We start from the raw sequence: 127,518 nt of genomic DNA, 5'->3' as shown, positions 1-127,518 counted from the left end.
AAGCGTGCTTAATGGATTGTGACTAATAACATGTTTTTTTTTTTAATTCTTTAGCATGGCTGAAGTTGCTGAGAACGTTACCGAAACCTTTGAGGAGCAACCTCCAATTGAGACTGAGGGTGCTGAGACTTTGTTGGAAACCAACGTTGTCTCCACCACTGAATTGCCCGAAATTAAATTGTTCGGTCGCTGGTCTTGCGATGATGTTACCGTCAATGACATCTCTTTGCAAGATTACATCTCCGTCAAGGAGAAGTTCGCCCGTTATTTACCTCACTCTGCTGGTCGTTATGCCGCCAAGCGTTTCCGCAAGGCTCAATGCCCCATTGTTGAACGTTTGACCTGCTCCTTGATGATGAAGGGTCGCAATAACGGCAAGAAACTCATGGCTTGCCGTATTGTCAAACATTCCTTCGAAATCATTCACTTGTTGACTGGTGAAAATCCTTTGCAAGTAAGTCCTAACAATCATGTTATAAATTGTTTACAATGCCTTTTCTGTCTTATGCTAAACTGTTGTTGAGAATTATCTTGTAATCAACTCATCATACAGGTAGAATAAGACAAAGATTAAAATAATTTGATTTAATCGTAAATAAATCAGTTTAAATAAATACTGTTTTATGAATGTTTTAAATTAAAGCACAATTTTCTATAAATTTTTAAATTTTTTTAAACAAAAATAGAAATTTACTAATTACATTTAATTTCATTTGTAGATCCTTGTTAGCGCCATCATCAACTCTGGCCCCCGTGAAGATTCCACCCGTATCGGTCGTGCTGGTACTGTACGTCGTCAAGCCGTCGATGTATCGCCCCTCCGTCGTGTCAACCAAGTAAGTTTTTATCCAAACATGTAAAAATATACCTATGCCTTGTACAATATCTTTCAAAACTACAAGTGTTTGAAGGACTATAACACCTGGCTATAAGAAGTTAATTTACCCCATAATTGTCTTTCATCCGTAGCATTATTTAGCTCTTTTAATTGGCATTTAATGTATGAAATAAAGATACATTTCAGTATAAACAAGCCCAGGTTTAATTGCTTACATTATAACATCGAAAAATGTAAGGTTATGCTACTGGGCTAGAGCAAATTTAAGAAATCTATTTTAATAAGTTTGCTGTTCATAAAACACGAACTTGAAGAAATCTTTAAACATGCTTTAAAATAAAATTTATTCTTTATATTTCAAGAAACTTGAAGCATTTGTTATTAAAATATTTTCAACTTTTCAGGCTATTTGGTTGTTGTGCACCGGTGCCCGCGAAGCTGCCTTCAGAAACATCAAGACCATTGCTGAATGCTTGGCCGATGAATTGATCAACGCTGCTAAGGTAATTTATCTTCCAATCTTAATTTGTATTTATAGTTATTTAATTAGTCTACTCTAATGCAGTTTAATGTCTATACATTTCTATTGCCTCGCTTGTAGACAAGAGCAAGAGAAGGTTTTATTATCCTAGCAATAATTTTTTACCTTTCATGGGCTGAATTATTGCTCGAGAAACGTAAAATCACAAAAATAATTTAAACAAAGTTTCTATTGAGTCGTAATATGTCCACTCTAATGCTTTTTTATATATAATTTTCCAATATCTTAGCCTCGCTTGTGGACTAGAACAAAGTTTTATTATCCTAGTACTTAAAGTAATTAACATTTTAACGTACTCGAGAAACGTAAACTACAAATAATTTAGCTCTATTATAAGAGTCATAGGTTTCCCTGTATTAAAGGGGTCCTTCAGAAATGTATTTAGTAAGTCCTTTACTAAAACCTTAGAAGACATTTAATAAAGTAAAAATCAACAATCTAAACAAATTACATAAAAATTCCCAAATAAACGTTCATTTTAATAAAATATTCGCCAAGTCCTTAACTAAAACCTTAGAAGACATTTATAGTTATCTTTGGTATTCAAAAGGACCACATAAAACCCCATGTTTAACTATTCCTCTTAAGAATATCGTCTCAAAGATATTAACCTTAATAAAGTGAAAATCAACAATCTATTAAAATCAAATTATAATACAATTTCTACAGATCGTTTAAATATTATGTCTACTCTAATGCTGTGTCATGTACTTTAATCAATTGACTATAGCCTCGCTTGTAGACAAGAGCAATCTTGTTTTATTATCCTGGCGCTTGAAGTAATTGAACATTTCAATGTGTCCGAGAAACGTAGAACTACACTTCATTTACCAATATCTGTATATTTATATTAAACCTTTCTTTTTTTTTCAAATGAACGTTTAAAAATTATGTCTACTCTAATGCTGTGTCATGTACTTTAATCAATTGACTATAGCCTCGCTTGTAGACAAGAGCAATCTTGTTTTATTATCCTGGCGCTTGAAGTAATTAAACATGTCAATGTGCCCGAGAAACGTAGAACTACACTTCATTTACCAATATCTGTATATTTATATTAAATCTTTTTTAATGAACGTTTATAAATTATGTCTACTCTAATGCTGTGTCATGTACTTTAATCAATTGACTATAGCCTCGCTTGTAGACTAGAGTAATCTTGTTTTATTATCCTGGCGCTTGAAGTAATTAAACATTTCAATGTGCCCGAGAAACGTAGAACTACACTTCATTTACCAATATCTGTATATTTATATTAAACCTTTTTTAATGAACGTTAAAATTAAATTATGTCTACTCTAATGCTGTGTCATGTACTTTAATCAATTGACTATAGCCTCGCTTGTAGACTAGAGTAATCTTGTTTTATTATCCTGGCGCTTGAAGTAATTGAACATTTCAATGTGCCCGAGAAACGTAGAACTACATTTCTTATATCTATATATATATTTTTATTTATAAAATTCAAAATAAATTTTATTTTGTGGGTTTTAAAATTAACATTTTTTTTGTATTTTAATTTATTTCCAGGGTTCTTCCAACTCTTATGCCATCAAGAAGAAGGATGAATTGGAACGTGTTGCCAAGTCCAACAGATAAATGCATACATATACTGTTTTTATCATGTGTATATATTTACACTTTTTTTAAGTAATGAAAAGATAATAAAACACATCTCTAAAAATATGTATTACTGTTTTTTTACTATTTATTAGCTTGTTAAGCCGTTGAAAGAACATTTTAGAAAATATCTTTAATAAAATTTTGTAGCAATTTTTAATCATTGACTGGGATCTGAAAATTTGATGAATATGAGAAAGCAGAAAATAAACAAATTAATTTTTAGGGATTTTTTTTATTCTAATTCAAATCTTAGTCAAATTTTTTAGGGAAAAATTATTTTTTTACTGAAAAATAAAATTGAAAAATTTTTAGAAAAAGAAAATTACGAAAAATTAATTTTTAATGGAAAAAATTAACAATTAATTTTTAGAAAACTAAAATTTTTAGTGGAAACAAAATCAAAATATTAAAATTGTGGCATTTATTTTAAATTTAGCCGAGATTTAACAGTTAACGATTTTTAATTAGAAATAAAATCTTAAAATTACTTTATTTACGGCGCTTGTTTAAAATTAAACCGAATTTTGTTTGCAACATTTAAAATTGAAAGAAAAATAAGTTTAACGCAACATCATTTTGTTTGGGTAATAATTGCAAAGTGTATGAAATGCAATACATTGCCAAAGTTTGCACGAGTACGTGACAGTTGCACTGCAAAGCATGAGTTTAGGAATACAGCAGATTTTAAAAGGGATTATTACATTTAATATTAATATTTAATTAAACTTACATATGGAGAAAATAATTATTTTAAAAATATTGAAATCAATATTTGAGAGAGTTTAATTATATGTAATTTTTCTAGACAATTCTAAAATTCTTAATTTTTATCTCAGTGCATTTGATGAAGAATATGTAATAAGAAAAACTCTCTTCCAATGTAAACGATATTTTATTTGACATAATTGAGATACAAATTCAATTGTAACGGTATAACACTTTCTATGTTTTTTTTTCTTCTCTTGGATCAAATTTTTTAACTCTCTTGGTATAAATCCATCACATAGGCTACCGTTTTCAAATATTTCTCTACCGACACAACGACTATAATGCGCGCAAAGTTAAAACGTGAACATTTTAAAGAAAACAAAATATATATTATATGTCTGGTGTTGTGTTAAAAAAATCTTTCAAATAATTTTCTAAAACATATAATATTAAACAAAAAAATCCATATTTTAAATCGAAATTGTCGCGTCTTTGAAAATATTTGTGCAAAATAGATAAATTTTTTTTTGAGAAAAATTATTTAAGTTTAAAAAGGAACTTTTTATGGAAAATATTCATTAATATAAAATTTAATGAAAACTAGTTAAATAAATAAGATTTTATTGCTACAAAACAACAAGTGATTATTTTCTAATAAATAATATAAATTTTATACATATAATTTAAAACTATTTTATTTCTATATACCTCTACATACATAAGAAACCAAGAAAGGTAAAACAACCTAAAAAAATAATCTAATTTTGGCGCCTTTTCTTTTTAATAAAGCCTGCATCATCCTAAATTTAGGCGTGAGTTTTTTTATAATTTACAGTTAGATATTTTTTTCTGATAAAACTTTTTTTATTTTATAATTTCATTTTTATCAAAGAAAAAATAATAATTGCAAATCTCATTATTTGAATTTAAATGCATTTTATTGTATTTGCCAGAGGAAAGCACTTTATTTTGCTATGTAAAGATACAAATTGAAAACTGCAAGATTCTGGACCAATAGGGTAAAATTTCTACTGTAAATCCACTGTCTGTAAATGGACAACGTTATTTTTATATACTTCTGAAAACACCTTTATCCCAGTTATAATTTTACAGACGTTTTTATACATTTTAATAAAGGAATACCAAATTCCATTTTCCAAATTCTAGATTTTTCTATTTGACCATGCTTTTTTGAATTCATAAAATATAAGGATTTTCGCGAAACCGTTATCTATATTTTTCCCGGGATATATTTTTAGCAAATCAAAACTTATTTTTATGGATCTAATTTATTGGCTTCTAATTAATTAATTTGTAACATATTCCAGATAACTGTTTAATTGTTTATGAGAAATCCTACAAACTATTTTCTACATGAAATGAAATAAAATTTTCTAAAATTAAAACAATGGCAGAACGTTACTACAGGTATGTCAATTTTCCTAATATTAAATATTTTATCCACAAACTATTCTTTAAAAATTTTGAAAAAACGTTCGTCTCATTATCAGCATACATCCAGATGAATCAACTAATGTTTACATAAACTACAATGTCGGTCAGACACAGGCGCAGGCGCCTACACATCATCCCATCAATCAAATAGTGGGCGTTCAGCAATTAAATGGAGATTATGATTACTTAACAAATAATGCTTACTATACAACTGTGCCAGCTTCAGTGGCAAATAACATTGTGGATGTTAACAACAATCGTAACTCAAGTCGTTATTATAATGTTGGGGCTGCTGGAGGAGGAGGTGTTTGTGGTAAGAATGGCAATGGTCATCAACCAAATCATATTTATACAAATAAAGTAATACCCTCTTCATTGATGAGCAAATACACCAGTGCTGGTAGCTACATGCATGGAAGCAACACAATGATGACCAACCACGTACCGACACATGATTCGCACACTAATCAACATAACCACAGCAATCACACATCGGTCACCCAGGCTTATTATCCAAATCAATCCAATGGCTCATCATATGGTTATCAAAGAAATCGTTATATGCCTTACAATCGCTGCAACACCACAAACTCCTCGACCATACATCAACCCATACACACTACAAGTGCTATTTCTACTTCTGTTTTAACCAACGGTGCTGGTTACAATCAGTTTGCTACACCTATATATCAAACATGCCCACCTGGTTTGGGTCAAACTATAACATCAACTGCACCGCTACCCTCGGCATCGGTTCAGGCACCTTTACATTCACATTCCATGGCCACAACTACCGCAGCGCAATGTTCTGCTGGCTCATCAGAATTTACATATGCCCATGCTGTAGCTTCATCATTAGTACCAAATATTGTCACTACAAATGTGTCGACTACCGATAATAAAAGCTCATCTGTTTCTTTAGCAACGGTTGTTACTTCTTCTTGTAGCTCTGGTGGTACCGTCATGACCTCAACTCCATATAATTCTAGCCAAACGTACGCAACAGCTGGTGACCCTAATGACACGGTCACTTTGCAAATAACAAATCTTGATTTCTCTATGGATGAAGCTAGTTTAAGAAATTTCCTACTAAATCAACTGAAACCTATAACACCAGTGGTTTCGTTAACATTCGAGGGTAGTTCATATGCTAAAGTGACTGTCCCGGATTTGTACGTAAGTATTAATCATGCTTTAATGAAATAACAAAAAAATATCTATTCTGTTTGTAATTAATGGAAACATTTTTTTTCTAATTTTTGTACTACACATACAGTTTGCAAAACAAGTAGTTTCGAATTTACATCGCAAAAAAATTGGTCACAAGCGTATGTTGGTATCGTATACACGTGATTCTTCTTTGACTGAAATAAACACTTTAAGATGTCAAGTAGCTGGACTACTAAAAGTATGTAGTATTGATGGCATATATTATTCTGATTAACCATTTCCCTTTTATAGGATGTTCCTTGCTATACTCTACCCATGTATAAGTTTCGTGAACTATTTCAATCGCGTTTCAAAACCTCCATTAGTGTTTTGGATCTTTATAAAATGCAGGACATTTGCATTATTAATTCAGATAATAATGAAGAGAAATTTATTACCTTGCATCCTGATTTAGTTAACTCATTGGAAAGTTCTCCCCTAATGGAGGGATTGCAACATAGTGTTCCGTATTGTACTATACACTTTAAGAGAGAACAACATAAGGGATGGGCTGAGCAAGAAATTGAACCCTTACCAAATGTATTTATGACCATAGCTGAAATACAACAAATTATACATCCTCTGTTGAAAAATCATGCCGGCGATATACCGGTAGCTTCCCTAGTACATTGCATCGAGGGGCAATTGAAAGCTCAAATCACACCTAATGATAATGGTGTTAATTTGGAACACTTGGTATGTTGTGTCCAGGGCATACAAATAACCGTTAATAATTTCGGTATTAAAATATTGGGTTGGTTGGAATTAAACAAGGAAAACGGTGGCTCTTCCAATCAAATATATTCGAAAAACTCTATATCCGATCCATTATATCAAATTTCCCGTGAAGTTATAGAACTGGTGAAAATGTCTCCGAAAGCTACTATGAAATTTAATCGTTTCATACCAGCTTATCATAACCACTTTGGTAAACAGTGTCGCGTAGCGGATTATGGTTATACCAAACTCATAGAGCTGTTCGAAGCTCTGTCGGCCGTGGTTCAAATTATGGGTGATGGAGAAAATCGTCAAATTACTTTAACACATCGCACGCAAATTCGGCGTTTTACTTCAGATTTGTTAAGAGTTCTTCGTGCACATGGCAATAAATCGGTTCTGCTCTCGCAATTGCCCACCATATTTGCCCAAACACAGAATAGAACCTTTGATGTTACCGATTATGGAGTGTGCGATATTGATGATATATTAGATGGCCTTGTTAATTCAAACATTGTCGTAATTTCCAGAGTTCAAAATGGCAAAGACATATTAATCTCGATTCCCAAGCGTAAACAAACGTCTAGTGAGCTGGAAAAAACGTGCATTTTTGCGGGAGAAATTGTAGAGTTGTTTCGTAATGCTCCACAATATACAATACTCTTTCAGAAGTTTGTTCGCTCTTATCACTATCACTTTGGTTATCAGTGTCGTTTAAGTGATTATGGCTTTCAAAAGTTAGCTGATCTTATGGAAGCGGTACATGGTGTAGTCGAAATGGAGCTTACTAATGATGAGGACAAAAAAATTTACTAACTGCCAAGGTAGCAAGAAGAGTTTTTTCGGAACAAGTAGAGGAACTTATAGCTAAAACAACAGGTTCTTCAAAAACATCTGTAAAGTTAGAGGACGTTATGAAGTTGCACAAGAAGAAATACGGTTATCAAATAACACCTCAGTCATTAGGAGTTAAAGATATTTCAAAAGCAATCGAATTATTACCATATGTAGAGGTTTATTAAATCATTTAACTTTAATTTAATTATTTAACATTATTAATTCAATTTTTCTTAAAGGTCTTTCAAAAAGATGACTCCAAATGGATTATTTGCCACAATAATGATACCGCTTTTCGTAATCTTTCTTATAAAGCAAGCAAATATCTTTTAGCCCACGAAGTGGAAAAATTTGATAAAAATAATCAAAACAATGAACAAGTCCAGGCATCCCCCGAGGAATTGAATAAATCTTTAACACTTAGCGAATTCATAAAAGGGTTCAATGAAAAATTTAAGGAAAACACAACAGAGTCAACTATACGAGCCATGAAGCACGCTCTTGAGGCATGTTAATTAATTAAGTTTTTAAAGTAATGTTCTACAATTTCCTTAATTTTTTAGATAACTACTGAAAACAATATTTCCCATGTGAGCATGTCCGGATTCATGAAATTTTTGATCAATGTTATACGTTTGTTGGAGCAGCGCTCAACCATGATAGTGCATGATATTAAAACGACATTGGATTGTACAATAAGTACAACCTTTGAATTTGGTTATCCAAATTTGTTTTCAATTTTAACAGCACATGAAGATATTTTCAATATAAATCTGGGTGTAACACAAGAACGATCGGAAATTACCCTGGTACCGAATTCTGAGAGTAAGTATCAGAGCCTTTATTCGTATAAAACTATATTCAATTGTTTCCTTTTAGTGCGTCTATCTTTCTACGCTAATCACAAGCATATGTTTGGATCTTTAAAATTACCCTACAACAAACAAAAAACTTTACGTCCTTCTCGCCCCCCATTAAGCGAGCATAATAATCGTAATTCCAATAACCAGGGGCCTCCAGCTAAAACTCGTGCTATGTCCTCGGATTCATCCTCATCTTCATCCTATAACAACTCTTACTCATCATCTAACAATTATCGATCACACAACTCTTCAAACTATTATCAACAGACATCGAGATCATCATCTTCTTCGAAAAATTATACCAGTGGCAATTCATTTAATAACCTAAGTAATTCGTCGATTTATTCTACAGCATCGCATCATTCCAACATGTTTAATACATCCATGTCCAACATGTCAAATAACAAGGAGAACTCCTTTAATTCCTCGATGATGTTTAATCAATCATTTAATACCTCCTCAAATACTTCAGGATCTTCATATTGCGATTTAAATGGTAGTGTAAATAATTTGGTCAATCCAATGGGCGGTTTACAGCCGCCACCAACGCAATCGCAACCACAACAAGAAATGAATGCAACAAACTCTGTTCAGCTGCAACAAGTGCCACCTGTATATCCCACCTCCAAATTATGGGACCGTCGTCATGGTTGTAACATTTATCAACAGCAACCTTTCATGGATGTCACAACTGCAAATTTACCGACACTGATGATGCCGCCACCACAAGTACCAGTACCGGCACAAGCTGTTACGATACCAAACCAACCTACTTATATACCAATTACCACTGAAGCCTCAACTGGTCTATATGAGTTAGTAAACAATATACAAATGTGTCCTATATATGAGCCTCCTAAGCCTGATACACCACCTTCAGAGGTAAGGTCTTCTTATTTAATTCTACTGAAATTGTCATAAACATTCCTTTTTATTATAGAACATGCCATTTTGGATCGATCCAATTTGGACAAATAATAATAATAGTGAAAAACCAAAAGATGATCTGGTAAATATTACAATTGGCAAATTAACACCATTCAATATAATCTTTATACAATTATTTGTTTCAGTTAAACATTCGATTGCCGGAACTAAAAGCTCTAAACGTTTTGCCCATGTTATTATCGCCTTATAGTTTATCGAAAACTGAAAATATGAAACAAGTTTTCAATTTCGATTCACATGATAGAAAAATTGCTTAAGTTATTTATTATTTACTCAATTATATTGTCATTATTTATAATTTATAATCTTATGATTTTGCCTAAAAATGTTACCGAAAATATCTATTATATTTATTGATTATATCGATTAGAATAAATTCATACCAATATTTAATTTTAATAAAATAAATTATTTAATTTTCACTCCCTTAAAATAACAAAAATATTTAATGTTAAAATGTTTTTGTGGCAGCCAAACTTATAAAGAAAGGAAACATAAACTAAAAGCGTTTTGTTAAATAAAAAACAAAATTGTAATAACATCTAAATATCCTTAAAACATGCCACTAGAAAAACATTAATTTAAGATAACCAATAATATTGTAACAATTTAAGTTTAGTTAATAATATACAAAAATGTTAAATATCTTAATTAAAAAAAAAACTTTAAAAATTTTGTAAACAATTTGAAAATCAAAATGGTCTAATTGTATCTTTTATATTTTTATAATAAAATTTTGTTAACATTATTATAAAATAAAAAATGCATGCCAATTAAAATAAAAAATAAAAAAACATTTTAAAATTTAATATTAAAAATTTGGAGCCACCCAATTAAGAAACATATTGCACAACTCAATACCAAAAAAACAGGCTGCATTTGCGGGAAAAGCACGTATCATTACAGGTGTAACACCACGATACAAAGCAAAAGGTCCATCGGTTTTAATAAGTTCTACAAAGACCTCACGAATACCTCGCTTGTAAGTACCTTCCGGCGCTGTAGTTGAGAATCAAATTGAATTGAAATAAAATATTTATTTATTTGTCTTGCATTAAACCTGTTTGTAAACGACTTTTGAGCACATCGGCTGGCATGCCTAAAATCCAGTATGCCATTCCAGCAACCCCACCAGCAAAAACTGAAGCAAAGAATTTTGACTCAGAACCAGTACTCTCTACTAATAATTTGGTTATGGCTTCATAACTTACAAAATAGGTACCATTTGCAGGAACATCTATGAAGATCAGGTTCAAAATTTGAGAGAAGATTATAAGTAATTGTTGAGTTAAAAACTCAAAAAATATTTGTTTTTTGTATATGTTTCTTTTTATTAAAAGGTTGATGTATTGCAGTTAGAAAGCAAAAAACTAATTGTAAAGTATTTTTTGTACACTGCCATTACCAATACCTTCTGTCAATGTTAGAGAACTGAAACTTTGACCACTACACCAAGAAAAAAGGAACGGTCTTGTTCATAACGACAACTTTTCCATTAGGGAAATATGGCAGATCGACTTTTCTTTTAGGGAAAGAACGGCATCAATAATATAAAAAATGTTTTTCTCAAATTTGGAACGCATTCTAAGAACAATGTAAAACTTTCAAAAGTTCAAAAATATAATTGAAGCTTATATTTTTATAGATTGAAATAATACAAACTAATTTGCATTTATTTGTCTTCACTTTTTCTTATTATAGAATTCTAATAATATCAAACATAGGGCGCATCTAAGATACGTGATAAATGTACAAAAATATAAATTTTTAACATATCCTATACGTTTTTAGTGAAGGAACTAAAAATTTGGAGCGAATTTATTGAATACTTTATTGGCCAATTCAATGCCAAAGAAGCAAGCGGCATTGGCTGGGAAAGCACGAATCATTATGGGTGTTATACCACGATATAAGGCAAGAGGTCCATCCTTAAGCATTAATTCCTTAAAAAACGCTACGAATACCGTGTTGATATGTACCAGCGGGAGCTTAAAATAAAAGGAATAACATTTTATATGGACATTGAAAGTTTAAAGACACACTTACCTGTTTGTAAACGGCTCTTTAAAACATCGGCAGGCATACCAACTATCCAGTAGGCAATACCAGCAGAACCACCAGCAAATAGGGTGGCAGTTAAGCTGACCTGATCACTGCCACTTTGTTTTTTGGCAACTTCTTGTAAGTACTCGTATACCAAGAAGTAACAGCCGTTAGCCGGCAAATCTTAAGGAGAAAATATGATTTAATTGATTTTTTATATTTTACACAAACATTCATTCTCTTGGCTTGGCTTGATGTAAATGAATATGAAATGTTAATAACCAGCACACATGTATGATATGTTAATTATAATTGACTTTGCACAGCATCAAATTTATCTTACAAATGTTTTAACCACAAAACACACATAAACAAATAAATATACAACATTATACATCATACTTTATATATATAAAATATCAACACATAGTAAGATTGTAGAAAGCGATCTTACAAAAAGTAAACAAATTATTAGTTTCAGCAATAGATGATGTATTTTAATGAAATTACAATAGAAGAAAACAAGTAGCAACTCTAATACGATTAAAACTTATAGATATATAGCCCTCCATTAATTCGAAATTTAACCAACTACCAGAATTTCAATTCAGACTGCCAAACCCAAAAAATTAAGCAACGAAATATTTAAAACTTTCAAAATTATTCTTTATATAAAGTGGATATTATATTAGTAATTATTTTAACATAAACATTTAAATATTTTAAATAACTTTAAAAGGTATGGATTTTTAAGAAGTTAAACTGGTACTAATAATTTGTAAAAATAAATATAAAAACGTTGCTCTTGTATAGATTTGCGTAAGTATTACAATCCCAGTATATAATAGTATTTGTTTTCATGTTTCATTTTAATTATATATTATATTATATATGTATTACTGCATATACACATTTATTACATATATAACATATTATTTTAATTACTATTTATGCACAAGACTTTATTTTGTTTTTTTTTTTTTTTTAATTTACCTCAAAAACAATACTTATAAAATTTATACGAAGTAGAGTAGTTCTGGATTGTATAGCATATGCCTACATGTTTAAGAACACACATTTTACTGATAACAACATCCTTTCGTCGCGATTTCCTTCATATTTATATACGATACATACAATAAATACTTATACGAGTTTAATCTTTTTAATTTTGTAATTTAGTGGAGGCGGTTTATGTTTTTCACAAAATTCATATTTAGTTTTATATCGTCTTTTCAACGCTACACGCCAATAATAATATACGTTTAGAGAGTTAACATTTTGTGATATTCCAATGCGACATAATTATTTAAAAATAACATTTCTGGAAAAATATGTTGATCTAAGATATAAAATTGATCTTTGAAAAATTTAAATTTTAATAAATTATATTAAATGGAAAATTGTTAAAAATATGAAGTGGTTTTTTATATTAACCTTGATATTTTGTGTAGTGAGTAAACTAATTAAAAAGATCTGTATTTTTAAACATGTTAATGCATAAAATTCAAAAGATAACGATATATTTATGTAACAATAACTCAAAAATATATGTTAAAAAGTCTTGTATGTGACTTATATAAAGATGAGATGCAGCAAACATATAAATAAATGTGAATTAAAGTGCAATATTAATAAAGAAATATTTTATTATTTCAGAAAATATGCATCACAGCAACATTTCAATATAGAGGCACTAAAACTAACAATAGAAAAAACTTGCAAAATAGAATAAAACGAAATAAATATGATATGACATAATATCATCATCGTATGATGAGAACGAAGAACAACAGCAACAATATGAAGAACAGGAACGTCATCATAATCATCGTCTACAACATGACGACGATATGGATTATTATAAACAACCGGAAACGGAAGTTAATATAAATTCCATTCCAGCTATAGAAATTGACATGCCGCAATGTCCACAAGGTTGTGTTTGTCAATACGCTCATTTAATGGATTTGCCAATATCACGTTGGATCAATTACATGCAACAGAAATATTTATCACCCCAGCAAAACGAGGACAATGCAAACAACGAAAACAATAACAACGATTCTGATGCCGATTTAATGGATAATGAGTCGTCCTATGAAGGAGACTATAGTTATTTAACAAATCCTTTTATAAAACAGGCTACGTGTATAATTCAGGAGGATACTGACGCAGAACAATTGATCAAAACATTACCCCATGACATGCAAGCCTTGATTTTACTGTACACTGGAGTAGGAAGAATAAAACAGGTAATTCTCAAGTTAGTCATTAATCAAGTCAAATATAACACAACTTTTTATTTATTTTAGTGAATAGCAGTATCTTGAAGCCCTTAAATCAACTTACTACTTTAGAAATTCGAGGACCTCAAGATCGTGGTTTACGCTTTTTGCTAGATGCTCCCTTAAACTTTTTACAACATGCCAACTTTGAGTCCATTACTTTAATCGGATCCGAAATCTTTAAGAAACCCAAAAACTTGGTGCATCCTAAAGAAGTGTTTGACTACAAACCAAATATTGAATTGCTCATAGTTTGGAATTCAATGTAGAGGATAAAAATATCAAACCATACGATAAGAAACTATTATTCGAATTGCAACAACAAGAGCAAGATGAATTGGAAATTGTACCATACGAAGTATATAAAGAAGAAGTGAAAAAAATCTCAAATGCCCTCATTTTATGGTTTGGAAACAGTTAGAGGTTTTTGCGCATACAGTCATGTGGTTTAAATGAGTTATCTTGGGAAATGTTTATGGGTCTAGAAGAATTGCAACATCTCTCCTTGGAGCGCAATGATATTGCTGTCGTGCCACCATTTGCTTTATCTGGCGCCACACAATTAAAAACCTTATCGTTGGCACACAATAATATAAATGATTTACACTATCGCAATTTAGCCGGCCTGTTTGAGTTGCAAGTATTGGATTTAAGCGATAACTATTTAACTAAACTAACGGAATTGAGTTTTCCGCCGTTGCCTAAATTAGAACGTATTGATTTTCGTCACAATCCCATACGTTATATTTTCCCTGCCACATTCTGGGTCATGATCAAACACAGGAAATGTATTTGGTTCTGGTGCAACTGCCCTAGAGTGTGGGGTAATCAGCCATTTAAAAGTTAACTAAACTAGAATATTGGAAATTAATAATGTAACTATACAAAGTTTAGATCAAAATATATTCAAGGTAAGGAGAAGAAAATTAGCAGAAAATGGCTTTCAAAATGTAATAATATGGTTTATAATCTTATAGGATTTAACATCGCTGGAAAATTAAAATTGCGTGGGCAGCTGGGCTCAGTGGAGTTTGATGCGTTTGCAGGATTTTCCGAACTAAAAGAATTAGATTTGTCAAATTGCCATATCAAGGATATTTCCATGGATGCTTTCATGGGTTGTAAAAACTTGAAAGTAATAAATTTGTCCAAAAATAATATCTCCTATATACCTACTGGACTTTTTGACGATCAACAGAGCCTAGAGGAAAATATATTTGAATGATAATCAGTTGAAGGCGCTACCTATAACATTCTTCCAACAAAAAAGGTTGTTACTGGCACGACTTAACAATAATCCTTGGAAATGTTCTTGTGAAATGATGAATTGGAAAGCTAAAATAACTAACCAAGAAAAGGGTTCTAGCACTGAAAGGTGCATTAATGATTACTTTTCTGGCAAAAAACTTTCGTGTCGCAATATTCAGAATTTTAAATTCAATAAAAAATTGGCACCAAGATGCGATAATTTTAAGGGACGAAGTGTTTACTATGTCATGCGTAAACAAATGCAATGTAACAAGAAATATATTGATTTGCGAGCAACTGCATCAACACGTCAAAAAATACCACATTGGCAAAAGATTGAAGAGAGAAAGCAAAGAAAATCCGCACAAATCCATTGAAAACAAACTTCAGTCATAAATTCTAAACGAAACATTAAAGAATAAATTAACAAATTAGACATTAAACGTGTCGGTCATAGTTAATATTTAATTTTTATTTATATAAATTATAAAGTAATTTATAATTTAAGTAATAATTAGATGAAAAAAACAATTTTGTTCAAATCTTTTTGTACTTTTTTTTTCTAATACTATATGTTTGTAATTTGGACTGTTATAAATTATATTTATAGACAAAATTGTTTATAGAGTTTAACAACCATAATTTACAATATTGTAAATAATTGTTTGGTGTTTTTTTTTACTAAAAGATTTATAACAATTATTTAGCATTAAAGGAATATTTAGATTGTTGTTAAGTTTAGGAAACATATTTATTAAATAATTAAATAAACAATTGCACATATTGTGTTTTATTAGCATTGGCGAAAGTTAATATTTAAAACTTTTAAATATTCTTACTTTCTAAGCTTTTTGTCAGAAGTTTTGAAAGTGTGTTTGAAAAAACAGTTATAAAAAATCAACACCTGCATAGATAACTTATATCCGTGTTTAATGATTTTAAATCTGGTGTCGGCAAAAAGCTCTTTTATGAGCTCTCTTTTCCCCCTCCGACTCTTTTAATGTTTGCCTTACTTCCCCGGCCAAAGATTAAATTTCACATTTAACTCATTAAATTTGGTTCATAAATTCATTAGCGTTATGATTACTCAATCAATTTAAAAAGTTTAAAAAGCAAAAACAAATAACTGACAAATATTCTATTCTATAAATAAATAACTTAAATATTTTATTAACAAATAAATTATTAGCCACAAATTGTATAGTTTGAGTTTAAAAGGTAATAAATTAAAGGTAATAAATTAAAAGAAAATAAATAAATTTCGAAAAAAATACGATTTTTTCAAAAATAATGTATATTAATATATTCATTCGCTAGCTGGAGTTCGAGTCCCAGTTGAGAAACATTTTTTGTCAAATTTTAGGGATATTTTTTATTTAATTAATTAATAAAACTAATTTTAACTTAAAAGTTATAGAAAAAGTAAAAGAGAAACAGTAACAGCTAATCAGCTGTCTTTATTATTTCACAGTTGCTTACCAAAGCTTACTAAGCAAGTTGTGAAATAAGCAGTAGACGCTTATTTCCAATTAAATCCATTTTAAAGTACTTATTATATTAACTATAAAATATTTATGTTTATATTTAAATAAACATAAATGTCAACAAAATTTTTTAGTTGAAAATTAATTTTATATTTTTTGTTGTTTGTTGTTTGTCTAAATTTACATTTAAATTGATATTTATAAATAAATTTAAGCAAAATTTTTAGTTTTAATTTAATTTAACTTAAGCAGGAAGTTTTAAATTTTTTTGTTATATATATATAACATTTAAATATAATTATAACGGTTAGGTTATTTTGGGCAAATGAGTATTACCGTAGATAAATTCATGCACAAATTTTTAAACTGTGATACTAAACGACTTTATTTTAAGCTAAAAATATTTTCTTTCGGGAAATTTTTCCACACAACTCCACTATCTATAATAAACCATAACTTTATTTTACTGTGAATTCTGAAATCAAATACGAAACGAACGCAAATCAAGCTCACTTAGGGCTTAACACAATCCTTAATATTTTTGAATCAGTATTATTTTTATCTCAATTCAAGCCTGCTAATGAACTAGAACTGAACTAGAACTGAACTAGACTGAACTAGAACTGAACTAACTGAACTACTGAACTAGAACTGAACTAGAACTGAACTAGAACTGAACTAGAACTGAACTAGAACTGAACTAGAACTGAACTAGAACTGAACTAGAACTGAACTAGAACTGAACTAGAACTGAACTAGAACTGAACTAGAACTGAACTAGAACTGAACTAGAACTGAACTAGAACTGAACTAGAACTGAACTAGAACTGAACTAGAACTGAACTAGAACTGAACTAGAACTGAACTAGAACTGAACTAGAACTGAACTAGAACTGAACTAGAACTGAACTAGAACCGAACTAGAACTGAACTAGAACTGAGAACTGAACTAGAACTGCACTAGAACTGAACTAGAACTGAACTAGAACTGAACTAGAACTGAACTAGAACTGAACTAGAACTGAACTAGAACTGAACTAGAACTGAACTAGAACTGAACTAGAACTGAACTAGAACTGAACTAGAACTGAACTAGAACTGAACTAGAACTGACCTAGAACTGAACTAGAACTGAACTAGAACGAACTAGAACTGAACTAGAACTGAACTAGAACTGAACTAGAACTGAACTAGAACTGAACTAGAACTGAAACTAGAACTGAACTAGAACTGAACTAGAACTGAACTAGAACTGAACTAGACTGAACTAGAACTGAACTAGAACTGACTAGAACTGAACTAGGAACTAGAACTGACTAGAACTGAACTAGAACTGAACTAGAACTGAACTAGAACTGAACTAGAACTGAACTAGAACTGAACTAGAACTGAACAGACGAACTAGACTGACTAGAACTGAACTAGAACTGAACTAGAACTGAACTAGAACTGACTAGAAACTGAACTAGAACTGAACTAGAACTGACTAGAACTGAACTAGAACTGAACTAGAACTGAACTAGAACTGAACTAGACTGAACTAGAACTGACTAGAACTGACTAGACTGAACTAGAACTGAACTAGAACTGAACTAGAACTGACTAGAACTGAACTAGAACTGAACTAGAACTGAACTAGAACTGAACTAGAACTGACTAGAACTGAAACTAGAACTGAACTAGAACTGAACTAGAACTGAACTAGAACTGAACTAGAACTGAACTAGAACTGAACTAGAACTGACTAGAACTGAACTAGAACTAACTAGAACTGAACTAGAACTGAACTAAGAACTGAACTAGAACTGAACTAGAACTGAACTAGAACTGAACTAGAACTGAACAAACTGACTAGAACTGAACTAAGAACTGAACTAAGAACTGAACTAGAACTGAACTAGAACTGAACTAGAACTGAACTAGAACTGAACTAGAACTGAACTAGAACCTAGAACTGAACTAGAACTGAACTAGAACTGAACTAGAACTGAACTAGAACTGAACTAGAACTGAACTAGAACTGAACTAGAACTGAACTAGAACTGAACTAGAACTGAACTAGAACTGAACTAGAACTGAACAAGAACTGAACTAGAACTGAACTAGAACTGAACTAGAACTGAACTAGAACTGAACTAGAACTGAACTAGAACTGAACTAGAACTGAACTAGAACTGAACTAGAACTGAACTAGAACTGAACAGAACTGAACTAGAACTGAACTAGAACTGAACTAGAACTGAACTAGAACTGAACTAGAACTGAACTAGAACTGAACTAGAACTGAACTAGAACTGAACTAGAACTGAACTAGAACTGAACTAGAACTGAACTAGAACTGAACCAGAACTGAAGTAGAACTGAACTAGAACTGAACTAGAACTGAACTAGAACTGAACTAGAACTGAACTAGAACTGAACTAGAACTGAACTTGAACTGAACTTGAACTGAACTAGAACTGAACTAGAACTGAACTAGAACTGAACTAGAACTGCACTTGAACTGAACTAGAACTGAACTAGAACAGAACCAGAACAGAACTAGAACTGAACTAGAACAGAACTAGACCTATAAACATAGAATTAAATACGCAACGTCCTGCTTGAATAAAAATCTACAAAAAGGTTACTTTTTCGTTTTCTAATATGTGGTGACTGTTTTATTTTAAACACACTATGGCGTAGGGTATATATTTGTTGTCTATTTAACTTTAACGTAAATTTATGAAAATTAAAATCACTTAAATTAGTCGAGCATTATTAGATGTCATTTTAATTTAAAATATTAAGTCAGTTAAACATTTTTTTTTTAACAAAATAATAAAACTAAACAGAAACCAATTGTTAAGAACCTGAATGTTTTCGATTAGTTTAATTAAAACTTAAGACAAAACCATAAATTTATAATTAATTACTCACACTGAATATTTTAATAAATGTGGTGTCAGTGTTTTCAGTTAAAAGTGGGTTTTACCACATTTAAGCGGTTTTAAAAGTGCATTTTTTTTGGCCATATTTAAGATCAGACTGAGAAACTGGTTATTTGAAAGTGTTTTTTTTTTTTTTGTATTGTTTATAAAAATTTAAATATTTATTTGTATTCCTTATACGAATAGGTTTTAATATTGTTGCTGTTTTTACGTTTGGTTTAGAAATTAGAACTTGTTTGTTTTTGCTTATTTAAATATAATATTAAATTTGACATTGAATTTTGATTTGATTTTGTTAAATAGAAATTTCATTAGTTCAATTCAGCTTTTTAGATATGAAACAGAACTGACCATAAATTTGATTGGGAAATAATTATTTAAGGTAATTTATGGCCGAAAATGAGTAATGCCTTATTAACCCATTAAAGGCAATTTAGATTTGTATTGAATAAGTTTTTCCAAGTTGCAAGCAATTTCTCAACAAGAAAATAAAAAATATTATTTAAATTTTTTTCATTAAAAAAATCCTAAAATTCACATGATTAACAAAAATTATACAATTTATTTTATTTTTATACCAAAACTATATAAAATTAATAAAGTCAACTAAACTGGTGCAAACTTTAGCACCAAACAAAAGTTAAAAAAGTTTTATTTTTAAATCCATTGCTTGGTAAATTAACACCTTTAATAAAAAACAAACAACTTTTTTGTTGACTTGTATAATTTAATTTTTTTCTTTTACTCATGTAAATCGTATTCCACACAACACGTTCTCAATTTGAATGTGATTGTGAAAAAAAAAAACTATAAATGAATATGTAACTTTAAAAAAAAAAACTACATGACAGACAAAAATTGGCCTTGAATTTATATAAAAAATATCATAAAAGAAAATTTATATCTTCAACAAAAAAAAAATAAACAAACAAAAATTTATTCACATTCAGTTTAATCATCAGAGAACAATTCAGAACGTTTTTTTAAATTTCATAAAGTTTTCTATTACCACTTACTTCTGCAACTTAAGCCACCAGCGGAAACTTCCTCATGTGCCGCCAAAATGCAAAGGTCTGCTTAATTTAAATCCCCAAACTCTATGGGAATGAGTGACTTAACTTTTAAAACTATTTATTTGTTGCTTGAAGAGCAAAAAAAAATATTAATTAATAAAGAAATAATTAATGAATAAAATCAAATCAATCAAAATATTTAAAATTGTAGGGAATTTTATCATTCATGTGTTCAAAGAACAAAAATGTAAATTCATTCATGTCACCCCTGATAAAGTCCAATTGCGGCTACGACATGGTTTAAGAAATGCAGTTAAGGTGGAATGTTCAAATACCCTACAAATTTGAAGAGAACTAAAACAGAACTAGAATGAGAATTAGAACTAGAACAGAACGGAATAGGACAAAAAAAGTACTAGAACAGAACTAGAACAGAAACTAGAACAGAACTAGAACAGAACTAAAACAGAACTAGAACAAGAACTAGATCAGAACTAGAACAGAACTAGAACAGAACTAGAAACAGAACTAGAACAGAACTAGAACAGAACTAGAACAGAACTAGAACAGAACTAGAACAGAACTAGAACAGAACTAGAACAGAACTAGAACAGAACTAGAACAGAACTAGAACAGAACTAGACAGAAATAGAACAGAACTAGAACAGAACTAGAACAGAACTAGAACAGAACTAGAACAGAACTAGAACAGAACTAGAACCAGAACAGAACTAGAACAGAACTAGAACAGAACTAGAACAGAACTGGAACAGAACTAGAACAGAACTAGAACAGAACTAGAACAGAACTAGAACAGAACTAGAACAGAACAGAACTAGAACAGAACTAGAACAGAACTAGAACAGAACTGGAACAGAACTAGAACAGAACTAGAACAGAACTAGAACAGAACTAGAACAGAACTAGAACAGAACTAGAACAGAACTAGAACAGAACTAGAACAGAACTAGAACAGAACTAGAACAGAACTAGAACAGAACTAGAACAGAACTAAACAGAACTAGAACAGAACTAGAAACAGAAACTAGAACAGAACTAGAACAGAACGAACAGAACTAGAACAGAACTAGAACAGAAACTAGAACAGAACTAGAACAGAACTGAAACAGAACAAGAACTAGAACAGAACTAGAAACAGAACTAGAACAGAACTAGAACAGAACTAGAACAGAACTAGAACAGAACTAGAACAGAACTAGAACAGAACTAGAACAGAACTAGAACAGAACTAGAACAGAACTAGAACAGAACTAGAACAGAACTAGAACAGAACTAGAACAGAACTAGAAGAACTAGAACAGAACTAGAACAGAACTAGAACAGAACTAGAAACAGAACTAGAACAGAACTAGAACAGAAACTAGAACAGAACTAGAACAGAACTAGAACAGAACTAGAACAGAAGAACTAGAAACTAGAAACAGAACTGAACAGAAACAGAACTAGAACTAGAACAGAACAGAAACTAGAACAGAACTAGAACAGAACTAGAAACAGAACTAGAACAGAACAGCAACCGGAACTAGAACAGAACTAGAACATAACTGAACAGAACTAGAACAGAACTAGAACAGAACTAGAACAGAAACTAGAACTAGAACACAACCTAGAACATATGCTAGACTAAGACTCAATTCAATTAAAACAACATAAACGCATGCATGTATATTGATTGGGAAATTCATAATTGCCGGGAATTCCCGAACTCTAAACCCTAGACACAACTAACTATAATCTTAATTCTCTTATAAAACGTCATCATATAGTATAACAAAATATCAAATACCTGCTGCCAACAAAATACATACAATTTTAACTAAATGTGACAATCAGTTTGATTATTTACTTAAATGAAATTGACATTCTTCATATGATTAAATTTAATCTATAATACTCGCAATCGTATGAAAAATATGTTATTTAGCCAATTTTTTTAATACATATTTTCAATTATGTCTAAATGCACAAAGCATTTGTAAAGCAAATGTTTAGTTATTTTTTTTCACGAAAAAAAAAAACGTGAACATCATTCAATTGCTTCTGCACTCTCCTGAAGTGATGAATTTTTTGAAAAATATAATATAAACATCATTGCAATTAAGTTTTAATTCAAATTTACAGGTTTTCTTGTGCGCATTCAGCAGCACGTTTTAGAATACATATAAAAAATTTTTTTAGAAAAATATATAATTTCTTTAAGTTTATTTGTTGTTTATTGTATAATCCTAACTGGTTTTTCTGTTTTTATTTAAAATTTAAATCCCACGTAGTTTTTAAATTAGCAGCAACTGTCTATTTAAATTACAAATAATTTAATAAAATCCATTTTCATATAGAGTTTATAATATAAACATTTTTCCTTTGTTACATCTTCAATATTCAGAACTAAAATGTCGTCACTAAGGAAAACAATAGAACCGATTTGAACGAAAATAATCTACTGTCAAAGTGACAGCTCACTAGCAGGATTCCACATTATCATCTAAACCTAGAGAATCGATCATTTGATATAATCGGCTTATCATTAATTATATTAATTTTGTATTTGTATTTTTTTAAAATACTTGCAGCATTGATTAAGTCACTGCAGTTCCTAATGGGTTAAAACTTACAAAACAAATGGCGTTTTATTTTAATAATTCTGGGTTTTTTAGTTTTTTTTTTTTTACTGTTTTGTCTAACTCCTGTAACATGTAAATTAATATTTCTTAACACAATATTTTGAATATTAATTATTAATATTTTATTATTAGAAGTCAGTACTACTATATAGTATATCTACAGATTAGCATTTATTTAATATTATGTGGGATTTTTTCCAGTTATATTTTTATTTTTGTTTTATAACTTTTCGCTTTTATTGTTTACATACTACATACTACGATAGAAGTAATTATATAGATAATAAAAAAAGAATAACACCTTATAAGATACATTTATTAAAGACAGTTAATTATCAAGAGTCAAATAAATATAAAATGAATTATAAACAAATTTGCATTACTGCGAAAAACAGGTCTTTATTTATTTAAAACATAAAAAAAGTTTTATTTAAGAGCTTAACAAAGAAAAATCCCACCTTTAAATTAGTTTAATGAATAATACATTTATTGTTTAATTCAATTAAATATTTATTCAAATATTCATTGTTAAGTGTGCGTAATGTCTCTGTTGGTATTAAGAGTCAGTAAACGCAGTACAACGATTATAGGAGTTACTGCGATTATTACAATCGTAAAGCAATTATGAATCTTATCAGTAATATTTGCTACTGGAAATTACTGTCAATATTACCATTAAATCATATTTTTTTGTATAAAAAAAAACTCATTTACGGAGGTCAATAACATTGATAAGATATTATAGTAAACTTTAGTGCTAACTAGTGCTGAACTAGAACTGAACTAGAACTTAACTAGAACTGAACTAGAACTGAACTAGAACTGAACTATAACTGAACTATAACTGAACTAGAACTGAACTAGAACTGAACTAGAACTGAACTAGAACTGAACTAGAACTGAACTAGAACTGAACTAGAACTGAACTAGAACTGAACTAGAACTGAACTAGAACTGAACTAGAACTGAACTAGAACTGAACTAGAACTGAACTAGAACTGAACTAGAACTGAACTAGAACTGAACTAGAACTGAACTAGAACTGAACTAGAACTGAACTAGAACTGAACTAGAACTAGAACTGAACTAGAACTGAACTAGAACTGAACTAGAACTGAACTGGAACTGAACTAGAACTGAACTAGAACTGAACTAGAACTGAACTAGAACTGAACTAGAACTGAACTAGAACTGAACTAGAACTGAACTAGAACTGAACTAGAACTGAACTAGAACTGAACTAGAACTGAACTAGAACTGAACTAGAACTGAACTAGAACTGAACTAGAACTGAACTAGAACTGAACTAGAACTGAACTAGAACTGAACTAGAACTGAACTAGAACTGAACTAGAACTGAACTAGAACTGAACTAGAACTGAACTAGAACTGAACTAGAACTGAACTAGAACTGAACTAGAACTGAACTAGAACTGAACTAGAACTGAACTAGAACTGAACTAGAACTGAACTAGAACTGAACTAGAACTGAACTAGAACTGAACTAGAACTGAACTAGAACTGAACTAGAACTGAACTAGAACTGAACTAGAACTGAACTAGAACTGAACTAGAACTGAACTAGAACTGAACTAGAACTGAACTAGAACTGAACTAGAACTGAACTAGAACTGAACTAGAACTGAACTAGAACTGAACTAGAACTGAACTAGAACTGAACTAGAACTGAACTAGAACTGAACTAGAACTGAACTAGAACTGAACTAGAACTGAACTAGAACTGAACTAGAACTGAACTAGAACTGAACTAGAACTGAACTAGAACTGAACTAGAACTGAACTAGAACTGAACTAGAACTGAACTAGAAATGAACTAGAACTGAACAGAACTGAACAGAACTGAACTAGAACTGACTAGAACTGAACTAGAAACTGAACTAGACTGAACTAGAACTGACTAGAACTGAACTAGAACTGAACTAGAACTGAACTAGAACTGAACTAGAACTGAACTAGAACTGAACTAGAACTGAACTAGAACTGATCTAGAACTGAACTAGAATTTTAAACTTAACCTAAAATTACCTATACAAACATTTTATATAATATTTATTCCAAAATATTTTCTCATCTTTTCAGTATGCCATGGCCAGCTGATGTGTTATGTCTGTGAAATTGTGCCCAAGTCACCGTAGAAACACCACAAGTTGAATGTAATGAAGATTATTTTAATACTGGCGGATCAACAGAATTCATCCGTACAGACGACGACAGAAATGCCAAAGACATCCCCAGGTATAACAGAAGACAGTGACGCCTCAACAAAGAAGATACAACCCCCACAACTGTAACAACAGAAGAGCCAACAACACCAACAACTACAACAACTGAAACGACCTACTGAATTGACAACTGAAACTACCACAGAATTAACAACAGAATCTACATCCGAAGAAGAATTGTGGAACTTCACATGGACCCTACAACTTCTACAGAGGCGCAACCACCAACAACCGCCTAACAGTTGGACCACCTATGACTACCACAGGTATACCAACACCACCCAATCCAGGCACCTATTAAGCCCCTAGATGATGTAGAAAGTTTGAACAATCATAGTTTGGCACACATGAACAAAACTCGACAAGGAGATGAATTTGAAAGCGTTGAAGTTGAACATGCCACCACTAAAGCCTATAAACCATCAGCCGAGTTTAGAGTACGTCAATTGAGATCAGTCAGTGATGTAACCTATCATTGTTATAAAGTCCATGCCACAACAGGTGAGTTAACCATTTAATTAAAAACACACAAATCTCTAATATATTGTGTTATTCTTTCAGTAAATGGCACCACGGTGGTCAATCGTGGCTGTTCTCGTGTTCACACCATGGAATCCGTCTGTGGTCAATGGGAAGCCCAGCATCCTAATGAACAAATTAATAAATGTTATCCCTGTTCTCGCACCAAATGTAATGGAAGCTCTGCTCTCAATGTTTCAACAACCGCTTTAATTGTTGCTGTAGTGGCGGTGTTTATAAGCCGGAAGTAATCAATTCCGTTTTATTCATTAAGCAGAATAACAGGAAATCTTTAGATGAGTTTTCAAACATGTACTTAAAGGGCTTTAAATATCAAAGCTTTATTACAAGTATTTAAACGGATTTTTAGCAAACAAATTAAATACCAGCTCGTTTTTTGGCTTTCCATAACCATATTAAATTTTAATGAACAAAATTTGTATTAAAAACCTACTTATTTAAAAAAGGTATGATCCCAAAACCAAAAATATTTTATTTCACCAAAAAAATCAGAAGTATTTATTGTTATTTGTTATGAAATCCTTCCATTTAAACAAACAAACGAGACAAAATTATGTATGAAGCCATTATACAAACAAAACTATTCGAATTATTTTATTTTTTACTTAAAAATTGTTTTTTTTTATTATAGTTACATTTAGTTCTATTTCATAAGTTTATCATTAATCTAAGTATAAATTTTATTGCATCTTTGAAAATGTGTAAAAATAAATGTTTTAGAAAATTTACTAAAAAATAAAATTTTATTCTTGAACTTTGCAAATTTAAGAAAAATTTAAGACAGGACCAGAATTGAACTGAACTGGAGCTAGAGCTGAAGTAGAATTGTACAAGAATTGAACTGAACTAGAACTGAACTAGAACTGAACTAGAACTGAACTAGAACTGAACTAGAACTGAACTAGAACAGAACTAGAACTGAACTAGAACTGAACTAGAACTGAACTAGAACTGAACTAGAACTGAACTAGAACTGAACTAGAACTGAACTAGAACTGAACTAGAACTGAACTAGAACTGAACTAGAACTGAACTAGAACTGAACTAGAACTGAACTAGAACTGAACTAGAACTGAACTAGAACTGAACTAGAACTGAACTAGAACTGAACTAGAACTGAACTAGACTGAACTAGAACTGAACTAGAACTGAACTAGAACTGAACTAGAACTGAACTAGAACTGAACTAGAACTGAACTAGAACTGAACTAGAACTGAACTAGAACTGAACTAGAACTGAACTAGAACTGAACTAGAACTGAACTAGAACTGAACTAGAACTGAACTAGAACTGAACTAGAACTGAACTAGAACTGAACTAGAACTGAACTAGAACTGAACTAGAACTGAACTAGAACTGAACTAGAACTGAACTAGAACTGAACTAGAACTGAACTAGAACTGAACTAGAACTGAACTAGAACTGAACTAGAACTGAACTAGAACTGAACTAGAACTGAACTAGAACTGAACTAGAACTGAACTAGAACTGAACTAGAACTGAACTAGAACTGAACTAGAACTGAACTAGAACTGAACTAGAACTGAACTAGAACTGAACTAGAACTGAACTAGAACTGAACTAGAACTGAACTAGAACTGAACTAGAACTGAACTAGAACTGAACTAGAACTGAACTAGAACTGAACTAGAACTGAACTAGAACTGAACTAGAACTGAACTAGAACTGAACTAGAACTGAACTAGAACTGAACTAGAACTGAACTAGAACTGAACTAGAACTGAACTAGAACTGAACTAGAACTGAACTAGAACTGAACTAAACTGAACTAGAACTGAACTAGAACTGAACTAGAACTGAACTAGAACTGAACTAGAAACTAGAACTGAACTAGAACTGAACTAGAACTGAACTAGAACTGAACTAGAACTGAACTAGAACTGAACTAGAACTGAACTAGAACTGAACTAGAACTGAACTAGAACTGAACTAGAACTGAACTAGAACTGAACTAGAACTGAACTAGAACTGAACTAGAACTGAACTAGAACTGAACTAGAACTGAACTAGAACTGAACTAGAACTGAACTAGAACTGAACTAGAACTGAACTAGAACTGAACTAGAACTGAACTAGAACTGAACTAGAACTGAACTAGAACTGAACTAGAACTGAACTAGAACTGAACTAGAACTGAACTAGAACTGAACTAGAACTGAACTAGAACTGAACTAGAACTGAACTAGAACTGAACTAGAACTGAACTAGAACTGAACTAGAACTGAACTAGAACTGAACTAGAACTGAACTAGAACTGAACTAGAACTGAACTAGAACTGAACTAGAACTGAACTAGAACTGAACTAGAACTGAACTAGAACTGAACTAGAACTGAACTAGAACTGAACTAGAACTGAACTAGAACTGAACTAGAACTGAACTAGAACTGAACTAGAACTGAACTAGAACTGAACTAGAACTGAACTAGAACTGAACTAGAACTGAACTAGAACTGAACTAGAACTGAACTAGAACTGAACTAGAACTGAACTAGAACTGAACTAGAACTGAACTAGAACTGAACTAGAACTGAACTAGAACTGAACTAGAACTGAACTAGAACTGAACTAGAACTGAACTAGAACTGAACTAGAACTAGAACTGAACTAGAACTGAACTAGAACTGGAACTGAACTAGAACTGAACTACAAATGATCTACAACTAAACTACAACTTAACTACAACTTAACTACAACTAAACTACAACTGAACAAGAACTGAACTAGCACCGATTTAGAGCTGAACTGAAACAAACCTTTAGCTAAACTAGAAGCGGAACTGCACTCTAACATTATCTTCCAAAATCATATATATTTTACTTGTATTTATCTGACATCTAATTTCAGTTAAAATATGCTTTAAACATTAATTATGATGAAAATTTACTTCAACAAATTAAAGAAAAACATTAAAAAATTTTAAAAATAAAAAAAAATAATCCAAGGGGACACCCGGGTTTGAACCGGGGACCTCTCGATCTGCAGTCGAATGCTCTACCACTGAGCTATATCCCCACTTATAAGAACCCAGCAAAAAATTCAAAACGAATAAATGTGTGAATTACTACCACACATATACAAACTAATATTCATATAAAGAATTATTATAGTACAGAACCACAAACAAATAAGCATGAGTATGAAATAATACAGTTGTCCCTAGATTTACATAGCTTAAAAATTTGTTTATTTAAATTACAATTTGTGTTGTCCTGCGAGTGATATCGGCATCCAGTTTTAAAATGAAATATTTATTTGGTGTTATGTAATTTTGTAAAATAGAAAAATAAAAAATCTTTATAATGACCTTCTATTTTTCATAAACACCAACTGCGTAAATTAAGGGATTATTATACACAATGTTTCAAAACGCAAAAAAAAAATCAATCATACGCAACTAAACACACTTACATGAATGTCCACAAACAAAACGAACCCATTAACGTATGAGTATTGACATGGAAAATAAACCATATTCATACGCCCCAGTTCTATTTTCAATTATTTTTGCAAATTTATTTTATCAATATGTAGATGTCTACATACATATGTATGTATGTGTGTATGCCTATTACTACACTTGATAAAGAAAATACAAAATATTTTACAAAAAATGAAAGCATACTTTATGGATTGATTTTTATTGAAAACAAAAATATTATTTTATTTTTGTTTTCAATAAAAACGCCATTGATCGATATACAATTAAATGCACAGATAAGAAAGTCTGTTATGGAGTAAACAACCAGAAGAGTTTGAATATTAGTAAATATTTTTGTTTATCACTATAATTATGAGTATTGCAACATTCTGTAATAGAATTGTTAACATATTTATGTATATTTGTTTTTATTTGGTTTTTTGTCTCTTATGATAAGACAATTGTGTAAAAAAGGGCGCTCATCAGAAATAGACATTGATAAAATATGACATTATAACATTGAAAACAATGCATTATTTATTGATTTGGTTATAAATATTTCTATGTTTTTACTACTTTAACCAAGCCTTTGCTTTACAAAACAGTCATTTAGAGTAAACAAATTAATGAACAAAGGGCTAGAAATAAACAAAGTAAAATTCAAGGTTAACAAAATTGGATATATGTTCATGTTACGATCGAATGCAATTTCAGTTCTGATCTAGTATTTGGTATATTCTAGTTATGTTCTGCTCAAGTTCTGTTCTAGTTCTGTTCTAGTTCTGTTTAGTTCTGTTCTAGTTCTGTTCTAGTTCTGTTCTAGTTCTGTTCTAGTTCTGTTCTAGTTCTGTTCTAGTTCTGTTCTAGTTCTGTTCTAGTTCTGTTCTAGTTCTGTTCTAGTTCTGTTCTAGTTCTGTTCTAGTTCTGTTCTAGTTCTGTTCTAGTTCTGTTCTAGTTTTGTTCTAGTTCTGTTCTAGTTCTGTTCTAGTTCTGTTCTAGTTCTGTTCTACTTCTGTTCTAGTTCTGTTCTAGTTCTGTTCTAGTTCTGTTCTAGTTCTGTTCTAGTTCTGTTCTAGTTCTGTTCTAGTTCTGTTCTAGTTCTGTTCTAGTCTGTTCTAGTTCTGTTCTAGTTCTGTTCTAGTTCTGTTCTAGTTCTGTTTTTCTAGTTCTGTTCTAGTTCTGTTCTAGTTCTGTTCTAGTTCTGTTCTAGTTCTGTTCTAGTTCTGTTCTAGTTCTGTTCTAGTTCTGTTCTAGTTCTGTTCTAGTTCTGTTCTAGTTCTGTTCTAGTTCTGTTCTGTTCTAGTTCTAGTTCTGTTCTAGTTCTGTTCTAGTTCTGTTCTAGTTCTGTTCTAGTTCTGTTCTAGTTCTGTTCTAGTTCTGTTCTAGTTCTGTTCTAGTTCTGTTCTAGTTCTGTTCTAGTTCTGTTCTAGTTCTGTTCTAGTTTGTTCTAGTTCTGTTCTAGTTCTGTTCTAGTGCTGTTCTAGTTCTGTTCTAGTTCTGTTCTAGTTCTGTTCTAGTTCTGTTCTAGTTCTGTTCTAGTTCTGTTCTAGTTCTGTTCTAGTTCTGTTCTAGTTCTGTTCTAGTTCTGTTCTAGTTCTGTTCTAGTTTGTTCTAGTTTTGTTCTAGTTTTGTTCTAGTTCTGTTCTAGTTCTGTTCTAGTTCTGTTCTAGTTCTGTTCTAGTTCTGTTCTAGTTCTGTTCTAGTTCTGTTCTAGTTCTGTTCTAGTTCTGTTCTAGTTTGTTCTAGTTCTGTTCTAGTTCTGTTCTAGTTCTGTTCTAGTTCTGTTCTAGTTCTGTTCTAGTTTTGTTCTAGTTCTGTTCTAGTTCTGTTCTAGTTCTGTTCTAGTTCTGTTCTAGTTCTGTTCTAGTTCTGTTCTAGTTCTGTTCTAGTTATGTTCTAGTTCTGTTCTAGTTCTGTTCTAGTTCTGTTCTAGTTCTGTTCTAGTTCTGTTCTAGTTCTGTTCTAGTTCTGTTCTAGTTCTGTTCTAGTTCTGTTCTAGTTCTGTTCTAGTTCTGTTCTGTTCTAGTTCTGTTCTAGTTCTGTTCTAGTTCTGTTTGTTCTAGTTCTGTTCTAGTTCTGTTCTAGTTCTGTTCTAGTTCTGTTCTAGTTCTGTTCTAGTTCTGTTCTAGTTCTGTTCTAGTTCTGTTCTAGTTCTGTTCTAGTTCTGTTCTAGTTCTGTTCTAGTTCTGTTCTAGTTCTGTTCTAGTTCTGTTCTATTTCTGTTCTAGTTCTGTTCTAGTTCTGTTCTAGTTCTGTTCTAGTTCAATTCCAATACAATTCCAGTGGATACATTTCTTACTTTCTTAAGTACAGTTACTTTTAATGGGGCGAATGTAGACTTAGCAAAAATAATGCGTAGGTACTTGAAGACTACTTTTTAGAAGATTATAGTCATAATTTAAAGCTATTAACACAAGATATAAAAATGTTATTATTTACTGAATTGACATTGAATTGACTGCACCTAATGCCGCTATCATCCAATATACCTAGAATGTGATACAAATAAAAAACTTTTTATAGCTCAAAGATAAACTGTAATATATAGAAATTTTCCCAATCGAATTCCTAGAATATATACATATTGAAAACAATATATCGGGTTGATTTTGAGGATCAAGTTGACTTTTTCAGATAAGAACGTAATATAAAAATTTAATGTTATTTTATTGCGTACTTCCTTATTGGAACCCACACCTTGCAAGATAAAGTTCTTATTGTTTATTATATGACCATAACTACAATGTATAAAAATATGATTGATAATATTTTGCAATCAATTATATATATTTTGCAAATATAAGAGGGATATGAAATATACATTTTTGATTTTTTGGTCCACAATTTTAATTATAACAAATTAAAATCCGGGCGAACACGCACACATTTCTAATACTCAAGGAATTTGCAACTTCGAACAACGTTTATTGTTCTTTTAACGATTCTGATTCATTAACGCATACAAATATAAATAAAAAACAAATAAACATATATAAGTAAATACTTATAATACATACATTATGAATGAATATTTCTTCTCACTCTTGACTGACACTTTGGCCACTTAGTTTGGAAAAAAAATTAAAAAAAAGAAACTTTTTTAATTTAAAGATAATAACTGGCCAATGCTACATACGACTGTAGCTGTAGTCCATTGGTTTTAAATTGTCTTTTTCTAGATCACTTCTCAGAAAACATTTCGAAATTATAATTCCCTGATAACATTTTTCAACTAGGTTGAGGTGTTTTATTTATAGTAATGTTTTAAAAGTTTGTCTGGGGTTTTTTAATGGCCTATTAAAAGAAGAGAGTTTTCACAAAGTAGGCATGAACAAAGCTGTAATAGATAGACTTATAATAATTAGAACAATACTAGAACAGAACTAGAAAAAACTAGAAAAGAACTGGAACAGAACTAGAACAGAACTAGAACAGAACTAGAACAGAACTAGAACAGAACTAGAACAGAACTAGAACAGAACTAGAACAGAACTAGAACAGAACTAGAACAGAACTAGAACAGAACTAGAACAGAACTAGAACAGAACTAGAACTAGAACAGAACTAGAACAGAACTAGAACAGAACTAGAACAGAACTAGAACAGAACTAGAACAGAACTAGAACAGAACTAGAACAGGAACTAGAGCAGAACTAGAACAGAACTAGGAACAGAACTAGAACAGAACTAGAACAGAACTAGAAACAGAACTAGAACAGAACTAGAACAGAACTAGAACAGAAACTAGAACAGAACTAGAACAGAACTAGAACAGAACTAGAACAGAACTAGAACAGAACAAGAAACAGAACAAGAACAGAACTAGAACAGAACTAGAACAGAACTAGAACAGAACTAGAACAGAACTAGAACAGAACTAGAACAGAACTAGAACAGAACTAGAACAGAACTAGAACAGAACTAGAACAGAACTAGAACAGAACTAGAACGACTAGAACAGAACTAGAACAGAACTAGAACAGAACCTAGAACCAGAACTAGAACAGAACTAGAACAGAACTAGAACAGAACTAGAACAGAACTAGAACAGGAACTAGAACAGAACTAGAACAGAACTAGAACAGAACTAGAACAGAACTAGAACAGAACTAGAACAGAACTAGAACAGAACTAGAACAGAACTAACTAGAAACTAGAACAGAACTAGAACAGAACTAGAACAGAACTAGAACAGAACTAGAACAACTAGAACAGAACTAGAACAGAACTAGAACAGAACTAACAGAACTAGAACAGACTAGACAGAACTAGAACAGACTAGAACATAACTAGAACAGAACTAGAACAGAGCTAGAACGAACTAGAACAGAACTAGAACAGAACTAGAACAGAACTAGAACAGAACTAGAACAGAACTAGAACAGAACTAGAACAGAACTAGAACAAACTAGAACAGAACTAGAACAGAACTAGAACAGAACTAGAACAGAACTAGAACAGAACTAGAACAGAACTAGAACAGAACTAGAACAGAACTAGAACAGAACTAGAACAGAACTAGAACAGAACTAGGTGAACTAACTTCGCTTATGGTATTCAATTAAGGAAAGTGATTCATGTCTTCATTATGACCAATAGGTATAAATTAATAATTTTCTTGGCTAAAATAATTTCCAATATCCCACGGCATTTAATAATTGACTTGTAATCTTATCATTAAAGCAATGGATATTTTCAACACCATATTCTTAATATTTTAACTGCAATTTCTGTGAAATTATTGCAATTTTAAATTGTTCCAGCTGTGAACAGCAGATAAGAATATTATTATGAAAAAAGAGTTCACATTTGTTGCTAAAAAGTAATAACAAAATAATTTTTATACTATAATAGATAATCTGGCTTGGCAATATCGGAGTTCTGATCTAAAAGTGGAAAATGACAAGTTTTAAATCTATCTCTTTCAACAGGTTCGTTCGTATAAATATCTATTGCGAACGAATCTATTTACTTATGTATGAATTCTATGTAATTATGGCCTTTAGTTTTATATCGGTTCAATATAATGTGATTGGCCTATGTCAATAATAAAACACGATAAGTAATAAGAATAAATATGGCTAATATTTATTTAATGCAAACAATAATTGTTCTCAATTACTTAATTAAGTGGCTGATTTCAAGTGGCTGATTTCAGTAGCAGTATAAATAAGGACAAGTACACTATACATGTTAGGGCGTCCTAAGCCAATTGGAACTTCGCTCCGGAACGACCCGAGTCATACTTGGCCAAAGATTTTCAACTCAGCGACAGCTATATCATCCGAAAGTTTTTTTTTCCTATGAAAGAACTACCAGCCACAGTTGAACTGTTGCAACAACAACTATATTAGGGATATATCGAAAAACTTTAGACTGCTTCTAATCCAAACTTTATACAAAGTATTCTTATCAATTGCAGATAGAGCACAAATAAATTTAAATTGACAAATTTTTGCTATTTTAATTATACCCTGCAGTTTTAAGACATAAGAGACTAACTATTTCAATCAACATCGATTGGACTAGTATCGATATTAAATTTTAAATATCATTACAGATTTTGATAATAACAATAATACCAGAAATATCTAAGCAAAATATAATATTCTATTAAACTTTGTATGCATATGACTAAAATAAAATATATTTTACAATCTCGATATTTCTTATCATAAAAAAAAGTTAGACAAAACTGTTTGCTAAACACCTTTTTAACACCTGACTACTCGCATTTCATAACAAAGCTACAAGAACAAAAAAAAACATTGACTTGTGAATTAATAACATGAGATAATTTAAGTTACCATAATACCCATCCATCTAAATGTTATAAACATTAAATGATGCTTATCAACTGTCAATTATTATAAGTAGTTAAAAAATAAATTTTGCATTAATACACTTAATCACAATTTTATATCGAAAATTTTACAATCACCATTTCTTTAACAGAAAAGTTGCCTTTTAGAAATCTGGTCCATGTTCAAAGTTTTAATGTATGACATTTTTAGAAAACGTTTTGTTAGTTTTCTAAAAAAATAACCAGAACTGAACCAGAACTAAACTAGAACTAAACAAGAACTGAACTAGACGAACTAGAACTGAACTAGAACTGAAAACTAGAACTGACTAGAACTGAACTAGAACTGAACTAGAACTGAACTAGAACTGAACTAGAACTGAACTAGAACTGAACTAGAACTGAACTAAGAACTGAACTGAACTAGAACTGAACTAAACTGAACTAGAACTGACTAGAACTGAACTAGAACTGAAAGAACTGAACTAGAACTGAACTAGACTGAACTAGAACTGAACTAGAACTGAACTAGAACTGAACTAGAACTGAACTAGAACTGAACTAGAACTGAACTAGAACTGAACTAGAACTGAACTAGAACTGAACTAGAACTGAACTAGAACTGAACTAGAACTGAACTAGAACTGAACTAGAACTGAACTAGAACTGAACTAGAACTGAACTAGAATGAACTAGAACTGAACTAGAACCGAACTAGAACTGAACTGAACTGAACTAGAAAAGAATGAACTAGAACTGAACTAGAACTGAACTAGAACTGAACTAGAACTGAACTAGAACTGAATAGAACTGAACTAGAACTGAACTAGAACTGAACTAGAACTGAACTAGAACTGAACTAGAACTGAACTAGAAACTGAACTAGAACTGAACTAGAACTGAACTAGAACTGAACTAGAACTGAACTAGAACTGAACTAGAACTGAACTAGAAACTGAACTAGAACTGAACTAGAACTGAACTAGAACTGAACTAGAACTGAACTAGAACTGAACTAAGAACTAGAACTGAACTAGACTGAACTAGAACTGAACTAGAACTGAACTAGAACTGAACTAGAACTGAACTAGAACTGAACTAGAACTGAACTAGAACTGAACTAGAACTGAACTAGAACTGAACTAGAACTGAACTAGAACTGAACTAGAACTGAACTAGAACTGAACTAGAACTGAACTAGATACTAGAACTGAACTAGAACTGAACTAGAACTGAACTAGAACTGAACTAGAGCTGAACTAGAACTGAACTAGAACTGAACTAGAACTGAACTAGAACTGAACTAGAACTGAACTAGAAACTGAACTAGAACTGACTGAACTAGAACTGAACTAGAACCGAACTAGAACTGAACTAGAACTGAACTAGAACTGAACTAGAACTGAACTAGAACTGAACTAGAACTGAACTAGAACTGAACTAGAACTGAACTAGAACTGAACTAGAACTGAACTAGAACTGAACTAGAACTGAACTAGAACTGAACTAGAACTGAACTAGAACTGAACTAGAACTGAACTAGAACTGAACTAGAACTGAACTAGAAGTGAACTAGAACTGAACTAGAAGTGAACTAGAACTGAACTAGAAATGAACTAGAACTGAACTAGAACTGAACTAGAACTGAACTAGAACTGAACTAGAACTGAACTAGAACTGAACTAGAACTGAACTAGAACTGAACTAGAAACTGAACTAGAACTGAACTAGAACTGAACTAGAACTGAACTAGAACTGAACTAGAACTGAACTAGAACTGAACTAGAACTGAACTAGAACTGAACTAGAACTGAACTAGAACTGAACTAGAACAGAACTAGAACAGAATTGGAACAGAACTAGAACAGAACTAGAACAGAACTAGAACAGAACTAGAACAAAACTAGAACAGAACTAGAACAGAACTAGAACAGAACTAGAACAGAACTAGAACAGAACTAGAACAGAACTAGAACAGAACTAGAACAGAACTAGAACAGAACTAGAACAGAACTAGAACAGAACTAGAACAGAACTAGAACAGAACTAGAACAGAACTAGAACAGAACTAGAACAGAACTAGAACAGAACTAGAACAGAACTAGAACAGAACTAGAACAGAACTAGAACAGAACAGAACTAGAACAGAAATAGAACAGAAGGCGAACAGAACTAGAACTCAATAAATAAATATCGAAATTTTCAAAAAATATCAATAATAAATTGAAATATCTAGAATATTTATGACAAAGTTTATAAGTTTATTATTTTAACAACAATTAAATAAAGTAAATATGACTCACAGGATGTAAGCTATTCATCACATGTAAGAGTATTATTACAACCCAGCAAAAACTTACATTAAAATGAAATGAGTTAAAAAGCTAATATGCGCTACTTACTCACTATTGCTTTTTAACTCAGAGTGATGATTTTGAAGACCTGTCTCGCTTACAGATTATTACTTAAATAAGTACTTATAAATTGGGAGTTAACAAGTTTTTTGGTGTAAAGCAAAAACATAATACGAACCGATGTCTTGTGTTCGTAAGTCCGATTTCTTACACACAACTCCGCATCTTAGTTAATTTAATGGTTTTCACCTAGAAACACGCCATATGAATTGCAGACTATATTATTATAAAATAAAATAAAAATTACCCTTCATAATTATTATGATCTTTTTAAGTGATATATTTATTAAAATTTCGTAGAATTTTTTAAAATAATGTTTTTTACAATTTAAAAAGAATTCTATTTTTATTAAATGTTATATCTTTTTTTAATTGTTTAAAGCAAAGACTATATAAATTTGTATCAATTTAGCTAAAACGCAAACAAAGCCCTTGTCTTATCTAATAATTTTTTGGGTGATTTTTTCGCATATTTATTTAACTTTTTTTATTCCCCCGTTATACATATTTATTATTATCGTTATAGAGATGTTGGCCATACAAGAAAAACAAACGAAATCAGTATTTTACACAATTTTATCTCAAAAAAAAAACTATTAGCAATTGATAGGGGGAAAAGCGGAGCAAGCCCTAACGCATATAACTCGCTTATAGTACAATCGCCTCGTTTGCTGTATAGAATCTATCGGAAATGCAAAAGAAATGATAAAAACCATTTGTTGTTAACAAATTAATTGTTAGTAATAATTTAAAAGCCGTGGCAATACGAACGTCTGTGCTCTTTATCGATATTGTCAAATTATTGTAGACAATTGTGGTGAAAAGATCGTTTAAAGAACGAAGAATAAATACTCGTTAGAATAATAGACAAAAAAATTTAAAAGTATTAAAGAAATTTGCTAATACTTTTTAATATTTAAAAGAACATATTTTTTTAAAAACAAAATTAAGTAAAATATATAAAAAATGAAATTATTTTATATATTTTTACTAGCGGCACTGACAGTGACCCATTCCAAAGGTACGAAATTTGAATGGAAATTCAGTTTTGAAAACTGATTTTTTTTAAAAGATTAAACAAATGTCTGTGAATAAAAAAATCTATAAAAGTTTTAATATGTGAATTCTAAATTAATAAACTTTTTAAATAAATTAAACAATATATTAAAAAATACAACAAAAACGTTCAAAATTTTAATAACATATGGAAAATATTAATAAAATAATTATTAATATTATAAATCAAGATTTTAATTAAAAAAATTAAATTAAAATCTCAGCATCAGGAAAAAGTACTTGAATTTTTTATTTACTTTTCATAAAATAAAATATTCTAGAGAGAGTTTAATGGGAACTATTTCAGATCCTTTAATTACACAGACCAACCAAGATTGAGCAGAGCATAGTATGAATCTGGCCTCAGATCAGTTTATCGAAATATCATATTCTTGAACACCTGATGCGATGGATGAATTCTGTGTCCAGATTCAATTCCAGTGTTTGGTCTCTAGGTTTTGAATTTATTCAAATTTTTTGATCTGTGTCATCTTGGAACTTGTGATAAACTGAACTAGAACTGAACTAGAACAGAACTAGAACTGAACTAGAACTGAACTAGAACTGAACTAGAACTGAACTAGAACTGAACTAGAACTGAACTAGAACTGAACTAGAACTGAACTAGAACTGAACTAGAACTGAACTAGAACTGAACTAGAACTGAACTAGAACTGAACTAGAACTGAACTAGAACTGAACTAGAACTGAACTAGAACTGAACTAGAACTGAACTAGAACTGAACTAGAACTGAACTAGAACTGAACTAGAACTGAACTAGAACTGAACTAGAACTGAACTAGAACTGAACTAGAACTGAACTAGAACTGAACTAGAACTGAACTAGAACTGAACTAGAACTGAACTAGAACTGAACTGAACTAGAACTGAACTAGAACTGAACTAGAACTGAACTAGAACTGAACTAGAACTGAACTAGAACTGAACTAGAACTGAACTAGAACTGAACTAGAACTGAACTAGAACTGAACTAGAACTGAACTAGAACTGAACTAGAACTGAACTAGAACTGAACTAGAACTGAACTAGAACTGAACTAGAACTGAACTAGAACTGAACTAGAACTGAACTAGAACTGAACTAGAACTGAACTAGAACTGAACTAGAACTGAACTAGAACTGAACTAGAACTGAACTAGAACTGAACTAGAACTGAACTAGAACTGAACTAGAACTGAACTAGAACTGAACTAGAACTGAACTAGAACTGAACTAGAACTGAACTAGAACTGAACTAGAACTGAACTAGAACTGAACTAGAACTGAACTAGAACTGAACTAGAACTGAACTAGAACTGAACTAGAACTGAACTAGAACTGAACTAGAACTGAACTAGAACTGAACTAGAACTGAACTAGAACTGACTACTAGAACTGAACTAGAACTGAACTAGAACTTAACTAGAACTGAACTAGAACTGAACTAGAACTGAACTAGAACTTAACTAGAACTGAACTAGAACTGAACTAGAACTGAACTAGAACTGAACTAGAACTGAACTAGAACTGAACTAGAACAGAACTAGAACTGAACTAGAACTGAACTAGAACCGAACTAGAACTGAACTAGAACTGAACTAGAACTGAACTAGAACTGAACTAGAACTGAACTAGAACTGAACTAGAACTGAACTAGAACTGAACTAGAACTGAACTAGAACTGAACTAGAACTGAACTAGAACTAGAACTGAACTAGAACTGAACTAGAACTGAACTAGAACTGAATTAGAACTGAACTAGAACTAGAACTGTTCATTTTTCCAGTGTATTGCGAAATATAATAGACATTTTATTATTAAAAAAAATGTTAATGTAATAAAACAAAGATATCAATAAAATTAAGATAAAATCAAAGTCATGTTGCTTCTTGTTATAGATTTTTATAAATTTTTCATTTCAAATGAATCATTTTAAATTATGTTTGTAATTAAAAACATATATTTTGTCTCAATAAAAACTATTCAACGAAATTTGAAACTAAAAAATAATAATTTTAAAATTAGGAACTATAGAACTAAATAAGATTAATTTATTTTTAGCTGAAATTTTACAATGTTACGTTTGCGATGGCGACGATTGCTCCGATATTTCAAAAATGACCAAAGAATCTTGTGGACCTGAGGAAATAACAACACCAGAACCTGAGCCAGTATCAACAACGGAATCAACAAGTGGAACGGAAACTACCGAATCACATGATACAACAACTGAATCAGGTTCAGGAGAACCGGAAACAACAACGGAATCTGGCGAAACAGCATCGACTACAGAAAGTCCTGAATCAACAACAGGCTCAGGCGCAACAACGACTACTGAATCTGCAGCACCAACAACAACAATTGCTCCAGAAACGACAACAATTGGAAGTGAAACAACATCGGAAGCTAGTCCTGAAATAACAACTACTAGTGCTCCGGAAACAACCACTTCAGGATCTGTTACAACAACTAATACACCTGAATCAACATCAACTGGTGCTACAGAAACGACAACTAATACACCTGAATCAACAACAACTGGTACTCCAGAAACAACAACTTTAGAAACTATTACTACAACTAACACACCTGAATCAACAACAACTGGTGCTCCAGAAACAACAACTTCACAACCCGAAACAACAAGCATTAAACCCGAATCTACAACTATTAAAGATCCGATAACAACGACTTTGGGGACAGTTGAGCCAGAATCGACTACTGTTGACGATCCGGTAACAGCACCATCTACAGTTCAACCCGAAACAACAACTGTTTCAGCACCAGAAACCCCAACCTCAGGTCCTGCAACAACAACCATTGCAACCGAAACTACAATTGGTAATTCTCCTTTAACAACAACTGTAAAATCCGAATTGACTACCAACGAACCAGAAACAACAACCGTTTCCTCACCAGTAACCACAACTGCAGATTCTACAACAACAACCAATACAGCCGAAACAAAAACTGTTAATACCAAATCAAAACGTTCAATTTCTCCATCAGCTATATTACTAAACAATTATCGTCGTATTTCCCGTAGTCGTCGCGATACCAGCGGAATCGGCTATAGCTGTTACTCTGTGGAATATAAAGGTTAGTTTCAAGTTAAATCAAATCATCAAAAGTTCGGATTTATTATCTTTCTCTACTAAAGATTTAATTGATTTTACAAATAAATTAATTACTATTATTATTATTTTTCCTTCAACAGACAATGATAAAACCAAACTGAAAAAGGGCTGTGTTGCCATACCAACTGAAAAATCTGCCTGTGAAGTGGTTGCTGATAAGGTCGGCGAAGAGAACATGATTAAAGACTCCTGCAAAGTTTGCATGAATAATTTATGCAATTCCAGTTCCATGCTGCAGTTTTCCATTTTAACACTATTCTTGGCCATATCTGTTAAATTTTTAATGTGATTTTATATATTTGTATAATATTTTTTAAAATAATTAGTTTTATATTAATGTGGAAAAATAAATAATTAAGAATACAACAATACTAAATTATTCCTTTTATTTCACAACAAAAATCAATATTTTGAGTGAAAACTTAAAAGTCCATTTTCTGGCTAAACTAGAGGCGCTACGACAAAAAGAAAGAAAATCTGTGATCACTTCAATTTCCCATCAAACTTGATTTTTTGAGTGAAAACATAAAAGTCCATTTTCTGGCTAAACCAAAGCGCTAGGACAAAAAGAAAGAAAATCTGTGATCACTTCAAATTCCCACCAAATATCGATTTTTTGAGTGAAAACATAAAAGTCCATTTTCTGGCTAAACCAAAGGCGCTACGACAAAAAGAAAGAAAATCTGTGATCACTTCAATTTCCCACCAAATATCGATTTTTTGAGTGAAAACATAAAGGTCCATTTTCTGGCTAAACTAAAGGCGCTAGGACAAAAAGAAAGAAAATCTGTAATCACTTCAATTTCCCACCAAAAATCGATTTTTTTAGTAAAAACATAAAAGTCCATTTTCTGGCTAAACTAGAGGTGCTACGACAAAAAGAAAGAAAATCTGTGATCACTTCAATTTCCCATCAAACATCGATTTTTTGAGTGAAAACCTAAAAGTCCATTTTCTGGCTAAACTAGAGGCGCTACGACAAAAAGAAAGAAAAACTGTGATCACTTCAATTTCCCATCAAACATCGATTTTTTGAGTGAAAACCTAAAAGTCCATTTCTGGCTAAACTAAAGGCGCTAGGACAAAAAGAAAGAAAATCTGTGATCATATCAATTTCCCACCAAAAATTGATTTTTTGAGTGAAAACATAAAAGTCCATTTTTTGGCTAAACTAAAGGCGCTAGGACAAAAAAAAAGAAAATCTGTGATCATATCAATTTCCCACCAAAAATTGATTTTTTGAGTGAAAACATAAAAGTCCATTTTCTGGCTGAACTAAAGGCGCTAGGACAAAAAGAAAGAAAATCTGTGATCACTTCAATTTCCCACCAAAATCCTAATTTTTGAGTGAAAACATAAAAGTCCATTTTTTGGCTAAACTAGAAGCGCTAGGACAAAAAGAAAGAAAATCTGTGATCACTTCAATTTCCCACCAAAAATTGATTTTTTGAGTGAAAACCTAAAAGTCCATTTTCTGGCTAAACTAGAGGCGCTACGACAAAAAGAAAGAAAATCTGTGATCTCTTCAAATTCCCACCAAATATCGATTTTTTGAGTGAAAACATAAAAGTCCATTTTCTGGCTAAACTAGAAGCGCTAGGACAAAAAGAAAGAAAATCTGTGATCACTTCAATTTCCCATCAAACATCGATTTTTTGAGTGAAAACATAAAAGTCCATTTTCTGGCTAAACCAAAGCGCTAGGACAAAAAGAAAGAAAATCTGTGATCACTTCAAATTCCCACCAAATATCGATTTTTTGAGTGAAAACATAAAAGTCCATTTTCTGGCTAAACTAAAGGCGCTAGGACAAAAAGAAAGAAAATCTGTGATCACTTCAATTTCCCATCAAACATCGATTTTTTGAGTGAAAACATAAAAGTCCATTTTCTGGCTAAACCAAAGCGCTACGACAAAAAGAAAGAAAATCTGGGATCACTTCAAATTCCCACCAAAAATCGATTTTTTTAGTAAAAACATAAAAGTCCATTTTCTGGCTAAACTAGAGGTGCTACGACAAAAAGAAAGAAAATCTGTGATCACTTCAATTTCCCATCAAACATCGATTTTTTGAGTGAAAACATAAAAGTCCATTTTCTGGCTAAACTAGAGGCGCTAGGACAAAAAGAAAGAAAATCTGTGATCACTTCAATTTCCCACCAAAAATCGATTTTTTGAGTGAAAACATAAAAATCCATTTTCTGGCTAAACTAAAGGCGCTAGGACAAAAAGAAAGAAAATCTGTGATCACTTCAATTTCCCACCAAAAATCGATTTTTTGAGTGAAAACATAAAAGTCCATTTTCTGGCTAAACTAAAGGCGCTAGGACAAAAAGAAAGAAAATCTGTGATCACTTCAATTTCCCACCAAAAATCGATTTTTTGAGTGAAAACATAAAAGTCCATTTTCTGGCTAAACTAAAGGCGCTAGGACAAAAAGAAAGAAAATCTGTGATCACTTCAATTTCCCACCAAACTTGATTTTTTGAGTGAAAACATAAAAGTCCATTTTCTGGCTAAACCAAAGCGCTAGGACAAAAAGAAAGAAAATCTGTGATCACTTCAAATTCCCACCAAATATCGATTTTTTGAGTGAAAACATAAAAGTCCATTTTCTGGCTAAACTAGAGGCGCTAGGACAAAAAGAAAGAAAATCTGTAATCACTTCAATTTCCCACCAAAAATCGATTTTTTTAGTAAAAACATAAAAGTCCATTTTCTGGCTAAACTAGAGGTGCTACGACAAAAAGAAAGAAAATCTGTGATCACTTCAATTTCCCATCAAACATCGATTTTTTGAGTGAAAACATAAAAGTCCATTTTCTGGCTAAACTAGAGGCGCTAGGACAAAAAGAAAGAAAATCTGTGATCACTTCAATTTCCCACCAAAAATCGATTTTTTGAGTGAAAACATAAAAATCCATTTTCTGGCTAAACTAAAGGCGCTAGGACAAAAAGAAAGAAAATCTGTGATCACTTCAATTTCCCACCAAAAATCGATTTTTTGAGTGAAAACATAAAAGTCCATTTTCTGGCTAAACTAAAGGCGCTAGGACAAAAAGAAAGAAAATCTGTGATCACTTCAATTTCCCACCAAAAATTGATTTTTTGAGTGAAAACATAAAAGTCTATTTTCTGGCTAAACTAGAGGCGCTAGGACAAAAAGAAAGAAAATCTGTGATCACTTCAATTTCCCACCAAAAATCGATTTTTTTAGTAAAAACATAAAAGTCCATTTTCTGGCTAAACTAGAGGTGCTACGACAAAAAGAAAGAAAATCTGTGATCACTTCAATTTCCCACCAAAAATTGATTTTTTGAGTGAAAACATAAAAGTCCATTTTCTGGCTAAACTAGAGGCGCTAGGACAAAAAGAAAGAAAATCTGTAATCACTTCAATTTCCCACCAAAAATCGATTTTTTTAGTAAAAACATAAAAGTCCATTTTCTGGCTAAACTAGAGGTGCTACGACAAAAAGAAAGAAAATCTGTGATCACTTCAATTTCCCATCAAACATCGATTTTTTGAGTGAAAACATAAAAGTCCATTTTCTGGCTAAACTAGAGGCGCTAGGACAAAAAGAAAGAAAATCTGTGATCACTTCAATTTCCCACCAAAAATCGATTTTTTGAGTGAAAACATAAAAATCCATTTTCTGGCTAAACTAAAGGCGCTAGGACAAAAAGAAAGAAAATCTGTGATCACTTCAATTTCCCATCAAACATCGATTTTTTGAGTGAAAACATAAAAGTCCATTTTCTGGCTAAACTAGAGGCGCTAGGACAAAAAGAAAGAAAATCTGTGATCACTTCAATTTCCCACCAAAAATCGATTTTTTGAGTGAAAACATAAAAATCCATTTTCTGGCTAAACTAAAGGCGCTAGGACAAAAAGAAAGAAAATCTGTGATCACTTCAATTTCCCACCAAAAATCGATTTTTTGAGTGAAAACATAAAAGTCCATTTTCTGGCTAAACTAAAGGCGCTAGGACAAAAAGAAAGAAAATCTGTGATCACTTCAATTTCCCACCAAAAATTGATTTTTTGAGTGAAAACATAAAAGTCTATTTTCTGGCTAAACTAGAGGCGCTAGGACAAAAAGAAAGAAAATCTGTGATCACTTCAATTTCCCACCAAAAATCGATTTTTTTAGTAAAAACATAAAAGTCCATTTTCTGGCTAAACTAGAGGTGCTACGACAAAAAGAAAGAAAATCTGTGATCACTTCAATTTCCCACCAAAAATTGATTTTTTGAGTGAAAACATAAAAGTCCATTTTCTGGCTAAACTAGAGGCGCTAGGACAAAAAGAAAGAAAATCTGTAATCACTTCAATTTCCCACCAAAAATCGATTTTTTTAGTAAAAACATAAAAGTCCATTTTCTGGCTAAACTAGAGGTGCTACGACAAAAAGAAAGAAAATCTGTGATCACTTCAATTTCCCATCAAACATCGATTTTTTGAGTGAAAACATAAAAGTCCATTTTCTGGCTAAACTAGAGGCGCTAGGACAAAAAGAAAGAAAATCTGTGATCACTTCAATTTCCCACCAAAAATCGATTTTTTGAGTGAAAACATAAAAATCCATTTTCTGGCTAAACTAAAGGCGCTAGGACAAAAAGAAAGAAAATCTGTGATCACTTCAATTTCCCACCAAAAATCGATTTTTTGAGTGAAAACATAAAAGTCCATTTTCTGGCTAAACTAAAGGCGCTAGGACAAAAAGAAAGAAAATCTGTGATCACTTCAATTTCCCACCAAAAATCGATTTTTTGAGTGAAAACATAAAAGTCCATTTTCTGGCTAAACTAAAGGCGCTAGGACAAAAAGAAAGAAAATCTGTGATCACTTCAATTTCCCACCAAAAATTGATTTTTTGAGTGAAAACATAAAAGTCTATTTTCTGGCTAAACTAGAGGCGCTAGGACAAAAAGAAAGAAAATCTGTGATCACTTCAATTTCCCACCAAAAATCGATTTTTTTAGTAAAAACATAAAAGTCCATTTTCTGGCTAAACCAAAGCGCTACGACAAAAAGAAAGAAAATCTGTGATCACTTCAAATTCCCACCAAATATCGATTTTTTGAGTGAAAACATAAAAGTCCATTTTCTGGCTAAACCAAAGCGCTACGACAAAAAGAAAGAAAATCTGTGATCACTTCAAATTCCCACCAAATATCGATTTTTTGAGTGAAAACATAAAAGTCCATTTTCTGGCTAAACCAAAGGCGCTACGACAAAAAGAAAGAAAATCTGTGATCACTTCAATTTCCCACCAAATATCGATTTTTTGAGTGAAAACATAAAGGTCCATTTTCTGGCTAAACTAAAGGCGCTAGGACAAAAAGAAAGAAAATCTGTGATCACTTCAATTTCCCACCAAAAATTGATTTTTTGAGTGAAAACATAAAAGTCCATTTTCTGGATAAACTAGAAGCGCTAGGACAAAAAGAAAGAAAATCTGTGATCACTTCAATTTCCCATCAAACATCGATTTTTTGAGTGAAAACATAAAAGTCCATTTTCTGGCTAAACCAAAGCGCTAGGACAAAAAGAAAGAAATCTGTGATCACTTCAAATTCCCACCAAATATCGATTTTTTGAGTGAAAACATAAAAGTCCATTTTCTGGCTAAACTAAAGGCGCTAGGACAAAAAGAAAAAAATCTGTGATCACTTCAATTTCCCACCAAAAATTGATTTTTTGAGTGAAAACATAAAAGTCCATTTTTTGGCTAAACTAGAAGCGCTAGGACAAAAAGAAAGAAAATCTGTGATCACTTCAATTTCCCACCAAAAATTTATTTTTTGAGTGAAAACCTAAAAGTCCATTTTCTGGCTAAACTAGAGGCGCTACGACAAAAAGAAAGAAAATCTGTGATCACTTCAATTTCCCATCAAACATCGATTTTTTGAGTGAAAACATAAAAGTCCATTTTCTGGCTAAACCAAAGCGCTAGGACAAAAAGAAAGAAAATCTGTGATCACTTCAAATTCCCACCAAATATCGATTTTTTGAGTGAAAACATAAAAGTCCATTTTCTGGCTAAACCAAAGGCGCTACGACAAAAAGAAAGAAAATCTGTGATCACTTCAATTTCCCACCAAATATCGATTTTTTGAGTGAAAACATAAAAGTCCATTTTCTGGCTAAACTAAAGGCGCTAGGACAAAAAGAAAGAAAATCTGTAATCACTTCAATTTCCCACCAAAAATCGATTTTTTTAGTAAAAACATAAAAGTCCATTTTCTGGCTAAACTAAAGGCGCTAGGACAAAAGAAAGAAAATCTGTGATCACTTCAATTTATGAGTGAAAACATAAAAGTCCATTTTTTGGCTAAACTAAAGGCGCTAGGACAAAAAGAAAGAAAATCTGTGATCACTTCAATTTCCCACCAAACATCGATTTTTTGAGTGAAAACATAAAGGTCCATTTTTTGGCTAAACTAACGGCGCTAGGACAAAGAGAAAGAAAATTTGTGATCACTTCAATTTCCCATCAATCATCGATTTTTTGAGTGAAAACATAAAAGTCCTTTTTCTGGCTAAACTAGAGGCTCTAGGACAAAAAGAAAGAAAATCTGTGATCACTTCAATTTCCCACCAAAATCGTATTTTTTGAGTGAAAACATAAAAGTCCATTTTCTGGCTAAACTAGAGGCGCTATGACAATAAGAAAGAAAATCTGTGATCACTTCAATTTCCAACCAAAATCGTATTTTTTGAGTGAAAACATAAAAGTCCATTTTCTGGCTAAACTAAAGGCGCTAGGACAAAAAGAAAGAAAATCTGTGATCACTTTAATTTCCCATCGATGTATGAGTGAAAACATAAAAGACCATTTTCTGGCTAAACTAAAGGCGCTAGGACAAAAAGAAAGAAAATCTGTGATCACTTCAATTTCCCACCAAAATCGTATTTTTTGAGTGAAAACATAAAAGTCCATTTTCTGGCTGAACTAGAGGCTCTAGGACAAAAAGAAAGAAAATCTGTGATCACTTCAATTTCCCACCAAATATCGATTTTTTAAGTGAAAACATAAAGTTAATTTTTTGGCTAAACTAAAGGCACTTTCGCTGACTCACCCATTTCAAATTCAAAAATAACGGTTATAACAGTAACTGGCAAACTTTCTAAAACATTAATAAAATTCTTTACTGTTATTAACATTTTCTGCTTAATTTAACATAGTATAATCAGTACAACTAAACAATTTGACTAAAATGAGAAAAAATCTTATCATTTGCTCCGGCTGTTAACAATTGCGAGTTATTTGTCAATTGATAAGAACTTTCAAACAAATTAAATGAAGTCTTTATGGTCAAATCAAACCAAATATTAACAGTCAACTAGAAAAACTGAAAGTGTTAACAACGTTATTTATTGCGGTGAAAAAGATATCGAATTTTAATTAAATAATTTAAAACGAGAGCGGAAAAACATGATGTTTTCAAGTGAAAAATATGCAAAATATATTTGTTTAATTGTTATAGTTCTAATGCAGTTAGTGCTACCAGCTGCTGGTAAGTTTTAGTTAATAAAATTTTATTACAACAAATAGCAAAAATAAGCAATTGGTTATGGCCTGGTGTTTTGAATAATATAATATTTATAAATTTATAAAAAGGCCTTGATATTTTAACATATGCATACATATGGAGTATTTCTATATATTTATTAATAAATCTGTTTTTTATATTTTAAGGACTTCAATGTATACAGTGTGGAGGTGATGTAAAATGTAGTACAACTCTAGGAGAAACGGCTAAAGATTGTCCTGCAGATGAAAAGACATATACAAAATGCTTTACACAAATTGGTAAGTATTCATTTTGAGGTCAAAACCCCTTCAGCAAAGTTTATAAGAATGAAATCAATTCTCTTTTCTCTAATAAAGTTTTTCAAAAGCTCTAATATCAGATTAACTAGAATTTATATTTGAAAACTTAGACGTGTATTTAGCTTAAGTATTTCACCATCAAGTTTTTCCTTTAACGTGTCGAAAAAATCGTAAAATTATACCTTTGATTTGTCAATACTCTAGTTATGACTAATCTTTTAAACAAATTTATTATATTCGTTTTAATAATCAGTAAAAGTTAACCAAGTGATAGAAGTATAGTATAGAAAAATAACTGATAATAATTTAGTGGGTTATACCGAATTATTTGTACGCTTCTACAGAAGAAAAGCACCAAAAGGCTACAACGACTAGCCACCTCCAAAATATGTAACTTATTTAAAATAAGGCTTAGCTTATCTCTTCAAGATCTAATACTTTTAACACAAAGGAACATGTACTAAATATACAAGACTTTTGAATTAGAATTACTAGGGACAAGCCGATACTTATTCTAGTTCAGTTCTAGTTCATTTCTAGTTCAGTTCTAGTTCAGCTCTAGTTCAGTTCTAGTTCAGTTCTAGTTCAGTTCTAGTTTAGCTAGTTCATTTCTAGTTCAGTTTCTAGTTCAGTTCTAGTTCAGTTCTAGTTCATTTCTAGTTCAGTTCTAGTTCAGTTCTAGTTCAGTTCTAGTTCAGTTCTAGTTCAGTTCTAGTTAAGTTCTAGTTCAGTTCTAGTTCAGTTCTAGTTCAGTTCTAGTTCAGTTCTAGTTCAGTTCTAGTTCAGCTCTAGTTCAGTTCTAGTTCAGTTCTAGTTCAGTTCTAGTTCAGTTCTAGTTCAGTTCTAGTTCAGTTCTAGTTCAGTTCTAGTTCAGTTCTAGTTCATTCTAGTTCAGTTCTAGTTCAGTTTCTAGTTCAGTTCTAGTTCAGTTCTAGTTCAGTTCTAGTTCAGTTCTAGTTCAGTTCTAGTTCAGTTCTAGTTCAGTTCTAGTTCAGTTCTCGTTCAGTTCTAGTTCAGTTCTAGTTCAGTTCTAGTTCAGTTCTAGTTCAGTTCTAGTCAGTTCTAGTTCAGTTCTAGTTCAGTTCTAGTTCAGTTCTAGTTCAGTTCTAGTTCAGTTCTAGTTCAGTTCTAGTTCAGTTCTAGTTCAGTTCTAGTTCAGTTCTAGTTCAGTTCTAGTTCAGTTCTAGTTCAGTTCTAGTTCAGTTCTAGTTCAGTTTCTAGTTCAGTTCTAGTTCAGTTCTAGTTCAGTTCTAGTTCAGTTCTAGTTCAGTTCTAGTTCAGTTCTAGTTCAGTTCTAGTTCAGTTCTAGTTCAGTTCTAGTTCAGTTCTAGTTCAGTTCTAGTTCAGTTCTAGTTCAGTTTCTAGTTCAGTTCTAGTTCAGTTCTAGTTCAGTTCTAGTTCAGTTCTAGTTCAGTTCTAGTTCAGTTCTAGTTCAGTTCTAGTTCAGTTCTAGTTCAGTTCTAGTCAGTTCTAGTTCAGTTCTAGTTCAGTTCTAGTTCAGTTCTAGTTCAGTTCTAGTTCAGTTCTAGTTCAGTTCTAGTTCAGTTCTAGTTCAGTTCTAGTTCAGTTCTAGTTCAGTTCTAGTTCAGTTCTAGTTCAGTTCTAGTTCAGTTCTAGTTCAGTTCTAGTTCAGTTCTAGTTCAGTTCTAGTTCAGTTCTAGTTCAGTTCTAGTTCGTTCTAGTTCAGTTCTAGTTCAGTTCTAGTTCAGTTCTAGTTCAGTTCTAGTTCAGTTCTAGTTCAGTTCTAGTTCAGTTCTAGTTCAGTTCTAGTTCAGTTCTAGTTCAGTTCTAGTTCAGTTCTAGTTCAGTTCTAGTTCAGTTCTAGTTCAGTTCTAGTTCAGTTCTAGTTCAGTTCTAGTTCAGTTCTAGTTCAGTTCTAGTCAGTTCTAGTTCAGTTCTAGTTCAGTTCTAGTTCAGTTCTAGTTCAGTTCTAGTTCAGTTCTAGTTCAGTTCTAGTTCAGTTCTAGTTCAGTTCTAGTTCAGTTCTAGTTCAGTTCTAGTCAGTTCTAGTTCAGTTCAAGTTCAGTATTAATTCTAGTTCAATTCTATTTATAATTTCTGGTTATTGAACTTAAAAACTTGAATTTTTGCATCACGATATGTTACAAAAGGTATAACGAAATGAGTATAACTCCTGTTCATTGAATTTTTATTTTTTTGTATTTATAATACAAAATAAATATTAATAATAATATCTACCATCAATAAAATTTTCGCTGTAAATATGTATATACATATTTAAGATAAAGGTTTCTTACTTATCTGTATTTTTACGAACAAATACACACGTACTAGTTACTATTATTAAAATTTTATATTCTCGGTCTTTGACCATGTAGACAATATTTAAACCCTATATAGAGAGTTTACTTACTTTTGAAACTAAAAATCTTAAATTCCAAAAATTTCATACAAATGAGTTATCGAAACTGACATATTTATGTACATATGTATGTATGTAAATTAGTCATGATAATTTTAGATAAATTAGTCAGTTTGAAAATGCATAAGAGAACTATACTTAAATATAGCCTATAACTGCTATAAGCATAAAACACTTTATTACTTGAGTGGGTTTTAGAGGACTTACAACTGCCTTTACAACATTTTATACAAAAGATAAATAACACTATAATTATTTTATACTATTTGTCCATATTTTATTTACATTTTAAGCAAGAATTAATTTAAAATAATATTATTAATCGTAAAATACTTTAAAGTCAGTTCTTAATTAGGTGAATATCATTATTAATGAACAAATTATTAAAGGCTTTTTAAATTACTTAAGATATTAAAAATAAATATACATAAGTATAATAATTAAAAATTAAATAGACAATACTAAAGACATTGCGATAAAAAACAATAACAAAAAATGTACGTTAAGTACTACTAACTTAAGTAACTGATAAAAGGTGTAATACTATGACAACCAAAGAAAAACTGTGACAGATTGCCTATAAGCTCAACGGAGATTAGACAGAATTTTAGAAATTTTAAAGCGTTTGTTACGTATTCAAAAATTAAACATTTTAGGCCAAATTTAGTCTATAGTCTAGTCTATAGTCTAGTCTATAGTATAGTCTATAGTCTAGTCTATAGTCTAGTCTATATTCTAGTCTATAGTCTAGTCTATAGTCTACTCTATAGTCTAGTCTATAGTCTACTCTATAGTCTAGTCTATAGTCTACTCTATAGTCTAGTCTATAGTCTACTCTATAGTCTAGTCTATAGTCTAGTCTATAGTCTAGTCTATAGTCTAGTCTATAGTCTAGTCTATAGTCTAGTCTACAGTCTAGTCTACAGTCTAGTCTATAGTCTAGTCTATAGTCTAGTCTATAGTCTAGTCTATAGTCTAGTCTATAGTCTAGTCTATAGTCTAGTCTATAGTCTAGTCTATAGTCTAGTCTACAGTCTAGTCTATATTCTAGTCTATAGTCTACTCTATAGTCTAGTCTATAGTCTACTCTATAGTCTAGTCTATAGTCTAGTCTATAGTCTAGTCTATAGTCTAGTCTATAGTCTAGTCTATAGTCTAGTCTATAGTCTAGTCTATAGTCTAGTCTATAGTCTAGTCTATAGTCTAGTCTATAGTCTAGTCTATAGTCTAGTCTATAGTCTAGTCTATAGTCTAGTCTATAGTCTAGTCTATAGTCTAGTCTATAGTCTAGTCTATAGTCTAGTCTATAGTCTAGTCTATAGTCTAGTCTATAGTCTAGTCTATAGTCTAGTCTATAGTCTAGTCTATAGTCTAGTCTATAGTCTAGTCTATAGTCTAGTCTATAGTCTAGTCTATAGTCTAGTCTATAGTCTAGTCTATAGTCTAGTCTATAGTCTAGTCTATAGTCTAGTCTATAGTCTAGTCTATAGTCTAGTCTATAGTCTAGTCTATAGTCTAGTCTATAGTCTAGTCTATAGTCTAGTCTATAGTCTAGTCTATAGTCTAGTCTATAGTCTAGTCTATAGTCTAGTCTATAGTCTAGTCTATAGTCTAGTCTATAGTCTAGTCTATAGTCTAGTCTATAGTCTAGTCTATAGTCTAGTCTATAGTCTAGTCTATAGTCTAGTCTATAGTCTAGTCTATAGTCTGGTCTATAGTCTAGTCTATAGTCTGGTCTATAGTCTAGTCTATAGTCTGGTCTATAGTCCAGTCTATAGTCTGGTCTATAGTCCAGTCTATAGTCTGGTCTATAGTCCAGTCTATAGTCTGGTCTATAGTCCAGTCTATAGTCTGGTCTATAGTCCAGTCTATATTCTAGTCTATAGTCTGGTCTATAGTCCAGTATACAGTCTAGTCTATAGTCTAGTCTATACTCTAATCTATAGTCTAGACTATAGTTTAATCTGAAGTCTAGTCTATTATCTAGTATAAAGCCTAGTCTATAGTCTCGTCTATAGTTATATTTAGTTTTATATAAAACTGTTAGGCTTTTTCTAATTAATATTTGATATTTTTCAATTTCTTTCTCCTAGACACCAATGGCAACATTGTAAGAGGTTGCAAAACAGACGATGAAGCAAAAACATGCACATCCGATAATAATTGCATTCTGACTGATGATGGAAAAAACAATCAACTTATTTGCAAAAAATGTGATGCTACCGATGAAAAGTGTTCTCAAACCGATATGAATGTTAACGATCTGAAATACAATCAAATCTGTGGTGAGGGCGTTAAGAAATGTATCAAGAAAATCGATAACAAACTTGTCGTTAGAGGTTGTGCCACTGAGAGTGATAGTAGTCAATGCACCGATCCTAAAATCTGTGAAACATGTGACAGTGTGATGTGTAACACTGGAATATTCCCCAAAGAACGCATACGTTGCCATCAATGTACTGGCAGTAGCTGTGTAGATGTTGCAGCAAATAATTTAGCTGCCAAACCATGTGCAAATTACGAAGAAAAGGATCAATGTTATACCAAGGCCAAGAGTGACACTGACATGACACGTGGTTGCAAGTCCGATACTAAGGATAATCAATGTACTGACACTGCTGAAGGTTGTGCCTTTTGCTCCAGCGATAATTGCAATAATTTAAAGTATAAATATGATCAAGTGCTCAAGTGTCATCAGTGTAGTGCTGACGATGCAACTAACGAATGTTTCAAAGAACAAACTGCCACGGAATTGAAGAATTGTGAAAAACAACTTCTTTACAATGAAGCCGAATATTGTTATACCCAAATCAGTGGTGATAAAATTCAACGTGGTTGTCTACATGATAATGCAGATCTTACCGTTGACAAATGTACAGATAGCAACAACTGCAAGAAATGCAACAGTTCCAATGGTTGCAATAATAGCCAAGAGAAAGCACCAGAGTTCACTTGTATCGTGTGTCGCAGTGATTTGAATGAAAAGTGTTGGAATGATGCAACAAGTGTACCGGAACAAAAGTGTCGTGTTAACCCTAGTTCTGCCAAGAAGGTTGTTTTCATGGTATTTGGAGTAAGTATTGAATTATTGTACTTATAGGATTCCTAAGTATTAATTATAATATATCTCCCTTTAACAGACGGTGTTGCTATTCGTGGTTGTATGGTCGATGCCAGTTTACAAAATCAGGCAATCTGTAAAGATGAAAAGAATCTTCAATGTAATGCTTGTTATAAGAAGAACTGCAATACGTTGAAGTCATCTGGTAATAAAATCGGTTTACAATTTGCTGTATTGCTAATTGTTTTGACTACATTGTGGAACTTGAAATAAAATCCCTACAAATATTTTATATGTTTTCACGTTTTTTTTTTTATATTTTATCACTATTTGTTTAATTATAATTTACTAGTATTTTCAGAAATAAATATATAAGTACAATCGAGACATTATATTCAAAAATGCTAACTCAAAAAACTCTAGTTTTTAGAAGAGTAAAATATTTGCGTACTGTTGAACAAATTAATGATTTACTTTCCATGCTACTAATGTATAATTTATTGAGTTATCACTTTTTGAATATATGCTTACAAAATGTGTTTGTATATGTTTCGTTTCAAATAAAATGTATTATAATTTCCTGAGTCCTAGTGTCAAATAAAAACCGATTCACTCAAAAATTTTGTAAGTGGAATGTAGCTTAGTCTAAAGAATGAAGTATTGTCAATAATCAGAAACATGCTATAGTCTATTTATATTATATATATGTATATATATATATGTTAGAGTCCTCAAATTTTGTCGGAGCCACTTTACTGTTAATATGATTATTTAGGAAAAATGTAGGCGGACTAGCATTAGGGGGCGTGGCACCTCCCATATAATTTAAATACAAAAATATGTATCTGAACATTTTTAGAGGAAAATGAGCGTGCTTTCATCTGGCGGACTTGAAGTCCCCATATGAATTAAATAGAAATATTCGTATATCTGAGAAACTATTAGAGCTAGAATCTTTAAATTTTACTTGAAAAACTTTGACATTCATCTAAATATTAACCCCCTTATTCACAAACAAATTTTTTACTTTATAAACGGTTTATAAATTAGATTTTGTATGGAAAAACCTTTTATAAAATAAAAATGTTGTTTGTGAATAAGGGGGTTAGAGTAAACGGGCGGACTTTCAATGGGGGACTTGGCACCTCCCACATGATTTAAATATAAAATTTAATTTATCTGGGAAACCAATACAACTTGATACTTCAAATTTCGCAAAAATTACTTTAATATTCATCTATAGTTTAGTCTATAGTCTAGTCTATAGTCTAGTCTATAGTCTAGTCTATAGTCTAGTCTATAGTCTAGTCTATAGTCTAGTCTATAGTCTAGTCTATAGTCTAGTCTATAGTCTAGTCTATAGTCTAGTCTATAGTCTAGTCTATAGTCTAGTCTATAGTCTAGTCTATAGTCTAGTCTATAGTCTAGTCTATAGTCTAGTCTATAGTCTAGTCTATAGTCTAGTCTATAGTCTAGTCTATAGTCTAGTCTATAGTCTAGTCTATAGTCTAGTCTATAGTCTAGTCTATAGTCTAGTCTATAGTCTAGTCTATAGTCTAGTCTATAGTCTAGTCTATAGTCTAGTCTATATCTAGTCTAGTCTAGTCTATAGTCTAGTCTATAGTCTAGTCTATAGTCTAGTCTATAGTCTAGTCTATAGTCTAGTCTATAGTCTAGTCTATAGTCTAGTCTATAGTCTAGTCTATAGTCTAGTCTATAGTCTAGTCTATAGTCTAGTCTTAGTCTAGTCTATAGTCTAGTCTATAGTCTAATCTATACTCTAGTTATAGTCTAGTCTATAGTCTAGTCTATAGTCTAGTCTATAGTCTAGTCTATAGTCTTAGTCTATAGTCTAGTCTATTAGTCTAGTCTATAGTCTAGTCTATAGTCTAGTCTATAGTCTAGTCTATAGTCTAGTCTATAGTCTAGTCTATAGTCTAGTCTAGTCTATAGTCTAGTCTATAGTCTAGTCTATAGTCTAGTCTATAGTCTAGTCTATAGTCTAGTCTATAGTCTAGTCTATAGTCTAGTCTATAGTCTAGTCTATAGTCTAGTCTATAGTCTAGTCTATAGTCTAGTCTATAGTCTAGTCTATAGTCTAGTCTATTGTCTAGTCTATAGTCTAGTCTATAGTCTAGTCTATAGTCTAGTCTATTGTCTAGTCTATAGTCTAGTCTATTGTCTAGTCTATAGTCTAGTCTATAGTCTAGTCTATAGTCTAGTCTATAGTCTAGTCTATAGTCTAGTCTAGTCTAGTCTAGTCTATAGTCTATAGTCTAGTCTAGTCTATAGTCTAGTCTATAGTCTAGTCTATAGTCTAGTCTATAGTCTAGTCTATAGTCTAGTCTATAGTCTAGTCTATAGTCTAGTCTATAGTCTAGTCTATAGTCTAGTCTATAGTCTAGTCTATAGTCTAGTCTATAGTCTAGTCTATAGTCTAGTCTATAGTCTAGTCTATAGTCTAGTACTATAGTCTAGTCTATAGTCTAGTCTATAGTCTAGTCTATAGTCTAGTCTATAGTCTAGTCTATAGTCTAGTCTATAGTCTAGTCTATAGTCTAGTCTAGTCTAGTCTATAGTCTAGTCTGTCTAGTCTATAGTCTAGTCTATAGTCTAGTCTATAGTCTAGTCTATAGTCTAGTCTATAGTCTAGTCTATAGTCTAGTCTATAGTCTAGTCTATAGTCTAGTCTATAGTCTAGGTCTATAGTCTAGTCAATAGTCTAGTCTAGTCTAGTCTATAGTCTAGTCTATAGTCTAGTCTATGTAGTTCTATAGTCTAGTTCTAGTGACCTATCTATAGTCTAGTCTATAGTCTAGTCTATAGTCTAGTCTATAGTCCTAGTTCTATAGTCCTAGTCTCATCAGTCTAGTCTAGCTAGTCTAAGTCTCGTCTATAGTCTACGTCTATAGTCTAGTCTATAGTCTAGTCTATAGTCTAGTCTTATTAGTATATAGTCTAGTCTATAGTCTAGTCTATAGTCTAGTCTATAGTCTAGTCTATAGTCTAGTCTATAGTCTAGTCTATAGTCTAGTCCTATAGTCTAGTCTATAGTCTAGTCTATAGTCTAGTCTATAGTCTAGTCTATAGTCTAGTCTATAGTCTAGTCTATAGTCTAGTCTATAGTCTAGTCTATAGTCTAGTCTATAGTCTAGTCTATAGTCTAGTTCTATAGTCTAGTCTATAGTCTAGTCTATAGTCTAGTCTATAGTCTAGTCTATAGTCTAGTCTATAGTCTAGTCTATAGTCTAGTCTATAGTCTAGTCTATAGTCCTAGTCTATAGTCTAGTCTATAGTTAGTCTATAGTCTAGTCTATAGTCTAGTCTATAGTCTAGTCTATAGTCTAGTCTATAGTCTAGTCTATAGTCTAGTCTATAGTCTAGTCTATAGTCTAGTCTATAGGTCTAGTCTATAGTCTAGTCTATAGTCTAGTCTATAGTCTAGTCTATAGTCTAGTCTATAGTCTAGTCTATAGTTAGTCTATAGTCTAGTCTATAGTCTAGTCTATAGTCTAGTCTATAGTCTAGTCTATAGTCTAGTCTATAGTCTAGTGTATAGTCTAGTCTATAGTCTAGTCTATAGTCTAGTCTATAGTCTAGTCTATAGTCTAGTCTATAGTCTAGTCTATAGTCTAGTCTATAGTCTAGTCTATCTATAGTCTAGTCTATAGTCTAGTCTAGTCTAGTCTATAGTCTATAGTCTATAGTCTAGTCTATAGTCTAGTCTATAGTCTAGTCTATAGTCTAGTCTATAGTCTAGTCTATAGTCTAGTCTATATAGTCTAGTCTATAGTCTAGTCTATAGTCTAGTCTATAGTCTAGTCTATAGTCTAGTCTATAGTCTAGTCTATAGTCTAGTCTATAGTCTAGTCTATAGTCTAGTCTATAGTCTAGTCTATAGTCTAGTCTATAGTCTAGTCTATAGTCTAGTCTATAGTCTAATAGTCTAGTCTATAGTCTAGTCTATAGTCTAGTCTATAGTCTAGTCTATAGTCTAGTCTATAGTCTAGTCTATAGTCTAGTCTATAGTCTAGTCTATAGTCTAGTCTATAGTCTAGTCTATAGTCTAGTCTATAGTCTAGTCTATAGTCTAGTCTATAGTCTAGTCTATAGTACGGTCTATAGTCTAGTCTATAGTACGGTCTATAGTCTAGTCTATAGTACGGTCTATAGTCTAGTCTATAGTCTAGTCTATAGTCTAGTCTATAGTCTAGTCTATAGTCTAGTCTATAGTCTAGTCTATAGTCTAGTCTATAGTCTAGTCTATAGTCTAGTCTATAGTCTAGTCTATAGTCTAGTCTATAGTCTAGTCTATAGTCTAGTCTATAGTCTAGTCTATAGTCTAGTCTATAGTCTAGTCTATAGTCTAGTCTATAGTCTAGTCTATAGTCTAGTCTATAGTCTAGTCTATAGTCTAGTCTATAGTGTAGTCTATAGTCTAGTCTATAGTCTAGTCTATAGTCTAGATAATAGTCTAGTCTATAGTCTAGTCTATAGTCTAGTCTATAGTCTAGTCTATAGTCTAGTCTATAGTCTAGTCTATAGTCTAGTCTATAGTCCAGTCTATAGTCTAGTCTATAGTCTAGTCTATAGTCTAGTCTATAGTCTAGTCTATAGTCTAGTCTATCAGTCTAGTCTATTAGGTCTAGTCTATAGTCTAGTCTATAGTCTAGTCTATAGTCTAGTCTATAGTCTAGTCTATAGTCTAGTCTATAGTCTAGGTCTATAGTCTAGTCTATAGTCCTAGTCTATAGTCTAGTCTATAGTCTAGTCTATAGTCTAGTCTATAGTCTAGTCTATAGTCTAGTCTATAGTCTATAGTCTAGGCTATAATCTAGGCTATAGTCTAGTCTATGGTCTATTCTATAGTCTAGTCTATAGTCTAGTCTAGTCTAGTCTATATATAGATTAATCGACTACACTAACTATAAAAGGCCAGAAGAAGTCCCTAGGAACAATCTGTTTATGAATCTCAAGTAGGAATACCTCTCAATCTATGCGTATCAATGTACTGAACATGAGACAAATAAAAATTGAATGGGCGAGTGAAATGGCGAGTGAAAATCATAGCCTTATATTTTGTAAAAAATATCTCCAAATTTTTTTAAATGGACCCCAAAAATTACCAAATAAATTACCGTCCACGTCACACCCTAATATATATACTTTATAAGGTGGGAAAACTATATTGTATCAATCACAAATATATATTTTTGTAATTAAAGTGTATCCAATTAAAAATTTAACATAATAAACTTTGCAGCTGTAACCCAGCTTAAACTTACATTGAGTTGATATGCCAATAAGATTTCTAGTCATTATTTTAGCACCAAGCACACTTACAAAGAAATACTTACTTTAGTCATTACAAATGGGTACTTTGGAAGTAGTTTTATTTTAGGTGCAAAATAAAATCCGACCCATAATGCGAATTTGGTATTTTCAAAAGTAATGTAAAGTAAGTTGTTGCTTAAGTAAAAATCATTATAAAGTTTATCTTGACTAATTATTACTACTAATTAGTCAAAATAAAGGATTCAGCTGTTTTCGTACAGATTGAAATTTGTTTCGATAATAATCAAAAATGGTTTGTGCTAAATGCTATCAGTCACCAATAAAAACTGAAAGTGTTAACAACGTTGTTTTAAGCAGTAAAATAAACAGAATTAAAAATTTAAAACTCTAGAAATGGGAAGGAAAAAAACCATGTTGCTTTCATATGGAAAATATTCAAAATATATTTGTTTAATTGTAATAGTTTTGGAGCAGTTGGCGTTAACAACTGTAGCTGGTAAGTTTTATTCATAGGACTTAAAAGTTGGTGAAGCGCCTTGAAATACCTAATTATCGAGAGATAATTATCTTTTTTTCTTCTTTAGGTATTAAATGTATACAGTGTGGAGACAGTGAAGAGACTTGTAGTACAACTCTTTGGGAAGATGCTAAAGTATGTCCCAATAAAGATCAAACCAAATGCTTTACACAAATTGGCAAGTATGAGTTTTGTGTTTAAAATCCTGTTTAGAAAAGTAATTTTTCATAAAGACTAAACAGGTATTTAGGTTCTAGTCTGTGGTGTAGTCCACAGTCTGGATTATATTTTGAACTATAATCTATAGCATGGATTATAATAGCGTCTATTGTCTAATGTCTAGTTCTATAGCCTGAACTATAGCAACGTCTATTGTGTGAACTATAGACTAGTCTATATACTAGACTAGTCTTTCTTATGAACTGTATATTGTATAGAATATTGTATAGAATATAATAATGGAGTCATTAGTCACTACTATAGTCAGGACTATTGTCTAGTTTATAGTCTGTATCTCTATTATCTAGACTATTGTTTTGGCAATAGACTACTCTATAATCTGGGCGATAGTGTAGTCTATAATCCGAACTATATTGAAGTATTTTGTTTGGACTACAGTCTAATCTATATTCTGGAATATTGTTTAGTCTAGACTAGATTATATTAAAGTCTTTAGTCAGGATTATAGTCTATAGTCAGCACTATAATCTAGTATATAGGATGTATTCTGAACTATAGGATATAGTCAAGATTAAAGACTTAATATAGTCCACACTAGAGACTAGACTATAGACTAAATAAAGATCTGTACTTATGAACTGTACTATATATTGTATAAAATATAATATTGGAGTCATTAGTCACTACTATAGTCAGGACTATTGTCTAGTTTATAGTCTGTAGTCTACTCTATTATCTAGACTATTGTTTTGGCAATAGACTACTCTATAATCTGGGCGATAGTGTAGTCTATAATCCGAACTATATTGAAGTATTTTGTTTGGACTACAGTCTAGCCTATATTCTGGAATATTGTTTAGTCTAGACTAGATTATATTAAAGTCTTTAGGCAGGATTATAGTCTATAGTCAGCACTATAATCTAGTATATAGGATGTATTCTGAACTATAGGATATAGTCCAGATTAAAGACTTTAATATAGTCCACACTAGATACTGGACTATAGACTAAATAAAGATCTGTACTTATGAACTGTACTATATATTGTATAGAATATAATAATGGAGTCATTAGTCACTACTATAGTCAGGACTATTGTCTAGTTTATAGTCTGTATCTCTATTATCTAGACTATTGTTTTGGCAATGGACTACTCTATAATCTGGGCGATAGTGTAGTCTATAATCCGAACTATATTGAAGTATTTTGTTTGGACTACAGTCTAATCTATATTCTGGAATATTGTTTAGTCTAGACTAGATTATATTAAAGTCTTTAGTCAGGATTATAGTCTATAGTCAGCACTATAATCTAGTATATAGGATGTATTCTGAACTATAGGATATAGTCAAGATTAAAGACTTTAATATAGTCCACACTAGATACTGGACTATAGACTAAATAAAGATCTGTACTAAAGTTTTCAATTTAGTCCAGAATATAGTCTAGAACTGCCGGGTATATTATATAGTGTATAGTCTTGAAGTCTTTAGTCACGACTATTGTCTAGTCTATAATCTGGACTAAAATCTATAGTCTGGACAATAGTCTTAGTGTAAATTATGTTAAAGTTTTCAGTCAGAATTATAGTCTAGTCTTAAGTCCGGGAAATAGTCTCGTCTATAGTCTAAACTATTATATAGTCTATAGTTTAGACTAGTCTGTGTCAAAGTCTAGTCAAGAGTCTGCTCAAATCTAAAATTAAAATGTAATTGTTAAATCCATTTATTTAAAATTTCTATATTACTCCTAGACACCAGTGGCATCATTACAAGAGGCTGCAAAACAGACGCTGAAGCCAAAGCATGTACAGCTGATAATAATTGTATTATCACAGGCGAGAGAAAAAATAATCAACTTATATGCAAAAAATGTATTGCAACCGATGAAAAGTGCTCTCAAACCGACATGAATATTAACGATCTGGAATACAATCACATCTGCGTCGAAGGCGTTAGAAGATGTATTAAGAAAGTCGTTAACAAACTTGTCGTTAGAGATTGTGCCACTGAGAATGATATCCAACAATGTACCGATTCTAAAACCTGTGAAACATGTGACAGCATTAACTGCAATACTGGAGTATTCCCCAAGGGTCGCATCACTTGCTACCAATGTACTGGTAGCAGCTGCGAAGATATTACCGCAAATAATATAGTTGACAAAGTCTGTGCGAATTACGAAGAAAATGATCAATGCTATATGAAAGCGAAGAACGAAAACGACATGACACGTGGTTGCAAGTCCGATACTAGGGATAATGAATGTTTAGACGCTGCTGAAGGTTGTGTCTTTTGCTCCAACAATAACTGTAATAATTTAAAGTATATATATGATCAAGTACTCAAGTGTCATCAGTGCACCAGTGATGTTCCTACTAATAAATGTTTTGATAAACAAACTAGTAAAGTGTTTTGAGAAATGTAAGAGACAAATTCGTTATACTTTTCCCGAATATTGTTATACCCAAATCAATGGTAATACCATTAAACGTGGTTGTCTTCATGATAATTTGGACCTAACAGTTGACATATGCAAAGATGCTGATAGTGATACCTGCACGAAATGCAATAATGGCGATGGTTGTAATAATAGGCAACAAATATTAGATTAAAAAAACAAATATTAAAAAAAACAATCTATAGTCTAAACTATATTCTGGACTATAGTTTAGTATATAGCCTGGATTATAGTCCAGTTTTAAAAATATGTACATATATAAAAGTCATTATTACAATAAGAAAAGTAATACAGACGGTATATAGTGATCATTAAAAAATACGTTTTGTGTAAGTACAAGTCTTTATGAAGTTTTATTTGGGTAATCGAGGTAAATAGACTGATATTTTCAATAACTATAAAAATGCTTTGTGATACACGAAATAACTTCTTTACGGTTAAATCAATACAAAACAAATATCAATCAGTCACCTATAAAAACTAAAGACGTGAACAACGTTATTTTAAGCGGTAAAATAAAAAATAGTTCCATAGTTTCCTCCTAAAAACGGGAATGAAAAACCATGATATTTTCAAGTGGAAAATATACAAAATATATTTGTTTAATTGTAATAGTTTTAATACAGTTAGCGTTAACATACTGTAGCTGGTAAGTTTTATTTAGTAGAAGTACAATTTCGAGAAATTTTTTTTTGAGGAAAATATACTCTACTATAAAATGACCTTGAAATATATACGGATGAGTACGTATTTTTATATAAATATGTATAACAAATCAGTTTTCCTATATATGTATATTTTTTTCAGGGAATTAAATGTATACAATGTGGTGGCAGTGAAGATACTTGTAGTACAACTACTTTGGGAAGATGCTAAAGTCTGTCCCAATAAAGACCAAACCAATGCTTACTTACACAAATTGGTTAGTATTAGTTTTGTGGTCAAAAACTTGATAACATAATATTAAGTATGTGGAGCCCAAAGTATATATAAAATTGGACATTTTGGTACTTTTTCGTTCTTTAACTGGTACTTTTTGAGTTTTCTATAATATTGAACCTATAAACATAAATTAAACTAGTAGAGTCCGAACTTTTTGGTACTTTTTCGTTCTTCACAAGGTACACTTTGATTTCTCTATAATATTGAATCTAGAACTGAATTAGAACTGAACTAAAACTGAATTAGAACTAAACTAGAACTGAAACTAGAACTGAACTAGAACTAGAACTAGAACTGAACTAGAACTGACTGAACTAGAACTGAACTAGAACTGAACTAGAACTGAACTAGAACTGAACTAGAACTGAACTAGAACTGAACTAGAACTGAACTAGAACTGAACTGAACTGAACTAGAACTGAACTAGAACTGAACTAGAACTGAACTAGAACTGAACTAGAACTGAACTAGAACTGAACTAGAACTGAACTAGAACTGAACTAGAACTGAACTAGAACTGAACTAGAACTGAACTAGAACTGAACTAGAACTGAACTAGAACTGAACTAGAACTGAACTAGAACTGAACTAGAACTGAACTAGAACTGAACTAGAACTGAACTAGAACTGAACTAGAACTGAACTAGAACTGAACTAGAACTGAACTAGAACTGAACTAGAACTGAACTAGAACTGAACTAGAACTGAACTAGAACTGAACTAGAACTGAACTAGAACTGAACTAGAACTGAACTAGAACTGAACTAGAACTGAACTAGAACTGAACTAGAACTGAACTAGAACTGAACTAGAACTGAACTAGAACTGAACTAGAACTGAACTAGAACTGAACTAGAACTGAACTAGAACTGAACTAGAACTGAACTAGAACTGAACTAGAACTGAACTAGAACTGAACTAGAACTGAACTAGAACTGAACTAGAACTGAACTAGAACTGAACTAGAACTGAACTAGAACTGAACTAGAACTGAACTAGAACTGAACTAGAACTGAACTAGAACTGAACTAGAACTGAACTAGAACTGAACTAGAACTGAACTAGAACTGAACTAGAACTGAACTAGAACTGAACTAGAACTGACCTAGAACTGAACTAGAACTGAACTAGAACTGAACTAGAACTGAACTGAACTAGAACTGCAACTAGAACTGAACTAGAACTGAACTAGAACTGAACTAGAACTGAACTAGAACTGAACTAGAAGTGAACTAGGACTGAACTAGAACTGACTATAGATAATAGACTAGACTATAGACTTTACTATAGACTAGACTATAGTCCGGACTATACACTAGAATAGTTTAGTCTATAGAGAAGAATAGTCTAGTTTATAGTCTGGACTGTATTCTAGTCTACAGTCCTCACTATAGTCTATAAATATTTAATAACAATTTTCAAATCTAAAAATAATATGTCCTCCCTATAGGCATAATTAGTTACTTAAATCGACTGTTAAATCTAAAAATTGTTTGTTTCTCCTAGACACTAGTGGCAACATTACAAGAGGTTGCAAAACAGACGATGAAGCCAAAAACATGTACAGCCGATAATAATTGCATTATCGCAGCCGAGAGAAAAAATAATCAACTTATTTGCAACGATGTGATGCAACCGACGAAAAGTGCTCACAAACCGATATGAATATTAACGATCAGAAATACAATCATATCTGCGTCGAGGGCGTTAGTAGATGTTTCAAAAAAGTCGTTAACAAATTGGTAGTAAGAGGTTGCGCCTCTAAGAGTGATATCCAACAATGTTCCAATTCCAAAACGTGTGAAACATGTGATAGCGTTAACTGCCAATACTGGAATATTCCCCAAGGGTCGAATCACTTGCTACCAATGTACTGGTAGCAGCTGCGAAGATGTTACAGCAAATAATATAGTTTACAAAGTCTGTGCGAATTACGAAGAGAACGATCAATGCTATACCGTGGCTAAGAGTGAGATCGACATGACGCGTGGATGCAAGTCCGATACTAGGGATAATGAATGTTTGGACGCTGCTGAAGGTTGTGTGTTTTGTTCCAACAATAACTGTAATAATTTAAAGTATATATATGATCAAGTGCTTAAGTGTCATCAGTGCACAAGTGATGATATAACTAGCGAATGTTTTGATAAACAAACTAGTAAAGTGTTTGAGAAATGTAAGAGACAAATTCGTTACAATTTTCCCGAATATTGTTATACCCAAATCAATGGTAATACCATTAAACGTGGTTGCCTTCATGATAATTTGGACCTAACTCTTGACTTATGCCAAGATATCGATAGTGATACCTGCTCGAAATGCAACAATCGCGATGGTTGCAATAGTGAGAAGGAAACATTAGATTTCACTTGTATCGTATGTCGCAGTGATGAGAATTTCAAGTGTTGGGATGAGGCAATACCTTTAAGGGAAAACATTGTCGTGTTAGCCCTAGTTCACCCAAAGAAGGTTGTTTTCATGGCATTTGGCGTAAGTATGGAATTATTGTTTTCCTTATTAATCGGTTTATATTAATTTATTGTTCTCTCCCTCTCTCTACGTTTAACAGACGGTGATGCTATTCGTGGTGTATAGTCGATGCCAGTACACAAAATCAAGGAATCTGTAAAAATGTAGAACTTAAACAGTGTAACGCTTGCTATAAAAAGGACTGTAATACGGCGAAATCATCAGATGCTTTTCCCCACTAAATAAAATTTATTATTTTATCTGTTCGCCACAATTATATTAATGACAAATTTGTTAATCTCTTAATTATAATTATGGAAAAAATATTTAAGAACAGCATTGTAGGACAATTTAAACTGTAGCATATTAGCATCGCTGGGTGCCATTTTATATTGCAATTATTTCATAGCATAAATTGCATAATTTCTCATTTGCTAGACAATATTAAGACCCTCTTCGGCCAATTCGTCCACACAGCCACGCATGGTTATATTTGTGTCAGCTGCAAAAAGAAATTTTATCATATTACTACTACAGTCTGGAGTGTAGTCGAATCTATGGTCTGGACTATAATCTAGTCTTTAGTTAACTTTATATTCTAGTCCATAGTTTAAACTATATTCTAATCAATAGCCTGGTATATAGACTAATCTACAGTCTGAACAATGGTCTAGACTATAAAATGGTTTATAGTCCGGCCTAATCGAAAGGCTGGGCTCTAGTCTAAAGTCTGTCTTATAGGTTAATCTATAGTCAGGACTATAGTTTGGGCTATAGTCTAGTCAATAGTCCAAAACATAGTCAGGATTATTGTCTAGTCTATAGTCCGGACTATAGTCTAGTCTATAGTCTGGACTATAGTCTAGTCTATAGTCTGTACTATAGTCTAGTCTATAGTCTAGTCTATAGTCTGTACTATAGTCTAGTCTATAGTCTAGTCTATAGTCTGGACTATAGTCTAGTCTATAGTCTAGTCTATAGTCTGGACTATAGTCTAGTCTATAGTCTAGACTATAGTCTGGACTATAGTCTAGTCTATAGTCTGGACTATAGTCTGGACTATAGTCTAGTCTATAGTCTGGACTATAGTCTGGACTATAGTCTAGTCTATAGTCTAGTCTATAGTCTAGGACTATAGTCTGGACTATAGTCTAGTCTATAGTCTGGACTATAGTCTGGACTATAGTCTATAGTCTGGACTATAGTCCTAGTTATAGTCTGGACTATAGTCTAGTTATAGTCTGGACTATAGTCTAGTCTATAGTCTAGACTATAGTTTGGACTATAGTCTAGTCTATAGTTTGGACTATAGTCTGGGCTATAGTCTAGTCTATAGTCTGGACTATAGTCTAGTCTATAGTCCGGACTATAGTCTAGTCTATAGTCTGGACTATAGTCTAGTCTATAGTCTGGACTATAGTCTGGACTATAGTCTAGACTATAGTCTGGACTATAGTCTAGACTATAGTCTGGACTATAGTCTAGTCTATAGTCTGGACTATAGACTAGTCTATAGTCTGGACTATAGTCTAGTCTATAGTCTGGACTATAGTCTGTACTATAGTCTAGTCTATAGTCTAGTCTATATTCTGTACTATAGTCTAGTCTAGTCTATAGTCTGTACTATACTATGGTCTAGTCTATAGTCTGGACTATAGTCTAGTCTATAGTCTGGACTATAGTCTAGTCTATAGTCTGTACTATAGTCTAGTCTATAGTCTAGTCTATATTCTGTACTATAGTCTAGTCTAGTCTATAGTCTGTACTATACTATGGTCTAGTCTATAGTCAGGACTATAGTCTAGTCTATAGTCTGGACTATAGTCTAGTCTATAGTCTGGACTATAGTCTAGTCTATAGTCTAGACTATAGTCTAGTCTATAGTCTAGACTATAGTCTGGACTATAGTCTAGTCTATAGTCTGGACTATAGTCTGGACTATAGTCAAGTCTATAGTCTGGACTATAGTCAAGTCTATAGTCTGGACTATAGTCAAGTCTATAGTCTGGACTATAGTCAAGTCTATAGTCTGGACTATAGTCAAGTCTATAGTCTGGACTATAGTCAAGTCTATAGTCTGGACTATAGTCAAGTCTATAGTCTGGACTCTAGTCAAGTCTATAGTCTGGACTATAGTCAAGTCTATAGTCTGGACTATAGTCAAGTCTATAGTCTGGACTATAGTCAAGTCTATAGTCTGGACTATAGCTATAGTCTGGACTATAGTCAAGTCTATAGTCTGGACTATAGTCAAGTCTATAGTCTGGACTATAGTCTAGACTACAGACTATAGTCGGGACTAGACTCGACTATAGTCTATAGTCTGGACTACAATCCAATCTATAGGCTGAGCTAACGTCTAATCTATAGTCTATAGACCAATCGAAAGGCTGGGCTATAGTCTAGTCTAAAGTCTTTCTTATAGGTTAATCTATAGTCAGGACTATAATCTAGCTATAGTCTTGGCTATAGTGTAGTATATAGTCCAAAACATAGTCTGGAATATTGTCTAGTCTATAGTCTAGACTATAGTCGGGACTAGACTGGACTATAGTCTGGACTACAATCCAATATATGAGCTAACGTCTAATCTACAGACTATAGACTAATCGAAAGTGTGGGCTATAGTCTAAAGTCTATGGACTATATCCCAGACTATAGTCTAGCCTATAGTCTGGGATATAGTCCAGTCTATAGTCCAACACATAGTCTGGATTATTGTCTATTCTATAGTCTAGACTATAGTCGGGACTAGACTGGACTATAGACCAGTCTATAGTCTGGACTACAATCCAATATATAGTCAAGTATAGTCTAGTTTATAGTTTGGACTATAGTCTGGACTAAAGTCTATGCAATATCCTTGACTATAGTCCAGACCTTTAATTCTTTTTTGGCTTACCTTTATATAGCGTATAACAACCATTATGCTTTCCTGAATCACCATCGCTAACTTTCGGACATGAAGCTTGACGTGTTGCTTTCATATTACATTTTAAATCCTCAACACTAGTGCAAATAAAACAGGAAACTTGATGATCCTTACATCTTTAGTTGCAGCATCTTCAGCATGTGTTGCGGGCGATGCATTTTCTATATCTTTTTGATCTTCCTCCTCTTTGGCTGGTTCATCGTTAGGCATTTCAGAGTCTTCGTTAGCTGCATCAACAGTTTCGGTAGGATCTGCAGCTGCTACTTCTTCTGGTTCTGTTTCAGGTTGGGGTTCCGGTTCAGGTTCATCTGCTGATTCCGGAGCGTCCCCTGCTGCAGGTTCGGGTGGAGTTTCTTCTTCTTTTGGCTCTTCAGGTTCGCCTTCTGGTTCTGGAACTGTTTCCGCTTCAGTCTCTTCAACTGGCTCCGCTGCAGGCTCAGGTTCTGGCTCAGCTTCGGGTTCTGTTTCATCAGCTTGAGGTTCAGCTTCTGGTTCTGGTTCAGCTACAGGCTCGGCTTCTGGTTCAGCTTCAGGCTCAGCTCCTACTTCAGATTCTTCTCCTGTGCCTTCTTGAGCTTCGGCCTCAGCTTCCTCATCTTGGTTTTCTAAACGTGGCCCCAATTTATCATTAAATACCTCTATATCATTCGAAATACTCTGATAATTTGTATGTTCTTTAATGTCGTTATTATTTTTATCCACTGTCGGTTGCGTGAGTTCATTACCCACCGGTAAAGATTTAGATAGTTGTAGTACAATGGGAAGTGATGTTGAAGGCACTGTTAGAATTTCTTGTGAATCATCTGTAATTTGAACAAGAGTTCTATATTCGGCCGTACCGAATCTTATATACCCTTCACCATAGTGTGTTAAACAACAGTCAGTACGTATTTTATTTTCAAGAACGAAAAAGTACCAAAAAGTCACCTTTACAGGTTCTCATTTACTTTGGGCTCTTCATGCTTATTTTGATGAACGACAAAGTACCTAAAAGTACCCTTTTTATAGGTTCTCACTTACTCCAGGCTCTACATACTTAATTTCTTGTTTCTAGGTTCAGTATTATAGAAATTCAAAAAGTACCTTTTGATGAACGAAAAAGTACCTAGAAGTACCCTTTTATAAGTTTCTAGGTTCATTTTTATAGAAAATTAAAAAAGAAGCTTCTGAAGAACGATAAATCACCAAAAAGTTCCCTTTTATAGGCTTTCACTTACCACGGGCTCTACACACATAATTTCATGTTTCTAGACAATAACAATACACTGCTCATTCGTAAATAAATAGCGCTCACCCTGAAAGCATGTCTGATTGGAATTATTGAAAATTCGGTTCTGGGGTCTTCTGAAACTGATTTCAACATACACCAGGATAGACAGACATTTAAAAACAAACGTAATAAGATAGGGAATTGCGTAGACGTACAGACGGACATCGCTAAGCCGACTTCGATACCTATAACGAGTTACAAACTATATTTGTAACTTATGAGGTCACAAAATTATTCTTTAAAATATGAACAGAACAACAAACTCTATACAACCATTTCACGAAGGTGAAGGGTATAAAAGTAGATGAAATTGTTTTAAACATAAATATTAGAAGAAAGATATGTATAGTCTAGTCTATAATAAACTTTATAGTCTTGTCTATACTCTAGTCTAAGTCTAGTCTATAGTCTAGTCTATAGTCTTAGTCTATAGTCTAGTTCTATAGTCTAGGTCATAGTCTAGTCTAAGTCTAGTAGTCTAGTCTATAGTCTAGTCTATAGTCTAGTCTATAGTCTAGTCTATAGTCTAGTCTATAGTCTAGTCTATAGTCTAGTCTATAGTCTAGTCTATAGTCTAGTCTATAGTCTAGTCTATAGTCTAGTCTATAGTCTAGTCTATAGTCTAGTCTATAGTCTAGTCTATAGTCTAGTCTATAGTCTAGTCTATAGTCTAGTCTATAGTCTAGTCTATAGTCTAGTCTATAGTCTAGTCTATAGTCTAGTCTATAGTCTAGTCTATAGTCTAGTCTATAGTCTAGTCTATAGTCTAGTCTATAGTCTAGTCTATAGTCTAGTCTATAGTCTAGTCTATAGTCTAGTCTATAGTCTAGTCTATAGTCTAGTCTATAGTCTAGTCTATAGTCTAGTCTATAGTCTAGTCTATAGTCTAGTCTATAGTCTAGTCTATAGTCTAGTCTATAGTCTAGTCTATAGTCTAGTCTATAGTCTAGTCTATAGTCTAGTCTATAGTCTAGTCTATAGTCTAGTCTATAGTCTAGTCTATAGTCTAGTCTATAGTCTAGTCTATAGTCTAGTCTATAGTCTAGTCTATAGTCTAGTCTATAGTCTAGTCTATAGTCTAGTCTATAGTCTAGTCTATAGTCTAGTCTATAGTCTAGTCTATAGTCTAGTCTATAGTCTAGTCTATAGTCTAGTCTATAGTCTATCTATAGTCTAGTCTATAGTCTAGTCTATAGTCTAGTCTATAGTCTAGTCTATAGTCTAGTCTATAGTCTAGTCTATAGTCTAGTCTATAGTCTAGTCTATAGTCTAGTCTATAGTCTAGTCTATAGTCTAGTCTATAGTCTAGTCTATAGTCTAGTCTATAGTCTAGTCTATAGTCTAGTCTATAGTCTAGTCTATAGTCTAGTCTATAGTCTAGTCTATAGTCTAGTCTATAGTCTAGTCTATAGTCTAGTCTATAGTCTAGTCTATAGTCTAGTCTATAGTCTAGTCTATAGTCTAGTCTATAGTTTAGTCTATAGTCTAGTCATAGTCTAGTCTATAGTCTAGTCTATAGTCTGTCTATAGTCTAGTTTATAGTCTAGTCTATAGTCTAGTCTATAGTCTAGTCTATAGTCTAGTCTATAGTCTAGTCTATAGTCTAGTCTATAGTCTAGTCTATAGTCTAGTCTATAGTCTAGTCTATAGTCTAGTCTATAGTCTAGTCTATAGTCTAGTCTATAGTCTAGTCTATAGTCTAGTCTATAGTCTAGTCTATAGTCTAGTCTATAGGCTAAGTCTATAGTCTAGTCTATAGTCTAGTCTATAGTCTAGTCTATAGTCTAGTCTAAAGTCTAGTCTAGTCTATAGTCTAGTCTATAGTCTAGTCTAAAGTCTAGTCTAGTCTAAAGTCTAGTCTAGTCTAAAGTCTAGTCTAGTCTAGTAGTCTAGTCTATAGTCTAGTCTAAAGTCTAGTCTAGTCTATAGTCTAGTCTATTCTATAGTCTAGCTATAGTCTAGTTCTTTATTCTATAGTCTAGTTCATAGTCTGTCTATAGTCTAGTTAGTCTAGTCTATAGTCTAGTCTATAGTCTAGTCTATAGTCTAGTCTATAGTCTAGTCTATAGTCTAGTCTATAGTCTAGTCTATAGTCTAGTCTTATCTAGTCTAGTCAGTCTATTGTCTAGTCTATAGTATAGTTCTATAGTCTAGTCTATAGTCTAGTCTATAGTCTAGTCTAGTTAGGTCTATAGTCTAGCTATTGTCTAGTCTATAGTATAGTCTATAGTCTAGTCTATAGTCTAGTCTATAGTCTAGTATATATTTTTAAACCTAATTCCCAAATAATCCCTTTACTAACATAAGTATGGGAGATACCTAAGAATTACTTAAACTTATAAGCGGATTAGCCAACTGTTGAATCGATTACATTTCAATATTTCGCAAATGTAGCTTAATTCAATTGTTTGTTTTTTTTAAATTTTTATTTATAATGAATGTAGATAAAAAATACCTTTTTCTGAAATTTCAGCACAACTTTAAGAATAATAGAAATAATAAAATATTAAACTTTTCAACCAGTTCATAGTTTTCTGATCTAAAATTTTATTAACACTTTAAATGTTTCTTTTTTTTTAAACAAACTTATAATAAGTATTTTACTTAAATTATTCTTTTAATTTAATTTATTTAAATTTCATAAAAGAATCTCTTAAGTTTACGTTTCAAAATATTCGTCCCATGCACTTGAAGGTTTAAAATATGACTGGGGTTATATTTAAAAACAATCCACCAGCTACAGAGATATTTGTATGACCAGCCAAAACTAATCGATATTTTAAAAATGTTAACACCTTTTTTTTGTTTTTTTATAAAATTTTATATTATAACCATTATTTAGTATTTTTGTATGTTGTTGTTTTTCATACAGAAAAAAACAGAAGAAAAATGTAGAATAAAAACAAACAAATTAAAAACTAAAATAAAACTATGTCTACATGGATTGTTTTTGCATGACATTGTCACAATACATTCACACAAACATACATATATATATATCCATATACAAAGTGGTCACTGTTACAGTGAGTCACGTGTTGAATCACTATAGTGAGATGTAACAGGTATTAGAAACAAATATCATACCACGACATGAATCCTGTACAGTTTAAGTTTTAGTTATTATTACGTTAAACTTAATCCCAATTATTTAATAGAATTTTAAATTTTAAAATAATTATGAAATTAAAATCTGCATAAACAGCACAAAAAACTATTTCTCTCTATTAGTATAAAATTACTTCACGTAAAGTCCTTTTAAATATATAATTTTGATATTGTTTTAAACAGAAAGATTTTCATGTTTTTTAAACACTATCCTGAAAGTTCTTAAACATTTCTTTAAAAACATGATTAACACGAATCAATAAATTATTACAGAATATATATATAATTTTAAAAAATCTTATTTGTTTTTATACAAATATTATTTGTAGTCTTCTAGACGACCCCACTGTCAATACAAACAAATATCCTGACATATCACCCACAAATGACTCTGGATACATTTTAATAAACCGTTTATTAAATATTTAATGATGAGAAATTTAAATATGACACGATACCAATACAATTGTGGTCACTTTGCTGTCCCCAGACCGATATGTTGTGCATTTAGGTGTGTACTTATTAAGAGTTTTTAGTTTAGAAGAAGTGTTTAGACTAGACTATAAAATGGAATATAGATTAGACTATGGACTAGCCTATAGCAGATAACATAGACTAGACTATAGACTAGACTATAGACTAGACTATAGACTAGACTATAGACTAGACTATAGACTAGACTAGACTAGACTATAGACTAGACTATAGACTAGACTATAGACTAGACTATAGACTAGACTATAGACTAGACTATAGACTAGACTATAGACTAGACTATAGACTAGACTATAGACTAGACTATAGACTAGACTATAGACTAGACTATAGACTAGACTATAGAATAGACTATAGACTAGACTATAGACCAGACTATAGGCTACAGACCAGACTATAGACTAGAGACTAGACTATAGACTAGAGACTAGACTATAGACTAGTCTATAGACTAGACTATACAATAGACTATAGAATAGACTATAGACTAGACTAGACTAGACTAGACTATACTATACTAGACTAGACTAGACTAGACTAGACTAGACTAGACTAGACTAGACTAGACTAGACTAGACTAGACTAGACTAGACTAGACTAGAATAGACTAGACTAGACTAGGCTCGACTAGACTAGACTAGACTATAGACTAGACTATAGACTAGACTATAGACTAGACTATAGACTAGATTTTTTTTTTTTTTATTAATGGACGTAGTGATAGCGCGCTATCATCTAGTGGCCCCACGAGATCTCCTCCAGAACAACCTGGTACTACTGTGGCATTTCTTCAGGTTGACTGGTTATATGATAGATTTTTTATCTGCGACATTTTTTTTTACTTTCCTACATCCCCCTATCTAGGAGGTTCGGAGTTTTTCAGCTTAAAAATTGTGCTGATGTATTTCTCACAGCGTGTCCACAACTCTTGTGAACTGAGCATTACTTGTAATAAGTTATTCTCTGTTACAACTTCATTCATTGAGTTGTTCCATTGTTCTCTTTGTGCATCCCACTTTTTACATTTAAAGAGCATATGTCTTGCTGTGTCTTCATCGTTTTCACATGTTTCACATAGTGGAGAAGTTTTTATCTTAAATTTGTGTAAATATTGATTAAAATTTCCATGATTTGTAAATGCTTGTGTTATGTAGAAGCTCAGATTTCCATGTTTTCTTTCGAGCCATACTTTTATGTTGGGTATTAACAGATGAGTCCACCTTCCCCTTTCATCTTGATTCCATCTTTCTTGCCATTTATTTATAAGATTAGTTCTTGCATTCTTCCGTATCTCCTTTAGCATGGTTGCGTTTGACGTTGTATTGTTTAAATATTCTAATTGCTTCGTTTGTGTGTATATTTCCTCCCTTTCATGGACTAATAGGTCGATTGGTGGTATACCAGCAAGTACTAATGCCGATGCTGTAGAGACGGTTCGGTAGGCCGATATTACCCTTAGAGCAGTTATTCTCTGTGGCTTCTCGAGTTCTTTTATTCTACATTTAATCTTCAATGCTTGGGCAAAAGTAGGCGCAGCATATAGAAGCTGCGAGTGTACTACGCTGTTTATCAACTTCCTAGTTTGTGGTTTAGGTCCTCCTACGTTTGGCATAATTCGACTGAGCGATGTAGCCGTTCTTAGCGCTTTATTTCTTATATTTTTAATGTGTTGGGAATAACTTAGCCTGTCGTCTAATTGCACTCCTAGATAACATAAATTTCTTTTAAACCGAATTTCTGTGTTTTGCAGACGAAGTTTTGGTAGGATAAATTTTCTTCTATTTGTCACGAGTATAGCTTCTGTTTTGGCCGCAGCCAGCTCTAAGCCTTTGTTTTCCAGCCAGAAGTTGCATCGTCTTAGGCTGTCATTTCCTACTATTTGCAACAATTCCGTAGATGGTTGTGTAATGACAAGAGCAATATCATCAGCATAACCAATTAATTTTGCTCCATTCTGCAGTTCCATATTTAAGAGTCCATCGTACATAACATTCCAAAGGAATGGTCCTAGTACTGACCCCTGTGGTACTCCAACCGTTATCTTATGTTTCTTTAAACCGTTTGTTGTTTCATAAATCAGTGTTCTATTTTCGAGGTAGTTGTCTATTATATTATACAGATAGCCGCTCAAACCTTTGTTTTTAAAAGCATACTTGACTTCTTTCCATTTTACACTGTTAAACGCGTTTCGGACATCTAACGTTATGATCGCGTTATGATCGCGCAATATTGCGCGATCATAACGTTAGATGTCCGAAACGCGTTTAACAGTGTAAAATGGAAAGAAGTCAAGTATGCTTTTAAAAACAAAGGTTTGAGCGGCTATCTGTATAATATAATAGACAACTACCTCGAAAATAGAACACTGATTTATGAAACAACAAACGGTTTAAAGAAACATAAGATAACGGTTGGAGTACCACAGGGGTCAGTACTAGGACCATTCCTTTGGAATGTTATGTACGATGGACTCTTAAATATGGAACTGCAGAATGGAGCAAAATTAATTGGTTATGCTGATGATATTGCTCTTGTCATTACACAACCATCTACGGAATTGTTGCAAATAGTAGGAAATGACAGCCTAAGACGATGCAACTTCTGGCTGGAAAACAAAGGCTTAGAGCTGGCTGCGGCCAAAACAGAAGCTATACTCGTGACAAATAGAAAAAATTTATCCTACCAAAACTTCGTCTGCAAAACACAGAAATTCGGTTTAAAAGAAATTTATGTTACCTAGGAGTGCAATTAGACGACAGGCTAAGTTATTCCCAACACATTAAAAATATAAGAAATAAAGCGCTAAGAACGGCTACATCGCTCAGTCGAATTATGCCAAACGTAGGAGGACCTAAACCACAAACTAGGAAGTTGATAAACAGCGTAGTACACTCGCAGCTTCTATATGCTGCGCCTACTTTTGCCCAAGCATTGAAGATTAAATGTAGAATAAAAGAACTCGAGAAGCCACAGAGAATAACTGCTCTAAGGGTAATATCGGCCTACCGAACCGTCTCTACAGCATCGGCATTAGTACTTGCTGGTATACCACCAATCGACCTATTAGTCCATGAAAGGGAGGAAATATACACACAAACGAAGCAATTAGAATATTTAAACAATACAACGTCAAACGCAACCATGCTAAAGGAGATACGGAAGAATGCAAGAACTAATCTTATAAATAAATGGCAAGAAAGATGGAATCAAGATGAAAGGGGAAGGTGGACTCATCTGTTAATACCCAACATAAAAGTATGGCTCGAAAGAAAACATGGAAATCTGAGCTTCTACATAACACAAGCATTTACAAATCATGGAAATTTTAATCAATATTTACACAAATTTAAGATAAAAACTTCTCCACTATGTGAAACATGTGAAAACGATGAAGACAGCAAGACATATGCTCTTTAAATGTAAAAAGTGGGATGCACAAAGAGAACAATGGAACAACTCAATGAATGAAGTTGTAACAGAGAATAACTTATTACAAGTAATGCTCAGTTCACAAGAGTTGTGGACACGCTGTGAGAAATACATCAGCACAATTTTTAAGCTGAAAAACTCCGAACCTCCTAGATAGGGGGATGTAGGAAAGTAAAAAAAAATGTCGCAGATAAAAAATCTATCATATAACCAGTCAACCTGAGAAATGCCACAGTAGTACCAGGTTGTTCTGGAGGAGATCTCGTGGGGCCACTAGATGATAGCGCGCTATCACTACGTCCATTAATAAAAAAAAAAAAAAAGTCTAGTCTATAGTCCTAGTCTATAGTCTAGTCTATAGTCTAGTCTATAGTCTAGTCTAGTCTAGTCGAGCCTAGTCTAGTCTAGTCTATTCTAGTCTAGTCTAGTCTAGTCTAGTCTAGTCTAGTCTAGTCTAGTCTAGTCTAGTCTAGTCTAGTCTAGTCTAGTCTAGTCTAGTCTAGTATAGTCTAGTCTAGTCTAGTCTAGTCTATAGTCTATTCTATAGTCTATTGTATAGTCTAGTCTATAGACTAGTCTATAGTCTAGTCTCTAGTCTATAGTCTAGTCTCTAGTCTATAGTCTGGTCTGTAGCCTATAGTCTGGTCTATAGTCTAGTCTATAGTCTATTCTATAGTCTAGTCTATAGTCTAGTCTATAGTCTAGTCTATAGTCTAGTCTATAGTCTAGTCTATAGTCTAGTCTATAGTCTAGTCTATAGTCTAGTCTATAGTCTAGTCTATAGTCTAGTCTATAGTCTAGTCTATAGTCTAGTCTATAGTCTAGTCTATAGTCTAGTCTATAGTCTAGTCTATAGTCTAGTCTATAGTCTAGTCTATAGTCTAGTCTATAGTCTAGTCTATGTTATCTGCTATAGGCTAGTCCATAGTCTAATCTATATTCCATTTTATAGTCTAGTCTAAACACTTCTTCTAAACTAAAAACTCTTAATAAGTACACACCTAAATGCACAACATATCGGTCTGGGGACAGCAAAGTGACCACAATTGTATTGGTATCGTGTCATATTTAAATTTCTCATCATTAATATTTAATAAACGGTTTATTAAAATGTATCCAGAGTCATTTGTGGGTGATATGTCAGGATATTTGTTTGTATTGACAGTGGGGTCGTCTAGAAGACTACAAATAATATTTGTATAAAACAAATAAAGATTTTTTAAAATTATATATATATTCTGTAATAATTTATTGATTCGTTAATCATGTTTTTAAAGAAATGTTTAAGAACTTTCAGGATAGTGTTTATAAAACATGAAAATCTTTCTGTTTAAAACAATATCAAAATTATATATTTAAAAGGACTTTACGTGAAGTAATTTTATACTAATAGATAGAAATAGTTTTTTGTGCTGTTTTATGCAGATTTTAATTCATAAATTATTTAAAATTTAAAATTCTATTAAATAATTGGGATTAAGTTTAACGTAATAATAACTAAAACTTAAACTGTACAGGATTCATGTCGTGTTATGATATTTGTTTCTAATACCTGTTACATCTCACTATAGTGATTCAACACGTGACTCACTGTAACAGTGACCACTTTGTATATGGATATATATATATGTATGTTTGTGTGAATGTATTGTGACAATGTCATGCAAAACAATCCATGTAGACATAGTTTTTATTTTAGTTTTAATTTGTTTGTTTTTATTCTACATTTTTCTTCTGTTTTTTTCTGTATGAAAAACAACAACATACAAAAATACTAAATAATGGTTATAATATAAAATTTTATAAAAAAACAAAAAAAAGGTTTAACATTTTTAAAATATCGATTAGTTTTGGCTGGTCATACAAATATCTCTGTAGCTGGTGGATTGTTTTTAAAATATAACCCCAGTCATATTTTAAACCTTCAAGTGCATGGGACGAATATTTTGAAACGTAAACTTAAGAGATTCTTTTATGAAATTTAAATAAATTAAATTAAAAAGAATAATTTAAGTAAAATACTTATTATAAGTTTGTTTAAAAAAAAGAAACATTTAAAGTGTTAATAAAATTTTAGATCAGAAAACTATGAACTGGTTGAAAAGTTTAATATTTTATTTATTTCTATTAATTCTTAAAGTTGGTGCTGAAATTTCAGAAAAAAGGTATTTTTTATCTACAGTTCATTATAAATAAAAATTTAAAAAAAACAAAACAATTGAATTAAGCTACATTTGCGAAAATATTGAAATGTAATCGATTCAACAGTTGGCTAATCCGCTTATAAGTATTAAGTAATTCTTAGGTATCTCCCATACTTATGTTAGTAAAGGGATTATTTGGAATTAGGTTTAAAAATATAAGACTAGACTATAGACTAGACTATAGACTAGACTATAGACTATACTATAGACTAGACAATAGACTAGACTATAGACTAGACTATAGACAGACTAGACTAGACTATAGACTAGACCTATAGACTATACTATAGACTAGACAATAGACTAGACTATAGACTAGACTAAGACTAGACTATAGACTAGACTATAGACTAGACTAGAGACTAGACTATAGACTAGACTATAGACTAGATATAGACTAGACTATAGACTAGACTAGACTATAGACTAGACTATAGACCTAGACTATAGAATAGACTAGACTATAGACTAGCATATAGAATAGACTAGACTATAGACTAGACTAGACTTTAGACTAGACTATAGACTAGACTATAGACTAGACTAGACTTTAGACTAGACTAGACTTTAGACTAGACTAGACTTAGACTAGAACTATAGACTAGGACTATAGACTAGCTAGACTTTAGATAGACTATAGACTAGACTATAGACTAGACTATAGACTAGGACTATATAGACTATGACTAGACTATAGACTAGACTATAGACTAGACTATAGACTAGACTATAGACTAGACTATAGACTAGACTATAGACTAGACTATAGACTAGACTATAGACTAGACTATAGACTAGACTATAGACTAGACTATAAACTAGACTATAGACTAGACTATAGACTAGACTATAGACTAGACTATAGACTAGACTATAGACTAAACTATAGACTAGACTATAGACTAGACTATAGACTAGACTATAGACTAGACTATAGACTAGACTATAGACTAGACTATAGACTAGACTATAGACTAGACTATAGACTAGACTATAGACTAGACTATAGACTAGACTATAGACTAGACTATAGACTAGACTATAGACTAGACTATAGACTAGACTATAGACTAGACTATAGACTAGACTATAGACTAGACTATAGACTAGACTATAGACTAGACTATAGACTAGACTATAGACTAGACTATAGACTAGACTATAGACTAGACTATAGACTAGACTATAGATTAGACTATAGACTAGACTATAGACTAGACTATAGACTAGACTATAGACTAGACTATAGACTAGACTATAGACTAGACTATAGACTAGACTATAGACTAGACTATAGACTAGACTATACTAGACTATAGACTAGACTATAGACTAGACTATAGACTAGACTATAGACTAGACTATAGACTAGACTATAGACTAGACTATAGACTAGACTATAGACTAGACTAGACTAGACTATAGACTAGACTATAGACTAGACTATAGACTAGACTATAGACTAGACTATAGACTAGACTATAGACTAGACTATAGACTAGACTATAGACTAGACTATAGACTAGACTATAGACTAGACTATAGACTAGACTATAGACTAGACTATAGACTAGACTATAGACTAGACTATAGACTAGACTATAGACTAGACTATAGACTAGACTATAGACTAGACTATAGACTATAGACTATAGACTAGACTATAGACTAGACTATAGACTAGACTATAGACTAGACTATAGACTAGACTATAGACTAGACTATAGACTAGACTATAGACTAGACTATAGACTAGACTATAGACTAGACTATAGACTAGACTATAGACTAGACTATAGACTAGACTATAGACTAGACTATAGACTAGACTATAGACTAGACTATAGACTAGACTATAGACTAGACTATAGACTAGACTATAGACTAGACTATAGACTAGACTATAGACTAGACTATAGACTAGACTATAGACTAGACTATAGACTAGAGTATAGACAAGACTATAAAGTTTATTATAGACTAGACTATACATATCTTTCTTCTAATATTTATGTTTAAAACAATTTCATCTACTTTTTATACCCTTCACCTTCGTGAAATGGTTGTATAGAGTTTGTTGTTCTGTTCATAATTTTAAAGAAATAATTTTGTGACCTCATAAGTTACAAATATAGTTTGTAACTCGTTATAGGTATCGAAGTCGGCTTAGCGATGTCCGTCTGTACGTCTACGCAATTCCCTATCTTATTTACGTTTGTTTTTAAATGTCTGTCTATCCTGGTGTATGTTGAAATCAGTTTTCAGAAGACCCCAGAACCGAATTTTCAATAATTCAATCAGACATGCTTTCAGGAGGAGCGCTATTTATTTACGAATGAAGCAGTGTATTGTTATTGTCTAGAAACATGAAATTATGTGTGTAGAGCCCGTGGTAAGTGAAAGCCTATAAAAGGGAACTTTTTGGTGATTTATCGTTCTTCAGAAGCTTCTTTTTTAATTTTCTATAAAAATGAACCTAGAAACTTATAAAAGGGTACTTCTAGGTACTTTTTCGTTCATCAAAAGGTACTTTTTGAATTTTCTATAATACTGAACCTAGAAACAAGAAATTAAGTATGTAGAGCCTGGAGTAAGTGAGAACCTATAAAAAGGGTACTTTTAGGTACTTTGTCGTTCATCAAAATAAGCATGAAGAGCCCAAAGTAAATGAGAACCTGTAAAAGGTGACTTTTTGGTACTTTTTCGTTCTTGAAAATAAAATACGTACTGACTGTTGTTTAACACACTATGGTGAAGGGTATATAAGATTCGGTACGGCCGAATATAGAACTCTTGTTCAAATTACAGATGATTCACAAGAAATTCTAACAGTGCCTTCAACATCACTTCCCATTGTACTACAACTATCTAAATCTTTACCGGTGGGTAATGAACTCACGCAACCGACAGTGGATAAAAATAATAACGACATTAAAGAACATACAAATTATCAGAGTATTTCGAATGATATAGAGGTATTTAATGATAAATTGGGGCCACGTTTAGAAAACCAAGATGAGGAAGCTGAGGCCGAAGCTCAAGAAGGCACAGGAGAAGAATCTGAAGTAGGAGCTGAGCCTGAAGCTGAACCAGAAGCCGAGCCTGTAGCTGAACCAGAACCAGAAGCTGAACCTCAAGCTGATGAAACAGAACCCGAAGCTGAGCCAGAACCTGAGCCTGCAGCGGAGCCAGTTGAAGAGACTGAAGCGGAAACAGTTCCAGAACCAGAAGGCGAACCTGAAGAGCCAAAAGAAGAAGAAACTCCACCCGAACCTGCAGCAGGGGACGCTCCGGAATCAGCAGATGAACCTGAACCGGAACCCCAACCTGAAACAGAACCAGAAGAAGTAGCAGCTGCAGATCCTACCGAAACTGTTGATGCAGCTAACGAAGACTCTGAAATGCCTAACGATGAACCAGCCAAAGAGGAGGAAGATCAAAAAGATATAGAAAATGCATCGCCCGCAACACATGCTGAAGATGCTGCAACTAAAGATGTTAAGGATCATCAAGTTTCCTGTTTTATTTGCACTAGTGTTGAGGATTTAAAATGTAATATGAAAGCAACACGTCAAGCTTCATGTCCGAAAGTTAGCGATGGTGATTCAGGAAAGCATAATGGTTGTTATACGCTATATAAAGGTAAGCCAAAAAAGAATTAAAGGTCTGGACTATAGTCAAGGATATTGCATAGACTTTAGTCCAGACTATAGTCCAAACTATAAACTAGACTATACTTGACTATATATTGGATTGTAGTCCAGACTATAGACTGGTCTATAGTCCAGTCTAGTCCCGACTATAGTCTAGACTATAGAATAGACAATAATCCAGACTATGTGTTGGACTATAGACTGGACTATATCCCAGACTATAGGCTAGACTATAGTCTGGGATATAGTCCATAGACTTTAGACTATAGCCCACACTTTCGATTAGTCTATAGTCTGTAGATTAGACGTTAGCTCATATATTGGATTGTAGTCCAGACTATAGTCCAGTCTAGTCCCGACTATAGTCTAGACTATAGACTAGACAATATTCCAGACTATGTTTTGGACTATACTACACTATAGCCAAGACTATAGGCTAGATTATAGTCCTGACTATAGATTAACCTATAAGAAAGACTTTAGACTAGACTATAGCCCAGCCTTTCGATTGGTCTATAGACTATAGATTAGACGTTAGCTCAGCCTATATATTGGATTGTAGTCCAGACTATAGACTATAGTCGAGTCTAGTCCCGACTATAGTCTGTAGTCTAGACTATAGTCCAGACTATAGACTTGACTATAGTCCAGACTATAGACTTGACTATAGTCCAGACTATAGACTTGACTATAGTCCAGACTATAGACTTGACTATAGTCCAGACTATAGACTTGACTATAGTCCAGACTATAGACTTGACTATAGTCCAGACTATAGACTTGACTATAGTCCAGACTATAGACTTGACTATAGTCCAGACTATAGACTTGACTATAGTCCAGACTATAGACTTGACTATAGTCCAGACTATAGACTTGACTATAGTCCAGACTATAGACTTGACTATAGTCCAGACTATAGACTTGACTATAGTCCAGACTATAGACTTGACTATAGTCCAGACTATAGTCCAGACTATAGACTAGACTATAGTCCAGACTATAGTCTAGACTATAGACTAGACTATAGTCTAGACTATAGACTAGACTATAGTCCAGACTATAGACTAGACTATAGTCCAGACTATAGACTAGACTATAGTCCTGACTATAGACTAGACCATAGTATAGTACAGACTATAGACTAGACTAGACTATAGTACAGAATATAGACTAGACTATAGACTAGACTATAGTACAGACTATAGACTAGACTATAGTCCAGACTATAGACTAGACTATAGTCCAGACTATAGACTAGACCATAGTATAGTACAGACTATAGACTAGACTAGACTATAGTACAGAATATAGACTAGACTATAGACTAGACTATAGTACAGACTATAGTCCAGACTATAGACTAGACTATAGTCCAGACTATAGACTAGTCTATAGTCCAGACTATAGACTAGACTATAGTCCAGACTATAGTCTAGACTATAGTCCAGACTATAGTCTAGACTATAGTCCAGACTATAGTCCAGACTATAGACTAGACTATAGTCCAGACTATAGACTAGACTATAGTCCGGACTATAGACTAGACTATAGTCCAGACTATAGACTAGACTATAGCCCAGACTATAGTCCAAACTATAGACTAGACTATAGTCCAAACTATAGTCTAGACTATAGACTAGACTATAGTCCAGACTATAACTAGACTATAGTCCAGACTATAACTAGACTATAGTCCAGACTATAGACTAGACTATAGTCCAGACTATAGTCCAGACTATAGACTAGACTATAGTCCAGACTATAGTCTAGACTATAGACTAGACTATAGACTAGACTATAGTCCAGACTATAGTCCAGACTATAGACTAGACTATAGTCCAGACTATAGTCCAGACTATAGACTAGACTATAGTCCAGACTATAGTCTAGACTATAGACTAGACTATAGTCCAGACTATAGACTAGACTATAGACTAGACTATAGTCCAGACTATAGACTAGACTATAGACTAGACTATAGTACAGACTATAGACTAGACTATAGACTAGACTATAGTACAGACTATAGACTAGACTATAGTCCAGACTATAGACTAGACTATAGTCCGGACTATAGACTAGACAATAATCCTGACTATGTTTTGGACTATTGACTAGACTATAGCCCAAACTATAGTCCTGACTATAGATTAACCTATAAGACAGACTTTAGACTAGAGCCCAGCCTTTCGATTAGGCCGGACTATAAACCATTTTATAGTCTAGACCATTGTTCAGACTGTAGATTAGTCTATATACCAGGCTATTGATTAGAATATAGTTTAAACTATGGACTAGAATATAAAGTTAACTAAAGACTAGATTATAGTCCAGACCATAGATTCGACTACACTCCAGACTGTAGTAGTAATATGATAAAATTTCTTTTTGCAGCTGACACAAATATAAACCATGCGTGGCTGTGTGGACGAATTGGCCGAAGAGGGTCTTAAATATTGTCTAGCAAATGAGAAATTATGCAATTTATGCTATGAAAATAATTGCAATAATAAAATGGCACCCAGCGATGCTAATATGCTACAGTTTAAATTGTCTACAATGCTGTTCTTAAATATTTTTTCCATAATTATAATTAAGAGATTAACAAATTTGTCATTAATATAATTGTGGCGAACAGATAAAATAATAAATTTTATTTAGTGGGGAAAAGCATCTGATGATTTCGCCGTATTACAGTCCTTTTTATAGCAAGCGTTACACTGTTTAAGTTCTACATTTTTACAGATTCCTTGATTTTGTGTACTGGCATCGACTATACAACCACGAATAGCATCACCGTCTGTTAAACGTAGAGAGAGGGAGAGAACAATAAATTAATATAAACCGATTAATAAGGAAAACAATAATTCCATACTTACGCCAAATGCCATGAAAACAACCTCTTTGGTGAACTAGGGCTAACACGACAATGTTTTCCCTTAAAGGTATTTGCCTCATCCCAACACTTGAAATTCTCATCACTGCGACATACGATACAAGTGAAATCTAATGTTTCCTTCTCACTATTGCAACCATCGCGATTGTTGCATTTCGAGCAGGTATCACTATCGATATCTTGGCATAAGTCAAGAGTTAGGTCCAAATTATCATGAAGGCAACCACGTTTAATGGTATTACCATTGATTTGGGTATAACAATATTCGGGAAAATTGTAACGAATTTGTCTCTTACATTTCTCAAACACTTTACTAGTTTGTTTATCAAAACATTCGCTAGTTATATCATCACTTGTGCACTGATGACACTTAAGCACTTGATCATATATATACTTTAAATTATTACAGTTATTGTTGGAACAAAACACACAACCTTCAGCAGCGTCCAAACATTCATTATCCCTAGTATCGGACTTGCATCCACGCGTCATGTCGATCTCACTCTTAGCCACGGTATAGCATTGATCGTTCTCTTCGTAATTCGCACAGACTTTGTAAACTATATTATTTGCTGTAACATCTTCGCAGCTGCTACCAGTACATTGGTAGCAAGTGATTCGACCCTTGGGGAATATTCCAGTATTGCAGTTAACGCTATCACATGTTTCACACGTTTTGGAATTGGAACATTGTTGGATATCACTCTTAGAGGCGCAACCTCTTACTACCAATTTGTTAACGACTTTTTTGAAACATCTACTAACGCCCTCGACGCAGATATGATTGTATTTCTGATCGTTAATATTCATATCGGTTTGTGAGCACTTTTCGTCGGTTGCATCACATCGTTTGCAAATAAGTTGATTATTTTTTCTCTCGGCTGCGATAATGCAATTATTATCGGCTGTACATGTTTTTGCTTCATCGTCTGTTTTGCAACCTCTTGTAATGTTGCCACTAGTGTCTAGGAGAAACAAACAATTTTTAGATTTAACAGTCGATTTAAGTAACTAATTATGCCTATAGGGAGGACATATTATTTTTAGATTTGAAAATTGTTATTAAATATTTATAGACTATAGTGAGGACTGTAGACTAGAATACAGTCCAGACTATAAACTAGACTATTCTTCTCTATAGACTAAACTATTCTAGTGTATAGTCCGGACTATAGTCTAGTCTATAGTAAAGTCTATAGTCTAGTCTATTATCTATAGTCAGTTCTAGTTCAGTCCTAGTTCACTTCTAGTTCAGTTCTAGTTCAGTTCTAGTTCAGTTCTAGTTCAGTTCTAGTTCAGTTCTAGTTCAGTTCTAGTTCAGTTCTAGTTCAGTTCTAGTTCAGTTCTAGTTCAGTTCTAGGTCAGTTCTAGTTCAGTTCTAGTTCAGTTCTAGTTCAGTTCTAGTTCAGTTCTAGTTCAGTTCTAGTTCAGTTCTAGTTTCAGTTCTAGTTCAGTTCTAGTTCAGTTCTAGTTCAGTTCTAGTTCAGTTCTAGTTCAGTTCTAGTTCAGTTCTAGTTCAGTTCTAGTTCAGTTCTAGTTCAGTTCTAGTTCAGTTCTAGTTCAGTTCTAGTTCAGTTCTAGTTCAGTTCTAGTTCAGTTCTAGTTCAGTTCTAGTTCAGTTCTAGTTCAGTTCTAGTTCAGTTCTAGGTCAGTTCTAGTCAGTCAGTTCAGTAGTTCTAGTTCAGTTCTAGTTCAGTTCTAGTTCAGTTCTAGTTCAGTTCTAGTTCAGTTAGTCAGTTCTAGTTCAGTTCTAGTTCATTTCTAGTTCAGTTCTAGTTCAGTTCTAGTTCAGTTCTAGTTCAGTTCTAGTTCAGTTCTAGTTCATTTCTAGTTCAGTTCTAGTTCAGATTCTAGTTCAGTTCTAGTTCAGTTCTAGTTCAGTTCTAGTTCAGTTCTAGTTCAGTTCTAGTTCAGTCTAGTTCAGTTCTAGTTCAGTCTAGTTCAGTTCTAGTTCAGTTCTAGTTCAGTTCTAGTTCAGTTCTAGTTCAGTTCTCGTTCAGTTCTAGTTCAGTTCAGTTCAGTTTCTAGTTCAGTTCTAGTTCAGTTCTAGTTCAGTTCTAGTTCAGTTCTAGTTCAGTTCTAGTTCAGTTCTAGTTCAGTTCTAGTTCAGTTCTAGTTCAGTTCTAGTTCAGTTCTAGTTCAGTTCTAGTTCAGTTCTAGTTCAGTTCTAGTTCAGTTTCTAGTTCAGTTCTAGTTCAGTTCTAGTTCAGTTCTAGTTCAGTTCTAGTTCAGTTCTAGTTCAGTTCTAGTTCAGTTCTAGTTCTAGTTCAGTTCTAGTTCTAGTTCTAGTTCAGTTCTAGTTCAGTTCTAGTTTAGTTCTAATTCAGTTTTAGTTCAGTTCTAATTCAGTTCTAGATTCAATATTATAGAGAAATCAAAGTGTACCTTGTGAAGAACGAAAAAGTACCAAAAAGTTCGGACTCTACTAGTTTAATTTTATGTTTATAGGTTCAATATTATAGAAAACTCAAAAAGTACCAGTTAAAGAACGAAAAAGTACCAAAATGTCCAATTTTATATATACTTTGGGCTCCACATACTTAATATTATGTTATCAAGTTTTTGACCACAAAACTAATACTAACCAATTTGTGTAAAGCATTTGGTTTGGTCTTTATTGGGACAGACTTTAGCATCTTCCCAAAGAGTTGTACTACAAGTATCTTCACTGCCACCACATTGTATACATTTAATTCCTGAAAAAAATATACATATATAGGAAAACTGATTTGTTATACATATTTATATAAAAATACGTACTTCATCCGTATATATTTCAAGGTCATTTTATAGTAGAGTATATTTTCCTCAAAAAAAAATTTCTCGAAATTGTACTTCTACTAAATAAAACTTACCAGCTACAGTTGTTAACGCTAACTGTATTAAAACTATTACAATTAAACAAATATATTTTGTATATTTTCCACTTGAAAATATCATGGTTTTTCATTCCCGTTTTTAGGAGGAAACTATGGAACTATTTTTTATTTTACCGCTTAAAATAACGTTGTTCACGTCTTTAGTTTTTATAGGTGACTGATTGATATTTGTTTTGTATTGATTTAACCGTAAAGAAGTTATTTCGTGTATCACAAAGCATTTTTATAGTTATTGAAAATATCAGTCTATTTACCTCGATTACCCAAATAAAACTTCATAAAGACTTGTACTTACACAAAAACGTATTTTTTAATGATCACTATATACCGTCTGTATTACTTTTCTTATTGTAATAATGACTTTTATATATGTACATATTTTTAAACTGGACTATAATCCAGGCTATATACTAAACTATAGTCCAGAATATAGTTTAGACTATAGATTGTTTTTTTTAATATTTGTTTTTTTAATCTAATATTTGTTGCCTATTATTACAACCATCGCCATTATTGCATTTCGTGCAGGTATCACTATCAGCATCTTTGCATATGTCAACTGTTAGGTCCAAATTATCATGAAGACAACCACGTTTAATGGTATTACCATTGATTTGGGTATAACAATATTCGGGAAAAGTATAACGAATTTGTCTCTTACATTTCTCAAACACTTTACTAGTTTGTTTATCAAAACATTTATTAGTAGGAACATCACTGGTGCACTGATGACACTTGAGTACTTGATCATATATACTTTAAATTATTACAGTTATTGTTGGAGCAAAAGACACAACCTTCAGCAGCGTCTAAACATTCATTATCCCTAGTATCGGACTTGCAACCACGTGTCATGTCGTTTTCGTTCTTCGCTTTCATATAGCATTGATCATTTTCTTCGTAATTCGCACAGACTTTGTCAACTATATTATTTGCGGTAATATCTTCGCAGCTGCTACCAGTACATTGGTAGCAAGTGATGCGACCCTTGGGGAATACTCCAGTATTGCAGTTAATGCTGTCACATGTTTCACAGGTTTTAGAATCGGTACATTGTTGGATATCATTCTCAGTGGCACAATCTCTAACGACAAGTTTGTTAACGACTTTCTTAATACATCTTCTAACGCCTTCGACGCAGATGTGATTGTATTCCAGATCGTTAATATTCATGTCGGTTTGAGAGCACTTTTCATCGGTTGCAATACATTTTTTGCATATAAGTTGATTATTTTTTCTCTCGCCTGTGATAATACAATTATTATCAGCTGTACATGCTTTGGCTTCAGCGTCTGTTTTGCAGCCTCTTGTAATGATGCCACTGGTGTCTAGGAGTAATATAGAAATTTTAAATAAATGGATTTAACAATTACATTTTAATTTTAGATTTGAGCAGACTCTTGACTAGACTTTGACACAGACTAGTCTAAACTATAGACTATATAATAGTTTAGACTATAGACGAGACTATTTCCCGGACTTAAGACTAGACTATAATTCTGACTGAAAACTTTAACATAATTTACACTAAGACTATTGTCCAGACTATAGATTTTAGTCCAGATTATAGACTAGACAATAGTCGTGACTAAAGACTTCAAGACTATACACTATATAATATACCCGGCAGTTCTAGACTATATTCTGGACTAAATTGAAAACTTTAGTACAGATCTTTATTTAGTCTATAGTCCAGTATCTAGTGTGGACTATATTAAAGTCTTTAATCTTGACTATATCCTATAGTTCAGAATACATCCTATATACTAGATTATAGTGCTGACTATAGACTATAATCCTGACTAAAGACTTTAATATAATCTAGTCTAGACTAAACAATATTCCAGAATATAGATTAGACTGTAGTCCAAACAAAATACTTCAATATAGTTCGGATTATAGACTACACTATCGCCCAGATTATAGAGTAGTCCATTGCCAAAACAATAGTCTAGATAATAGAGATACAGACTATAAACTAGACAATAGTCCTGACTATAGTAGTGACTAATGACTCCATTATTATATTCTATACAATATATAGTACAGTTCATAAGTACAGATCTTTATTTAGTCTATAGTCCAGTATCTAGTGTGGACTATATTAAAGTCTTTAATCTGGACTATATCCTATAGTTCAGAATACATCCTATATACTAGATTATAGTGCTGACTATAGACTATAATCCTGCCTAAAGACTTTAATATAATCTAGTCTAGACTAAACAATATTCCAGAATATAGGCTAGACTGTAGTCCAAACAAAAATACTTCAATATAGTTCGGATTATAGACTACACTATCGCCCAGATTATAGAGTAGTCTATTGCCAAAACAATAGTCTAGATAATAGAGTAGACTACAGACTATAAACTAGACAATAGTCCTGACTATAGTAGTGACTAATGACTCCAATATTATATTTTATACAATATATAGTACAGTTCATAAGTACAGATCTTATTTAGTCTATAGTCTAGTCTCTAGTGTGGACTATATTAAAGTCTTTAATCTTGACTATATCCTATAGTTCAGAATACATCCTATATACTAGATTATAGTGCTGACTATAGACTATAATCCTGACTAAAGACTTTAATATAATCTAGTCTAGACTAAACAATATTCCAGAATATAGATTAGACTGTAGTCCAACAAAATACTTCAATATAGTTCGGATTATAGACTACACTATCGCCCAGATTATAGAGTAGTCTATTGCCAAAAACAATAGTCTAGATAATAGAGATACAGACTATAAACTAGACAATAGTCCTGACTATAGTAGTGACTAATGGACTCATTATTATATTCTATACAATATTCTATACAATATACAGTTCATAAGAAGACTAGTCTAGTATATAGACTAGTCTATAGTTCACACAATAGACGTTGCTATAGTTCAGGCTATAGAACTAGACATTAGACAATAGACGCTATTATAATCCATGCTATAGATTATAGTTCAAAATATAATCCAGACTGTGGACTACACCACAGACTAGAACCTAAATACCTGTTTAGTCTTTATGAAAAATTACTTTTCTAAACAGGATTTTAAACACAAAACTCATACTTGCCAATTTGTGTAAAGCATTTGGTTTGATCTTTATTGGGACATACTTTAGCATCTTCCCAAAGAGTTGTACTACAAGTCTCTTCACTGTCTCCACACTGTATACATTTAATACCTAAAGAAGAAAAAAAGATAATTATCTCTCGATAATTAGGTATTTCAAGGCGCTTCAACCAACTTTTAAGTCCTATGAATAAACTTACCAGCTACAGTTGTTAACGCCAACTGCTCCAAAACTATTACAATTAAACAAATATATTTTGAATATTTTCCATATGAAAGCAACATGGTTTTTTTCCTTCCCATTTCTAGAGTTTTAAATTTTTAATTCTGTTTATTTTACTGCTTAAAACAACGTTGTTAACACTTTCAGTTTTTATTGGTGACTGATAGCATTTAGCACAAACCATTTTTGATTATTATCGAAACAAATTTCAATCTGTACGAAAACAGCTGAATCCTTTATTTTGACTAATTAGTAGTAATAATTAGTCAAGATAAACTTATAATGATTTTTACTTAAGCAACAACTTACTTTACATTACTTTTGAAAATACCAAATTCGCATTATGGGTCGGATTTTATTTGCACCTAAAATAAAACTACTTCCAAGTACCCATTTGTAATGACTAAAGTAAGTATTTCTTTGTAAGTGTGCTTGGTGCTAAAATAATGACTAGAATCTTATTGGCATATCAACTCAATGTAAGTTTAAGCTGGGTTACAGCTGCAAAGTTTATTATGTTAAATTTTTATTGGATACACTTTAATTACAAAAATATATATTTGTGATTGATACAATATAGTTTTCCCACCTTATAAGTATATATATTAGGGTGTGACGTGGACGGTAATTTATTTGGTAATTTTTGGGGTCCATTTAAAAAAATTTGGAGATATTTTTTACAAAATATAAGGCTATGATTTTCACTCGCCATTTCACTCGCCCATTCAATTTTTATTTGTCTCATGTTCAGTACATTGATACGCATAGATTGAGAGGTATTCCTACTTGAGATTCATAAACAGATTGTTCCTAGGGACTTCTTCTGGCCTTTTATAGTTAGTGTAGTCGATTAATCTATATATAGACTAGCTAGACTAGACTATAGACTAGACTATAGAATAGACCATAGACTAGACTATAGCCTAGATTATAGCCTAGACTATAGACTATAGACTAGACTATAGACTAGACTATAGACTAGACTTAGACTAGACTATAGACTAGACTATAGACTAGACTATAGACTAGACTATAGACTAGACTATAGACTAGACTATAGACTAGACTATAGACTAGACTATAGACTAGACTATAGACTAGACTATAGACTAGACTATAGACTAGACTATAGACTAGACTATAGACTAGACTATAGACTAGACTATAGACTAGACTATAGACTGGACTATAGACTAGACTATAGACTAGACTATAGACTAGACTATAGACTAGACTATAGACTAGACTATAGACTAGACTATAGACTAGACTATAGACTAGACTATTATCTAGACTATAGACTAGACTATAGACTAGACTATAGACTACACTATAGACTAGACTATAGACTAGACTATAGACTAGACTATAGACTAGACTATAGACTAGACTATAGACTAGACTATAGACTATACTATAGACTAGACTAGACTAGACTATAGACTAGACTATAGACTAGACTATAGACTAGACTATAGACTAGACTATAGACTAGACTATAGACTAGACTATAGACTAGACTATAGACTAGACTATAGACTAGACTATAGACTAGACTATAGACTAGACTATAGACTAGACTATAGACCGTACTATAGACTAGACTATAGACCGTACTATAGACTGACTATAGACCGTACTATAGACTAGACTATAGACTAGACTATAGACTAGACTATAGACTAGACTATAGACTAGACTATAGACTAGACTATAGACTAGACTATAGACTAGACTATAGACTAGACTATAGACTAGACTATAGACTAGACTATAGACTAGACTATAGACTAGACTATAGACTAGACTATAGACTAGACTATAGACTAGACTATAGACTAGACTATAGACTAGACTATAGACTAGACTATAGACTAGACTATAGACTAGACTATAGACTAGACTATAGACTAGACTATAGACTAGACTATAGACTAGACTATAGACTAGACTATAGACTAGACTATAGACGACTATAGACTAGACTATAGACTAGACTATAGACTAGACTTAGACTAGACTATAGACTAGACTATAGACTAGACTAAGACTAGACTATAGACTATATACTATAGACAGACTAGACTAGACTAGACTAGACTATAGACTAGACTATAGACTAGACTATAGACTAGACTATAGACTAGACTATAGACTAGACTATACTAGACTATAGACTAGACTATAGACTAGACTATACACTAGACTATAGACTAGACTATAGACTAGACTATAGACTAGACTATAGACTAGACTATAACTAGACTATAGACAGACTATAGACTAGACTATAGACTACTATAGACTAGACTATAGACTAGACTATAGACTAGACTATAGACTAGACTATAGACTAGACTATAGACTAGACTATAGACTAGACTATAGACTAGACTATAGACTAGACTATAGACTAGACTATAGACTAGACTATAGACTAGACTATAGACTAGACTATAGACTAGACTATAGACCGTACTATAGACTAGACTATAGACCGTACTTAGACTAGACTATAGACTAGACTATAGACTAGACTATAGACTAGACTATAGACTAGACTATAGACTAGACTATAGACTAGACTATAGACTAGACTATAGACTAGACTCGACGAGCTATAGACTAGACTATAGACTAGACTATAGACTAGACCATAGACTAGACTATAGACTGAATATAGACTAGACTATCGATAGACTATAGACTAGACTATATACTAGACGATATACTAGACATAGACTAGACTATAGACTAGACTATAGACTAGACTATAGACTAGACTATAGACTAGACATAGACTAGACTAGACTAGACTATAGACTAGACTATAGCTATAGACTAGACTATAGACCGTACTATAGACTAGACTATAGACCGTACTATAGACTAGACTATAGACTAGACTATTCTAGTCTATATACGGTCTATAGTCTAGTCTATAGTACGGTCTATAGTCTAGTCTATATCTATAGTCTAGTCTATAGTCTAGTCATAGTCTAGTCTATAGTCTAGTCTATAGTCTAGTCTATAGTCTAGTCTATAGTCTAGTCTATAGTCTATCTATAGTCTAGTCTATAGTCTAGTCTAGTCTATCTAGTCTATAGTCTAGTCTAGTCTAGTCTATAGTCTAGTCTATAGTCTAGTCTATAGTCTAGTCTATAGTCTAGTCTATAGTCTAGTCTATAGTCTAGTCTATAGTCTAGTCTATAGTCTAGTCTATAGTCTAGTCTATAGTCTAGTCTATAGTCTAGTCTGTCTAGTCTATAGTCTAGTCTATAGTCTAGTCTATAGTCTATAGTCTATAGTACGTCTATAGTCTAGTCTATAGTAGTCTATAGTCTAGTCTATAGTCTAGTCTATAGTCTAGTCTATAGTCTAGTCTATAGTCTAGTCTATAGTCTAGTCTATAGTCTAGTCTATAGTCTAGTCTATAGTCTAGTCTATAGTCTAGTCTATAGTCTAGTCTATAGTCTAGTCTATAGTCTAGTCTATAGTCTAGTCTATAGTCTAGTCTATAGTCTAGTCTATAGTCTAGTCTATAGTCTAGTCTATAGTCTAGTCTATAGTCTAGTCTATAGTCTAGTCTATCTAGTCTATAGTCTAGTCTATAGTCTAGTCTATAGTCTAGTCTATAGTCTAGTCTATAGTCTAGTCTATAGTCTAGTCTATAGTCTAGTCTATAGTCTAGTCTATAGTCTAGTCTATAGTCTAGTCTATAGTCTAGTCTAGTCTAGTCTATAGTCTAGTCTATAGTCTAGTCTATAGTCTAGTCTATAGTCTAGTCTATAGTCTAGTGTCTATAGTCTAGTCTATAGTCTAGTCTATAGTCTAGTCTATAGTCTAGTCTATAGTCTAGTCTATAGTCTAGTCTATAGTCTAGTCTATAGTCTAGTCTATAGTCTAGTCTATAGTCTAGTCTATAGTCTAGTCTATAGTCTAGTCTATAGTCTAGTCTATAGTCTAGTCTATAGTCTAGTCTATAGTCTAGTCTATAGTCTAGTCTATAGTCTAGTCTATAGTCTAGTCTATAGTCTAGTCTATAGTCTATCTAGTCTATAGTCTAGTCTATAGTCTAGTCTATAGTCTAGTCTATAGTCTAGTCTATAGTCTAGTCTATAGTCTAGTCTATAGTCTAGTCTATAGTCTAGTCTATAGTCTAGTCTATAGTCTAGTCTATAGTCTAGTCTATAGTCTAGTCTATAGTAGTCTATAGTCTAGTCTATAGTAGTCTATAGTCTAGTCTATAGTCTAGTCTATAGTCTAGTCTATAGTCTAGTCTATAGTCTAGTCTATAGTCTAGTCTAGTCTAGTCTATAGTCTAGTCTATAGTCTAGTCTATAGTCTAGTCTATAGTCTAGTCTATAGTCTAGTCATAGTCTAGTCTATAGTCTAGTCTATAGTCTAGTCTATAGTCTAGTCTATAGTCTAGTCTAGTCTAGTCTATAGTCTAGTCTATAGTCTAGTCTATAGTCTAGTCTATATGTAGTCTATAGTCTAGTCTATAGTCTAGTCTATAGTCTAGTCTATAGTCTAGTCTATAGTCTAGTCTATAGTCTAGTCTATAGTCTAGTCTATAGTCTAGTCTATAGTCTAGTCTATAGTCTAGTCTATAGTCTAGTCTATAGTCCAGTCTATAGTCTAGTCTATAGTCTAGTCTATAGTCTAGTCTATAGTCTAGTCTATAGTCTAGTCTATAGTCTAGTCTATAGTCTAGTCTATAGTCTAGTCTATAGTCTAGTCTATAGTCTAGTCTATAGTCTAGTCTATAGTCTAGTCTATAGTCTAGTCTATAGTCTAGTCATAGTCTAGTCTATAGTCTAGTCTATATAGTCTAGTCTAGTCTAGTCTATAGTCTAGTCTATAGTCTATAGTCTAGGCTATAATCTAGGCTATAGTCTAGTCTATGGTCTATCTATAGTCTAGTCTATAGTCTAGTCTAGTCTAGTCTATATATAGATTAATCGACTACACTAACTATAAAAGGCCAGAAGAAGTCCCTAGGAACAATCTGTTTATGAATCTCAAGTAGGAATACCTCTCAATCTATGCGTATCAATGTACTGAACATGAGACAAATAAAAATTGAATGGGCGAGTGAAATGGCGAGTGAAAATCATAGCCTTATATTTTGTAAAAAATATCTCCAAATTTTTTAAATGGACCCCAAAAATTACCAAATAAATTACCGTCCACGTCACACCCTAATATATATACTTTATAAGGTGGGAAAACTATATTGTATCAATCACAAATATATATTTTTGTAATTAAAGTGTATCCAATTAAAATTTAACATAATAAACTTTGCAGCTGTAACCCAGCTTAAACTTACATTGAGTTGATATGCCAATAAGATTTCTAGTCATTATTTTAGCACCAAGCACACTTACAAAGAAATACTTACTTTAGTCATTACAAATGGGTACTTTGGAAGTAGTTTTATTTTAGGTGCAAAATAAAATCCGACCCATAATGCGAATTTGGTATTTTCAAAAGTAATGTAAAGTAAGTTGTTGCTTAAGTAAAAATCATTATAAAGTTTATCTTGACTAATTATTACTACTAATTAGTCAAAATAAAGGATTCAGCTGTTTTCGTACAGATTGAAATTTGTTTCGATAATAATCAAAAATGGTTTGTGCTAAATGCTATCAGTCACCAATAAAAACTGAAAGTGTTAACAACGTTGTTTTAAGCAGTAAAATAAACAGAATTAAAATTTTAAAACTCTAGAAATGGGAAGGAAAAAAACCATGTTGCTTTCATATGGAAATATTCAAAATATATTTGTTTAATTGTAATAGTTTTGGAGCAGTTGGCGTTAACAACTGTAGCTGGTAAGTTTTATTCATAGGACTTAAAAGTTGGTGAAGCGCCTTGAAATACCTAATTATCGAGAGATAATTATCTTTTTTCTTCTTTAGGTATTAAATGTATACAGTGTGGAGACAGTGAAGAGACTTGTAGTACAACTCTTTGGGAAGATGCTAAAGTATGTCCCAATAAAGATCAAACCAAATGCTTTACACAAATTGGCAAGTATGAGTTTGTGTTTAAAATCCTGTTTAGAAAAGTAATTTTTCATAAAGACTAAACAGGTATTTAGGTTCTAGTCTGTGGTGTAGTCCACAGTCTGGATTATATTTTGAAACTATAATCTATAGCATGGATTATAATAGCGTCTATTGTCTAATGTCTAGTTCTATAGCCTGAACTATAGCAACGTCTATTGTGTGAACTATAGACTAGTCTATATACTAGACTAGTCTTTCTTATGAACTGTATATTGTATAGAATATTGTATAGAATATAATAATGGAGTCATTAGTCACTACTATAGTCAGGACTATTGTCTAGTTTATAGTCTGTATCTCTATTATCTAGACTATTGTTTTGGCAATAGACTACTCTATAATCTGGGCGATAGTGTAGTCTATAATCCGAACTATATTGAAGTATTTTGTTTGGACTACAGTCTAATCTATATTCTGGAATATTGTTTAGTCTAGACTAGATTATATTAAAGTCTTTAGTCAGGATTATAGTCTATAGTCAGCACTATAATCTAGTATATAGGATGTATTCTGAACTATAGGATATAGTCAAGATTAAAGACTTTAATATAGTCCACACTAGAGACTAGACTATAGACTAAATAAAGATCTGTACTTATGAACTGTACTATATATTGTATAAAATATAATATTGGAGTCATTAGTCACTACTATAGTCAGGACTATTGTCTAGTTTATAGTCTGTAGTCTACTCTATTATCTAGACTATTGTTTTGGCAATAGACTACTCTATAATCTGGGCGATAGTGTAGTCTATAATCCGAACTATATTGAAGTATTTTGTTTGGACTACAGTCTAGCCTATATTCTGGAATATTGTTTAGTCTAGACTAGATTATATTAAAGTCTTTAGGCAGGATTATAGTCTATAGTCAGCACTATAATCTAGTATATAGGATGTATTCTGAACTATAGGATATAGTCCAGATTAAAGACTTTAATATAGTCCACACTAGATACTGGACTATAGACTAAATAAAGATCTGTACTTATGAACTGTACTATATATTGTATAGAATATAATAATGGAGTCATTAGTCACTACTATAGTCAGGACTATTGTCTAGTTTATAGTCTGTATCTCTATTATCTAGACTATTGTTTTGGCAATGGACTACTCTATAATCTGGGCGATAGTGTAGTCTATAATCCGAACTATATTGAAGTATTTTGTTTGGACTACAGTCTAATCTATATTCTGGAATATTGTTTAGTCTAGACTAGATTATATTAAAGTCTTTAGTCAGGATTATAGTCTATAGTCAGCACTATAATCTAGTATATAGGATGTATTCTGAACTATAGGATATAGTCAAGATTAAAGACTTTAATATAGTCCACACTAGATACTGGACTATAGACTAAATAAAGATCTGTACTAAAGTTTTCAATTTAGTCCAGAATATAGTCTAGAACTGCCGGGTATATTATATAGTGTATAGTCTTGAAGTCTTTAGTCACGACTATTGTCTAGTCTATAATCTGGACTAAAATCTATAGTCTGGACAATAGTCTTAGTGTAAATTATGTTAAAGTTTTCAGTCAGAATTATAGTCTAGTCTTAAGTCCGGGAAATAGTCTCGTCTATAGTCCTAAACTATTATATAGTCTATAGTTTAGACTAGTCTGTGTCAAAGTCTAGTCAAGAGTCTGCTCAAATCTAAAATTAAAATGTAATTGTTAAATCCATTTATTTAAAATTTCTATATTACTCCTAGACACCAGTGGCATCATTACAAGAGGCTGCAAAACAGACGCTGAAGCCAAAGCATGTACAGCTGATAATAATTGTATTATCACAGGCGAGAGAAAAAATAATCAACTTATATGCAAAAAATGTATTGCAAACCGATGAAAAGTGCTCTCAAACCGACATGAATATTAACGATCTGGAATACAATCACATCTGCGTCGAAGGCGTTAGAAGATGTATTAAGAAAGTCGTTAACAAACTTGTCGTTAGAGATTGTGCCACTGAGAATGATATCCAACAATGTACCGATTCTAAAACCTGTGAAACATGTGACAGCATTAACTGCAATACTGGAGTATTCCCCAAGGGTCGCATCACTTGCTACCAATGTACTGGTAGCAGCTGCGAAGATATTACCGCAAATAATATAGTTGACAAAGTCTGTGCGAATTACGAAGAAAATGATCAATGCTATATGAAAGCGAAGAACGAAAACGACATGACACGTGGTTGCAAGTCCGATACTAGGGATAATGAATGTTTAGACGCTGCTGAAGGTTGTGTCTTTTGCTCCAACAATAACTGTAATAATTTAAAGTATATATATGATCAAGTACTCAAGTGTCATCAGTGCACCAGTGATGTTCCTACTAATAAATGTTTTGATAAACAAACTAGTAAAGTGTTTGAGAAATGTAAGAGACAAATTCGTTATACTTTTCCCGAATATTGTTATACCCAAATCAATGGTAATACCATTAAACGTGGTTGTCTTCATGATAATTTGGACCTAACAGTTGACATATGCAAAGATGCTGATAGTGATACCTGCACGAAATGCAATAATGGCGATGGTTGTAATAATAGGCAACAAATATTAGATTAAAAAAACAAATATTAAAAAAAACAATCTATAGTCTAAACTATATTCTGGACTATAGTTTAGTATATAGCCTGGATTATAGTCCAGTTTAAAAATATGTACATATATAAAAGTCATTATTACAATAAGAAAAGTAATACAGACGGTATATAGTGATCATTAAAAAATACGTTTTTGTGTAAGTACAAGTCTTTATGAAGTTTTATTTGGGTAATCGAGGGTAAATAGACTGATATTTTCAATAACTATAAAAATGCTTTGTGATACACGAAATAACTTCTTTACGGTTAAATCAATACAAAACAAATATCAATCAGTCACCTATAAAACTAAAGACGTGAACAACGTTATTTTAAGCGGTAAAATAAAAAATAGTTCCATAGTTTCCTCCTAAAAACGGGAATGAAAAACCATGATATTTTCAAGTGGAAAATATACAAAATATATTTGTTTAATTGTAATAGTTTTAATACAGTTAGCGTTAACAACTGTAGCTGGTAAGTTTTATTTAGTAGAAGTACAATTTCGAGAAATTTTTTTTTGAGGAAAATATACTCTACTATAAAATGACCTTGAAATATATACGGATGAAGTACGTATTTTTATATAAATATGTATAACAAATCAGTTTTCCTATATATGTATATTTTTTTCAGGAATTAAATGTATACAATGTGGTGGCAGTGAAGATACTTGTAGTACAACTCTTTGGGAAGATGCTAAAGTCTGTCCCAATAAAGACCAAACCAAATGCTTTACACAAATTGGTTAGTATTAGTTTTGTGGTCAAAAACTTGATAACATAATATTAAGTATGTGGAGCCCAAAGTATATATAAATTGGACATTTTGGTACTTTTTCGTTCTTTAACTGGTACTTTTTGAGTTTTCTATAATATTGAACCTATAAACATAAAATTAAACTAGTAGAGTCCGAACTTTTTGGTACTTTTTCGTTCTTCACAAGGTACACTTTGATTTCTCTATAATATTGAATCTAGAACTGAATTAGAACTGAACTAAAACTGAATTAGAACTAAACTAGAACTGAACTAGAACTGAACTAGACCTAGAACTAGAACTGAACTAGAACTAGAACTGAACTAGAACTGACTAGAACTGAACTAGAACTGAACTAGAACTGAACTAGAACTGAACTAGAACTGAACTAGAACTGAACTAGAACTGAACTAGAACTGAAACTAGAACTGAACTAGAACTGAACTAGAACTGAACTAGAACTGAACTAGAACTGAACTAGAACTGAACTAGACCTGAACAGACTGAACTAGAACTGAACTAGAACTGAACTAGAACTGAACTAGAACTGAACTAGAACTGAACTAGAACTGAACTAGAACGAACTAGAACTGAACTAGAATGAACTAGAACTGAACTAGAACTGAACTAGAACTGAACTAGACTGAACTAGAACTGAACTAGAACTGAACTAGAACTGAACTAGAACTGAACTAGAACTGAACTTAGAACTAGAACTGACTAGAACTGAACTAGAACTGAACTAGAACTGAAACTGAACTAGAACTGAACTAGAACTGAACTAGAACTGAACTAGAACTGAACTAGAACTGAACTGAACTAGACACTGAACTAGAACTGAACTAGAACTGAACTAGAACTGAACTAGAACTGAACTAGAACTGAACTAGAACTGAACTAGAACTGAACTAGAACTGAACTAGAACTGAACTAGAACTGAACTAGAACTGAACTAGAACTGAACTAGAACTGAACTAGAACTGAACTAGAACTGAACTAGAACTGAACCTAGAAACTGAACTAGAACTGAACTAGCAACTGAACTAGAACTGACCTAGAACTGACCTAGAAGAACTAGAACTGAACTAGAACTGAACTAGAACTGAACTAGAACTGAACTAGAACTGAACTAGAACTGAACTAACTAGAACTGAACTAGAACTGAACTAGAACTGAACTAGAAGTGAACTAGGACTGAACTAGAACTGACTATAGATAATAGACTAGACTATAGACTTTACTATAGACTAGACTATAGTCCGGACTATACACTAGAATAGTTTAGTCTATAGAGAAGAATAGTCTAGTTTATAGTCTGGACTGTATTCTAGTCTACAGTCCTCACTATAGTCTATAAATATTTAATAACAATTTTCAAATCTAAAAATAATATGTCCTCCCTATAGGCATAATTAGTTACTTAAATCGACTGTTAAATCTAAAAATTGTTTGTTTCTCCTAGACACTAGTGGCAACATTACAAGAGGTTGCAAAACAGACGATGAAGCAAAACATGTACAGCCGATAATAATTGCATTATCGCAGCCGAGAGAAAAAATAATCAACTTATTTGCAAACGATGTGATGCAACCGACGAAAAGTGCTCACAAACCGATATGAATATTAACGATCAGAAATACAATCATATCTGCGTCGAGGGCGTTAGTAGATGTTTCAAAAAAGTCGTTAACAAATTGGTAGTAAGAGGTTGCGCCTCTAAGAGTGATATCCAACAATGTTCCAATTCCAAAACGTGTGAAACATGTGATAGCGTTAACTGCAATACTGGAATATTCCCCAAGGGTCGAATCACTTGCTACCAATGTACTGGTAGCAGCTGCGAAGATGTTACAGCAAATAATATAGTTTACAAAGTCTGTGCGAATTACGAAGAGAACGATCAATGCTATACCGTGGCTAAGAGTGAGATCGACATGACGCGTGGATGCAAGTCCGATACTAGGGATAATGAATGTTTGGACGCTGCTGAAGGTTGTGTGTTTTGTTCCAACAATAACTGTAATAATTTAAAGTATATATATGATCAAGTGCTTAAGTGTCATCAGTGCACAAGTGATGATATAACTAGCGAATGTTTTGATAAACAAACTAGTAAAGTGTTTGAGAAATGTAAGAGACAAATTCGTTACAATTTTCCCGAATATTGTTATACCCAAATCAATGGTAATACCATTAAACGTGGTTGCCTTCATGATAATTTGGACCTAACTCTTGACTTATGCCAAGATATCGATAGTGATACCTGCTCGAAATGCAACAATCGCGATGGTTGCAATAGTGAGAAGGAAACATTAGATTTCACTTGTATCGTATGTCGCAGTGATGAGAATTTCAAGTGTTGGGATGAGGCAAATACCTTTAAGGGAAAACATTGTCGTGTTAGCCCTAGTTCACCCAAAGAAGGTTGTTTTCATGGCATTTGGCGTAAGTATGGAATTATTGTTTTCCTTATTAATCGGTTTATATTAATTTATTGTTCTCTCCCTCTCTCTACGTTTAACAGACGGTGATGCTATTCGTGGTTGTATAGTCGATGCCAGTACACAAAATCAAGGAATCTGTAAAAATGTAGAACTTAAACAGTGTAACGCTTGCTATAAAAAGGACTGTAATACGGCGAAATCATCAGATGCTTTTCCCCACTAAATAAAATTTATTATTTTATCTGTTCGCCACAATTATATTAATGACAAATTTGTTAATCTCTTAATTATAATTATGGAAAAAATATTTAAGAACAGCATTGTAGACAATTTAAACTGTAGCATATTAGCATCGCTGGGTGCCATTTTATTATTGCAATTATTTTCATAGCATAAATTGCATAATTTCTCATTTGCTAGACAATATTTAAGACCCTCTTCGGCCAATTCGTCCACACAGCCACGCATGGTTATATTTGTGTCAGCTGCAAAAAGAAATTTTATCATATTACTACTACAGTCTGGAGTGTAGTCGAATCTATGGTCTGGACTATAATCTAGTCTTTAGTTAACTTTATATTCTAGTCCATAGTTTAAACTATATTCTAATCAATAGCCTGGTATATAGACTAATCTACAGTCTGAACAATGGTCTAGACTATAAAATGGTTTATAGTCCGGCCTAATCGAAAGGCTGGGCTCTAGTCTAAAGTCTGTCTTATAGGTTAATCTATAGTCAGGACTATAGTTTGGGCTATAGTCTAGTCAATAGTCCAAAACATAGTCAGGATTATTGTCTAGTCTATAGTCCGGACTATAGTCTAGTCTATAGTCTGGACTATAGTCTAGTCTATAGTCTGTACTATAGTCTAGTCTATAGTCTAGTCTATAGTCTGTACTATAGTCTAGTCTATAGTCTAGTCTATAGTCTGGACTATAGTCTAGTCTATAGTCTAGTCTATAGTCTGGACTATAGTCTAGTCTATAGTCTAGACTATAGTCTGGACTATAGTCTAGTCTATAGTCTGGACTATAGTCTGGACTATAGTCTAGTCTATAGTCTGGACTATAGTCTGGACTATAGTCTAGTCTATAGTCTAGTCTATAGTCTAGACTATAGTCTGGACTATAGTCTAGTCTATAGTCTGGACTATAGTCTGGACTATAGTCTAGTCTATAGTCTGGACTATAGTCTAGTTATAGTCTGGACTATAGTCTAGTTATAGTCTGGACTATAGTCTAGTCTATAGTCTAGACTATAGTTTGGACTATAGTCTAGTCTATAGTTTGGACTATAGTCTGGGCTATAGTCTAGTCTATAGTCTGGACTATAGTCTAGTCTATAGTCCGGACTATAGTCTAGTCTATAGTCTGGACTATAGTCTAGTCTATAGTCTGGACTATAGTCTGGACTATAGTCTAGACTATAGTCTGGACTATAGTCTAGACTATAGTCTGGACTATAGTCTAGTCTATAGTCTGGACTATAGACTAGTCTATAGTCTGGACTATAGTCTAGTCTATAGTCTGGACTATAGTCTGTACTATAGTCTAGTCTATAGTCTAGTCTATATTCTGTACTATAGTCTAGTCTAGTCTATAGTCTGTACTATACTATGGTCTAGTCTATAGTCTGGACTATAGTCTAGTCTATAGTCTGGACTATAGTCTAGTCTATAGTCTGTACTATAGTCTAGTCTATAGTCTAGTCTATATTCTGTACTATAGTCTAGTCTAGTCTATAGTCTGTACTATACTATGGTCTAGTCTATAGTCAGGACTATAGTCTAGTCTATAGTCTGGACTATAGTCTAGTCTATAGTCTGGACTATAGTCTAGTCTATAGTCTAGACTATAGTCTAGTCTATAGTCTAGACTATAGTCTGGACTATAGTCTAGTCTATAGTCTGGACTATAGTCTGGACTATAGTCAAGTCTATAGTCTGGACTATAGTCAAGTCTATAGTCTGGACTATAGTCAAGTCTATAGTCTGGACTATAGTCAAGTCTATAGTCTGGACTATAGTCAAGTCTATAGTCTGGACTATAGTCAAGTCTATAGTCTGGACTATAGTCAAGTCTATAGTCTGGACTATAGTCAAGTCTATAGTCTGGACTATAGTCAAGTCTATAGTCTGGACTATAGTCAAGTCTATAGTCTGGACTATAGTCAAGTCTATAGTCTGGACTATAGTCAAGTCTATAGTCTGGACTATAGTCAAGTCTATAGTCTGGACTATAGTCAAGTCTATAGTCTGGACTATAGTCTAGACTACAGACTATAGTCGGGACTAGACTCGACTATAGTCTATAGTCTGGACTACAATCCAATATATAGGCTGAGCTAACGTCTAATCTATAGTCTATAGACCAATCGAAAGGCTGGGCTATAGTCTAGTCTAAAGTCTTTCTTATAGGTTAATCTATAGTCAGGACTATAATCTAGCCTATAGTCTTGGCTATAGTGTAGTATATAGTCCAAAACATAGTCTGGAATATTGTCTAGTCTATAGTCTAGACTATAGTCGGGACTAGACTGGACTATAGTCTGGACTACAATCCAATATATGAGCTAACGTCTAATCTACAGACTATAGACTAATCGAAAGTGTGGGCTATAGTCTAAAGTCTATGGACTATATCCCAGACTATAGTCTAGCCTATAGTCTGGGATATAGTCCAGTCTATAGTCCAACACATAGTCTGGATTATTGTCTATTCTATAGTCTAGACTATAGTCGGGACTAGACTGGACTATAGACCAGTCTATAGTCTGGACTACAATCCAATATATAGTCAAGTATAGTCTAGTTTATAGTTTGGACTATAGTCTGGACTAAAGTCTATGCAATATCCTTGACTATAGTCCAGACCTTTAATTCTTTTTTGGCTTACCTTTATATAGCGTATAACAACCATTATGCTTTCCTGAATCACCATCGCTAACTTTCGGACATGAAGCTTGACGTGTTGCTTTCATATTACATTTTAAATCCTCAACACTAGTGCAAATAAAACAGGAAACTTGATGATCCTTAACATCTTTAGTTGCAGCATCTTCAGCATGTGTTGCGGGCGATGCATTTTCTATATCTTTTTGATCTTCCTCCTCTTTGGCTGGTTCATCGTTAGGCATTTCAGAGTCTTCGTTAGCTGCATCAACAGTTTCGGTAGGATCTGCAGCTGCTACTTCTTCTGGTTCTGTTTCAGGTTGGGGTTCCGGTTCAGGTTCATCTGCTGATTCCGGAGCGTCCCCTGCTGCAGGTTCGGGTGGAGTTTCTTCTTCTTTTGGCTCTTCAGGTTCGCCTTCTGGTTCTGGAACTGTTTCCGCTTCAGTCTCTTCAACTGGCTCCGCTGCAGGCTCAGGTTCTGGCTCAGCTTCGGGTTCTGTTTCATCAGCTTGAGGTTCAGCTTCTGGTTCTGGTTCAGCTACAGGCTCGGCTTCTGGTTCAGCTTCAGGCTCAGCTCCTACTTCAGATTCTTCTCCTGTGCCTTCTTGAGCTTCGGCCTCAGCTTCCTCATCTTGGTTTTCTAAACGTGGCCCCAATTTATCATTAAATACCTCTATATCATTCGAAATACTCTGATAATTTGTATGTTCTTTAATGTCGTTATTATTTTTATCCACTGTCGGTTGCGTGAGTTCATTACCCACCGGTAAAGATTTAGATAGTTGTAGTACAATGGGAAGTGATGTTGAAGGCACTGTTAGAATTTCTTGTGAATCATCTGTAATTTGAACAAGAGTTCTATATTCGGCCGTACCGAATCTTATATACCCTTCACCATAGTGTGTTAAACAACAGTCAGTACGTATTTTATTTTCAAGAACGAAAAAGTACCAAAAAGTCACCTTTTACAGGTTCTCATTTACTTTGGGCTCTTCATGCTTATTTTGATGAACGACAAAGTACCTAAAAGTACCCTTTTTATAGGTTCTCACTTACTCCAGGCTCTACATACTTAATTTCTTGTTTCTAGGTTCAGTATTATAGAAAATTCAAAAAGTACCTTTTGATGAACGAAAAAGTACCTAGAAGTACCCTTTTATAAGTTTCTAGGTTCATTTTTATAGAAAATTAAAAAAGAAGCTTCTGAAGAACGATAAATCACCAAAAAGTTCCCTTTTATAGGCTTTCACTTACCACGGGCTCTACACACATAATTTCATGTTTCTAGACAATAACAATACACTGCTTCATTCGTAAATAAATAGCGCTCACTCCTGAAACATGTCTGATTGAATTATTGAAAATTCGGTTCTGGGGTCTTCTGAAAACTGATTTCAACATACACCAGGATAGACAGACATTTAAAACAAACGTAAATAAGATAGGGAATTGCGTAGACGTACAGACGGACATCGCATAAGCCGACTTCGATACCTATAACGAGTTTACAAACTATATTTGTAACTTATGAGGTCACAAAATTTTTCTTTAAAATTATGAACAGAACAACAAACTCTATACAACCATTTCACGAAGGTGAAGGGTATAAAAAGTAAGATGAAATTGTTTTAAACATAAATATTAGAAGAAGATATGTATAGTCTAGTCTATATAACTTTATAGTCTTGTCTATACTCTAAGTCTATAGTCGTCTATATCTATGTCTATAGTCTAGTCCTATAGCCTAGTCTATTAAGTCTAGTCTATGTCTATCTAGTCTAGTCTATAGTCTAGTCTATAGTCTAGTCTATAGTCTAGTCTATAGTCTAGTCTATAGTCTAGTCTATAGTCTAGTCTATAGTCTAGTCTATAGTCTAGTCTATAGTCTAGTCTATAGTCTAGTCTATAGTCTAGTCTATAGTCTAGTCTATAGTCTAGTCTATAGTCTAGTCTATAGTCTAGTCTATAGTCTAGTCTATAGTCTAGTCTATAGTCTAGTCTATAGTCTAGTCTATAGTCTAGTCTATAGTCTAGTCTATAGTCTAGTCTATAGTCTAGTCTATAGTCTAGTCTATAGTCTAGTCTATAGTCTAGTCTATAGTCTAGTCTATAGTCTAGTCTATAGTCTAGTCTATAGTCTAGTCTATAGTCTAGTCTATAGTCTAGTCTATAGTCTAGTCTATAGTCTAGTCTATAGTCTAGTCTATAGTCTAGTCTATAGTCTAGTCTATAGTCTAGTCTATAGTCTAGTCTATAGTCTAGTCTATAGTCTAGTCTATAGTCTAGTCTATAGTCTAGTCTATAGTCTAGTCTATAGTCTAGTCTATAGTCTAGTCTATAGTCTAGTCTATAGTCTAGTCTATAGTCTAGTCTATAGTCTAGTCTATAGTCTAGTCTATAGTCTAGTCTATAGTCTAGTCTATAGTCTAGTCTATAGTCTAGTCTATAGTCTAGTCTATAGTCTAGTCTATAGTCTAGTCTATAGTCTAGTCTATAGTCTAGTCTATAGTCTAGTCTATAGTCTAGTCTATAGTCTAGTCTATAGTCTAGTCTATAGTCTAGTCTATAGTCTAGTCTATAGTCTAGTCTATAGTCTAGTCTATAGTCTAGTCTATAGTCTAGTCTATAGTCTAGTCTATAGTCTAGTCTATAGTCTAGTCTATAGTCTAGTCTATAGTCTAGTCTATAGTCTAGTCTATAGTCTAGTCTATAGTCTAGTCTATAGTCTAGTCTATAGTTTAGTAGTCTATAGTCTAGTCTATAGTCTAGTCTATAGTCTAGTCTATAGTCTAGTCTATAGTCTAGTTTATAGTCTAGTCTAGTCTATAGTCTAGTCTATAGTCTAGTCTATAGTCTAGTCTATAGTCTAGTCTATAGTCTAGTCTATAGTCTAGTCTATAGTCTAGTCTATAGTCTAGTCTATAGTCTAGTCTATAGTCTAGTCTATAGTCTAGTCTATAGTCTAGTCTATAGTCTAGTCTATAGTCTAGTCTATAGTCTAGTCTATCTAGTCTATCTATAGTCTAGTCTATAGTCTAGTCTATAGTCTAGTCTATAGTCTAGTCTAAAGTCTAGTCTAGTCTATAGTCTAGTCTATAGTCTAGTCTAAAGTCTAGTCTAGTCTAAAGTCTAGTCTAGTCTAAAGTCTAGTCTAGTCTATAGTCTAGTCTATAGTCTAGTCTAAAGTCTAGTCTAGTCTATAGTCTAGTCTATTCTATAGTCTAGTCTATAGTCTAGTCTATTCTATAGTCTAGTCTATAGTCTAGTCTATAGTCTAGTCTAGTCTATAGTCTAGTCTATAGTCAGTCTAGTCTATAGTCTAGTCTATAGTCTAGTCTATAGTCTAGTCTATAGTCTAGTCTATAGTCTAGTCTATAGTCTAGTCTATTGTCTAGTCTATAGTATAGTCTATAGTCTAGTCTATAGTCTAGTCTATAGTCTAGTCTATAGTCTAGTCTATAGTCTAGTCTATTGTCTAGTCTATAGTATAGTCTATAGTCTAGTCTATAGTCTAGTCTATAGTCTAGTCTTATATTTTTAAACCTAATTCCAAATAATCCCTTTACTAACATAAGTATGGGAGATACCTAAGAATTACTTAATACTTATAAGCGGATTAGCCAACTGTTGAATCGATTACATTTCAATATTTTCGCAAATGTAGCTTAATTCAATTGTTTTGTTTTTTTAAATTTTTATTTATAATGAACTGTAGATAAAAAATACCTTTTTCTGAAATTTCAGCACCAACTTTAAGAATTAATAGAAATAAATAAAATATTAAACTTTTCAACCAGTTCATAGTTTTCTGATCTAAAATTTTATTAACACTTTAAATGTTTCTTTTTTTTTAAACAAACTTATAATAAGTATTTTACTTAAATTATTCTTTTTAATTTAATTTATTTAAATTTCATAAAAGAATCTCTTAAGTTTACGTTTCAAAATATTCGTCCCATGCACTTGAAGGTTTAAAATATGACTGGGGTTATATTTTAAAAACAATCCACCAGCTACAGAGATATTTGTATGACCAGCCAAAACTAATCGATATTTTAAAAATGTTAAACCTTTTTTTGTTTTTTTATAAAATTTTATATTATAACCATTATTTAGTATTTTTGTATGTTGTTGTTTTTCATACAGAAAAAAACAGAAGAAAAAATGTAGAATAAAAACAAACAAATTAAAAACTAAAATAAAAACTATGTCTACATGGATTGTTTTGCATGACATTGTCACAATACATTCACACAAACATACATATATATATATCCATATACAAAGTGGTCACTGTTACAGTGAGTCACGTGTTGAATCACTATAGTGAGATGTAACAGGTATTAGAAACAAATATCATAACACGACATGAATCCTGTACAGTTTAAGTTTTAGTTATTATTACGTTAAACTTAATCCCAATTATTTAATAGAATTTTAAATTTTAAATAATTTATGAAATTAAAATCTGCATAAAACAGCACAAAAAACTATTTCTATCTATTAGTATAAAATTACTTCACGTAAAGTCCTTTTAAATATATAATTTTGATATTGTTTTAAACAGAAAGATTTTCATGTTTTATAAACACTATCCTGAAAGTTCTTAAACATTTCTTTAAAAACATGATTAACGAATCAATAAATTATTACAGAATATATATATAATTTTAAAAAATCTTTATTTGTTTTTATACAAATATTATTTGTAGTCTTCTAGACGACCCCACTGTCAATACAAACAAATATCCTGACATATCACCCACAAATGACTCTGGATACATTTTAATAAACCGTTTATTAAATATTTAATGATGAGAAATTTAAATATGACACGATACCAATACAATTGTGGTCACTTTGCTGTCCCCAGACCGATATGTTGTGCATTTAGGTGTGTACTTATTAAGAGTTTTTAGTTTAGAAGAAGTGTTTAGACTAGACTATAAAATGGAATATAGATTAGACTATGGACTAGCCTATAGCAGATAACATAGACTAGACTATAGACTAGACTATAGACTAGACTATAGACTAGACTATAGACTAGACTATAGACTAGACTATAGACTAGACTATAGACTAGACTATAGACTAGACTATAGACTAGACTATAGACTAGACTATAGACTAGACTATAGACTAGACTATAGACTAGACTATAGACTAGACTATAGACTAGACTATAGACTAGACTATAGACTAGACTATAGACTAGACTATAGAATAGACTATAGACTAGACTATAGACCAGACTATAGGCTACAGACCAGACTATAGACTAGAGACTAGACTATAGACTAGAGACTAGACTATAGACTAGTCTATAGACTAGACTATACAATAGACTATAGAATAGACTATAGACTAGACTAGACTAGACTAGACTATACTATACTAGACTAGACTAGACTAGACTAGACTAGACTAGACTAGACTAGACTAGACTAGACTAGACTAGACTAGACTAGACTAGACTAGAATAGACTAGACTAGACTAGGCTCGACTAGACTAGACTAGACTATAGACTAGACTATAGACTAGACTATAGACTAGACTATAGACTAGACTTTTTTTTTTTTTTATTAATGGACGTAGTGATAGCGCGCTATCATCTAGTGGCCCCACGAGATCTCCTCCAGAACAACCTGGTACTACTGTGGCATTTCTTCAGGTTGACTGGTTATATGATAGATTTTTTATCTGCGACATTTTTTTTTACTTTCCTACATCCCCCTATCTAGGAGGTTCGGAGTTTTTCAGCTTAAAAATTGTGCTGATGTATTTCTCACAGCGTGTCCACAACTCTTGTGAACTGAGCATTACTTGTAATAAGTTATTCTCTGTTACAACTTCATTCATTGAGTTGTTCCATTGTTCTCTTTGTGCATCCCACTTTTTACATTTAAAGAGCATATGTCTTGCTGTGTCTTCATCGTTTTCACATGTTTCACATAGTGGAGAAGTTTTTATCTTAAATTTGTGTAAATATTGATTAAAATTTCCATGATTTGTAAATGCTTGTGTTATGTAGAAGCTCAGATTTCCATGTTTTCTTTCGAGCCATACTTTTATGTTGGGTATTAACAGATGAGTCCACCTTCCCCTTTCATCTTGATTCCATCTTTCTTGCCATTTATTTATAAGATTAGTTCTTGCATTCTTCCGTATCTCCTTTAGCATGGTTGCGTTTGACGTTGTATTGTTTAAATATTCTAATTGCTTCGTTTGTGTGTATATTTCCTCCCTTTCATGGACTAATAGGTCGATTGGTGGTATACCAGCAAGTACTAATGCCGATGCTGTAGAGACGGTTCGGTAGGCCGATATTACCCTTAGAGCAGTTATTCTCTGTGGCTTCTCGAGTTCTTTTATTCTACATTTAATCTTCAATGCTTGGGCAAAAGTAGGCGCAGCATATAGAAGCTGCGAGTGTACTACGCTGTTTATCAACTTCCTAGTTTGTGGTTTAGGTCCTCCTACGTTTGGCATAATTCGACTGAGCGATGTAGCCGTTCTTAGCGCTTTATTTCTTATATTTTTAATGTGTTGGGAATAACTTAGCCTGTCGTCTAATTGCACTCCTAGATAACATAAATTTCTTTTAAACCGAATTTCTGTGTTTTGCAGACGAAGTTTTGGTAGGATAAATTTTCTTCTATTTGTCACGAGTATAGCTTCTGTTTTGGCCGCAGCCAGCTCTAAGCCTTTGTTTTCCAGCCAGAAGTTGCATCGTCTTAGGCTGTCATTTCCTACTATTTGCAACAATTCCGTAGATGGTTGTGTAATGACAAGAGCAATATCATCAGCATAACCAATTAATTTTGCTCCATTCTGCAGTTCCATATTTAAGAGTCCATCGTACATAACATTCCAAAGGAATGGTCCTAGTACTGACCCCTGTGGTACTCCAACCGTTATCTTATGTTTCTTTAAACCGTTTGTTGTTTCATAAATCAGTGTTCTATTTTCGAGGTAGTTGTCTATTATATTATACAGATAGCCGCTCAAACCTTTGTTTTTAAAAGCATACTTGACTTCTTTCCATTTTACACTGTTAAACGCGTTTCGGACATCTAACGTTATGATCGCGCAATATTGTTTTGTTGTTTTAGCATTTGCTGCTATATTTACGACTTCCCAAATAGCGTCTACAGTACTTCTGCCTTTTCGAAAACCATATTGGCTTGGGGATAAGCCGCCCAATTCTACTATTCTCTTTTCCAGTCTGTTAAGGATTATTCTTTCGAAGAGCTTTCCCGTTGTATCTAGCATACAAAGTGGTCTGTATGAGCTAGGTTGGTCAAGAGGTTTGTCTCCTTTTCGTAATAGAACGAGTTTTTGAATCTTCCATTTTTCCGGAAAGAAACCATATCTTAAACATATATTAAAAGCATTTAGTATTAACTCGGGCCAAAGGTTACCTATGACTTGGAGCAATTCGTTCGGGACACCATCGGGTCCAGGGCTTTTGTTATTTTTCAGACTTGCGCAGGCATTTTTTACTTCATCTATAGTCAGATTTATGTAATCGCCTGATGTTATTCTAGTATCACTAGATTCACCTTCTTCCTCATTTATAGGGAATAGGCTTTCAACTATTTTTTTTGCCCAGTTCTCTTCTTTTACTCCTGGGATTGGTTTTATGGCTCCAAATTTTTTCATTACAATCTTGTATGGTTTTCCCCACGGGTCTGCATCAATTTCAGAGCACAATTCTTGCCAACACCTTTTTTTACTATCTCTGATAGCTTTTTTGAGTGTTTTGCGGGCTTTCTTAAAATTATTTTTTAGGAACTCGTTTCCGTAGTTTCGAGTTGCAGCTCTGCGAGTTGCATTGCACTTTTTTCTCAATTTTTGAATGTCGTCACTCCACCAGTACACTGGTGTTTTATTGTTAAAGTTCTTCGATTTTGGCATACATATGTTACACGCCTTTCTCAATATCACGTTGAGATTTCTAACGGCGTTAGAAGGCGTTTCGTTTTCCATTTGTGTGTTTACACTTCTTTCTTTGCACAAACATAAGAACTGTGTAAGTTTTTCTGCATCTAGTTTCCTAACGTTCCATTTCGGCAAGTCCGCGTATTGTGGTGTTTCTTTGCGTCTATCGTAGATACTGAACGTAATATATTGATGGTCGCTTAAGGTTAAATCCTCTAAAACCGTCCAATTCATGTACTCGTGGCACAGACTCGTTGTTCCGAAGGTAATGTCGATGATGCTCCCACCATTTCCCCTTCTAAACGTAAATTTGTGTCCATTATTGAAAACAGTTAGACCTTGGCTGGCTATCATCTCGCATAGTGTTGCTCCTCTATTGTCGAGAATAGATGAGTTCCATTCCGGTGATTTGCTATTGAAATCTCCTCCGATTATAACATCGTGTTGCGCTGTACTAATAGAATTTTCCATGTTTTGGATTATGTTTACAAACGAGGGGAATTCTACACTTGGTGGTATATAAACGCTGTAGATGCGAAGTTTATTCACTGTTACATAAACAAACCCAAAGTACTCTTCACATACGTTCCTTATGTTAAGGGAACCGTTCCTTATCATAATAGCAGCACCATGGCTTTTGTCTTCGTACCATGATTGTGTTGGTAAATTCTTATATGGTTCGCTTATTAATAGTATGTCTATATCAGATTCTGCCGCCTTTTGCATCAACAAGTCTTGAGCTTCTCTACCTCTTCCTAAGTTTATTTGGAGAAATCTTATAGGCATGTTGTTCCTTTTCGATTTTTTACGCATATATTGCTGCCTAGATAATGCTGGGTATTTATTGCACCAGCTTCTTGGCAAAGTGTACAATTTAGCTCTCCGGTACATTCCTTAAATTTATGGCCTGGCTTACTGCATTTTCTGCACAGGTCAGATCTATCCTCTCCTTGGCATTGGGTGGCAATATGGCCTTGTTCCAGGCATTTAAAGCATTTTAAAACTCTAGCTTTAGCTCTAACTCTGCACATTACCCAGCCTATTTTAATCTTACTACGCTCTATAAGGGTCGATGCAAGATGTTCTGGTAGTTGAACAAGGGCCTGTTTAGTCCGACCATAGGATTCCCTTGTGTTTAAAACTTTAAAGACATTTGTGTCCACGCTCTTCGTAGCATCCTGAAGAGCTTTCAGTAGTTCAGGTTCGTCGGTTGCCTCGTCCATGTCTCGTATGTCTATCATCCGGTTGTTTGTAACAGTTCTAACCGTGATATCTTTTCCTAGAGATTGGCTTATTGCGTTCTTGAGCTTTTCTGCCTGGCCTTCTCCTTTGCTCAGCTTGAGAAGTAGCTCGCCTGCTTTAGTACGTCTTATACCATTTATCTGGACTCCAATTTCCGTAGGGTTTATTTTCCTCTTCATTTCTTTAATAACATCAGCATAGGATTCGGATGAAACAGTTTTTATTGCTAGTGCTTCTCCTTTGTCATGAATTATACTTCGTTTTTTTGTTTTTTTCTTCTTTTCCTTTTGTTTTTTGACTACCGTCCAATCATCTCTTTTTTGGCCGATTGTGGGGTCAGGTACTTCTTGTGTAGGTACTTCCTGTGTAGGTACTTCTCGTGTGTTTTCTTCCTGTGTATGAAGTTTTATCTCTGCACTAGCCTGTAGTGTTGCAATAGTCGAGTTATTTTTTGCTTTCTTCCTTTTCCTATCTTGTACTGGGGATTCTGGTGGGATCTCTTCCGTTCTCGTTGTATTGATGTGGTCTGTCTGTGTTGTTGCTGTGTTTACCAATTTCATGGGTTTCACGCTGGACATGATCGCAGACAGTTCGTTTCTTTGTTCTTTCAATTCATGATATAGTGCAAAAGCACAAATAAGATTGTTACGTACAGGTTTGTGAATATTATTAGCTTTATATGCCACTTTAAAGGCAATGGTAAGTTTTTCGCCTAACTGCTTAAAGGTTTCTTCCTCGGCCTTTCTAAGTTCAACAATTTTATCTAATTGGTTGACATTTTCTGTAACTCTATTTGAGTTCTCCGACTGAGGAGACTTCTTATTTTCCTCATCACTTATGGGCTTTGTGTTAACCTCGCTTGTGCTTTCAGGTGGACTTGTAACATTATCTGCAGTCTTAGCCAAGTCTTCTAAAACAGCATTACGGTCGCAGGATATCGACGCCTGAGGGCCCGCTTGCACACCCTTCAAAGCCGCCGGCACTGGAGTTATTAATTCCTGTGCAGTAGTTGTTAATTGATTATTTGACATTTCGATAAAGTAAAGGTTTTGCGTTTTAGACCTTCCGCCAGGAGTGAAGTGTTCGGCCGTCCCTAACATGGATTCAGACGCCGACCAGGAAGCCGCCCAATCTGGGAACCGTCGCGCCTGGGTTTTGGGAGCAGTATGTACGATGGATGCTTTCATACATCTGCATAACATCAGGGACCGCGGGGTCGTTACACCCGTTATCCTCTCCTGAGGATACCCTTGCGGGTAGACTAGACTATAGACTAGACTATAGACTAGACTATAGACTAGACTATAGACTAGACTATAGACTAGACTATATACTAGACTATAGAATAGACTATAGACAAGACTATAGACTAGACTATAGACTATAATATAGACTAGACTATAGACTAGGCTATAGAATATACTAGACTATAGGCTGGACTATAGACTAGACTATAGACTAGACTATAGACTAGACTATAGACTGGACTATAGACTAGACTATAGACTAGACTATAGACTGGACTATAGACTAGACTATAGACTAGACTATAGACTACACTATAGACTACACTATAGACTACAATATAGACTACACTATAGACTAGACTATAGACTAGACTATGGACTAGATTGTAGACAAGACTATAGACAAGACTATAGACTAGACTATAGACTAGACTATATACTAGACTATAGACTAGACTAGACTATAGACTAGAATATAGACTAGACTATAGACTAGGCTATAGACTAGACTATAGACTAGGCCATAGACTAGACCATAGACAAGACTATAGACTAGACTAGACATAGACTAGACGATAGACTAGACTATAGACTAGACTATACTATAGACTAGACTATAGACTAGACTATAGACTAGACTATAGACTAGACTATAGACTAGACTATAGACTAGACTATAGACTAGGCTATAGACTAGACTATAGACTAGGCCATAGACTAGACCATAGACAAGACTATAGACTAGACTAGACAATAGACTAGACGATAGACTAGACTATAGACTAGACTATACTATAGACTAGACTATAGACTAGACTATAGACTAGACTAGACTATAGACTAGACTATAGACTAGACTATAGACTAGACTATAGACTAGACTATAGACTAGACTATAGACTAGACTATAGACTAGACTATAGACTAGACTATAGACTAGACTATAGACTAGACTATAGACTAGACTATAGACTAGACTATAGACTAGACTATAGACTAGACTATAGACTAGACTATAGACTAGACTACAGACTAGACTATAGACTAGACTATAGACTACACTATAGACTAGACTATAGACTAGACTATAGACTAGACTATAGACTAGACTATAGACTAGACTATAGACTAGACTATAGACTAGTCTATAGGCTAGACTATAGAATAGACTATAGAGTAGACTATAGACTAGACTATAGACTAGAGACTAGACTATAGACTAGACTATAGACTAGACTATAGACTAGATTATAGACTAGGCTATAGAATAGACTATAGAATAGACTATAGACTAGACTATAGACTAGACTATAGACTAGACTATAGACTAGACTATAGACTAGACAATAGACTAGACAATAGACTAGACTATATACTAGACTAGACTATAGACGAGACTATAGACGAGACTATAGACTAGACTATCAACTAGACTATAGAATAGACAGAAAAAACATCTAGACTATAGACTAGACTATAGACTAGACAATAGACTAGACTATATACTAGACTATAGACTAGACAATAGACTAGACTATATACTAGACTAGACTGACTATAGATGAGACTATAGACTAGACTATCGACTAGACTATAGAATAGACTATAAACTAGACTAGGTCAATCCACCAAAAAGAAATCACCCTAATGTTAATGCAAGTATGTATGTTGGTCAATAAGTGAGTGACAAATACACATACCTTTTATCACTCACAAACCGCTGTCATTATTTTACAACTCTGTGGTGAAATGGCATCTGCAATGTTTTTCCCAGTAATTATTGTGGTCGATTTGAGGGTGTCATGGGGCCAACTATACTTTATCACACAGACAAAGATAAATTGTAATATTTTTAGTAATATATTTATAAATGTATGTACGTGACAGTAGAAATAAAACTTGTAGTACTAGGTTCCAAATAATATGTATAATCCGTATATAATAAAATCTATAAAATAACAAATCATCGAAATGTTTTAATAATACAATAACATTTTCGCTTACAATTCTTTTGAAATATTAGTGAATTAGAAAAAAAATCCCAAATTAAATTGCTCATGTTTTAGGAATTATTAATGGTTTTTATAAAAATATAATTTACATGGTATACAAGGACTATTTAATACATTTCTATAGTGCTTGTATCACATGGACATACATACGACATTTTCTAGATTAAAGAGATAACAATTAAGTTAATGAAAAACAATAAAACAAGTTATATTATAGGTGATTAAGTCCGACCAAACGTTACCTTACACTCGGATTTATCGAATGGAGGTAATTCTAAAAATATGTATTCATTCCCTCAATAATGGATTTTTTACAAAAAGTGATAAAACTGTAAACTTGTAATTCTAAATTCTATAGAAATGAAGCTTTCCTATAGAAACTTTTCTAAAGAAAACTATCTCTCTCTCTCTCTCGAGCAACATTTATAAATAAAAACCTCTCTAAAGACAAGTCTCTAAAAAAATTCTTTCCAGAAAAAACGTCTCAAAAGGTATCTCTCTCTTTATACTCTCCTTATAAAAGCTATTCTAAAGAAAACTCTTTCTAGAGAAACTTTTCTAACGAAAAATTCAATATAGTAAAACTATTCTAACCAAAACTGTTTCTAGAGAACCTTCTACCAAATAAAACTCTTTAAAACTTTCAGGTTAAACTTGTTCTAAGAAAAACTCTATCTAGAGTCTCTATTCCAAAGAAAACACTCTTTCTTCACAGAAACTATTCTAAGAAAACTTTTCTAAATTTACTCCCTCTAAATTCACTCTATAGAAACTTTTCTTAACAATACTCTCACTAGAGAAACTAAGATAAAAATCTAACCAAAATTCTCTATAGAGAAATTAAAAAAAAAGACTTTCTAAGGAGAAAAATTTCTAACAAAACTCTCACTATAGAGAAACCTTTCTGGGGAACATTTTTTCTAGAGAAACTTCCTCTAGAAAGTGTTTTTATTCCAAAGAAAACTCTTTTTACAGATTTTTTTTGTAGAAAATCTCTCTTTAGTGAGACTTCTAAAGAAAACTTTTTCCACAGAAATTTTTCAAAGAAACCCACACTCCGAAGAGACTTTCCTAAATAAAAACTCTCTCTAAAGCTACTTTTCTAAAGAAAAATCACTCTACAGAAAACAAAAATCTCTCTAGAGAAAGTTTCTAAAGAAAAACTATCTGTAACGACACTTTTGTAAGAATTACTCTGTCTAGAAACACCTTTCTGAAGAAAACTATTTGAAAAGACTTTTCTAAGGAAAATGATTCTCCAAAAAGAACTTTTATAAAAATAACTCTCTACTTTCTCTTTCAAGAAACTATTCTAATACTTCCATTAGATAAACAATTTTAAAGAAAACTCGCTTTAAAGAAACTTTTCTAATAAAAATTCGTTTTACTGAAACTGTTCGAAATAAAAATATAAACAAAATATTCTAATAAAAACTTTCTCTAGAGAAATTTTTGTAAAGAAAACTTTTCTAAGAAAAACTTTCTACAGTATCTTTAGTATTTTCTAATGCTAATAAAACTCGCCTTAAAGAAACTTTCCGAAAGAAAATGAGCTCTAAGGAAACTATTGTAAAAAAAGCTCTAAAAAAACTCTTTCCAGAGAAATTTTTTTGAGAAAAGCTTCCTAGGGAAACTTTTGTGAGAAGGTTTGTGTCTAAAAAACTTCGTCTAGAGAAACTTTTCGTAGGAAAACTCTATTTAAAAAAGCTTTTTATTTATAATTTTCTTCAGAGAAATTATTTTAAAAAAAACTATTTCTAGATAAACTTTTCTAAAGAGAAACCTTAGAAAAACTCTATTTAAAAAAAGCTTTTTATTTATAATTTTCTTCAGAGAAAGTATTTTAAAGAAAACTATTTTTAGGAAAAACTTTTGCTAGATAAACTTTTCTAAAGAGAAACCTTATAAAAACCTTTAGAGAAACCTTTCTAATAAAACTTTCCTAGAGAAAAAGCGCTCTGGGCAAACTATTATAAAGAAAGCTCAAGAAAAAATTCTCTAAAAAAAACTCTCTTCATTGAAACTTTTTCAAGAATAGTTTCCAAGAGTAACTTTTGCGTTTAGAATTGTGAAAAACTTCCTGTATAGAAATTTTTTCTTAAGAACTCTCTATTTAAAAAAGCTTTTTAATTATAACTTTCTTCAGAAAAACTTTTCCAAAGAAAACTTTTGCTAGAGAAACGTTTCTAAAGAAAACATTTGCTAAAAAACTTTTCTCATAAAACTCGCTTGTGAGAAACTTTTCTAAAGAAAGTCTCTCTCTCTCTCCAGAGGAACTTTTCTAAAGAAAGCTTTCTAGAGTAAATTTTGTGTTAAGAATTGTTTCTAAAAAACTACGTTTAGAGAATTTTTTTCTGAGAAAATTCGCTTTAAAAAAGCTTTTTAATTCAGAGAATCGTTTGTACATAAAGCTTTTGCTAGATAAACTTTTCTAATAAAACTCACTTTAGAAAAACTATTCTAAAAAAAGCTTCCTACAGAAACTTTTGGTTTAAGAATGTTTGCTTAAAGACTGCGTCTAGGAAAACTTATCTAAAGAAAACTCTCTCTCTCTCTCTCTAGAAAGCTTTTTAATTATAGCTTTCGCCAGAGAATCAATTGTAAAGAAAATTTTCGCTGAAAATCCTTTCTAAAGGACATAAAACTTTTGCTAGATAAACTTTTCTAATAAAACTCGCTTTAGAAAAACGTTTCTAAAGAAAATTCGCTCTAGAAAAACTATTCTAAAAAAAATATCTAAAAAAAAGCTTTCTAGAGAAACTTTTGGTTTAAGAATGTTTGCTTAAAGACTGCAACTATATACATATATAGCTTTCGCCACAAAATCGTGTGCAAAGAAAACTTTCGCTGAAAAACTTTTCTAAAGGAAACATTCACTAAAAAAGCTTTTATAAATAAAACTTTGGTTTGAGAAGCTTTTTTAAAGAAAACTTTAGCTGCAGAAACTTTTAGAAACATTTGTTTAGAATTTATTTTTAATTAAAAACATGATATTTTATTTATTTATACGATAAGTTCTAGCAATCAATTTAATCGTTGATAAACTACATGCTAATCTTGGCAGAGATAAACGAATGCAAAAATTAATAATGAAAAAAAAAGAGAGTTAATTGTAGCAATGGCCAATTAAATATATTTATAAAAAAACATAGAAATAATGTTAAATTCTATTCAATTAAAAAAACATTAAGGCTACTCACAGATGGCAGGGTGGTATGTTAATTAAGTAAGTATTTAATTCAAAATCTATGTCAATAAGTTTGGCTTATCAGGTGTTATAAATCGATAAAATATTGACTTAAAATATAAGGAATCAATACCAAAAATTTAACCTATTGCATAAACCGAAGAGCAACTTTCTTTGTTGCATTACTAAACAACAAACTGTGAAACGCCCTAATGTTGTTTACTAAAATTTAAACTTTTCCTTATTAAATATTTAAACACCAAATCAATATTTTAGTACTTTAAGTGATCTCAACGTTTAAAGACCCTTTGATATATGTAGCACATAAACACAACAATTGCATGACTGACCGACCGACCAACCCACTAACTTACTGGCAAAATAATGCATTCAAAATTTAAACTAAAATGGAAGATTTTCTTTATCATTGTCTACATACAATTGCTCACAAAATGTTAGTAAGTGTACATAATTTATGATGATAAACAAATTTATATTTAACATAATCTTTTTTTTATTTCTACACCAATAATTAGTAAATTTTTGTGACGCAATTGTTTGTTATAAATGTGATTCGATATCGTTGGAGGCATGTGCAACAACATTAAATGAAACCGATTTACCATATGAAAATTGTAAATCATTACAGTGTACTATGTCGATTGGTAAGTACATATTTAGAACTAAATATGAAAAGTAAATCATTGTGTAATCTGTTTGCAGTGATAAAAGATAAATATTCCGATAGACAAGAATTTATTTAACAAAAAATATAGTAATTACAGTGTTTACTGCAAGTAAACATACACTCAAAGTTTTTAATAATAATAATTTTGAAATGAAACAATTTTCTCTACAGAATCTTCTTTAACTAAAACTTTGTCTAGAATAACTTTTCGACTTTATTGCAAATAGTAGTTTAAGCAAACTATTTGATAGGTGTGAACTTACTTTGAAAAAAACTTCTCCCTAGATAATATTTTACCAAAGAAAACATAATAGTTATTTAATATTTGCAATTACAGTTGGTAGTCAATGACCTTTTACCTGGTCAAATGAACTCAATATTTGTTATCAGTTTTATCACAAGAATATTGTTATTTGTCATGCATGACATTCTTGCTAATCGCAATCTAGCAAAACAACAACAAAAAATAACTTTAAATTACTTCCATCAGGTGAATTGATGTTTAAAGTGTTGAAAATAAATTGAAACATTTTATAGTTTTATATAAAAATCGATTTTGATAGTCATTAGACTATGCTACAGACTACAGACTAACCTATAAACTAGGCTATACACTAGACTATAGACTAGACTATAGAATAGACTATAGACTAGACTATAGACTAGACTATAGACTAGACTATAGACTAGACTATAGACTAGACTATAGACTAGACTATAGACTAGACTATAGACTAGACTATAGACTAGACTATAGACTAGACCTATAGACTAGACTATAGACTAGACTATAGACTAGACTATAGACTAGACTATAGACTAGACTATAGACTAGACTATAGACTAGACTATAGACTAGACTATAGACTAGACTATAGACTAGACTATAGACTAGACTATAGACTAGACTATAGACTAGACTATAGACTAGACTATAGACTAGACTATAGACTAGACTATAGACTAGACTATAGACTAGACTATAGAACTAAGACTATACTAGACTATAGACTAGACTATAGACTAGACTATAGACTAGACTATAGACTAGACTATAGACTAGACTGTAGACTAGACTATAGACTAGACTATAGACTAGACTATAGACTAGACTATAGACTAGACTATAGACTAGACTATAGACTAGACTATAGACTAGACTATAGACTAGACTATAGACTAGACTATAGACTAGACTATAGACTAGACTATAGACTAGACTATAGACTAGACTATAGACTAGACTATAGACTAGACTATAGACTAGACTATAGACTAGACTATAGACTAGACTATAGACTAGACTATAGACTAGACTATAGACTAGACTATAGACTAGACTATAGACTAGACTATAGACTAGACTATAGACTAGACTATAGACTAGACTATAGACTAGACTATAGACTAGACTATAGACTAGACTATAGACTAGACTATAGACTAGACTATAGACTAGACTATAGAATAGACTATAGACTAGACTATAGACTAGACTATAGACTAGACTATAGACTAGACTATAGACTAGACTATAGACTAGACTATAGACTAGACTATAGACTAGACTATAGACTAGACTATAGACTAGACTATAGACTAGACTATAGACTAGACTATAGACTAGACTATAGACTAGACTATAGACTAGACTATAGACTAGACTATAGACTAGACTATAGACTAGACTATAGACTAGACTATAGACTAGACTAGACTAGACTAGACTATAGACTAGACTATAGACTAGACTATAGACTAGACTATAGACTAGACTATAGACTAGACTATAGACTAGACTATAGACTAGACTATAGACTAGACTATAGACTAGACTATAGACTAGACTATAGACTAGACTATAGACTAGACTATAGACTAGACTGTAGACTAGACTATAGACTAGACTATAGACTAGACTATAGACTAGACTATAGACTAGACTATAGACTAGACTATAGACTAGACTATAGACTAGACTATAGACTAGACTAGACTAGACTAGACTATAGACTAGACTATAGACTAGACTATAGACTAGACTATAGACTAGACTATAGACTAGACTATAGACTAGACTATAGACTAGACTATAGACTAGACTATAGACTAGACTATAGACTAGACTATAGACTAGACTATAGACTAGACTATAGACTAGACTATAGACTAGACTATAGACTAGACTATAGACTAGACTATAGACTAGACTATAGACTAGACTATAGACTAGACTATAGACTAGACTATAGACTAGACTATAGACTAGACTATAGACTAGACTATAGACTAGACTATAGACTAGACTATAGACTAGACTATAGACTAGACTAGACTAGACTAGACTAGACTATAGACTAGACTATAGACTAGACTATAGACTAGACTATAGACTAGACTATAGACTAGACTATAGACTAGACTATAGACTAGACTATAGACTAGACTTTAGACTAGACTATAGACTAGACTTAGACTAGACTATAGACTAGACTATAGAACTAGACTTTAGACTAGACTATAGACTAGACTATAGACTAGACTATAGACTAGACTATAGACTAGACTATAGACTAGACTAGACTAGACTATAGACTAGACTATAGACTAGACTATAGACTAGACTATAGACTAGACTATAAACTAGACTATAGACTAGACTATAGACTAGACTATAGACTAGACTATAGACTAGACTATAGACTAGACTATAAACTAGACTTTAGACTAGACTATAGACTAGACTATAGACTAGACTATAGACTAGACTATAGACTAGACTATAGACTAGACTATAAACTAGACTTTAGACTAGACTATAGACTAGACTATAGACTAGACTATAGACTAGACTATAGACTAGACTATAGACTAGACTATAGACTAGACTAGACTATAGACCAGACTATAGACTAGACTATAGACTAGACTATAGACTAGACTATAGACTAGACTATAGACTAGACTATAGACTAGACTATAAACTAGACTTTAGACTAGACTATAGACTAGACTATAGACTAGATTATAGACTAGACTATAGACTAGACTAGACTATAGACCAGACTATAGACTAGACTATAGACT

The 127,518-nt window shown here is 32.5% G+C and overlaps 14 protein-coding genes, 1 long non-coding RNA gene, 8 other non-coding genes and 3 pseudogenes across 23 annotated transcripts in view; 19 read left to right on the top strand and 7 right to left on the bottom strand.

The window, feature by feature from the left end:
- Positions 1-39: 39 nt before the first annotated feature.
- Positions 40-3,063, top strand: LOC119609170 (40S ribosomal protein S5a). Its single transcript, XM_037963889.1, has 4 exons — positions 40-454; positions 720-836; positions 1,243-1,341; positions 2,910-3,063. The coding sequence occupies exons 1-4, from the start codon at positions 56-58 to the stop codon at positions 2,976-2,978; spliced, it is 684 nt and encodes a 227-aa protein (XP_037819817.1). The 5' UTR covers positions 40-55; the 3' UTR covers positions 2,979-3,063.
- On the top strand, positions 1,383-1,529 carry LOC119609178. The gene has a single exon (XR_005231895.1). It is a non-coding gene; the product is annotated as a small nucleolar RNA psi28S-1192 (small nucleolar RNA).
- On the top strand, positions 1,560-1,697 carry LOC119609177. Its single transcript, XR_005231894.1, has one exon. It is a non-coding gene; the product is annotated as a small nucleolar RNA psi28S-1192 (small nucleolar RNA).
- Positions 1,868-2,022, top strand: LOC119609176. The gene has a single exon (XR_005231893.1). It is a non-coding gene; the product is annotated as a small nucleolar RNA psi18S-1854 (small nucleolar RNA).
- On the top strand, positions 2,060-2,203 carry LOC119609182. The gene has a single exon (XR_005231899.1). It is a non-coding gene; the product is annotated as a small nucleolar RNA psi28S-1192 (small nucleolar RNA).
- Positions 2,267-2,410, top strand: LOC119609179. The gene has a single exon (XR_005231896.1). It is a non-coding gene; the product is annotated as a small nucleolar RNA psi28S-1192 (small nucleolar RNA).
- Positions 2,465-2,608, top strand: LOC119609180. Its single transcript, XR_005231897.1, has one exon. It is a non-coding gene; the product is annotated as a small nucleolar RNA psi28S-1192 (small nucleolar RNA).
- On the top strand, positions 2,666-2,809 carry LOC119609181. Its single transcript, XR_005231898.1, has one exon. It is a non-coding gene; the product is annotated as a small nucleolar RNA psi28S-1192 (small nucleolar RNA).
- A 1,180-nt stretch (positions 3,064-4,243) lies between the features above and the next one.
- On the top strand, positions 4,244-10,016 carry LOC119609164 (meiosis regulator and mRNA stability factor 1-like). Its single transcript, XM_037963881.1, is given in 11 exon segments — positions 4,244-4,445; positions 5,039-5,138; positions 5,222-6,341; positions 6,442-6,573; positions 6,627-7,899; positions 7,902-8,104; positions 8,168-8,434; positions 8,492-8,753; positions 8,808-9,673; positions 9,732-9,800; positions 9,865-10,016. Coding segments are annotated over 10 exon segments (4,344 nt in total). The 5' UTR covers positions 4,244-4,445; positions 5,039-5,118; the 3' UTR covers positions 9,997-10,016.
- Positions 10,017-10,162: 146 nt separating this feature from the next.
- LOC119609165 (congested-like trachea protein) lies at positions 10,163-11,436 on the bottom strand. The gene is made up of 2 exons (XM_037963882.1): positions 10,800-11,436; positions 10,163-10,738 (listed from the first exon to the last, which is right to left on the bottom strand). The coding sequence occupies exons 1-2, from the start codon at positions 10,855-10,857 to the stop codon at positions 10,551-10,553; spliced, it is 246 nt and encodes an 81-aa protein (XP_037819810.1). The 5' UTR covers positions 10,858-11,436; the 3' UTR covers positions 10,163-10,550.
- Positions 11,437-11,446: 10 nt separating this feature from the next.
- LOC119609163 lies at positions 11,447-12,643 on the bottom strand (annotated as a pseudogene).
- An 899-nt stretch (positions 12,644-13,542) lies between these two features.
- On the top strand, positions 13,543-15,695 carry LOC119609162 (annotated as a pseudogene).
- A 9,970-nt stretch (positions 15,696-25,665) lies between these two features.
- Positions 25,666-26,869, top strand: LOC119609161 (annotated as a pseudogene).
- Positions 26,870-29,134: 2,265 nt separating this feature from the next.
- Trnac-gca lies at positions 29,135-29,206 on the bottom strand. Its single transcript has one exon. It is a non-coding gene; the product is annotated as a tRNA-Cys (tRNA).
- Positions 29,207-38,548: 9,342 nt separating this feature from the next.
- LOC119609169 (mucin-5AC-like) lies at positions 38,549-42,393 on the top strand. Its single transcript, XM_037963887.1, has 3 exons — positions 38,549-38,850; positions 40,948-41,985; positions 42,104-42,393. The coding sequence occupies exons 1-3, from the start codon at positions 38,796-38,798 to the stop codon at positions 42,310-42,312; spliced, it is 1,302 nt and encodes a 433-aa protein (XP_037819815.1). The 5' UTR covers positions 38,549-38,795; the 3' UTR covers positions 42,313-42,393.
- Positions 42,394-49,365: 6,972 nt separating this feature from the next.
- Positions 49,366-55,600, top strand: LOC119609168. Its single transcript, XM_037963886.1, is given in 5 exon segments — positions 49,366-49,545; positions 49,728-49,841; positions 54,339-55,286; positions 55,289-55,318; positions 55,386-55,600. Coding segments are annotated over 5 exon segments (1,368 nt in total). The 5' UTR covers positions 49,366-49,463; the 3' UTR covers positions 55,580-55,600.
- A 5,333-nt stretch (positions 55,601-60,933) lies between these two features.
- LOC119609160 lies at positions 60,934-67,295 on the top strand. The gene is made up of 6 exons (XM_037963879.1): positions 60,934-61,097; positions 61,186-61,296; positions 63,052-63,702; positions 66,517-67,076; positions 67,130-67,190; positions 67,270-67,295. Exons 1-6 carry the CDS (start codon positions 60,995-60,997, stop codon positions 67,293-67,295), a joined length of 1,512 nt encoding a protein of 503 aa, XP_037819807.1. The 5' UTR covers positions 60,934-60,994.
- Positions 67,296-67,443: 148 nt separating this feature from the next.
- LOC119609159 (protein TsetseEP-like) lies at positions 67,444-76,940 on the bottom strand. The gene is given in 8 exon segments (XM_037963878.1): positions 67,444-67,574; positions 67,577-67,612; positions 67,615-67,671; positions 70,072-70,213; positions 70,216-70,904; positions 73,827-73,849; positions 75,901-76,067; positions 76,851-76,940. Coding segments are annotated over 8 exon segments (1,335 nt in total).
- Positions 76,941-80,476: 3,536 nt separating this feature from the next.
- On the top strand, positions 80,477-86,716 carry LOC119609158 (protein TsetseEP-like). The gene is made up of 3 exons (XM_037963877.1): positions 80,477-80,565; positions 83,414-84,249; positions 86,658-86,716. The coding sequence occupies exons 1-3, from the start codon at positions 80,492-80,494 to the stop codon at positions 86,714-86,716; spliced, it is 969 nt and encodes a 322-aa protein (XP_037819805.1). The 5' UTR covers positions 80,477-80,491.
- A 77-nt stretch (positions 86,717-86,793) lies between these two features.
- On the bottom strand, positions 86,794-90,215 carry LOC119609174 (prestalk protein-like). Its single transcript, XM_037963892.1, is given in 5 exon segments — positions 86,794-87,063; positions 87,143-87,171; positions 87,173-88,124; positions 89,745-89,855; positions 90,015-90,215. Coding segments are annotated over 5 exon segments (1,320 nt in total). The 5' UTR covers positions 90,100-90,215; the 3' UTR covers positions 86,794-86,920.
- Positions 90,216-90,508: 293 nt separating this feature from the next.
- On the bottom strand, positions 90,509-93,484 carry LOC119609157. The gene is made up of 4 exons (XM_037963875.1): positions 93,321-93,484; positions 93,122-93,232; positions 90,836-91,366; positions 90,509-90,780 (listed from the first exon to the last, which is right to left on the bottom strand). The coding sequence occupies exons 1-4, from the start codon at positions 93,421-93,423 to the stop codon at positions 90,509-90,511; spliced, it is 1,017 nt and encodes a 338-aa protein (XP_037819803.1). The 5' UTR covers positions 93,424-93,484.
- A 5,639-nt stretch (positions 93,485-99,123) lies between these two features.
- On the top strand, positions 99,124-101,181 carry LOC119609173. Its single transcript, XR_005231892.1, has 3 exons — positions 99,124-99,183; positions 99,271-99,385; positions 101,139-101,181. It is a non-coding gene; the product is annotated as an uncharacterized LOC119609173 (long non-coding RNA).
- A 113-nt stretch (positions 101,182-101,294) lies between these two features.
- Positions 101,295-101,999, top strand: LOC119609156. The gene has a single exon (XM_037963874.1). The coding sequence runs from the start codon at positions 101,295-101,297 to the stop codon at positions 101,997-101,999; it is 705 nt and encodes a 234-aa protein (XP_037819802.1).
- A 2,290-nt stretch (positions 102,000-104,289) lies between these two features.
- On the top strand, positions 104,290-105,473 carry LOC119609172 (prestalk protein-like). Its single transcript, XM_037963891.1, has 2 exons — positions 104,290-105,220; positions 105,300-105,473. Exons 1-2 carry the CDS (start codon positions 104,392-104,394, stop codon positions 105,440-105,442), a joined length of 972 nt encoding a protein of 323 aa, XP_037819819.1. The 5' UTR covers positions 104,290-104,391; the 3' UTR covers positions 105,443-105,473.
- Positions 105,427-112,081, bottom strand: LOC119609171 (magnetosome-associated protein MamJ-like). The gene is made up of 4 exons (XM_037963890.1): positions 112,049-112,081; positions 111,837-111,923; positions 108,115-108,948; positions 105,427-105,704 (listed from the first exon to the last, which is right to left on the bottom strand). The coding sequence occupies exons 2-4, from the start codon at positions 111,910-111,912 to the stop codon at positions 105,475-105,477; spliced, it is 1,140 nt and encodes a 379-aa protein (XP_037819818.1). The 5' UTR covers positions 111,913-111,923; positions 112,049-112,081; the 3' UTR covers positions 105,427-105,474.
- An 11,952-nt stretch (positions 112,082-124,033) lies between these two features.
- LOC119609175 overlaps positions 124,034-127,518 on the top strand; it is a 5,218-nt gene continuing 1,733 nt past the window's right edge. Inside the window, exons 1-2 of the mRNA XM_037963893.1 lie at positions 124,034-124,197; positions 124,280-124,408. Coding sequence (XP_037819821.1) covers positions 124,128-124,197; positions 124,280-124,408 — 199 coding nt within the window. The 5' untranslated portion in view covers positions 124,034-124,127. The remainder of the gene's footprint in view (positions 124,198-124,279; positions 124,409-127,518) is intronic.

The sequence above is a fragment of the Lucilia sericata genome, unplaced genomic scaffold (genome assembly GCF_015586225.1).
Source record: "Lucilia sericata isolate MDLA Ls3-8-SP2 unplaced genomic scaffold, ASM1558622v1 Contig000946F_arrow, whole genome shotgun sequence".
NCBI classification, from domain to species: domain Eukaryota; kingdom Metazoa; phylum Arthropoda; class Insecta; order Diptera; family Calliphoridae; genus Lucilia; species Lucilia sericata.
This window is presented reverse-complemented; position numbering and strand designations above follow the sequence as displayed.

What these genes read in the sequence shown, in the direction of transcription:
- LOC119609156 (XM_037963874.1), top strand. Translation starts at nt 101,295, where the DNA reads ATGAATATTAACGATCTGGAATACAATCACATCTGCGTCGAAGGCGTT.
- LOC119609158 (XM_037963877.1), top strand. Translation starts at nt 80,492, where the DNA reads ATGAACTGGTTGAAAAGTTTAATATTTTATTTATTTCTATTAATTCTT. An exon ending in GGTGCTGAAATTTCAGAAAA is followed by an intron (nt 80,566 to 83,413) that starts AAGGTATTTTTT and finishes TGTTCAAATTAC; the next exon opens with AGATGATTCACAAGAAATTC. An exon ending in TTGTTATACGCTATATAAAG is followed by an intron (nt 84,250 to 86,657) that starts GTAAGCCAAAAA and finishes TTCTTTTTGCAG; the next exon opens with CTGACACAAATATAAACCAT.
- LOC119609160 (XM_037963879.1), top strand. Translation starts at nt 60,995, where the DNA reads ATGGGAAGGAAAAAAACCATGTTGCTTTCATATGGAAAATATTCAAAA. An exon ending in GGCGTTAACAACTGTAGCTG is followed by an intron (nt 61,098 to 61,185) that starts GTAAGTTTTATT and finishes TTTCTTCTTTAG; the next exon opens with GTATTAAATGTATACAGTGT. An exon ending in CAAATGCTTTACACAAATTG is followed by an intron (nt 61,297 to 63,051) that starts GCAAGTATGAGT and finishes TATTACTCCTAG; the next exon opens with ACACCAGTGGCATCATTACA.
- LOC119609170 (XM_037963889.1), top strand. Translation starts at nt 56, where the DNA reads ATGGCTGAAGTTGCTGAGAACGTTACCGAAACCTTTGAGGAGCAACCT. An exon ending in CCCTCCGTCGTGTCAACCAA is followed by an intron (nt 837 to 1,242) that starts GTAAGTTTTTAT and finishes TCAACTTTTCAG; the next exon opens with GCTATTTGGTTGTTGTGCAC. An exon ending in AATTGATCAACGCTGCTAAG is followed by an intron (nt 1,342 to 2,909) that starts GTAATTTATCTT and finishes ATTTATTTCCAG; the next exon opens with GGTTCTTCCAACTCTTATGC.
- LOC119609172 (XM_037963891.1), top strand. Translation starts at nt 104,392, where the DNA reads ATGAATATTAACGATCAGAAATACAATCATATCTGCGTCGAGGGCGTT. An exon ending in TTGTTTTCATGGCATTTGGC is followed by an intron (nt 105,221 to 105,299) that starts GTAAGTATGGAA and finishes TACGTTTAACAG; the next exon opens with ACGGTGATGCTATTCGTGGT.
- LOC119609171 (XM_037963890.1), bottom strand. Translation starts at nt 111,912, where the DNA reads ATGAACTGGTTGAAAAGTTTAATATTTTATTTATTTCTATTAATTCTT. An exon ending in TGCTGAAATTTCAGAAAAAG is followed by an intron (nt 108,949 to 111,836) that starts GTATTTTTTATC and finishes TTCAAATTACAG; the next exon opens with ATGATTCACAAGAAATTCTA. An exon ending in TTGTTATACGCTATATAAAG is followed by an intron (nt 105,705 to 108,114) that starts GTAAGCCAAAAA and finishes TTCTTTTTGCAG; the next exon opens with CTGACACAAATATAACCATG.
- LOC119609157 (XM_037963875.1), bottom strand. Translation starts at nt 93,423, where the DNA reads ATGGGAAGGAAAAAAACCATGTTGCTTTCATATGGAAAATATTCAAAA. An exon ending in CAAATGCTTTACACAAATTG is followed by an intron (nt 91,367 to 93,121) that starts GCAAGTATGAGT and finishes TATTACTCCTAG; the next exon opens with ACACCAGTGGCATCATTACA. An exon ending in ATGTTTAGACGCTGCTGAAG is followed by an intron (nt 90,781 to 90,835) that starts GTTGTGTCTTTT and finishes TATATGATCAAG; the next exon opens with TACTCAAGTGTCATCAGTGC.
- LOC119609165 (XM_037963882.1), bottom strand. Translation starts at nt 10,857, where the DNA reads ATGGCATACTGGATTTTAGGCATGCCAGCCGATGTGCTCAAAAGTCGT. An exon ending in CAAAAGTCGTTTACAAACAG is followed by an intron (nt 10,739 to 10,799) that starts GTTTAATGCAAG and finishes TCTCAACTACAG; the next exon opens with CGCCGGAAGGTACTTACAAG.
- LOC119609169 (XM_037963887.1), top strand. Translation starts at nt 38,796, where the DNA reads ATGAAATTATTTTATATATTTTTACTAGCGGCACTGACAGTGACCCAT. An exon ending in GACAGTGACCCATTCCAAAG is followed by an intron (nt 38,851 to 40,947) that starts GTACGAAATTTG and finishes ATTTATTTTTAG; the next exon opens with CTGAAATTTTACAATGTTAC. An exon ending in TTACTCTGTGGAATATAAAG is followed by an intron (nt 41,986 to 42,103) that starts GTTAGTTTCAAG and finishes TTCCTTCAACAG; the next exon opens with ACAATGATAAAACCAAACTG.